At 39.6% G+C, this 144179-nt stretch overlaps 3 protein-coding genes across 11 annotated transcripts; 1 reads left to right on the top strand and 2 right to left on the bottom strand.

Annotated features, from left to right (window-relative positions):
• Positions 1–8723: 8723 nt before the first annotated feature.
• LOC111158895 (cysteine dioxygenase type 1) lies at positions 8724–21427 on the bottom strand. Of its 4 annotated transcripts, XM_022521197.1 has the most exons (6): positions 21399–21427; positions 20603–20810; positions 17349–17426; positions 15451–15605; positions 10475–10644; positions 8724–9500 (listed from the first exon to the last, which is right to left on the bottom strand). In XM_022521197.1, exons 2-6 carry the CDS (start codon positions 20770–20772, stop codon positions 9471–9473), a joined length of 603 nt encoding a protein of 200 aa, XP_022376905.1. In that variant the 5' UTR covers positions 20773–20810; positions 21399–21427; the 3' UTR covers positions 8724–9470. The 4 variants fall into 4 exon arrangements, with proteins under 4 accessions (XP_022376905.1, XP_022376904.1, XP_022376906.1 ...); XM_022521196.1 differs by lacking the exon at positions 21399–21427 and having other exon boundaries at positions 20603–21017; XM_022521198.1 differs by lacking the exon at positions 21399–21427 and having other exon boundaries at positions 8732–9496; positions 10471–10644; positions 20603–21017.
• Positions 21428–27970: 6543 nt separating this feature from the next.
• Positions 27971–40070, bottom strand: LOC111158912 (autophagy related 12). Its single transcript, XM_022521244.1, has 4 exons — positions 39842–40070; positions 36124–36260; positions 29714–29776; positions 27971–29087 (listed from the first exon to the last, which is right to left on the bottom strand). Exons 1-4 carry the CDS (start codon positions 40002–40004, stop codon positions 29028–29030), a joined length of 423 nt encoding a protein of 140 aa, XP_022376952.1. The 5' UTR covers positions 40005–40070; the 3' UTR covers positions 27971–29027.
• A 320-nt stretch (positions 40071–40390) lies between these two features.
• LOC111158910 (adaptor related protein complex 3 sigma 1 subunit) lies at positions 40391–115694 on the top strand. Of its 6 annotated transcripts, XM_022521239.1 has the most exons (7): positions 40393–40562; positions 64786–64877; positions 68377–68488; positions 91264–91335; positions 106019–106126; positions 109211–109251; positions 115070–115214. In XM_022521239.1, the coding sequence occupies exons 1-6, from the start codon at positions 40494–40496 to the stop codon at positions 109244–109246; spliced, it is 489 nt and encodes a 162-aa protein (XP_022376947.1). In that variant the 5' UTR covers positions 40393–40493; the 3' UTR covers positions 109247–109251; positions 115070–115214. The 6 variants fall into 6 exon arrangements, with proteins under 6 accessions (XP_022376944.1, XP_022376947.1, XP_022376946.1 ...); XM_022521236.1 differs by lacking the exon at positions 109211–109251 and having other exon boundaries at positions 40391–40562; positions 115070–115694; XM_022521238.1 differs by lacking the exon at positions 115070–115214 and having other exon boundaries at positions 109211–109535.
• The last annotated feature ends 28485 nt before the right edge of the window (positions 115695–144179 follow it).

Here is a 144179-nt window from a genome sequence, read left to right as displayed (position 1 = left end):
GATTTGGTGGAACTTGTTCCAACCTTGATTCCAGAGGCAAACACATGACTCAGGCCAGGGCAGAGATCATACCCTAGCAAGTGGGTCAGGGATGGTCATATGATGCAATCAGAGTCCATGTACCTGGGTCTCTTAATAGCTACAGAAAGACTATGAAGAAATAACACTTTATCCTTCCAAAATTGAAACTGAAGTCGTAAGCCTGGAGACATTAACACCACAAGAGAAGACTCGAGAGTTAAAAAAAATAAAGCAAGACAGAGTCCTAAAAATCAGTTTGGATCCCTTGATACACCCTTGCCTGAACTCCTGGACCTCACAGTTCCATGACCTTGTTTTGTTCAAGCCAGTGTGGGTTACATTTAGGCAGTTGCATTTGAAGAAGTCTGATTTATTTATATATTTATTCACTTATTATTATTTTTTCTATTTTTTGTGTTTGAACGAATCTTAATGGAAACAACCTAGAATCCCGATCTGGTGCCATAGGGTCTCACTATAAACACAGCCCTAAAAATTATAACCCTAAATAAGAATAAAGCACAGCCCGGTCCCAGCCTTTGCTGTGACATGATAACTCATTGCATCCACTTGGGAAAAAGAAGACCATTCCCTGGCCCATCCAGACTGAGGTCCTCAACAGTCTTTTTCTGTTTTGTTTTTTTTTTTTTTTTTTTTTTAAAACTACAACGTCCCAACAGGTTGACGGATTTCAGACAGGAAAGTCATAGGGTCACCATTGCGTGGGGCACCTTGTTGATTTTCTGTCCTTACTCAATAGTTTTTCTTTTTTGCCAGAGGGCCAAGGTGTCCTGAGCAGAACCATCTGTTTTGGTTTTTCCATTACCTACCAGTGTGTCCTTGGACAAAATATTTCATCTCCGTTTTGCCTAAATGTCATCAACTCTGAAATGGGATGGTGAGACATAATATTCCTGCCTTACCTTCAAAGATTTCTCTAAAGTGAAAATTATATGTCTATATCTGCAAACATGATTTAAAAATTGTAAAGCGCAATAAAAACAAAAAAGGTGAAAATTTATACTTACATCGTCCAGGCAAAACTTGTTTTTATTTTGAATTGGTTGAACGACCTTAGACACTTTGGTACGTCAGCAAATGTTTAACAGGGTCTCTCAGGGAAGAAAACTACCCTGATTTACAGCATTGACAGCTGCCCGCGGTGTAAACACTCCCACTTTGGTCGGTTTCCATCCCCCAATTAGCTTGCAAAATTCCAGAGTCTCAGCTCCCATGTGTGGACCTGTACAGGCACAGCATTGTTCGGGAATACTGGTCAACCTTAGCCTCATCTGCCTCGGTTTCATTTATACTAAGACCTGTTTGGATAAATGCTCACCGAAGTACATTTCATCTTCATGATGGCACGATCTCATTATTTTATATTTATCAGTTAGATGAATCTTGCAAAAACTTTAAATGGTATGGCTTTTCCTGAAAGGTGCATTGTAAGGGGCGCCTGGGTGGCTCAGTGGGTTGAGCCTCTGTCTTCGGCTCAGGTCATGATCTCAGGGTCCTGGGATTGAGCCCCACATCGGGCTCTCTGCTCAGCAGGGAGCCTGCTTCCCTTCCTCTCTCTCTGCCTGCCTCTCTGCCTACTTGTGATCTCTGTCAGATAAACAAATAAAATCTTCAAAAAAAAAAAAAGAAAGTTGCATTGTGGTGATCTACAATTATAATGACACTTTTTGTCTTAGCTACAGCATGCCTACGAGGGCCCTCACCTTGAAGTCTCATCAATCCTTAACTGCATAAATTTCTAATTCTACAATATTTTGACCACTCCTGTGCAAGGAATTTTTCTGGTTGCACTTTTGGGTAAACATTTTACATATCACTATAGTGTATGGATATATAAATATAAATATTTTATTTATTTACTTTAAAACATTGCTTTTTGAGATTTTATTTATTTGGCAGAGTAGAAGCAGGGGGAGCAGCAAGCAGAGGGAGAAGGAGAAGCAGGAAGAGGGAGAGGGAGAAGCAGACTCCCCTCTGAGCAGGGAGCCCGAGGTGGGGCTCGATGCCAGGACCCTGAGGTCATGACCTGAGCTGAAGGCAGAGGCTTAACTGACTGAGCCATCCAGGCACCCGAAATACAACTATTTTAAACAGACAATCACTTCCTGAGTTTGTATAAGGATGTCCCTCAGACCACTGATTTAGGATTAAATCAGTGTTCAGAACCACATTCAGTAGATCTGAGTCTCCCGCACTTCCTTTACGTCTTTTTGTGAATTCCTTGAAAAACAAACAAAATGCCCCCCATGAAACAACTGTGAGGCATGTTTTCGAAGCTACCACATCGTCTCCTGTCTTCACTACCCAAAAAACCTTGGTGACGAAAACAACATCAGGAAAGCATTGACTTTCCTGTGGAGCAGCAGAATTCTAAATTGACCATGATTAGATCATTCATTTTCTCAAGAACATGTGGGCTTTCCCCGGGCTCTCTCGCTTATGATAAGTAATCTCTGCGAGCTTCAAGCTTCTGGAAGTGCCAGAGGCTTCCCGTGAACGCATCTGACCAATGAACAGGGCAGAAACACTAAAATGAAATGCGATGACATCAGGGGACCCAGTCCCGCCCGGGAGGGGTACTTTTCAGCCTGAGCAGTTGGCCCTGACCTTGTGCTGTTACGTCATTTCCCAGAGTGGGGGTGCTGAGCTAGCTTGCTGGTTTTGTAAAAACAAAATGTGTCAACTGATATTTGTGAAATGACATTCTGCACACGGTTATTCATCGGAATTGTTTATAATTGTACAGGTCTGCAAATCATGTCAAAGTCCACCAACGATGAGCTAAACTATGGTACATTCAAACAGTGGAAAACCATGACCCCACCAGTAGAAAAGAAAGAAGGAAGTGTTGGCATTCTTTTTTTTTTTTAAATAAAGATTTTTATTTATTTATTTGACAGACAGAGATCACAAGTAGGCAGAGAGGCAGGCAGAGAGAGAGGAAGGAAAGCAGGCTCCCCGCTGAGCAGAGAGCCCGATGTGGGACTCGATCCCAGGACGCCGAGATCATGACCTGAGCCGAAGTCAGAGGGTTTAACCCACTGAGCCACCCAGGCACCCCAAGTGTTGGCATTCTGATATGGAAAGCTTTCCTCGTAAGTGCATAGCCCAGACTTCAGAATATTACCCTGCGTCTAAACAATAAAAATAAATAGGCAAACACAGAGAGTGGTAATAGAGGTTACTTCTAGAGAGGGAAAGAGAGAGCCTGGGTCCAAGAATGGGAAGGATGCTCTTTACCATATGCTTTTTATGTTGTTTGTGTTTTCTAAGACAGTCTGTGTCACCCATTACAACATACACACACTCACACACACACATTCCCATCCTCCCCACACATTTTTATTTTTTTTTAAGATATTGGAGCTTTCAGAGAAAGAAAAATACCCTATGATTTCACTCATATGTGGGATTTAAAAAACAAAAGAGATGGGACACCTGGGTGGCTCAATTGGTTAAGCCGCTGCCTTCGGCTCAGGTCATAATCCCGGGGTCCTGGAATCGAGTCCCACATTGGGTTTCTTGCTCGGTGGGGAGCCTGCTTCTCTCTCTGCCTCTGCCTGCCACTCTGCTTGCTTGTGCTCTCTCTCTCTCTATCTGACAAATAAATACGTAAAAATCTTAAAAAAAAAAAACAACAGATGAACACAGGGGAAGAAAAGGAAAGATAAGATAAAGCAGAAAGGGAGGCAAACAAAGCATAAGAGATTCTTAACTCTCGGGAACAAACTGAAGGGTGCTGGAGAGGAGGTGGGTGGGGGGATTCGGTAATTGGGTGATGGGCGTTAAGGAGGGCATGTGATGTAATGAGTGCTGGGTGTTATAGGCAACAGACGAATCACTATACTCCTGAAACTAATATTCCACTATATGTGAACTAGATTGAATTTAAATTAAATCTTGAACAAAAGAAAAAAAATGTATTGCACCTTTCCTTGGGGAACACCCATGAGTCTATCTGTAAACTTCTGTCTTTGGAGTGATTTTTTTTTTTTTTTTTTTAAATTCAAGAAGAGGGGCACCTGGCTGGCTTAGTCAGTAGAATATCTGACTCTTGACCTTGGGGTTGTGAGTTTTACCCCCAGTTTAAGTTAGTCTAGAGATTATTTAAAAATAAAATCTTTTTAAAAATTCAAGTATAAAAATAAATACTAATAAAAATAATTTAAAAATTTTAAAAAATCAGTATAATTAACATACAGTTCACTATATATAGCTCAAATATAACTAATAAACATGGTTTCTGGTGTACAATACAATGATTCAACAATTCTATACATTGCTCAGTGCTCATCATGGTGAGTGTAACTTTTTTTTTAAACCCACTCCTTGGGGTGTCTCGGTGGCTCAGTGGGTTAAGCCTCTGCCTTTGGCTCGGGTCATGGTCTCAGGGTCCTGGGATCGAGCCCCGCATTGGGCTCTCTGCTCAGCAGGGAGCCTGCTTCCCCCTCCCCCCAACCTGCCTCTCTGCCTGCTAGTGATCTCTGTCTGCCAAATAAATAAATACAATCTTTAAAAAAATAAAAAATGAAATAAAACCCATTTCTTCGTTGTCCTTTCCCCAGAAATAATCTCTCCACTGTCTGCCATATGTATACTCTTTTTCGCTTGTTTTAAATTTTTACTTAAATTCTAGTTAGTTGACATACTGGTTTCAGGAGAATTCATCACTTTCATACAAGACCCAGTGCTCATCTTGAGTGCCCTCCTTAATGTCCATTCCTCATCTAGCCCATCCCCTACCCACCTCCCTACATCAACCCTCAGTTTGTTCTCTACAGTCAAGAGTCTCTTTTGGTTTGCCTCCCTCTCTTTTTGTTTTTCTCCCTTCCCTAATGTTCATCTGTTCTGTTTCATGATAAGGATGTTCTTATTCCCCTTCCCCTCTTTCATGATGGGGGCATTTTGTAAGTTTCACCAGTAGAAATAATTGGAATTATGGAAAAACGTACATAATATCTATCATTTTAACCATCACAAATGCACAATTCAGTGACACCAGCTACACCCTTCACAATGTTGTATACCCATCACCACGATCTACACCCAAATCACTTTCAGGACCCCCGACTCTAGACCCACAAAACACTAACTTCCCCTCCAGTCTCCAGTCCACTTTCTGTCTCTATGAATTGGCCTAGTCTAGGTACCTTATGTAACAGTGGAATCATACAGTATTTGTTTTTTCTGTTTCTGGCTTCTCTCACTATCCCATATCCCCTTTTAATTTTTAAAAAAAATTTTATTTATGTATTATTTTCTCCTATACACTTTTTAAAGGACACATCTACGAACTGGATCCTTAAAATTGTGAAAGTCTGAAGTGTCCTTCGTATTGTTAGAAACACAGAGAACAGACCTTGTGAAATAGGTGGACATGCCTGGGACAAGGTAGCACGGGTTTCTGATGTTTCCTGGAAACCCCTTTGTAACTTTTAAAAGGTTAACGCCCTCCCCGCCTCCAAAATGAACTCAAATGGCCACTACTGCCCACGCTCTTAGGCTCACCTAAGACGAGGTTCTTTAACTGGGGCTTCCAGGGACCTTGGTCAGGTGGGGGTCCAGGAGCCTTTTCTGAAACTGTATGCCAATTTGTGGTGTGCTGGCCCTGAACTTGAGCATTCCCAAGTGCTCTGTGAGGTCAGTAAGAAAAAAAAAGGCTGAAGCCCCATTGCTAAATGGAATCACTAATGCCGTTCCCTCCCATGAAACACACCTAAAAGCTATTCCTCCATCAGCTGGTTTGTCTAAGGACATGATTGATGAAGCTACACCAAAAGATAGCCACTGAAGTGGGCCAAGTCAAAGAAGTCTCTGGCTTTTATAAAAACATGATCCTTGGGGCGCCTGTGTGGCTCAGTGGGTTAAAGCCTCTATCTTCAGCTCAGGTCATGATCCCAGGGTCCTGGGATCGAGCCCCACATTGGGCTCTCTGCTCAGCAGGGAGCCTGCTCCCCCCAACTCCCGTCTGCCTCTCTGCCTACTTGTGATCTCTGTCCAATAAATAAATAAAAATCTTAAAAAAAAAATAAAAACATGATCCTCAGAATTTCCATACTTAATATAAAATGACACCTGTGATTTGGTGACCCAGGGAAAAGCTCGTAGCATCAGGGTACATGAATGGCCCTACAGGGCTCCCATCTTACTGGTTAAGATTTAGCCAATTTTTTTAAGACCTAAAAATAAGGAAAAAAGAAAAGAGGAAGGACCCTTCTCGGGTATTTCTAAATGCTTCAGTGAAATTGGATAAAGAGTGGCTGGGTGTTTGCTTTTCTGTAAGGTGGTTGCAAAATTCCTTTCTAGGGAGATAACTCTTGAGCTGACTCCTGAAGACCAAGAAGAGGCCACCAGTGAAGAGAGTGGGGACGTGCATGCCAGGCAGAGGGGACAGGCCGTGCAGGAGCTCCAGCTCCAGATGCGATGGGAGGTCCTGAGCACTGAGGTCATCCATGGGCCCAACAACCAGCCCTGCCTTTGACGGACTGCTCACACCTGGCTCCTTCCTCCCCCTCTCCCACACTTCAGTCCTTACCTCTTTATATCCCATTCACCTTTCAGCAACCAGCACGATTCCAGCAGCCCTCAACGTTCCCTCTCTTCCCACAAAATCCATTTGGGCCTTTGATGGCTTCATTGCCTTGCCATCTATGCAAATACTCATCCAGCCAAGAGCTTGGAGCTCCTGGAGGAGAAGCATGTCTGCTCCTTCCTGAACAGTCGTGGGCGACAGACAACATGGCCAGTCTCAGAGAGAAGGGTGGGCAGGACGCCCAGGATGGCCAGACACGAGAGTGGCCTTTTCGACAGAAGCTCAGCTTCGTAAGGATCTTCAAATTGAGATTTGGCCATGATTTGCCACACACTATGTGTTAAAAGTACTATCTATTAATTTATACCATACATATAAAACTTTTATACCACACTAGGAAATAGAAATTGAATGTGGTCCAGATTGTTCTTACCCGGGAAGACCTAAGAATAAAGAGAATGTGTTCTAAAGGAAGTTGCTTGGGGTCAAATCCTAGGTTTGTATCTTGGTCAGATAAATTTGGCAAGTTTCTTTTTTTTTAAATTTTTTTAAAGATTTTATTTATTTATTTGACAGACAGAAATCACAAGTAGGCAGAGAGGCAGGCAGAGAGAGAAAGGGGGAAGCAGGCTCCCTGCTGAGCAGAGAGCCTGATGTGGGGCTCGATCCCAGAACCCTGAGATCATGACCTGAGCTGAAGGCAGAGGCTTTGACCCACTGAGCCACCCAGGTGCCCCAAATTTGGTAAGTTTCTAAACCATGCTTAACAGTTCTAAATATGGGGACCAACTGGTGTTCCAGATGGATTATAATAGAGCCTTACCCATACCTAAAGGATGAGATTTGGGCAAAATATTGAACTTTCAGTTGACCTGGGATGTGGTCAATCTACTTTGCACACAGAATAGACCTGGCTCTCTGGGAGCAAGAGGGTAGACTGGTAGAATGACCCCCACAGACATCCTCATCCTGGCCCCCAGAACCTACAGATGTATGATCTCATATGCCAAGAGACTTTACAGATGGAAGGGTATAGTATGAAGACAGAGATGATTTCTAGTTGCTTAAATCCTTCCAAGAAGCGAAGAAAAGCAAAGAACAACTTGGAGTGCAGACACACAGGACTCAGCCTACCATCGCTGGCTTGAAGATGGACAAGGGGGTCCTGAGCCAGGAATGCGGGCAGTCTCCAGAAGCTAGGGAAGAACGCCCAATAAAACAGGACAGAGAACTCACAGAAAGGAAACGCAGGCCTGCCGACATCTTGATTTTAATGCTGTTGAAACAGACTTCTGACCCATGGAGCTCTAGAAAAATAAATCTGTGTTGCTTTAAGCCACTAAGTCTGTGGGAAAATGGCATTAAAGCAGCAGTAGAAAACCAACACGTGGCCTAATTAATGAGGTCATTTTCCATAAGTTAGTACCTCCAAACAACTTAGAACAATGGAGTAAGCACTCAATAAATGGTTAACATCCTCCTCAAAGATGTAATAAAGATATGAACAATTCTACAAGATGGCATCAACAACAAAGCAATGACCTACATGGAACCATCTTCAAAGGACTTGACTTTCTGCGTAAGTTTCTGGAGATCATCAATTCCAAGACTATGACAGGTATTCCTAAAATGACTGCCTGAAGTAGGAGCAGCAAACTCAAATACATAAGCGGTCTTCGCAGGTAACATCAACAGGGCAAACCAGCAAGCTGGGCCAGATGGGAGGTGGCCCCACTGGAAGGGGCAGATCTGAGCCCAGCTCACTGACACCAATGAAAATGCAATGCGGTGACTTCAAATTTTCAAGCAGCTAGAAATCTACACGTTATTCTATGAAATCTCTTTTTAAATGTTGGGAACCAATTCCCATTGAAACACGGACAGACCCACGCCTAATTTTCAGGCCAAACTGCTCACGTTGTTCAATCACACGGGGGCCAGAGCCCCTTGGCTTCATACCCCTTGGGCATTTAGTGAACATATGTGAAGCATGAAAAGGTAAGCTGCATTGAATCCTTTTTTTTTTTTCGCTCTCTCACCACCTCACCTCATAAAAGTATCTTTTGCAGTATTGGTACCCCACCAAAGTCTAAAAAAAGTATGAATTAAATGAAATTCCCATCATGTTAAACAGAAAGACAACTTGGAATTGTATTCAAATCCAGTTTTATTAAAATTATTCGGCAATGTTAGTGGCAGTACAAAGTCTTTGACTAGGACCACTGGACACATTAGACGTGAATTTGTGTTTTTGGTTTGGCCTGGGTTTAGGGGCACAGGGACTTCCCTAAAATCTTCTGGCCTCCCTTTCATTACCTAACGGCAAAGTGCCTTGAGTTTCTCTGTCCACCATATCCTGCTACTTTATGGACAGGAATTTGTCAAGTAAGAATGAAAAAATAAAATCCATAGATTCAAAAAATTCTCTGCAAATATTAAGAACATACAAAGAATACAAAAGACGCCTACATTTAGTTCTCCAAGGAACAAGGCAAGCATCTGATGTCTGTGGTTTCTGGTTTTTATTTATTGCTAATTACAATTCAGAGACCAAAGGGTTTCCAAAAGCTGTAAAAACCTTCATTGAATTGATGATAGTCATCGACATCCCTCCCCCATATGGTTCCACTGAATTCAGAGGAATAAACCAGGAGAGCACGTGCATTGGCCTTTTAAAATTACGAGCCTGTTTTGTCTTTAATGGGGTTTTTCTTCTGCAATAGCTTGGGGCACTATCTGCTCCCTCAGTGCTTGACAATTAGCATCTGCCTTGCAGGAGATCTAAGTATTGGTTTCGTAAAGTGTATTACTGGACAGCAGCTGCTGAAGGCATCCCTGTCCAGGGTAAAACTTTTAGCAGACCTTAAGCTTAAAACCTTAGAGGACGTGGTACTCCTTAGTTGTTCTCCAGGGATCCCGAAGCTGTCTGCAAGAAGACAAAGAAAGTTGTGTCAGAATCTTCACATGAGAACTTTCAGCCCGTTCCTAAGGAGTCCTTGGCTTTTCTAGAGGTATATGAAAACCTGGCTTTGGCAGGGAAGCCCTGGTGTTTTGTTCCTGTGATAAGACTATCTCTTGGGGATCGGAATGCAGACAATGAGGCTGGGCAATCACCTGAGAAAATTCTGCTCTCGCTTCCCTTCGAGGCAGTACTTTAAGATTTGTTTAGGATCGTTACCAGTATCTGTTTTCAAGCATTGTCTATTTCTGGACAGTCTCTTATGAATTTGAAACTGTTCCCCTGAATGGTCAAAGTATTTCAGCAGCGGGAGAAGATTGGCCTTACTAGATCTTCTTGGGGGCCTGATTATTTTTAGGAGGAAACATGTGGGGAACAAATTACCAGAGTCTCCTCTCACTGATTTGTGGTCTACACAGTATCATTACTCCAAGAAAAAGCAACTTGGCAATCAAAACGGGTGTGTGTTTGTATCATCAGAATAGGGCCTTGACTTTGGGAAAGTTAACTATGGGAGTGATTTGTGTTGTCCTAGTTCACAGGCAGGCCTGTGATCATTAAGTCACAGCAGGAGCAGTTAACATCAGATAATAGTTTTTATTCTTATTTCTCTAAGAAATGAGGAAACATTTTCTTCAAGAATGAGCATACATTTTTAAGTTCCTCCATGCATAACTCTTTGCATCGAATTTATGTTGTTAAAGAATATATAAATGGAAAAAAATAAAGAATATATAAATGGAAAATATCCTCTCCCAAGTTAAAGAAAAAGAATATAGGATACGAGGGCCCCCTCCCCCACGTTAAGGTCATCCCACTCTTCAACAATACTTAACCACAAGACATTCGAATAGTATCTGGAACAAAAAAAAGCAATGTGTACAGTGTCATGTCATCAACCCACAAAGCACTTAATCCTAGGAGAGAGAACTTCTACTTACAAATGGAGTCCTGATTCCAAATTTGCTGTGGAATGTCATGGTGACTTTGTTTTTATGTCCTGTTCTTTGATCAAAGGCATGGCACGTATCGAATGGTGGACTGTACAAGTGAAGGCTCACAGCAGGTTCCGTGTGGCTAATGTTCTCGACTCGATGTAAGCCAATGGAATCTACACAAGACCCCAGAAGGAGAAGCAGATGAAGGAGCTTAGACGACTGACAGGTGCCGATAAAAGTTTTGTTAACCACCTGAGAGCATAAATCAATCTGCTACAGACAGCAGTTACTTCAAAGGGACTTTCCAGTTAAAGACCATTAGCACTGTGCCCTCTACTCTCTCCTGAAACCCCCCTACAATTGTATTAGAACAATTTTCAAAGGGCATCAGTCCACCAAGACCAAAACACCACCACCACCAATGGGGAAAGAGCCAACATCAATAAAAGTTTAAGAGCCTGAAAGTAGATGAGCCACTTGGCCAAGAACAGAAAGCTAATCCTGAGCTATCCGTGGGGAAGAGCCAAAAATTAACCTGACCGCTATCTTGACATCACATCTTTATCTGTGTACAACAGCTCAGGGATTGGCAACACAGGTGCTTCTGGAAACGGGGATGAAGATGGGGTGAAAAATCCAGGAACTGGTTCAAAGCTCAAATCCCTTTTACTATTTCTTTCCCCCATTTCCCTTGAGTATAAGTCCGAGATCTATACTCTAGAAAGAGCCTAACACATGAACTCAGGACCGGCAGAAGTGACTTTAACAGGTGATCATTTACCTACTGAATTGTAAGATCCCTGCTTTCTTCCCCACTTTGCTGCCAGAATGCTGCCAGACAGGATTCCTCCCTGCCCCCTACCAGACAGGAAATGGGAAGCACCTTCTCAGGGAATCTGATCGGCTCCAGAACAAAGCTTTTCAAGATGTCTCCATCGGTTGTTCCTCAAGGAGAAAGGTCTGCCAGATTACCCTAGAGGGAGTCTAGTTGACACACACCACCCATGTTAACTTTTTTTTTTGTCCTCAGTTTTCAAGTATTAGCATACAGCCAAGGCCACCAGACAACTGAGCACAGCCTCTAGTAGTAAAGACATGGGCTAGAGCACCACGCCCCCTCAAAATACAGACCCCTGAATCAGACACTGCTCAGGAGAAAACTTTTAAAAAGAGCAAGTTTATGATTAATATCCTCAGAGAAGAGATGAGGAAACAGGCTCCTTGTTAAAGGAGCTCTCAGAAAATAGAAAGGAATATCTGAGAAATAAAAACCTGAATCGAAAGGCTTAAAGAAAAACTGAGGAAGCTGGAAAAGACTCCGAGAACAAAGGGACAAAAACAGAAAACAGGAAAGAAAAAAAAAAAAAATCAGACAACTAGTTCAGGAGGTTTCATATCTGAGCAATGAGAGGTTCAGAAACAGAACCAAAACACCAAAACCCCACAAAACCCAAAGAAATAACTTGAGAATATTTTCTTGAATAGAAGGATGCAGATTTCCAGAATGAAAGGACCCACAGACTACCCAACACAATGAATGAAAGTCATGAATCAAGAGAGAGGACTGTAATACTGGGGATAGGAAAAGATACCAAAAGGTAACATTCCAAAGTTTCTAGAAAGAAAACAAAATTTCACAGAAAGAATCAAGAAACAGAATGGCACCAGGCTTTCAAAAAGAAGACTGGAACTGAAAAGTCAAGGGATTACCTTCATAGCTCTGAGAGAAGATCCTAGGTCCTAATTCCACGTCCAGCTAACTTATCAACCAAGTTATGAGGATGGAATGGACATTTTTAGATACACGAGGTCTCAAAAACATACTTTCCATGAACCCTTTCTCATAGAGCTAATGAAGATATCCTTCACCAAAATAAGAGCATGAACCAAGAATGAAGCAGACAAGAGATCAGGAAAAAAAGGGGATCAGCAATGGGAGGGAGCAAAGGGAAAGCCTGCACTGTGGGAGGGGAAGGAGGGAAGAAAGGGAAGGGAAGGGAAGGAGGGAAGACCAAATACTCAAAAATATGTTGAGAAAAAATTTCTAGTTAGGAGAGAGTTTGAGGAATAATCAAGGAAGGAATTGTGTTAATTTGTGTAGTCAAGGGAGGCACCAAATTCTGATTTATGCTTCATGATCTGGCTCCGTGAGCTCGCGTAAGACAACAGCAAAGCCTAGAAGGCAAAGACTGAAGTCCTATCCCAGCTATAGTTAGACCACCTTCCAACAACTCACAACTTCTGGGATCTTTAGACGTTTTCTTCATTTCCCCAAATGGGACGTAATTCTCAAAGGCAGACTCTTTGGTTCTATAGCTTACTGCTCATAACAGACTGGCTTAGGCACAATTCTGAACCTAGGTTCCACATTCTGAAGAGATGGCCACCCTTCTATAAACTGGTTGTTTCTCCAACTGCAAGCTGCACAATCCTGCTGGCATAGACCCCACATAGCCACCATCCTTTAGAGGAGCCCCTGAAACTCCTGCCTGATACCTACTGTTAATAACCCCAGCATCCATCCATCCATCCACCCATCCCTTCCGTCCATCCAGTCACACATCCATCCATCTTTGCCTCCTTTCCTTTATGCCTATGGTGTACCATCTCTCACAAAAACCTTGGACCTTTCTTGGAGATACTTATGGATGTCAATTTGGTCCAGGCATGTCTACCATTTGCCTTGACATTATTTAATTTGATCTCCTTGCCCCAATTTCCCTTTTCCTGCACCCTATGTTGTACCCCACTATGGAATCCATCAAGATACTCCCAATAAAATTCTACTGACTTAAGCCAGCTCTTAATTTCAACTGGTTTTGGAGGCCCAGGCCCTGATCTCCCTCTACTCTCTTACCACTTCTGTCCAGGCCCATTCTCCCTTCTTCTCCCTAGTGAGACCATTCCAGAACTTTTCATTCTTTGCAAAGATTGTGCCTTCCCTTCCCGCACGCTCTTCCCTGTACTTGAAACATCATTTCCAGCATCAGTACCCATCTGTACTCCTCCTGCATCTGTAAAAATCAAAGGCTGAACTTTGAGGCTTTTGATCTTATGGGCTATTAGTCTACAAAAATATTTAGTTTATCCCCCACCGCCCCCCCCCCCCCCATATTTTACCAATTGGCAAAATTTCCCATAGAAATCAGAATTTCCCACTTTGGTGGAAAAGAATTCGAACCACGTGGCTGGAACTGAGTGGCCGTCACTAACCCCCTTGGACAGTGTGGCCTGTACACACCAGTACCCTGCAGCCTTACTCCTGGCCTGTATTCCACCTGCTTGGCTCCTGGAGGTTTTGCACTGAAGACCCTTGAATAAAGCTTACCTCCTCTTTAAGACCTAATCTAGTCTCATAAAGACTCGAGGACTCTAGCTGAAAGCCTTTCTGGCCTTATTGGGCAACAAAGTTTTTCTAGGAAATTTGGTGTGCCTTATATATACAGCAACCCTCAAATAAAAGCTTCCTGCCACATAAGAAATGGACACCTTTGTGCTTTGTGAATGGGGGAGAAAACTTCCCATACTATCTGACCTTTGTAATTGCCTTACATTCTTTTCTTTTCTTAAGATTTATTAGTTTGGCAGAGAAAGAGAGAGTGTGCACGCACAAGCAGGGGAAGCAGGGAGGGAGATGGAAAAGGAGGCTCCACACTGAGCAGAGATCCTGACGTGGGGCTCAATCTCAGGACCCTGAGATTATGACCTGAGCTGAAGGCAGACACAAAACTGACTGAGCCATGCAGGCGCCCCAGTGGCTTACATTCTTAAACTAATGAATAAACTGAGGCCAAGTATCACAACTAATATGGGACTTTAAGATACAAGAGGAAAAGTTGCACAGCCAGGAAAAAAGTCTCTATGGTATTTTATTTTACATCAGTGGGATGGCATTCCAATTAAGAGTATGAGCTTGGGAATCAAATGGCTTGAGTTCAAATGCTGTCCGGCACATAAAAGCTGACTGATCTCAGATGAGTTATTTATTGTTCCTATATGTTGGCAATCTCATCCATAAACGGGAATCAAAAATGATCTCCCATCATTTTCAGCAGGCTTTGTGGAAAGTTAATATCTATCCCCTTCAGAAATACAGATGTTAATCACAGTCTCTTCTAAAAAGCATCTGGCTCTCCCAGATGGCATTTAGGAGAAAGAATGAATTCTTGGTAGGAGATCTATAAATCATTACTAAATAATGTGCTCTGTAAAGATTCCCTTGAGAACATGCTTTTAGGGTATGCTGTACGCATATTATAAAAACAGGGACGAGCCAGCATTCCTAATCATTTCCAAAACATTTCCTTACATTTTCTAACACAAAGACTAATATTTCCAACCTGGCTTCGCTCCCTAAGAATCAACTTTTTGGGTGCCTGGCTGGCTTAGTTGGTAGAGCATGAGACTCTTGACCTCGGGGTCGTGGGTTCAAGCCCCATAAAATCTTAAAAAAAAAAAAGAAGAAGAACAAGAAGAAGAAGAATCTACTTTTGTACATTCATACTCAATGCTAACTGTCCTCAGACTTGGCAGGAAATAACTTGTCAGTGGGTGCCAACCTACGGGCTCCAGCTTGTACTTTGAGTAAGTGATCCTAACTCAGATGCAAAGCTTTAAAAAACAAACAAACAAACAAAACTACTGCTGGGGCACCTGGGTGGCTCAGTGAGTTAAAGCCTCTGCCTTCAGCTCAGGTCATTATCATAAAACCAGGGTCCTGGGATGGAGCCCCTAATCGGGCTCTCTGCTCAGTGGGGAGCCTACTTCCCCCTCTCTCTCTGCCTGCCTCTCTGCCTGTTTGTGATCTCTGTCAGATAAATAAATAAAATCTTAAAAAAAAAAACCAAAACAACCTACTGCTTTTAGATCATTTTCTAAGTATCTGGAACCATGACTCCATGAACCCAATTCTGCAGTGTTTCAGAAGGGAGTTGAAGGCTTTTCCCCCTTGCCCTTTGAAAAAGGTAATCGATTGTTACCATTGATGTAGGCACACTGGTTTTCTCTCAAGATTCTTTCAGACTTCTTGATCATCTCGTTGGATTTTTTGTCAGGCCAGGCAAATAAGGTCTCCTTCAGGTTTCCCTGCAGCATCTTCAGAAAGCAGTGGGAGTCAGTGTGATCATGGATACTGCTACACATAGACAAGAAAACAATGGAACTCAGTGGACAGTCCAGCACCCCGGGCCACATAACACTCTGCCCGGAGCTTACCACTGCAGCATACTGTCAAGAGCACAGGTCACAAACCATTTCAGCTGGCTTTGCAAATATCATCAATTTGTAATTAACAGTGTTCAGGGCAACATGTAACATACTAGGTCTTCCATATCAGTACATATATGCAGGGCAATTTGGATGCATAACCGAAGTACAGAACAGTCTGTTTTTAAAAAGCGGGTTTGTAATACTACTACTTTGATAACAGAAACACAAAACCAGCCACCTTTTATCCTCTGCAAGACATAGCTTTCAAGAACTCAATTAAGCTGAGCCACAATTCAATTATAAAACGTCAGAGAAACTGGAGAAAGGATAAAGATAATCATCTCTCATAATTGCATCACACTGGTAAGATCACTTAACATAGAGTGTTTTTTGGCCCCACCCCCCAACCCCAGGCCTTTTCTATCATCTCCTCCCTTTGGGGAACACAAAAGGCATGTGTATGTGTATTAACACCCAGAGGTTTCGCAGCAATCATGCCAATATTTTGTAGATTCAGAACCACCTGTGATTAATTCCCAACAATGGAGGGAGAAAGAAAGTACCCTGAATCTGCAGAAATCTTTTATTCACGTAACCTTAGAGTAATAAAAGGTACGAATCTGTGTGTTATTAGCCTTTATCTTCTATGTTGAATGCATAAAACCATAAGAACTCATCTCCTAAATCCATAGAGGCTAGTTTTTTTGGTTTTTTTTTTTTTTGAAGATTTTATTTATTTATTTAAGAGAGTGAGAGAGAGCATCATGAGAGGGGAGAAGGTCAGAGGGAGAAGCAGACTCCCCATGGAGCTGGGAGCCCAATGCGGGACTCGATCTGGAGAGTCTGGAATCATGACCTGAGCAGAAGTTAGTCACTTAACCAACTGAGCCACCCAGGCACCCAAGCCTAGTCCTACTCTTGACATAATCTGCTTTCAAAAAATATGGAGAGAATGAATGCAAACGAGGCCATTCCCTATGAGTAAAGTCCTCTATAGACCTAACTCACCCCAAATCTCATCAATGCCATCTCTCCTCTCTCCCATCAAAAAGGGGTCTGCAAGTATTGTTTTTACCATTCTCAAAGGCCCAAGAAGGATCTGTTTACAGAATTAACAATACTCACAAGTGTATAAACTAAGGACAAATTAAAGAACCAAGTTTCAAAGAATTGGTGTTAGTTTAAGCTGCCTAGCCCTCTACATAAAAAAAAACTAAAAGAATGAAAAAGGGCAAAGACAGTAAACAATTAACTTGAAGTAGCAAGAGATTTTCTGAATTTGTGAATTGCTTTTCTAGATCCAAATGTGGACACTGCGTCTTTGGTCCTGCAATTGTTTACGGACTTCAAAGCACCACCAAGGTCAAGTTTTAGCAAAATTCCATATACATTTAACTCCACAGAAGACACAGAGAGAGATATTAAGTTAAACTGGTTACTTACCTCCTTTGATTTACTACTCATTTGGGGGGCTGGTTTTGACATATGTGGTATATGCCTAAACCCCTTCTGTTAATTCCCAGGAGAATTTTTGTTGGGACATTTTGAACAAACAACTGTAAGGTGAGATTTGTTAATGCCCCCAAACTTGTGGCCATTCTGGCACTGTCCTCTTCTTGGGCTGGAACAGATGATCTACTAAGGATTTGCAAATGAGTAGCTGTATTACCTGCCGTGTCCTTCACCCCAGCATAGAATCATTAGATTGAATTTTCCATTTCCTTCATCCACAAGATTTCGAGTATACCTGAAAGGAAGGTATTCAGAAGTTTGAATCTGGTCAATGAAATGTGCATTGCGAAAAAGAAGTACGTCACGAAGTATGGGTCACTGACAGGTTAACATTTCTACCTCTACACGACTTATAAATGTGGTTCTACCATTAGAAAAATACAGGACAAATGAAAACAAGTCATTTTTCCACAGTTCACTTTGGACATTTTTGTAGTTTGTATTACCATGTTTGTAACTGCTCTGTTTTAATTAATCGCACCATAAAGGTAAAAGGAAAAAAAAAAAAGCAAATTCCTTAATTTTCCTCCTGACAGCCTCAAACTGATAAAAACAGTAAGTTTCTTAAAGAAGTATTTACAAGGTGCATTTACTAGGCAAGAATGTTGCTATTGTCTTTTTTTCCCCCTCTCTGTAGCTAAACTATAACGTTAGAAACAAGGTTTCATTAAATAGCTGTTTCTGGAATTCTTAGTTTCTGTCCTAGCCTAGACACAAACCACATTCAAAAGCACTCATAATGAAAATTCCTCCACAAATAGGGTGGGGATTGACTTAAGTACACAACAAATGAAATTCCATAGGGAAGTAAGTAACACTCTAAAACCTTTTCCAGGAGAAACCAGTAATTGGCCACAAAAAAATCCCAGATGTAAACTACCACAAGCACACCATCAGAAAAATAAAACAAACAAACCACTTCTAAAGTTTCTCTTGGTTAAAGAGGTACTATCCACACCAACTAATTAGCAAAGTCTGATAATTATGACATTCAGATTTTTTTTAAGACAAGGAATCTTTATCCCATAGTTGGGGGAGTGTTTGATCACAGGATCATCTGTTCAGGTACGTCCTGAATGCCCATTCCTCCCCTTTCCTCCCCAAGCAGGAGGCCAGGTGCTGGCCAGGCAAGGTCAGCAAGGGAGAGAGGATTAGTAAAATGCTTTTTAGATGTCAGTCATCCTTATTGGGTAGCCCTTGATGACCTAGCAAGGAGCTGTGCACACAGCCTTTAATTCCCAATAAACTCCGCTTTGGTGTCAGGATACTCATTCTCCCTCTATCAGTCTTGGGGTCACCTCTGCCGTTACCTCTCTGGGGTATTTCCAGAGAATTTGCCATCTGCCTCACACTAGAACATATTCCATCTTGGTTTTTCTTTCTTTTCTTTTCTTTCTTCCAAGACTTTATTTATTTATTTACTTGTCAGAGAGAAAGATAGAGAGCGCGCCCGAGCGAGCTTGCACAAGCAGGCAGAATGGCAGGCAGAGGCAGAGACAGAAGCAGGCTCCCCACTGAGCAAGGAACCCGATGTAGGACTGGATCCCAGGACCCCGGCATCACAACTCGAGCCAAAGGCAGCAGCTTAACCAACTGAGACACCCAGGTGTCCCCCGTCTTGGTTTTTCTGCACTGGTTTTCCCAAGGTCAGAGATCAGAATCCTTTGCAGTACTGGGACATCTATTCTGTGCAAAAAAAAAAAATTCTACCAAAGTGATTTGTGCTCTCCTACATCTCTCCCTCCACGCTGCCCCAAGGGCCCACCCAGGACTGCATCATCTTCCTTAGTTGCACCTCTGGATACCTGTGCAGCAGATCAACACGAATGTCTGCATTTCAGCTGATCCTGAGCCTGTTAGTCAAGAGGAATTCAAAGCCCCTGGAAATGCCCTTCTTCTAAAGATTAGGAGCCCAAGCCTACTGACGTTGGTGAATTTCACTTAGTCAGTATCTGGACTTAGAGCAAACTACCATGACACCAGGGATCTGAGGAAAGGTTAGTGGTCCTTTAGAGTGAGGGCTCGGAATAATGATGCTAATTTGAATCTCGGAGCTACCTGATCGAAGTCTGACCCAGTGCAGGTGCTCCAACCTTTTTATTGCCTACCTTCCTCATCTGTAAAACAGGGATAAGAAAATAGTACCTATCTCACAGAGCTGTCATGATAAATGAGTTAATACACCAGGAAAGTGACTGGAAGGGGACCTGTGCCAGAGTTAAGACCTCATTTAGAGCTCATGGCAAAATTAGAAAGTGGACTCTTGTAGCCTTATTGGCAGCCACAGAAAGACAGGAACCAAAGGAATTTCCTGGAGCCACTTCCAAGTGCAAAATGGGATCTTAAGCAAGCTTCGCTTTATTTCAAAATTTAAAGTGCAGAAAAAACAGCCGCTGCCTACAAACATACCACCTATGTTTAGGTAAGGTAACTAAAAGGAACTGCTCCCAAGGAAAACAATCTCGGTTGATTCTTATCTTTCAGGTATTTTCCTCTGCCCAGCCTCAGCCCAACCAACCACAAAGGCTGAATCGCTAGCAGCCCTTGGGAAAGAAACCCTCACCATTCGGGGCGGGGGAGTGGGATCAGGTTTTATTTCTGGCGCTGAAGGATTGGTAGAGATTCATTTTTATTTATATCACCAAGCCAGAGCTGCAAAGGACCATCTCACTCTAGCACAAGTGGGAAGCAGGGGTCTTTACAATTTACCCTCCAGAGCCTCAGAACTAAGGACAGGAGAGCGCGTATTGCTTGGGGGCTCAAAAGGAAGCAGTCCTTGCATTCACAACCTTAATAGTGGGTTGAAAATAACCCCACAGTCCGGCAAGTTAAATGGGTTTGGGAGGGGCAGCAGGAGCTGAAAAACAGCAGCACACAACCCCACGACGCTCTTTTATAGTGGCAAGAACGCCTGCTGGCAGGTGCCCGGCTGCGGGCGGCCAACTGATGGAGAACTGGCTCGGGGGACTGTGTCCTCCACCCTCACCCCCTTTCTCGGGATGGCTGATGGAGTTCACTCCGGGGAGTACGCTCCATCTGCCCCCCAGGGACGGCGGGCCGCGTACAGCGCTGGGGGCCACCGGGGTTTCCCTGCACCGCTGCGCATGGGGCAGGCGCCCCAGCGGGAGGGACGAGCACAGCTCCTGAGTGCAGGTTCGGAAGCGTCCAGGTGGACCGGCGAGAAGAGAACAAAACAGTCTGCAGCCGTGCGGTGGCCTCCGCATCCGGGCAGCCCCGCGGCTGAAGGGCGAGAAGGCGCAGCACTGGGGTGCGGGCGAGGCGGGCTGGCGGCGGGCGCAGGGCGGCCCCCTCCTCCCCCACTGCTCGCTCCTGCTCCGACTCGCAGCCCGCGCCGCCGGGCTTCGGAGACCCGCGCCCCAGCTCCCGCGGCCAAGGTTAGGGCGCGCGCACCTGTACTGGTCGAACTTGGCGTACGCTGCCCACTCGGCGGGGTCGCTCTCGTAGGCTTCCATGACGGCCTGCACCTCCTCCACGTTGACCTCCTCGCCGGCGAAGAGCTGGTGCAGGAGGCGGATCAGATCCTCCAGGCTCCGCGGCTTGAGCACCTCGGTCTGCTCCATCCCTCGCGGAGCTGGCGGCGCGCGCGGCTCTCTGCGGGCTGCGGTGCGGGAGCTGATCGCAGGGGAGCTGGGGGCGAGGGAGCTTAGGGGCGGGCTGGACAGCTGCACGCACACACACACAACCCCCAAACGCGAGTGTCCGAGACTAGAGCTCCCCGACCCCCAGCAGGGCAGAGGATCCGGGCTCGCGAAAGCACGCGCTGAGCACCCGAACCAGGACCGAGTCTGCTGGGTTCGGCGGCCCGGGCCCTTTTTAAGCTCTCGGAGTCGGCGGGACTGTACCAACGGCCCTCGGAGGGTGGGGAGAGGCGGGGAGCGACCCGGGGACCGTGGCGGGGGCGGCGGGAGCGTGCGGACAAGGTCCACGCGCGCCGCCCCGAACCCCTCGCCCGCGGCACCGCGGCGCTCCCGGGGGCCCCTGGCTCCGCGTCCCCGCCTGCTCGGTGGGTTGCGCGTGGTCCTCCGCCCGCGTCCGCTCGGCGCGTTGTATCCGCCCATCCCGGCCCCTCCGCCCGCGCCCCCCGCCCCCTGCCGCCGCGCTTCGCTACGCCAGGACGTAGACCGAAGGGGGTCGGAAGAAGGCTGGGGGGCTGGGGGGACGCTGACGAGCGGGGAAGGAGACCCACCCTTCCAAACAGAGCTGAGGAATTGTGAATTGCTTGCGAAGGTTGACGACGGAGTCCACTCCCTGGCTGGAGAGCTACTGCGTCGTCGACTGAAAAGTCTCCATAACATGCTCCAGGCTGGGTGGAAAAGCAAAACAAAAAGAACTGGAAGTCTTTCTTGGGGGGAAAAACCCCCAAACCTAAATGTATTGTACTGAAAATGCATGTTCACAAAGGACACTTGGGTCTTGAGCAAGTCTAGGGAGACGACGGAAGGCCAGGGACCCCTCTTCGATTTTAAAATCAAACAATTCCTTTAAAACTCTTCGGTGCAAAGACCGGATGGATCATTGATGGCGCCTAAAGCAGTTAATTTAAAGGGTTCTAACTGGACTACTAAAATCAAATCGATGCGTGCACTTGAACGAGCCTACTGTTTAGGGAAACGTGTTTCTGTGCTGTGCAGGGCGCTCAGCACGCTTTCGGGACGACACGACTTGAGTGTGAATGAAAATAAGTGTGAGGGACAGATTCATTCCTTCTCATTATAAACGGACCCAGAGAATAATTCGGATTTAAGGCCTAAATTTCTGCAAGACTGGTCTTTCCCTGCCCCCCCACCCCCATTTTGCTTCACTGTATGTGTGTTTCTATACTTAAATTTACTTGTGCCATGTAGTAAGTGCCCTAAAGTTATATTTTAAACATCAGTGTTTAAACTGATTACACTGTAAATATTAATATGTTAGGAAGTAAAAATGACGGTTGGATCACCATTGTTCAGAAAGTGGAAAGCACCTCAGAAGCCAATTTTTTGTGATACAGGTTGCTGAGAGGTGGTTAATTGATGTACTCTGGGGCAGACTACTTTGTACATGCTTTTTATTGTTTACTCGAATTTTTTTGGGTGTGTTTTCTGTTAAGTCTCTTAATTACTTCGTTTTAGCTATCCTAATCTGCTTTCACTGGCTCTTCTTCTTGACCCTCAAAGAATTCAAGAATCTTACCTAATATAGTCGTATTCACGCATTCATATTCATTGCCTCTCTTCTCTACATCTTCCCACAAACACAATTTCATTGGTTGTTTCTATGTGGATGTCGCCCAGTTCTCCCTAATTTTATATACCGAGATCAGTTCTATTTAACATCATTTGGCACCTGAAACGCAACATATTTGAAACTCCTTTCAAGCCATGCTTTTTAACTCCTGGAGATTCTATTTCTTCTGCAGTGTGGCTACCTAGGCTCAAAACCCGCATCTATCATGGCCAGCCCCTTTCCTTGCTTCATTCTCAAACCCTTCTCCCAAATGCCACATTTTATACCTCCATTATCTTTTACGATTTCCTGCCTTTCTACTCCTATTGTTACTACACATGCTTCAGCGTCTATGTTGGCTAGATTGTTGCAGACCTCCTAAACAGCATTCCTTGGTTCCAGCAAACTCCTCTCCTCTCCCTCTGCCGTTGGGGTAAATTCTTTATTCACAGCCACTTAGATTCTTATCCTAAGGCAACAGCTCATGATGTCATTTCCCAGCCCGATATTTTCAGTAACTCTTATTTCTAATACACAAGTTTGTCAGTCTGGCATTCGAAGTTCTCCACCCTTTGCCATTATTTACTTTTTTTTAACAAATAGATCTTTCAGCAAAATGGAAGTAGCAACTATCTTGTGTTTACCCAATCCATTCTTTTGATTAAGCTTCTTCTCCTGACTAGATTCTAGAAGGTCTTAGCTCAAATGCTTTTCTCTCGAGTGAACTGTATATCCCGCTGAACTGGGGGACTGAACTTCTTAGGGCACTTACTACATCAGAGCATGTAATAGTTGCTTATGGGAATCATAATGTGACACACAGAACCTTTAGGACAGTCTCTGCTTACATTTTATTTTTGTATCCCCTTCAGTGCTGAGCACACAGTGCCCTGTGTATGCATGAAGGGCAAAGTTAGGAAAACAGAAGTAATTGTCTAGAATAGAATAATTCGATTGCTTGGTTTTCTTTAGGGATCCTGGGGTAGTGAATTCAAATCCAGCAGACTTCTCTCAGTTGTTTCTGGTTTCTGTGCAAAGGACACCTGAATTCTTCCCTGAACAGTTACACTGCTGAAAAGGAGGAGGAGGCGGCGCGGGAGGAAGAGGAAGAAATTAGAATAAGAGGAAAATGATTGGCATCATAGGCTCTATTAACAAAAAGTAGAATACCTAGACCCAAGGAAGTAGTACTTCCACTGTACTCGGCATTGCCCAGGGCAATGATTATCACATTTTCAGACACTGATGTAGGGTAGATATCCACAGAAGGGAACAGGAGTTACTAAAGGTCTGGAAATAATGGTCTATCCATGCATTCAACACATTTTTATTTTTTTATTTTTTAAAAAGATTTTATTTATTTGACAGAGAGAGAGATCACAAGTAGGCAGAGAGGCAGGCAGGGAGAGAGGGAAGCAGGCTCCCCGCTGAGCAGAGCCTGAAGTGGGGCTCGATCCCAGGACCCTGAGATCACGACCTGAGCAGAAGGCACAGGCTTAACCCACTGAGCCACCCAGGTGCCCCATTCAACACATTTTTAAAAAGCACGTGCTATATGCTAGGCACTCTTCACAAAATGAAGGCTCTGCCCTTACAGGGCTTACGCTCTGGAGTGGGGTAGAGGAAGATAGACACGCCAGCGAATATTACAGTATGTGTGGAGAAATGGACACATAATGTACACAAATGTGTAATAGAGACAAAAACAGCAGAAGTGGGATAGATAGGGTGGTGAGATCTGTCATTTTACAGGTGTTCAGGGAACACTTCCCTGATGAAGTGGTATTTCAGCAGGGACTGAAGGAAGTTAGTGAGATTTGTAGCCATCTGGGTGAAGTTTACAGGTAAACAGTTAAATGCAAAAGCCCAGGGAGGAAATATTAAGTGTTTGATGAACACAGATAGAGGCAGCAGCGAGTGGAAGTAGGGACTACAAATCAAATAGGCCCTCACAGAACAATGTAAATCACTGAGGGAGTTTGGGAGAGCAAGCAGATCAAGGGAAGCCAATTATTTGGCTATTAACAACCATCTGAGTCAGAGATAACACTGGCTTTGGCCAGAGTACTGGCAGAAGAGAGGACAAATGGCTGCTTTTGTAATGGGTTTTGAAGGTAAAGCTGTTAGGATTTGCAGATTTGGAAGTGGGTTGTTAGAGAGGGACCAAGAATGAGCCACAACGGGGTGCCTGGGGGAGTGGGGGAGCTCAGTAGGTTAAGTGTCTGCCTTTGGCTCAGGTCTTGATCCTGGAGTTCCAGGATGGAGCCCTGAGCCTAGCCACTATGTTGGGCTCACTGCTCATCAGGAAGTCTGCTTCTCCCTCTCCCTTGCCCCCGCCCCCAGCTCCGGTTCTCTCTCTTGCTCACTCTCTTCTCTCAAATAAATAAAATCCTTAAAAAAAAAAAGAGTCACAATGACTGTAACAGATTTGCCATTGACTAAGATGATTTAGGGTGACTGGGGTGGGAATGAGGAAAAAGATAAGCTTTAAAGGTCTAGGTAGTAGAACAAACTGCAAATAGTTGGAAGAGGCGGGAGGAAGAGAAGACAAGGAACAGAGCCGTCTCAAAACGGTAGGGCCTTCTTTATGGTGACCGCTCTGAGCAGTCAATATACAATGCCCGTGTATCCACTGTGAGGACACAGACGGAACTGCAGATTTGTAAGGACTCTTGTAACCTATTCAAACATATGTAAGAAAACAGGTACATCTAGTATTTGGTACCAAACCTTTTTCCTTTCCAATATTTCTAAAAATTCAAGTTAAAAACACCCAAGATTTCAGGGGCGCCTGGGTGGCTCAGTGGGCTAAGCCTCTGCCTTCGGCTCAGGTCATGATCTCAGGGTCCTGGGATGGAGCCCCTCATTGGGCTCTCTGCTCAGTGGGGAGCCTGCTTCCCTCTCTCTCTGTCTGCCTCTCTGCCTACTTGTGATCTCTGTCAAATAAATAAACAAATCTCAAAAAAAAAAAAAAAAACCAACCCACTCAAGATTTCAGTTTAAATCTAAAAACCTGCCTAATGAGAACCAAAGTGCTGAGAATAGGGATCTTGTCTTATATACCAAAGCTGAGGGCATATAGGCACTTAGTGAGTGAATAAATGGGAGGTACAAATAAGAGTTGTTTCAAGACTTTTGATAGATTTTGCTTAACTGCGCCTTGAAAATGTGGTGCCCATTCATATTTCATGCACCAACAATATGATGGGACTTCCCTCCCCACAACTTTGCCAGTACTGACAGTCACCATGCTTTCTACAACTGCTAGTGTGGTGACAATTAGCATCTCATAGTTATTTGGGTAAGTAAGGGGGTTCTGCACTTTTTGTGCTTTAGTAGGCATCTGCATTATAAATTTTTTAAAAATTTTAATTTCCATAGAGTTAACAGTGGTATGATAGTTTCTGGTGTATGATACAGTGATTGAACAATTCCATGAGTCACCTGGTGCTCATCACAAGGGCTTTCCTTAATCCCCATCACGACTTCACCCATCACCCCCACACTTTTTCTTCTATGAATTGCGTTTTAATATTTTTTGCTCATTTTTCTGGTTTTTTCTTCTCCAACTGGTATGAGTTCTTCATACACACTAGAAGAGCATATATATGTTGCAAATATTTTGCTTTATCTTAAGCCATATAAAAATATAAGATTTATTTTCTTTTATGTTGCTTTGCCATGTTAAATATTTTGCAGGTTGCATTTAAAAAGTTCATTTAATGTATAATGAATTACTATGAATGTATAAGAAAATGTACTAAATATTATGTGTGGGTAGCAAATAAAAAACCAAAAGGATCCTATTTTCAGGCACATTACAATCACGGAAGGTTGTTATATGCATGTTTATTTTATTTTGAAGGTTTTATTTGAGAGAGGGAATGAGAGAGAGAGAGAGAGCATGAGAAGGGGGAGGGTCAGAGGGAGAAGCAGACTCCCTGCTGAGAAAGGACCATGATGCGGGACTGTATTCCGGGACTCCAGGATTATGACCTGAGCTGAAGGCAGTCACTTAACCAATTGAGCCACCTAGGCTCATGAACGTTTATGATAAACTATGCAGTAGGGCCGTGATACACACATTTATAATACACTATGCAGTAGGGCTGTGATAGTGGAAGTTCACTGTGAGTGTTCTTATGAAGCAGAGAGTATCCTGAATGATTTAGACAGGCTTTAAGGAAAGTTAAAATCAGAATTAGGCAGAGAGGTAAGATGTGAAGCGGGGGGAGTTCTAGGTACACTTCCAGAAGTCAACTGCATGAGCAGGTGTCAGGAAAAGGCACATTCAAGGAACAGTGCATTATCTGGTGTGGGCTGGCTAATGTAGAGAAAGAGTTAAGACTACACCTGCTGAATTGTTTTGAATACTTTCCCTTCCATTATGTGGCCTGTAGCTGCCTTCACCAGTGCCAGAAGCTTACCCAGGATAAACCTTGGAAAATGAAGCAGAAGCTGCAGGAAGGGAGATTTTCATTTTCATACCCCTTGCACACCACGGACCAGCCCATTTTGGGTTATGCACAGATGAATCAGGTTGACTTACACCATATAATCTAAGGCATGGTCTGCACTTTCAGTTCTCTAATCTGAGTAGAATAGGTATTTAAGGCCCCCTGAGGGTAAAACGTCTAGGAAATCATAGATGCCACACAGTATCAAATCTTATTTGGATCACTAATAAATATTTTTAGCTTACCTTAGACCCTAAGTATGGGGAAATCCTGATGAGATCCCTGGCATGGATATAGTCAGAGGCAGAAGCACTGTACTCCATTATTATCTATGTTCCGTGGGCTCTGGGTCACTGTTGCACAGTAGGATAAAGAACGACATAGCAGACATCGATTTTCTCATAAACACGCAAAACTTAACATATAATTGGAAGGTTCAGTGCCCTCCAACCTCCAGGTTCAATTACAATTAACACAGGTTAAACCAGATAGCTGCAAAAATATTTGTGAAGTGTATTTTAATTTCTAGTCACTCAATAACTTGTGAGATCCAGGCTTAAAAGTAAATGTTGCAAAGTCAGCATGGAATGATAAAATCCTTTGGGTAAGGATTTAAGAGATAATAGTGTAAATAATGTTTGAAAAAAATGTAAAGTTCTATATATTCTTCAAGGTTATTAGAGACTTAAACAGGTAAAGTATGGTGGCTCCTGGCTCAGTTGGTTAAGCGTCTGCCTTCAGCTCAGGTCATGATCCCAGGGCCCTGGGGTTGAGCCCTGCATCAGGCTCCCTACTTAGTTCGGAGTCTGCTTCTCCCTCTGCCTCTGCTGCTTCCTCTGTTCATGCTCTCAATCTCTCTCAAATAAAATCTTTAGCACAAACAAAAAAGTATGTATATTTAGTTAACCTGAGATTTTCTTCACTGTAAACTGAATTGTTCCCTAGCATACCCTAAAGCTAATACAGGACAGATCATTAACCATAAAGTACATTGTGGGATTAAAGGGACAAAAGTGTAGTTCAAAGGTTTTTGACAAAATCATATATTCCTGTTACCTTTGAAAATAAAATTCAGAATTCTTGTATACATCTTAGATCCTGCTTGGACATTTCATTCAATTTATTGGAATGCTTTTTGAAATACCGCATTACCATTACAATACAGAATGATATAATACAGACTCGCACTTCAATTACCAGTCTAACAGCATCAGGGAAAATGGGACTTTTAGTCATAGCATGAAATATACATAGAATCTAAGGCTATCCAATTATTCGAGTGTTTTCAACTTAAAAAACATTGTAAAAAACTCAAAAGATGTTGCTAGGTTTACTGAGTGCTTCTGACAGTGTAAAAATAAGACATGAAATAACACCAGTTACAACCATTAGGACTCACAATCATTTAAACGAAAGGACTGAAGAGTTGTATGACTTAATTGTCCAGAATTTGTAAAATTCCTTGTTTCCCAATAAAATATTTCTAAACCACGCATATTCTCTAAAGCAGCTTTCCAGTGTATCAACACGCATGCTCTCTTGGCTAGTTGTTTGCTAGAAATTAGCAGGAATCGCTTTTTTCCTCCACTATCATCCAGCAAAGGTATAAAACCAAACTCCTTAACTCCTTCTGCCAGCTAGGCTGCCCCCTACTGGACTGTGTAAGACATAAACCCAGCAGGACGATGGGACTATTTCTTAACTGTACATGAGGAAAGGCATACCCATACCTCAAATTGAACTTCCCTGAATACGCACAGAAAGAATCCTTCAGAAAACTGACTTTCACAGTGGGGGAAAAAAGCAGCAGAGTGTTCTTTCTACAAGTAAACGATTTCAGTCACTGAGAATTGGTAGAAAAGAAGCTTTCTACAGTCTTAGTCTCCTTTTTCAACTCCTTGGTGGCCAACCTGGAACAGTTGTAGTTCATGGGTATATTGTAAAGCCAAACTTTTATGATTTGTGTATTAATACAAATCATATTTTTGTGAGTCCATCTACTCTATGGATTTCTTTATGCATAAACACGATTCATAGTAGATACATGCTGTGTAAAGCACCTACACAAGTCTCTTGTCACAAGTATCAACTTTTTCCAGAGCTGTTTGCTTTGCAAAGATTCATTTGGGTAGGAAGAGCTTTTTCTCTGTACTTCATCCCCAGGCCTGAGATTTGCAGTAATGCAGGACCAGTTTACCATCACTGCCAAAACACTACAAAAAGAAAAAAAAAAAAAAAGGCAATAAATTAAACTCCATTTAATTATTATTCCTAGATGAGACTAAGGAAAAGAATGTCACATATATCATTAAATATCCTCCACCATGTAAGTTATCTATAAGACTATTTCTTTAAACAGATCCAGATTACTCTCCGATTCGGATCGGTAATCATAAATGTGAAATAAAACCTAGCATTTTAGGCACGGGTGGGCTTGCATATTATTTTGTTCCTTTCCTACATCTCTGACGATAAGGTTTGTACTGTTTTCTAGTAGTGGTGCTAGTGTGTACACATGAATGATTACGGCCATTAAACTCTAAGAATGTTGAGTACAGTCATTCTTATTATGTAGCTTTCCTTTTCAAAGTCTTCGGAGGCAGATCTGGATTACTGTACTTCAAAATCATTGTCTGTTGGTATTACTTATTTCTTAATTCTTCCATCACTATAGTCTGAGATCCACCTATGTTCTAAGTGTTAGATGTAACAAAGTAATCTCTCCTTTCATGACAGCTAAGAATGGCATATCATCTCTTAAAATGTTGTCAGTTCAAGATCACATAATACACACAGATGTGCATACTTCATTAGGAATCAAAGCACTGATGTTTATTACCTCATAGAGGGTTCCAACTTCCTGGTCTGGGGAGGGGGCAAAGGACTGATTCACATAAATAAACTGCAAGAAAGAAAAAGAGGATTCATTTTTAATGGTATCCTGATTAATCTGCACTTTTCTGGGTTCAGTCAGCTATTTCAGAATTGTTTTCAGAATTGTAAAAAGCTTCCCTAGACTCCTTCTAATTCCAGTAACTTACTTAACTAATGAGATCTCTCAAAGATCAATCACATCTTTTCTCTGGAGGACTAAAAGTAACAGAATTTCTGTTCCTAGAATAGTGGTTCCCAACTTTTTATAACTAAGAAACTTTTAAATATTGTCTTTACAAATAGCATTTGAAGGTTCATTCAAGAAAGTAATTACTGGAAAAACTCATTTTCCCACTTATAATTAAAGACAGAATTTCTTCTGATGAAATTCTATACATAGCCCCAAATCAAGAAATCTAATATTTGAGCTCTATGTGTACTTTGCCTGGGGGGGGGGGGGTGATGACAAACATGGTTGGAGATATATACCTTGCTATCACCCGGGAAAACTCTCAAAGGTACTGCAATTCAGATGGAGTACCACTACTATTAAGTCACTTTCAGCCATGTGAGGTTTAAAAAAAGGAACATAATTGAAGTAAAAAAGTAATATAGCTTTGTTCTTTAAAGGATTCACTCTTCAATTATTCAGTTTGATCTATTTTCACTAAAACATTTCTAGTACTTAAAACATTTCTGGGAGCACCTGGGTGCCTCAGTCTGTTATGTGTCTGCCTTCAGCTCAGGTTTGGGATCCAGCCGTGCATCAGGCTCCCTGCTCAGCCAGAAGTCTGTTTCTCTCTCTCAAATAAATAAATAAAATCTTTTAAAAAAACCAGTAACAAAACAAAAAAAACATTTTTGAAGACCCTAAAATGAAAGGCCACAGTGTCAAAGTGGCTTTTGATAATTTTCTTTTTTAGAAAACAAAACACATTATTTGCAGGTAACATACTCAATTTTCCTTTGTAATCAAATTCTAAGGCTAAAACTTCCTGGGCTTAACATAGTCTTTTTTTTTTTTTTTCCAAAGATTTTTTAAAAAATTTTATTTATTCGACAGACAGAGATCACAAGTAGACAGAGAGGCAGCAAAGAGAGAAAGGGAAGCAGCCTCCCCACTGAGCGGAGAACCCGATGCGGCGCTCAATCCCAGGACCTTGAGATCATGACCTGAGCTGAACGCAGAGGCTTTAACCCACTGAGCCACCCAGGCGCCCCTTAACATAGTCTTTAAAGAAAAAACAAAACAAAACAGCACTAGAATAGTTGCTTGAGAGATACTACATGGGTTACCAGCCGTAACAGGAATAAATATAGCTTCCATGTCTCCCCAGGGCAATACAGTGTAATTGTGAAGAGAAACTCTCTAAGAGATAGATCTAGGTTTGAATTTTGGCTCCAAATACAAATAACCTTTCTCACCCTATTTCCTTATTTCTGGATGTGGAAAATAACAATACCTGTGCTTCACGGGGCTGCTAGGAAAGATAAAATGAGATAGGACACATCATGGATCAGTGCCTGGTGTATGTACTCAATAGACACTAGTTATAATGATTAAATTATTTCAAAATAGTCCACGCGTCATTATCAATTCATGGTTAAGACTGAGTAATGTTCTAACATTAAAAACTCAAGAACTTAACAGAAATCAGTGTGCATTTTAATGTGAATTTCCTATAATACATACATAATAATTTGTGTTTAGTTCCTGGCAGTTTTGACTGCACAGAAATTTTAGTCTTGGTACATTTTAGGGCTCTCGATGACTGTTTATTTTAGCAAATAGTCACTGAATGTCTCCTATGTGCTGGAAACTGCACAAAGTGTGGAACTATGAAGATTATTATGATCTCCTCCCTCAATGAGTTGTTGATCTAATGGAGAGGCAGATACACAAATATAAAAGAATACAGATGGGGAAAGTGCCAGTGACAAGGTATACAGTGCACAGAGATGTGGCATCAGTTCAGCCTAGCAGAAAGGTCAGGGAAGTTTCCTGAAGGAGATACTTGAGAAATAAACAGGATTTACTAGGTGAAGAGAATAAGGGCTTTGGAGGCAAATGGGCAAAAGTAAGGACTGTGAGTGTTGAGAGGACAGTAGAGTAAATGTAGTAGAGAAATACAGGAACTCAACGTGGTTTGTATAACAGGAGTTAGCAACTGAAAGCGATTAATAAAGAAAAGCAATACACCTAATTTAAAATTCCATGAAAGTAAAATGTTCATGATGTAATCTTTGGCTAAATGCTATAACGCGGGAAGATAAAATTATTTTCAAAAATGATTTTATTTTTGGGACACCTGGGTGGCTCAGTTGGTTGGACGACTGCCTTCGGCTCAGGTCATGATCCTGGAGTCCCGGGATCAAGTCCCACATCGGGCTCCCAGCTCCACGGGGAGTCTGCTTCTCTCTCTGACCTTCTCCTCGTTCATGCTCTCATTGTCTCTCTTTCAAATAAATAAATAAAATCTTTAAAAAAAAAAAAAACAAAAAAAAATGATTTTATTTTTAAATTGCTAGTCTTTGCTTTCATCAAGATGAAACTTTCTGTAGTAGCTTCCTCAGGAAGGGTTCATGGGAACAATTCCAAGTTTTTGCGCATTGCTAACAGTTTATGTCTACTGAAAGTCAGTTTTGGGGGTGCCTGTGTGGCTCTGTCAGTAAAGCATCCAACTCTTGGTTTTGGCTCAGGTCATGATCTCAGGATCTTGCTATCAGCTCTGAGTCAGGCTCTGTGCTCCAGCATGGAGTCGGCTTGAAATTCTCTTCTTCTCCATCCCCCTGGGCTTCTCCCCAGCTTGCGTGCACTCGGTCATGCGTGCCCCACCACCGACAAAAAAAACAAATAAATAAAGCCAGCTTTGTTGCATAGAAAATTCTTATCTCAATTTCTTTCTTTATAACTTTGCTATCAACATTTGATGATAATTAATTTTCTTTCAAAGTCATGTTCTCTTTTTTTCCCTATGTGTCTAAAGGTGTTGTTTTTTGTTTTTTTTTTTTTTTAAATTTCAACCCTAGTTAATCTCACCAGAATACTTCTTGGTGCTTGTTATTTTTTGTTGATATGGTCAGATAATTTTTCAATATGTAGTTCCAATTCTTATTAAGAAATTTCCCTTAATACTTTCAAATATTCATTTTGTTCTTTTGCCTTTTCAGGGACTCCTGTTATCCATATGTTCACTGTCCTTTATCCATACTCAATTACTTGCCTCCTTTTCTGAAATATTTTTTATCTTTCTTTTTCTTCCTTTTTATTTTTTTTTTTAAAGATTTTATATATTTATTTATTTGACAGACAGAGATCACAAGTAGGGGGAGAGGCAGGCAGAGAGAGAGAGAGTAGGAAGAAGCAGGCTCCCTGCTAAGCAGAGAGCCCAATGCGGGGCTTGATCCCAGGACCCTGGAATCACGACCCAAGCCGAAGGCAGAGGCTTTAATCCACTGAGCCAGTCAGGCACCCCTACCTTTCTTTCTGATTAAAAAAATTGGCCTTTATTGAACTCCTGGGTGGCTCGTCAATTAAGCATCTAACTCTTCATTTCGTCTCAGTGACATGAGATCAAGCCGAGTCAGGCTCTGCACTGGGCCTGGAGACTACTTAAGATTCTCTCTCCCTCTCCCTTTTGCCCCTCTCCTAGGAAAAAAAACAAAAACAAAAAAACAAACAAAAAACCCACACCATAAAACAGGTTTTTTTGCCTCCTATTTTTTCTAAGGCATTATTGGTTATTTGCTCTTAGGTTTCTCCTACTTAAATCTCCATTTCCAGAATAATTTTTTTTATTTATAATTCTTTTCCTGAGCTGTGTCACTTCAATTGAGTTTTCCTAATGCTGATTTCTGATGTTCTTTCACACCTTTTATCATTTTTCTTAATGTCTTTTAGCTTGTTCTGGAATATTAAGTTAGTTATTGACTTATATCACAGGCACATCTTTTTGGCATGCTTTCATTGTCTTCAGGAATGTTATTTTTCTTTCTTATAACATTGTATGGGATTTAACCTTGATACTTCTCCGTTGCCCCCCCCACTTTTTTTTTAAAGATTTACTTATTTACTCTCTTGAGAGAGAGAGCAAGAGTGGGAGGGTGTGAGGGATAGGAAGAAAGAATCTCAAGTAGACTCTGTGCCAAGGGCAGAGCCAGACATGTGGCTCTATCACAGGACTCTGAGACTGGGACCCAAGCAGAAACCAAGAGACAGCTGCTTAACCAACTGTGCCACCCTGGTGCCCCTCATTGCTTATTTTTATATGTAGTTTCTTCAACTTTAGCTTTCTACTCTTTCTCTCCACTTTGACCTGATATTTCTATTTCCTTCTTCTTTCATGTTACTAACGTGTTCAGTTTTGTTTCACTTCTAGAAGTTCCCCCTCAGTGTGGGGTCTTGTCCCGCGATGGAGCCCTACTGTGTCTGTTTGGAGAGCCTTCTGGGGCTAGACTGCCCCAGCCCCTTCAGCCCTCCTTGGGACAGAAGCATTGTAATCACCTGCTACCGCACAGGAACAAATCCTCTCAATTTCAGCTACCATACTTATGGCCTGCTCTACTTCCCAGTGAATACACGCTGGCTATTTTAGGCTCTCCTTCTCTCAGTGCTGCCAGGGACCGAACCTGTCGCTTCTTTCAGCACATTTGGTGATGCCATGCATTTTAGGGTTCATGAGGACACTCCCTCAACTAGGTTTGTTATAAATACTCACCAATATAAATACTCACAGCATTTTTTGTGGTAATGTGAAGATCCAATCATGCCTCTGATAGCACTATCTTCATTGAATCCCTAGCATTATATTTTCCTTAACATCCATTTTGCTTAAAATACTGTGGGGTACAGCTAAATGACAGTCAGATATGAGTTCTAGTTCAGTCAAGGGAAGCAACAAAATGATTCTACTTTTGTTTGTTTCCTATTGCTTCCATGGAAAGAACTAATCAGATTAACTACAAAGGTTTGAAGTTGAACCATATGAAACTGCTATTTTTATCTGTTATAATGGTTGACTGATGGCAGTTTTACATGGTTCAAGCTAATACATATCGGTATCAAGCAAGTGTTTTCAGATTACTGACTACAGGCAACACAAAGAGTCAAGACTCTAACATGGGACATGGCATCATTTCATCTTCTACTCAGAAATTTCTGATAGTAATGCCTTAATTATTTGGTACTCTTCCAGTTTTCTATTTCACCAACTCTTCGGGCTGTATCCTTCGTACAGACAGCTTCTGCTCATTTCTCCCAAGTCTGTGTCCTCAGTCCCCTAACGTTTCCATTTGGTCTTGGATGCTAGTAAAGTCCTCTGCTCCTGTGATTTTAGCTACCATAAGCATGTGGATGACATTATAATCTGCCACGCATCCTTGGCATTTCTTTAAATTCTATACAGCAATGCTTTTCTCACTCTAAATGATCACAAAGGCAAATTCCTCTGGAAGATTCTTTGGCTCTATGATATTCCTGCCTCAAACACCTTCTATTTATTGACCTACCCTGCACTTACTTTTGTACCTATAACCTTCATGAGAGTCACTTACAGCCAAACTCTTAGGTCAGTTTCTTCCCCGTCAATGACAGAAAGAAAGAAATTCCAACACATACCACTTTAATAAATTAATTCACTCATTTTATGTATTCTTAAGTTCGTAAACAACTATAACACTAACACTAATGCATACAAATCTTAATTCGTATTTTAAAAACACTTACTGATTCTTCATTTACCAACTACTTCTTATACTACCTGTGTTAGTATTGACCACGATTGTGATCTGCAGATAAAGGTGTCTGATATATTACTTATAACGTGACAAAAAAAAAAAAAAAACAAATACACGTAGCCATTTAAAATTCTGTAGTGAGATACCAAGTCAAAAACCAGTGGCATTTAAAATATTACTCCTTACAACTGCCACCACAAAGTGTTTACCATGTATTGTATTATGAAATAGGTTATCTTCCTTAGTTCTTCCATGACATCGCAAAAAATATACTGCTTACCTCAAGAAGATTGGGAAGGAACACTGATAGTAAAAAACAAATTTTAAAAAACCCAGAACTTCTCTGTACTAATGTTCTGAGAGATCTTTCTACATGAGCTTTCAGTGACTGAGGAAAAAAAAAACAAACCCAATACAGTAGGTTAAAAAGCAGTTTGCACTGTAAAAGCAAAATCGTTTCATTTCTGAGTTCCCCAGAGAATTCGATGAAGTACAGAAATTCCATCAACAAAAGAAATACAGACATTACTAAAGGAACATATGTGGTTCCATATTCATTTCTGTGTACAACAGTTATTCATAGTTGCCTAGGAACTACTGTGAATTTATGTAGGAAAATGACCACTTTTACTTTCATACCAACTGTTCAGAAGCCACAAGCTTAAGGAACTTTTTGATGAAGTCAATGAGTCCTTGAATGGTTCGGGTTCGCTCTACAGCCCACTTCTTTGTTTTCATTATAGGGGTGTCTCCCACAGCTTTCAACAGGACGTCAACTGTCAAAGAAAAAAAAAAAACACCGGCAATTACACTGAGCCATCCAAAGTAAATGTGATATAAAAGACTTCAGAAAACTTAAACCTTTAATTGACATACAGTTTATGTATTTATGATACTGGAGGCATGTCTAAGATGTACAAATGTTAGGTAATATTCTTTCTCATCATGCTTTTGTGGACTTTTTCCCCTTGACCCTACAGTCCGACAAAGACCTCCCCATGAAACTGACCTTTAAAGTGCACTTGCACATAACAGGCTATTCCAAAGAGAAGAAATGAAGACAGAAGAGGAAAAGATAGTACAAAAGAAAATAAGAAAAAAATATATAAGATAATGTTATGTCCTTTTTCAACGGCCAAACTAGTAAAATTATAATAACAACAATGTAGGCAGTATTACTGTTGGGAAAGCAAAATTGTACACCCTTTCTGGGGAATATTATGGTAATAGATATCCAAATACTTCATGATATACTTTGACTCAATAACACTTCTAGGAATCTAGTCTAAGAAAAATATGAGATGTGAAAAGAGTCACTTAAAAGGATTTCACCTTTGTTGAAGATTTTATTTTTACAGAAAAAAACAAAAAACAAAAAAACCACCTTGGTAAACCTAAATACCCAGCAAGAATATTTAGAAGATTGGTTAAATAAAAGATATTACGCTCCATGATAGAATTAAGTAACATAGTAAAGCACAAAATTCTAAATTCCCTGGGATCAAAATCCTGCTTCTGTCACTTACTAGGTTATATATCAGGACAAGCTTTTAATCACCCTGTACCAGTTTCTCCATTTGTAAAATGAGGATATCATCTACCTCACAAGGTTGTGAGGATTAAATTAGTTAATACACATAAAGTACTTAGAACAGTATCAGCTCATAACTCATACTTACTGAACCCTAAGATTATTAAGCTGCCACTAGAGAAACATTATAAAAACATACTTAAAATGTGACAAAGTTATCAAAACGTACTAAATACAAAACAGCATGTACGATAGGTATCAATTTCATTAAAACCACCACAAACACATATTCACAGAAATGTGGACTATGGACCAAAATGCTACTTCTCAGTAGTGACATTAGAGACAATCACTTGATTTTATTTGTGCTTTTTGTAACCACCAAGTGTTCTACAATAAACTTAATAAACTAATAAAAAGTATTAAAAAGAAAATACAACTAGGAGCCAAAAGACTTCAGAATCAAATCAAATCAAGTTTCAATATCTAGACAGGGATGCCTGGGTGGCTCAGGTGGTTATGGGGTCTGTCTTTGGCTCAGGTCATGATTCCAGAGTCCTGGAATCAAGTCCCCCATTGGGCTCCCCGCTGAGCGGGAAGCCTGCTTCTCCCTCTGCCTGCTGCTTCCCCTCTGCCTGCTGCTCCCCTGCTTGTGTGCATGCTCTCTCTGACAAATAAATAAATCTTAAAAAAAAAAAAAAAAAAAAAATCCAGGTATCTACAATCAAGAGTTAACACTGAAAGCAAAATAGTGTACTGCTGCCCCCTAAAGTCAGCTCTATCCTACTACATCTTCCTTGTCTCATTCCTTGGTCTTAAACATTTGAGATTCCCACCAGGTCTCTGGAGTTTATTCAAGGTTTGCCTCTAGAATGAAGGAACCCAGAACACAGGACACAAACAATTTATCTTCCAGCTAAAGTTTATCTTCCTTTCTCCATTTAATAATTATAGCTTCAGTTATTTAAATAATAAATGAATTGGGAGATAACAGAAGATTTTGGTTGACTCAGCTTCCATACCTCCCTTAACCCTTGGGACCTATCGATAACTCAACTATAACTGGGTATTTCAGTAAAGTGAGGCAGAAAATATTGTGAGTTATATATACTACTGAAAGAAGAAGAGCAGGAAGGCAAGAAGCTAGGAAAGTTACTTAGTTATAGCTGTAGCTTTTTTTTTTTAATTCTAAAGTTGTTTTGCTTAGAGTTCTCAACCATAGCTATACATTAGAATCAAGATTTACAAGAATACAGGAATCCACAACAATTAATTTGGAATCTTCTGGAAGTAGTGCGCTGGTAAGTTCAAAAGCTCTCCCAAGTAATCCTAACTAGTTCCTAAGGACCAACAACCTTGGTCAGCTTCAGGAATCTGTATTCTTCTATAGCTTAAACTAAAGCTGGAACATATGAAATACTGAAGCTTCTTCCATCAGAAGAGATCCTCAAAAAAGGACAACTTCAGGGTAGATATTCAACAGCTAGAAACTAAGTTTTTCATCACAGAGGTGAACTCAAATGCTCCCAAGAGCCAGAAAATGAAATACCATTTCTCAATGGTGGTTTAAAGAAAAAGAAAACTATGCAGACCGAAGAAAACACGCCATATAACCTGAGGCCGTATCTGGGTTATGGGCCACTAATTTTTTTCCCTCTGTTTTCCTCAGGTATCTTCAGGGTCAAGTAGTAAGCTTTTGACTGAGGCTGTCAAAGCCAACTCCAGGTCCCCACCCCCCCCAAACAAACAAACAAAAAACCCTCAACAATAAAAAAAACCTCTGAAGTCTGTTTCTGCTTATAGTAAAATGAGAAAAAAAAAGAATCATGGAATTCTTCTGAAAGACTCTAGTGCTTCTTTACAGAAATCATCACAGGTTTCTGTTACTCTACTAGGGCATCGTGTGGAAATAACAGAGTATGTTTCCCCCCAAATGTAGAGCCGGTCTGACTTCAAACGGAGCGGGTACCAGGAGACCATTCTCCAAAAGCAGCAGAAACTGATGTTCTATCCAAAGGCTGTGAGACCACGGACTAGAAAACATGCCATACCTAGATTTTAAAACTCTGGACTGATAAAAACAGAGGCCTAGGGTCAACCAATCCGAATTGTAATCGCTGATGCGAGGATTTTTTTCAGAGGCAACGCTATAGAGGATGCTCAAGGCCAAGTGACTTCCTCAGGATTTTCCATCAACCGCGAACTAATTCCCAAGCAATGAAGGGTTTGAGGACTTGTTCAAGCAATGAAATGACTCGCTTATAAAGGTTCCAAACCTTTGGGGTTGGTTTGGGTGGGGCGGAGGAGGAGGAGATCCTATGCCTTTGGTTTTCTGTTGACACTCTTCAAAATTGATAAAATTTGTTTTTGGCACAAGGAGTGAATTCACAGGCACTTGATATAAGGCGTTTCTTCTAATCCAGATTCGCCACCGACCATCCCTAACTTAACCTTAAGCCATTCATCAAGTAATTACGTCCCCTGTTAAGCACCTGGAGCTACCTGAGATCCCACTCAGCCCCCACCTCCAACGGGCCCACAGTCTGGCCAATTCAAAGAAGGAGTGGAACGCAGCGTAGGAAGTACTGTGGCGGTCAAGGACCCCACACCACACCGCGAGGGTGCGTCCGGAGACCGCTCTCCCCAGAGCTACTCAACGCAAAGGTCCCGAAAGCCGAAAACCACACTTCCTCTCTCCTCACTGGTCAAAAGCCACGACTGGGCCCATCCTCCTCGAAAGTTTGCCTTTACTGACCGCCAGGGACCCAGTCGGACGCAATCTAAACCTCCCGCCTCTGCCTGGAAAGAAACTGCTCTCAAAATTACTTTTTTTCTTGGTGTCGCCGGCAGGTTCCTCTGTCCCCGGGGAGACCGCAGCGGAAGAAGGGGGCTCCGGAGTGCCTGTCTCTGGGGAGACCTCCGTAGGTCCTTCGCCTTCAGCAGCGGTTGAGGGAGGAAGCTGCAGCGCCGACTCTGACTCCTCAGCCATCTTGCTCAGTCGAAGGCGAGGGCGGAAGTGGTGGCTCAGCGTGTCCAAGGGGCGGGGTTTACGACAGGGGGCGTCGCCGAAGAGGCGCCCGTGTGGTGGCCGGGGGAACTCAACCCAACGGTGAAAGTTGGAGTTGTCAGTTGGTCCTCTACGTGGAACATGCCACGGAGCCCTGACTACTAATCCCGCAACTACGCTTTTGCACGGCAACAATCCTCGGGAAGGAGTCTGCGAACCATGTACCTGCACGCCGCGTAGTGCGCAGGCGCCTCTCTGACTAGCGGGCTCGGGGCTAGAGATGTTTCCGCTTCCCTTCACGTCGGCCCCGCCCAGGCCCCGCCTAGGCCCCGTCCCGTGGCTCGGGAGCGCGCGCGCGCGCGTGCGGGAGGGGGCGGGTGGGGAAGGATCGCCGGTGAGATCCTGAGGCGAGCCTCACGCGCCCGCCCCCGCCCTGGCCCCCAGCGCCCACCCGGTCGGCCCGGCTCAGCCATGATCAAGGCGATCCTCATCTTCAACAACCACGGGAAGCCGCGGCTCTCCAAGTTCTACCAGCCCTACGTGAGTATCCCGCCGCCGCAGATCCGCGCGAGGGGGAGTCGTTGGCGGCTGGCAGCGCCCTCAGGGCGACCCCCTGAGGCGCGCCGCGGCCCTTCGCGCGCCCTCGGCCGCCTCGCGCTCCCAGGCTGTCAGCCTCCCGCCCGGGGCGAGCGAGGTGCCCACCTCCCGCCGCGCTCCTGTCCTCCGACGTCGCTCTACCCGGGCGGCTCCTCCGCCGGTCTGTGGGCTGGGCGGCTTCCCTGAGGCGCGGGCGAGGCCCTGGGGACTTCCCGGGGCCGGGGGCCCTCGGCGGTCGGGCGGCCGCAGCCCACCTGCACTCGCGAACCCACCCGGCGCTCCGGCCTGCCCGCCGCCCGAGCTCGGGGCGCGCCGAGGGGCTGGGGCTCGCGGCCCCACCTCCCTGACTCGCAGCCTCTCCCGGCCGACTTCTCTCTCTCCTCCCGTGGACAGATGGGCTCCTGTTTTTCCCGGTAATCCCCTCGTCGCGCAGGAACTTGGGGCTTCCTGCGTTCGCCTGAGCGCTCGCTCTGGACCGTCTCCCCTGGGTGCTCGGTCCAGCCTTCGGCCGCCCGGTGTGACTTTCAGGTGCCTCCTTATTGGAAAAAAAAAGTGAGGACCGAACATTTTTTTTTTTTTTTTTTTTTTTTTTTTTTTTTAATGGAGCTTTCCCCCTAGTGGCCGTGAAGGAGGTCCTGCAGTAGCCGGCGACGTTTGACCCGTGACAGCTGTGACCATCCCTAACCTGAAAGTTCCCATTGCAGCTGCTGGTTTGGCATTTCGCTCCCTAAGGGGATGGGGTCTCGTCTGTAGCTTTTCTTCTACTTAGGAAGAATGGTCACATTCGTAAAACTCTCCGTGCAGTGTAAATGGTGTTGCAGAAAATGCAGGAGGTTTTAAGGGGGGGTGGGTAAATGAGGGTTACAGACGTAGGTGCCTGTCTGAGGGCAAAATTCACCGCTAGGTAAAACGTAAAATGGAGCTGTCCGTGTGAGGATTCCTGTAGAGATATTAACTATTGGGTCGTGTGGGGGCATTCTGCTTAGAGTCAGAAATGAACTTTCAATTAAATACTGAAATCGTGCCAAGGCTAGCACTTCTGTGCAGATAAACCCCAGATGGAAATGATGCCTGCCGTTGAAAATGAAATGTGAAAATGTCACTGGGCTTAAAATGATAATGCAGTCTGTGGAGGTGTTAGCCGAAGTGAGAAATCTTGAGCTTATTCCTCATTTCCTTAAGTAGTTTTGCTTCTGTGGGTGATAAGGAGTATTTTCCTCTGTTCCCATTTGGTTTTAGTATGGTGTAATTCAAATACTAACGCTGTTGTTTCTGAGTTCGGTATGATTTTTTTTAAAAGATTTTATTTATTTATTTGACAGAGAGAGACACAGTGAGAGAGGGAACACAAGCAGGAGGAGTGGGAGAGGGAGAAGCAGGCCCCCGCTGATCAGGGAGCTCGATGCAGGGCTAGATCCCAGGATGCTGGGATCATGACCTGAGTCGAAGGCAGATGCTTAACGACTGAGCCACCTCGATATGATTTTTTTTATCATAATGAGGCGCCCCTCGATATGATTTTTTTTAAACCCAGAATAAAATCATAGTTGATCCTTCTGAGTGGGGGAAAAATGCCCTTAACTGTACGTTGTTACCCATTTTCCTAAAATGCAGTATTGGTCTTTACTGAAGGAATCTTTTTCTTAACTGTATTCCCTGGGTCATCCATTTGCAGGGTAGGAAAGGTGTTTTGTGTTACTGAAACAAATCAAAGATGTGTTTTTTCATAGCTACACTTAATATCAGTACTCAAAATAGTAAGTTTCCTGGCTGCTTCGTGGTATCAGTGTAACCCACTCATGTAGTTCAGAATTTAAGCATCAACAGAAAGATGTATTTAATTTGGGAATCCAGGAATACATCTTTCTCCTGTCCGAAAAAATGGGAGAAGTGCCTTTTACCTTTACTTAGAGGTAGCAGTGAAGGTTACTGTGGGAGGAGGCAGTCCTGGCATCATGGCAATTCTGGTGTCATTTTTGGCCATTGCATTAGTGACAGTGTTACTGGGGACAGGGAGTTAAGAGGTGTAAAAAGAAGAACCTAGTGTTCACTGGACATGTAGAAGTGGGAATGCCAGGAACTGTTTCTATTAATTATTAGTTTTTCCTAAATTGGGTTTAGCCAACTATATATTTGTTTTTCTTGGTCAAGAATAATGTAATATAACTGATTTGAGGGGAGAAATCTTTTCCACTCCTTTATACCATCCAGCCAGTTTGTCAGCATATGTTCGTTTCATGCCTACCATGTCCAGGCAGGGTTTTAAAATCTGGAAATGAACAAACATAACTAATGCTCTTTTGGCGGGGGCTGGGGGATGGACAAAGCTAATAAGAAGTAGAATATGTATACCATGTCAGATAGTAGTAAGTGCTGTGAAAAAAATAAAGTGGAGTAGGGTGAAAAGGGAGTATGAGGATGACAGTTTAAAATAGGATAGTCAAGTAAGTCTTCACCGAGAAGGTGACATTCGAACAAAGTCTTGAAGTAGGTAAGAAAGCCAGACGTGCAGGTATCTGAGGGTAGGTCATTCCAGGCAGAGGGAGCAATTGATGCAAAGGCCCTGAGGATGGAATGGCTATTTGAAGATTCTGTCCTTTTTGAACAACACCAAGAAATAGCATGGCCAGAGCAGACTATGTAAGGAAAGAGTATTTGGAAAAGAGGTCTGTTTGTATAGGGCTTCAGAGTTATTCTCCTCTCACTGCCTGGAATGTCCTTCCCTTGTATTGCCAAATGTCCAGATTTGATCTCTTGTTCCACATTTAACTCAAACATCACTTAAGCACTTCCTGAAGCTTTTTATCTTGCTGGATGACTCCTCTTGGTTCTTAGGATTTTATTTTTATCGTTATTTATGGTACAGTATTCGGTTGCACAGCCTATAATTCCTTGGGGGCATCCTATAGATTCCTTGAGAGAAGGTATCAGGTTTTAGATGTATTTGTGTCACCGTTAGCAACCAACATTGAATTTTGAATATAGAAAGCTCTCAAAAGTCTTTGCTTAATGTATTCATTAGATTCTCCTAGCCTAATATGGAGTTTGGGTTAGAAGTGACTTCTAAGGCTCCTTCCACCTTTTAAAATTTTGTCCTTCATTAACTGGATGTTTTAAGAATTCATGCCTTCAGGATAAAAGCAATGGTGGAATAGTTGTTACTTCAGCTGTTTCTGTTTTAAGTTGAAGTTTCTAAGAAGTATGTATTCTCAAGACTGACAGTTTTGAGTGTAATTTATTAAGCAGCCCCCAGGGGTGTGGTCCTGATAAGATGCCACAAATTTGATTCCAACAATAATGGTTTAGCAGTGAGCAGTTTGAAAACTGTTGAACCATTTGCCAGCCGTTTCCCTTATTGCATTGGATTTCCATTCCTCATTTATCCTTCCCCTTTTTAAAAAAAGGTTTATTTATTTTTTAGTAAACTCTATACCCAACACACGACTCATGACCCGGAGATCAAAAATCACATGGTCTTCCAACTGAGCCAGCCAGATGCCCCTACTCTTCCTTTTGATACAACAATATATATGTTCATCTTTACCCTTTGGTAGTGCAGATTTCCATTTCCTGCTGTAATAGATTTTTAGATTTTTTAGGTTTGATTGTGCCTGCCAGCTGTTGTGAGGTTTGATATATCCGAAGTCACACATCTCTTTTGCTAAACTGAAATTTTTGGTTCATTCTGCTAGAGTCAGATACTAAGAATTCAAGGGTGGACTCGGAATATTGTCACCTCTTGTTCTTGCCCTCTGTTTCCTTGAGCTATGACTACAGAAGTTTGAATGTTTTCCTTGGTTTAATTGTTTCTTTAATTGATGGTTAGCCCCAGCAACTTGGCAACAATTAACTTGAGTCTTTTAGTATTTGCTTGGCAATATTTGTGTATTGCCATAAAGAACTAATGAGACATGTAGTTAATAAGCCAGATTTATTTTTACATAGCCATCAAACAAAACCCTTGGGTTTTGATTCCTTTGTTATTAATAAAGCATGACGTATCACTATAAATAAAGTGAACATGTTTTTCTTTTATATGAATTATAGTAGTTGTTTCCACAGATACAAAAGATTGTGCACATATAAAATGCACTGTTTATACGTGAATTACAAACTGTTACATATATGAGTTGCCTCAGTTTTCTTATAAACTAAATCTGATTATTATTGTCAGTTAAATGCATGCCCTAGAACGGACCTAAGATTGTTCTTTCCTTTTTTGAATTTGTTGACATAAAAAGCAAAAATTTATAAATATGTATAAGTTTTTTTTCTTTTTAAATTTCTAAGAAAGATACATCCATGTTTACCAATATCTTTTTTTTTTTTAATTTTATTTATTTCTTTGACAGAGACAGATCACAAGTAGGCAGAGAGGCAGGCAGAGAGAGGAGGAAGCAGGCTCCCCGCTGAGCAGAGAGCCGGATGCGGGCCTCGATCCCAGGGCCCTGAGATCATGACCTGAGCCGAAGGCAGAGGTTTTAAACCACTGAGCCACCCAGGCACCCACCAATATCTTTTCTTAGTGACTCTTAAGACAGACAGTGTGGCAGATGGGATAGTTAGATTTCTTTTTATGACCAAAATATCATTATCAACAGTTCTAAGGATTAAGGTGCTAACACATGGTAACATATACTATTTGAGCTGTCTCATTAAGAAGAGAATTCCAAATGATTTGATTTCTTTCCATATTAATTAGGATGCTGTTGACTACATAAATAGGGTTTTATTTAGCCTGACTTAAATTTGCTTGAAAAGAACCGTATTAGGATACATAATAGGAAGTGCAGAATAGTAGATTCCAAAATTATTTCATTCAGCAAATTAATGACTTCATCACAGCTTCACTTTCTTTCTCTTTTTCTTCCTTGCTTTTCATGAAGTTGATATTCAGAGGTTGGCTTCCTCATTGAAATCAGTGGTAACCAATTCAGTGTATAAGCAGAGTGTGATCTGTTCCTACGAGATATGTCTTCCCCTTCAGTCTGGTTAGCTCTGCCCAAGATAAATAACAGCTTACAGTAATCAGTATCCACCCTTGGAGCTGAGGGTGGACACATGAATGAATTTACTATTCTGTTGGAAACGTGTAAGAGAGGAGTGGATGTTGGGTAGGCAAACAGGTGTCACTATTCCCTCTTGAGTCATGCACATTTCTTTTGAATAGATACTGTTATGTCTTCTCTCATAATTTTACATTGATTCTGAGGTGGTTAATACCAAGAAAAACATATTGATAATACGTGGTTCTGAACATGTATCACAAATATTAAAAAACTGAAGTTTATTGTTGCCATGTTACGGGTCTAATCATCAATTAAAGGTACTCCTTAAAGCATCATTGAAAAATTCAAATTCTAATATCATTATTTTCCTTGTAAGGAAAATTATGTATCCTTGAAGTCTTGCTTTTAAAAAATTGATATTAAAGTTGTTGACAATTGTAAAGAAGGAAATAAAATGTTCAGAATTATAGTGATTTTTTACTTTCATGGAAAGGTTGTAAATAAGACAATATTAGAGGTCATTCCTCTGCCTTTCAAAGAAGTAGAAGGCCTTGTATAGGGTGGCTGTATTATGTTTCTTTAGTAAAGTTGTTGACTGTTAAATTACTTAATTTTTAAATACATTTCCTTTTTTGTGATTATGTGGAAAATATTAAAGTGTTAAGATCACTAAGGTCATCTTGATTTCAGCATTCATAGTTAACTATTAACATTTACTTTAATTCCTTCCATAATGTCCCAGTGAAGAATATACACCTTTTAGACGTTAATAACATAAAATGAATGCATTGAAAATGTTGGTGGATTTATAGAATATTTGTGGCTTTCGGATAACAAAATATGTTAATGTCTGGCAATTCTGTTGTTAAAATGTTTTAAAATACATTAATGTAAATAGCGTTTAGTCATTTGCATTCATTGTTTTCTCTGTGTCTGTCTGTCTCTTTACGAAATTGAATTTACGTGTGTGACCTGAGTGTATGAGGGCCCTTCCATTTTCTCATCCCAAAGGGAAATCTTTGCTAATTTTCTTTGGAAGGTCAAAGAATTCTTTCTTGTCTTTAGCACTTGGACTTGTCTTTGTACTTGTGAATTGTGGATTTCTTTTTTTTTTTTTTTAATTTTATTTTATTTTTTCAGTGTTCCAAGATTCATTGGGAATTGTGGATTTCTTCACTGTTCATGCTAAACCAAGGTGATTCTGAGTTGTTGTCCCCCTAGAGGAGCCAGTCTTCTTCCAGCTTCTTGTCACATAAAACTCTCATACTGGGACAAATTACACTTGTTCTTTCCTTGCCCATTCTGCCTTATCAGCCTTCCCCTTCCCAAATCCTTTGAAGTATAGATAAACAAATTTTTTTACAGAGAGACCATGCAATGCTCAGAAGGATATTGCAGTATAGGAGCAGTAAAGGCCAGCATTCTAGCTAATGGATGGTAAGTTCTTCAGACTTCAAGGGGAGGCACTTCTAGACAGGGCTTTGAGAGGAGGAGTGTCCATTGTCCTCTCCTTTCCCTTGTGCCCTGCCCGTATTTCTTCCACAAATATTTGTTGTTCGTGTGTCCCTGTTCAAAGCACAGGTAATTTGATGACCAAGACAGGTATCACCCCTGCACTGTGAGTTTTACATTCTGGTGATAGGTTATAGACAGTAAACAAAGTATGTAAAATTGTGATTAGCTTGAAGAAAAATGAAATGGTGGAAGGGGATAAAGAGTGGTGGGGGAGGGACTATTCAATGAGATCCTCAAGGAGAGCCTCTTTCAGGACATTTAAGAAAAGAACCGAATGAGGTAAGGGAGTGTTTGAGAACAGCTGAGGAAAGAATATTTCAGGCAGAAAATGGTGCAGGATCCCTCAAAACGGACCGAAGTAGGTGTTGAGGAATATCAAGAAGCCAAGCTGAGTGATCACAGGGAAGTGTGGCAAGAGATGAGGCTGGAGAGAAGGACAGGGACAGCCCCGTTTTCATCTCTCTCAGTCTGATGACATCATCTACACCATGCTCTTCACAAGAAAGGTATTTCGCCCTGAATCCTACTTGTAGTTTGCGCAATTGGACAGTGCCTCTGGCCTCTACAGGCTAGGCAGTGATGCTTTCTTCTGCTCATTTTCTGCTCTACCCCAGTCATCCTTAGGCTCCAGAGAGGTGGGAGTGCTAGCCCAACAAATGAAGGTCAAAGTGACTGCCCCAGTTCTGTGCAGCCTGGTACTAATGAGACCTGTGATCAAGCTGGTTCCATTTCCTAAATCACCTGTGAAGTCATGGAGAAAAGCATTTATTTTTCTCAGACATCTCACAACCTTAATTATAGGTGAGCACTGTTTATGTGAAGCCCCGTAGACCACCTCTATTACTGTGCGGAGAAGCGTTTACATCTTTCCTGCCTTGTTTTTGAAGCCTGGTGTAATTCAAGAATCACCGGCTGTCAGTCATTGTTCTCTTTGTCACCCAGGAGGAAGGGCTCTTTTTCAATGTACCAGACCCTTTGAATTGTTTTGATTTCTTTGTGCTATATAATTAAATGCGTAAGATTGCCAGTTCATCCCACCACAGATGTATTCTGCTATTTCCTGTCATGAATATATCTTAGCGTGACAGTTCTGAGTTTTTTAAGGTGGAGAAATACACATAAAATTGACTGTTTTAAGCATACAGTTCTGTGGCATTATGTATGTTCCCATTGTTGTACAGCTGACACCACTATCCATATCTGGAAGTTCTTCATCTTTACGAATTGAAACTTTGTACACATTAAATACTGACTCTCATTCTGGCCTTCTACCAGACACTGGCAACCACCATTCTATTTTTTGTCTCAATGTGACTACTCTAGGAACCTCATAGCAGAGGAATCATATGGTATTTGTCCTGTTGTGACTGGCTTATTTCACTTAGTAGAATATCTTCAAGATTCACTGATGATGTAGCATGTACCAAAATTTCCTTTTTGAGACTGGATGATCCATTATATGTTACGCATATGCTACATGGTTTACTTGGATTGCTTCAACTTTTTGGCTGTTGTGAATAATCCTGCTATGAACATGGGTCATCAGGTATACATGGGAACGTGTGTACAAATACCTGTTTGAGTCCCTACTTTCACTTCTTTTTCTACCCAGAAGTGGAATTGCTGGATCATGTGGTAATTCTATGTTTAATTTTTTTGAGAATTTGCTGTACCATTTTCCATGGTAGCTGTGCCATTTTCCATTCCCACCAGCAATGCACCAGGGTTCTAATTTTCCTACATCCTTGCTGATACTTGTTATTTTCAGTTTTTTCATTATTGCTATCAAAACGGCTATGAAGTAGTAGCTCATTGTGATTTTGTTTTACATTTGTGTAATGACATCTCGTGTTAGCATCTTGTCATGTGCTTACTGATTATATGTCTTTGAGGAAGTATATATTAAGTCCTTTGTTCATTTTTTAACCTGGTTGTTTTATTGTTGTTGTTGAGTTGTGGAAGTTCTCAATGTAGTCTAGATATCATTCCCTTATCAGATACATGATCTGCAAATATTTTCTCCCAGTCCATGGGCTGCCTAAGCAATGGCAACTTTTTTCAAAAGATAATGTCCTTTGATGCATAAAAGCTTTTAATTTTGGTAAGGCCCAGCTTATCTTTTTTTTGGTCTCCTGTGCTTTTGGTGTCATATCTGGAAAATAATTTATAGTGATTGCATAATAGTATCATAATTTATCTAGCTAGCCTACCACTGTGGAGTTTTATTTTGAATAAGGGTTTTTTTTTTTATGAAGGCTAAATAAGAAAATACTTACAGATTATACAGACTAATAACAAAATTAATAATAACAATTACCTTTATTATTACCACTACTTGCCACTTCCTACTGTTGGTTGGAAGATTATGTAGCTAAGGAACTGTAGAATATTCCAGAGATAGTTCTCAGATATTTTTTGCATTTCTGCAGTATAAATTATCTCTTTGTAGGCTTTGTTTTGGAATGAACTTCTTTCTTTCTTTTTTTTTTTCTTTAAGATTTTTATTTATTTATTTGACAGAGAGAGATCACAAGTAGGCAGAGAGGCAGGCAGAGAGAGAGGAAGGGAAGCAGACTCCCTGCCAAGCAGAGAGCCCTATACGGGGCTCGATCCCAGGACCCCGAGATCATGACCTGAGCCGAAGGCAGAGGCTTTAACCCACTGAGCCACCCAGGTGCCCCAAGGAATGAACTTCTTTCTTAATACAGAATACTAAGTCATCCAAAATTCTTCCAGAGGAGCAGTTTTCATAAGGAGACTTTTTAGGAGAAAGTTAGTTATAAAACTTGCCCTGGCTTTTTTTTTTTAAAAGAATGACCTAGTCTTTAAAAGTTACAATTAATATGTTATAAAATTCACCCATTGAAAGTATATACAGTTTAGTACAGTTAATTATATTCACAGTTGTGCATATGACCATCACCATAATCTAAATTTAAAACATTTTCATCAAAACAGTTGAAACCTAGTACCTATTAACAGTCGCTCCCCAGATCCCACTGCCCCTTTTCCTTGGCAACCACTAATCCATTTTCTGTGTCTAGAGGTTTTTCTCTTCTAGATGCCTCATATAAATGAAATCATAAAATATGTAGTCTTTTGTGACTTGCTTTTTTCACTTACAGTGGTGCTTTTAAGATTCACTGTGTTATATATCGGTATATATGTGTTATGTATTGGTACAGCATTCCTTTTAATGGCCAAATAATATCCCTTTGTATAGATAGACCACTTTTTTTTTTCTTTTCAGCGTAACAGAATTCATTGTTTTTGCACCACACCCAGTGCTCCATGCAATATGTGCCCTCCTTAATACTCACCACCTGGCCCCCCCAACCTCCCACCCCCCCGCCCCTTCAAAACCCTCAGATTGTTTTTCAGAGTCCATAGTCTCTCATGGTTCACCTCCCCTTCCAATTTCCCTCAACTCCCTTCTCCTCTCCATCTCCCTATGTCTTCCATGTTATTTGTTATGCTCCACAAATAAGGGAAACCATATGATAATTGACTCTCTCTGCTTGACTTATTTCACTCAGCATAATCTCTTCCAGTCCCGTCCATGTTGCTACAAAAGTTGGGTATTCATCCTTACTGATGGAGGCATAATACTCCATAGTGTATATGGACCACATCTTCCTTATCCATGCATCTCTTGAAGGGCATCTTGGTTCTTTCCACAGTTTGGCGACCGTGGCCATTGCTGCTATATACATTGGGGTACAGATGGCCCTTCTTCTCACTACATTTGTATCTTTGGGGTAAATACCCAGTAGTGCAATTGCAGGGTCATAGGGAAGCTCTATTTTTAATTTCTTGAGGAATCTCCACACTGTTCTTCAAAGAGGCTGCACCAACTTGCATTCCCACCAACAGTATAAGAGGGTTCCCCTTTGTCCACATCCTCTCCCACACACGTTGTTTCCTGTTTTGCTAATTTTGGCCATTCTAACTGGTGTAAGGTGATACCTCAATGTGGTTTTAATTTGAATCTCCCTGATGGCTAGTGATAATGAACATTTTTTCATGTGTCTGATAGCCATTTGTATGTCTTCATTGGAGAAGTGTCTGTTCATGTCTTCTGCCCATTTTTTGACATGATTATCTGTTTTGTGTGTGTTGAGTTTGAGAAGTTCTTTATAGATCCTGGATATCAACCTTTTGTCTGTACTGTCATTTGCAAATATCTTCTCCCATTCCATGGGTTGCCTCTTTGTTTTGTTGACTGTTTCCTTTGCTGTGAAGAAGCTTTTGATCTTGATGAAGTCCCAAAAGTTCATTTTCGCTTTTGTTTCCTTTGCCTTTGGAGACACATCTTGAAAGAAGTTGCTGTGGCTGACATCGAAGAGGACCACCTTTTATTTCTTTGTTATGTGATGGATGTTGGAGTTGTTTCCATCTTTGACTACTATGGATAATGCTGTGAACATTACATTCATATACAAATATTTGTGTGGACGTTTGTTTTCATTTCTCTTGGGCATATATCTAGGTGTGGAATTGTTACGATAACTCTATCTTTAGTTGTTTGAAGAACTGCCGGAGTGTTTTCCAAATTGTACCATTTCACATTCTCATCAGAAGCATATGACAGTCCCAGTTTCCCTATATCCTCATTAACTAACTCTTACTCTTGTTATTGTTCTTTTTTGATTCTGACCATCCTGGTGGATGTCAAGTGGCATCTATCTGTTGTGATTTTTTGATTTGTATTTTCCTAATGACAAATGATGTTGAGCATCTTTTCATGTTATTATTGACTATTTGCATATCTTCCTTGAAAAAAGTCTTTTCAAATCCTTTGCCCATTTATAAGTTGGGTTGTATTTTTTTTTTTTTAAAGATTTTATTTGTTTATTTGGCAGAGAGAGATCACAAGTAGACAGAGAGGCAGGCAGAGAGAGAGAGAGGGAAGCAGGCTCCCTGCTGAGCAGAGTGCCCGATGCGGGACTCGATCCCATGACCCTGAGATCATGACCTGAGCTGAAGGCAGCGGCTTAACCCACTGAGCCACCCAGGCGCCCCAGTTGGGTTGTATTTTTATTACTAAGTTGTAAGAGTCCTTTATGCATTCTGGATGCAAGTGCCTTATCAGGTGTATGATTTGCTTATATTTCTTTCTATTCTGATTGTTGGTTGTTGCCATTTTCCTGCTGATATCATTTGTAGCACTTATTAACTTATTAATCTTATTATAATTAAAAAGATTTTTAATTTTGGTGTCCACTTTATCTATTTTTCTTGTTTGTGCTTTTGTTCTTATATCTAAGAAGGGTTTGTCTACTCCAAGGTCATGAAGATTAAGGAAACCTGTGTTTCCTTCCAGGAGTTTTGTAATTTTAGTTCTTACATTCAGGTCTATGATCCACTTTGAGTTTGTTTTGTATATGACCTGAGGTAGGGATCTAACTTTGTCCTTTTGCATGTGGCTTTCTAGTTTTCCCAGCACCATTTGTTGAAAAGACAACTGTTTTTTTTTTTTGTTGTTGTTTGTTTGTTTGTTTGTTTTGTTTTGTCTTAAAGATTTTACCTATTTCTTAGAGAGAAAGAGAGAGAGAGAACATGAGTAAGGGGAAGGGAGAGGGACAAGCCGACTCCCTGCTGAGCAGGAAGCCCGATGTGGGACATGATGACCCGAGCCAAAGGCAGACATCTAAACCACTGAGCCACCCAGGTTCCTCAAAAGACGGCTGTTCTTTATTTATTAAATTATCTTGGTCTCTTCCTCTAACTACCCCCTCCCACCCCGCCCTTCCAATTTTACCTTGTTCTTGAATTCTCAAACCTTTCAGCTGCCGCTGTGGTTAAATTCTCTCTTTAAATATTTCAAACTCAGTCTGTCACCTCAGCTATGTGTTCAAAAAAAAAAAAAAAAGGGTCTTTGCTACTGAAACTGGGAGATAGTATAGTGAATGGTAGTTGTAGAGTGTTAATAATAGCTATCATTTATTGAGCACTTTCTTTATTGTGCTAAGCAGCCTTAATACATTTTTATACATTATAAGGGAAGATACCTGAGGGTTTTTCTCTAAAGAAATTTAATGAAGGATCTGGGCAAGTACTAATACTCTTCCCTCCATGTTTGGGATTTAAGGTAGCCCCATTTTCATTGCTTGTCCATTATGCACTCGGGCTTAAGTGAGGCCTGCTTACATAGCACCGAGGCTCTGTGCAGACTAGACTTACTGCTGGCAAAAAACCCACACTCACTGAATTTTCTTTCCTGGGACCTTTTCTTTTTCATTATTTCGAAATGTTAGGTTGTTCTGAGGCTTAACCTTCATACCTCTCTTGCTTTTAATGAAAAGTGAACTTTGTTTCTCATATATACACCTTGCTCTCCCGATCCCATGGTTTTGCCTGTTTTGTTTTTCAGCTTTGAATGCCATGCAATTTAATATTCTCTATTCATTGAATTTCTAAATTCTACTTATTCTATAAGTCTCTTTCTAGACATCTGTCTCTTCTTCGAAGATGATGATCTTGCTGCTGAAAATCATTGTTCCTCTTTACCTCTTGTAGTATGCTATTTGTATATGCTTAAATCAGGAATTGCTTTGTAACTTTTATTACAACGACATCTATTTCTCTTTAGGAATATTAAAAAAGGCAAGACACAGAACACCGAATAAAAGTTTGAAATGGTTATATTCATTTTATTTTTTGTTTTAAACTCTCAGAGAAAAAAATCTCTTTCTCTTTCATCTTGGTAATCCTTGATATTCTAGCAGCTAGCAGAGTCTGAATGCATTTTAAGAAAAAAATTCTCTGAGTGTGTATGGGAAGGAGGGATGAGGATTATGACATATTTACTGTTTGACTAGAGGGATGTTTTGGTTTTAAAGTTGCCTTTATGACATACATATAAGAACAGGAAATGAGCATAGGAAGAGAGAAAAGTTTTGTTAGTGGGTTACTGAGTCTATAAAATGAATTTTCACTAATGCATTAAGAGAAGTGTTTAATTCTTTTTAAGAGAAGTAAATAAAACAACAAATGTTGTTGCCTTTATATAATTCTAGTTGTCTTTAGACTGATGTTATCTAGGAGTTGTGACCAGCTGAAATGTATCTGTTGACTTCTGTGATGAAGCTATAGTATTAGGAAATCTGATCTGCCTGAAGCAAGCTCTAGGCTTCTTTATGAAAGCTATTAAATTAAATTGATTAATAAAGAAAGGGAAATTGTCTTATGTCAGCAGAGACTTGATTTGTTTAATCTTAAATTTTGGATGTTTGATTAAAATCTTAAGGCATTCTTTCTGATACTGATTTTCTTAGATGAGTATTGCTGACATTTTAAGAAAGGTGCTTATGAGAGGCAGTCTTAGAAGTTTATATGAGAAATTATTTTCACTGATAAAATAATAAAACATAGTTATGGTTTAGCTTATATAATCTGTAATTTGTTTATAAACAATAACAGTGCAAAAAGGATAACTTTTCTTAAAAGAAAACTCCTTACAAGATTTTACACCTATCATTAGAATTCTAGAGCTTCTTTTATAGACAATCCCAGAGACAGATGTTTTAAGTAAGTCATTGTTAATCCATGCTTATTATGTGCCAGGTATTGTTTTTAAGAGCTTTATGTTTTTGTGTTTTTTTTAGATTTTATTTATTTATTTGACCGAGAGAGATATCACAAGTAGGCAGAGAGGCAGGCAGAGAGAGAGAGAGGGAAGCAGGCTCCCCACTGAGCAGAGAGCCCGTTGTGGGGCTCTATCCCAGGACCCTGGGATCATGACCTGAGCTGAAGGCAGAGGCTTAACCCACTGCACCACCCATGCGCCCCAGAGATTTATGTATTTTAACTTAATTCTTGCAACAACTGTGCGAGGTAGATATTGTTATATTATTCATGCTATAAATGTTATGATATTCAGTCACAGAGAGGTTAAGTAACTTGTTCACAGTCACACAGTTAATAAAGAGCATGTCCAGGAATAGACCCATATAGTCTGGTTGCAGGTTTTATACTCTCCTCCCTTCCTTCTTTATTTTTACTTTGTTTAACAAAGTTATACAGACACATAGGTTAAAGGATCTAATAGTTCTTCTGTAAGGCTTATTATGAAAAATAACATTCTTTCATTTCTCCCTTCCCACAGGTAGATACTTTTAGCTGATTATTCAGTATTTACATGTTTCTAAATGTGTTTGTTTTGCTGCCATATTTTTTCAGTTGCAGGCATGATCTGTTTACTTCTGCTATTGACAATGCTTCTTTAGCTCTCCACTCTGTCCCACCCAACGTCTGCATCCTTCCCAGTCTTCTCACTGTTATTTCATAATACTGGTTAGAGCAGTATCTGGTGTTTTCATCAATTTCCTGTGTAAATGCTTTTCTCACCTGAACTGTGTTGTAAATTGTGCTTAGTTTTTTTTCTCTCCTGACAGTTCATTTTCCTTGGAAATAAACAATCGCCTTTTTCTTTGATCTAGTTTTTTATTTTCTTACCACTAACTGACATATTTGTCATTCATCACAATCATATGCTTCTTCCTCAGTGTCATGTTCCTGAAGAAATCTCTTCTGGAATCCTTTGACTAGGCCCAGTCTAGACCTGTTGGATGGCAAATATCTCTGTTATCTTTGTTATCTTTAGCCTGTTTTTATGTTGGACCTCCTATTGCTTGATAGTGTGGTTTGTTACCTTACCATGGAGAACACTTCTCCAGTAACGTCTTAAGAAAGGCCATAAGGAGATAAATTATTTGAGACCTTGCTTGTTTGTGAAGAGTCTTATTGTAACTTCACATTGTCTGTCTATAGAATTCTAGGTTGGAAATAATTTACCCTCAGAATTTTGATGGCATTGCTCTATTGCCTTTTAGTTTCCAGTATTGCTATCAAAAAGCTTGAGGCAATTTTGATTATTTTTTCTTGGTGTATGGTCTGTTTTTACTGTCCAGAAAGTATGTAGACTCTTGTTTTTCTGAGATTTCTAAAGGTTCATAGACCCTTTGCTCTGAGGCTGTTTTATCAGGTCTGAGTACTTGATGAGCTCTTTTTTTTCTCGACATTCTTTTTCTCTCTGCTTGAAAAATTCCTCCATTTCCTCTGTTCTCCTTTTGAATCTCTTTTTATTCAGCATTCCTCTTGACTGTTCTATTTTTCTTATTCCTCCTCTTCTGTTTTCTGTCATTTTGCCCTTTGACTCTATTTTGTGGTTGACTTCTCAACTTTATTTTCCAGTGTTTCCCCGAGTTAAAAAAAATTTCTGTTTAAATTTTTAATTTCCATGAGCTCCCTTTAAAATATCTGGATATTGTTATCTTATAGTATGCTGTTCTTATTTTATAGTTGCAATTTCTTTATTACTTCTCTGATACTAATGATAAATATTAAAAAAATTTTCTCTTCCATACTTGGTTTGTTTTTTCTAAGTTATTTTCACTCCATATTTTGTCTTTATGTGAGAGCTGTCTTCAGATGTCCAGTAATCCTTGATTGACTGCTCCTGGTTAGGATTCTTTTTTTTTTTTTCCTGGTTAGGATTCTTAAAGCTAATTAGAAGCTCTGAATCCATGATCGGTGATTGCCTGTGTGAGCTGTACTTGAGATTATCAGACTAGGCAGTTTAGCTGTTGTGAAAATGGCAATTGCTGTTAACAATTCACCAAATCTTAGTGGCTTGACACAATAAAAGTTTATTTTTCACATGAAGTCCAATATTGGTGATCCTGATGAGCTAGAAACTTCTTTGTGGGCATTTGTTTTTTCTTGAGGGAGGGGTCAAAGGCACTTCTGCATCTAGTTAACATGGGAGATCAGGCAGCATTTTTATATTTTTCACAACCAGCTCATCTAGGAGGAAAAAGCTATAATTTGTAGCCTTTGCTACGTGGTGTCAGTACTCCCATGATGGCCAGTTGTCACGCTCTCAACATGATGTCACAGAATGCAGAATTGGGAAGAGGTAAGCACAGTTGTTTTCCAGTTGTGCCAGCTGAAGCATTCCGTTGCAACTACCAACCACATTCCATTGGCCAGAGCCTGTTTGTGTTGGTCTACATTAATTCAAGGAAAAAATGAAAAATATTGTTGAATTGTGTGTCTGGGAAGTAAAGGAACTGCATTCTGGTGAACAGATAACAGATTCTCCATTGTGGGAACTCCCAACGTCATTATCTTTAGATCTAAGTAGAGTTCCTGGAGAAGTTTGTGCCAGGTTCCTGCCTAGAGGGTGAAGAAAACCTGGTTTAGGCATTCTGGGAACTGATTGAAAAAAGGACTAGCAACGGGTATGGGTACATTTTCTTAAATTTTCTGTTTTTAGTACACTGTATTTGCTTTTTATTGCTGCTCTGACAAATGACCAAAAATGCAGTGGCTTAAAACAGTACAAACTTGTTATCATACAGCTCTGTGAGTTACAAGTCTGATATGGGATTTACTGGGCTCAAATACACATATCATTAAAGCTGCATCCCTTTCTGAAGGCTCTAGGAGAGAATCCATTTCCGTGCCTTTTCCAGCTCCCAGAGGCTGCCTGCATTCTTTGGCTCTTGGCCCTCTTCCTCCATCATCTAACCAACTGCATGGCATCTCTTTTGATTATTCTCTGGTCACATCTTCCTCTGACCACAGCCCAGGAAAGACTGCCTGATTTTAAGGAGCCACATGATTAGTTAGGTCCTATGAGATAATCTGGGATAATCTTTCGAACTCGAGGTCATTACTTTAATCACCCCTGTAAAGTCCTCTTTGTCGTGTAAGGGGATCTATTCATAGGTTCCAGGGATTAGGATGTCATTTTTGGTGAGTCATTATTCTACTTACCGTAGTACCCCTTGCCCTCCAAAGACCCAAAATTTTATCTTCTCCTTGAAATAAGTTTACAGACTTTTCTTGGGGATGGCAGAGGGAATTTAGTGGTCCTTCTACCTCAGAAACAGTCCTCCTTATTTTACATTCCTCTTTTCCAGAAGTACCTACAAGTACCAATTCTTGAGCCTTTGGCCATTTTGTGATACAGATTGGGTTAGTTCTTGGGTTTCCCTGTCGCCGATTTGGGATTAGGTTTTCTGAGATTTACTTAATACTTGACCACTCATTCAAGCCACTTACTAAATTTTGTTACCCTGTCTTCTTTCTCATTTTCTTCATCCTCATGGTTTATGCCCTTAAAAAAGGGGGGGGTGGATTTTGATACTGTTTTAGCTGGGTTTGAGAAGGCCACAAAAATAGATGTTTTTGTACATTTAACCTACTGTCTTAATTAGAACAGAGCTCATACCTTTAACTACTACACAATACTGCCTTTACTTTACTGCCTCCCTTTTTTGGAGTGTGTCATGTAATCCTGATGTTTGAAAATATGAATGAATGTGGATCCCTTCTTCTACATTTGATGTTCATTTATTCAGTGTACTTCTATTGGTGACTCTATGCCAGCCACTGTGTTCAGCATTTCACATTTAAAGATTTGGAGGGGATTGGAGTCTGATAGAATTCAGATATTTACAAAGGAAATTTGAGCACACTGTTAAAAGTATATGTTAGGAATAAAAACAGTATCACGGAAGCACTGAGGAAGAAGGAAATAATTTTTTCCTGGGAAAGTACAAAAACACTTGACAAACCATCATGTTTGATCTGAGGCATAAAAAGCTGTTGCTAGAGAATGGGGTGAGGGAGTAGGAAAATAGGAATGAAGCGCATGGTGAGAAGTTCAGTGCAGTTGAAGTAGATTATGTAGGAGAGAAGAGATAGATGATGAAAACTCATAGGTAGGTCAGGAATCGGCTTTGGAAGGTTTTGTTTATGGCCTGGAGGGAGTTTGGATGTTAGGTCAGATGGAATCCAGGGAACTAAGAAAGGAAGTAACAAATACTGTTACTTAGGAAGGAATTCTGGTCCCATGGGTGAGATGGTTTGGAGTGGAGAGACAGGTGGCAGAGTTAATGTTTAGGTGGTTCTTACAGTATTCTGGGTAAGAATAAGAATCTGAATTGAGACAGTATCTGAATCCAGGTTTACTGTTGTTTCTGCAGTTGAATTAACAGGACTTGGTGACCCAATAGACATGGAAAGTGAAAGGAAAGAAATCATCAAGATTTTTGGCTTAAGAGATAGGGTGAATGGTAATGCTGTTAAATGAGATTAGAAATACAGTAATAAAAATGGGTTTTGTTAAGAGGTACAAACTTCTAGTTAGAGTAAATATGTCACGGAGATGAAAGTACAGTCTACAAAATGTGGTCAGTGACATTGTAATGATGTTGAATGGTGACAGATGGTGACTATAATTACTGTGTTGAGTGTTGAGCAACGTATAGAATTGTCACATCACTTTTTGTACACCTGAAACTAATATAACATTGTATGTCAATTGTACTTGAATTTAAAAAAGAAAGAAAAACAGGTTTTACTTTTTAAATTTTTTTTATTTTTTTATTTTTTTTTTAGAAAAACAGGTTTTAGAAGAAATGTGATGTTTTTAGTCTTTCACATGTAAGTTTTTATATGACTTTATGGATTATAACTGGAGATGTCTGTAAGCTGAAAATATCTGTCACCAGTTCAGAAAAGAAGATAGACTTCTGTTAAGCACTAGGGATATAGGAGAATGAAAGATGAGGGAGATAGCATGGTCGAAACCGCAAGAGGAAGTAAGGTCATCCAAGGGATATTGTTTATTTCTAAATGAAGACTGGAAGGAGGTGGCTGAGATAGATGATCAAGCAAACCTAAGAAAGGAAGAGGGCAGCCTTCTTATACAGTGCTTTTTCTTTCTTCCTCCCTCACTCTTTTGCATATTTTTATGAAATATTGAATAGATGAAAAATAAATGTATATATTGAATATCTGCAAGATATAGGAACTAATACTTTAATTGCTAAATGTTCACTATCCCCTTTCAAACAAAAATTAACAGTACCCTTGAAGTCTTTCTGCACCTCTCATCTTGTATCCTTTCCTCTGTGTATTTAAGAGATAACCACCACGTTGAATTTTTAAAAACCATTTTCATTTTTGTTTTACTACGTTTTTGTCTTCAAGCAGTTCACTGTTTAATTTTACAGTATTCTGGGTAAGAATTCTGGGTAAGAAACTTATTTTTGAACTTTTAAAAAGTAAAGTCATAGTATTGATATTCTTCTGTGACTTGATTTAAGAAAAATTCAACATTTCTTAGATTGTTACTGGTGTTTTATATAGTTATAGTCATTCATTTTCATTGCTGTGTGATATTCCATGCAAGAATATAACACAGTTTATTTATACATTTTACATTGATGGACATTTTACATTGTAATTTTTTTTTTAAATTACGAACTTTAGTGCTGCTATAAGCATTCTTGTAAACATCTTTTTGAATTTCTTTAGTGTGTAACTAGGAGTTGAATGAATGCCTTTGTCCTTCGGTATATTCATGTTACTGGGTGATGCTGGTCTGTTTCCAGAAGTGGTTGTACCAGTTTCAGTTCTTATAGTATGGGTGCTTTGTTGCTCTGTATTCTTGCCAATACTTGATATTATTAGACATATTTATATATCTTCATTGATAGTATGGGTACTTAATGTTGTTATTATAGTTGTTACCTAGTAGGGTTTTTTTCCTTTTTTGATTTTTCTTTTTCTCCTGTATGAAGTTGAAGTCTTTCATAGTTTATTTACCATTACAATTTCCTTTTCTTGATGATTTCTTAAGGTCTCTTTTGCCAAGTCATTTTTATTTTGAGATTTTATCTTTTTCTTACTGATGTCTTCTGAGCGTTTTTTATATATGCTGGGTATTATTCCTTTGCCAGTTTTTATGTACTGCAACTATATTCTTGGTGATTGTGGCTCCCCTTTCTTTTTCTGGAGTCTTTTGAGCATTAGGAATGCTTGCTTTTGATATGATCAAATTTGTCTGTCATTTTCTTTATGGTTAGCTTTATTTTGTGTCTTATTTAAGAGTCTAGCACTATTACAAGGTCATAAAGATTTTTCTTATTATACTTTTAAAGCTTTATAATTTGACCATTGACATTCATTTTTAACTAATCTGGGAGTGATTTTTTAGTATAATATCAGAGGTCTAAGTTCATTGTAATAAAATGAAAACAACAATTTTTATTCCGGCACCATTCATGGAAGTGTCCTTTCTTTCTCTACTGTTCTATAATGCCTATTCAGTGTTTTAAATTTAATTAACTTATATTTGTGTGAGTGTGTTTATGGTTCAGTTCCATTAGTCAGTTTCCCTATTTCTGCATCAGTATCATGTTATCTTAATTACTGTGGCTTTATCATATTTCTTACTTGCTCAAACAGGCTTATAGTCTACTCGAGAGTGTCTTGTCATTCTTTTCTTCTGATTTAATAGATATGTTTTGGAATCAGATTCAGGTTATTAAGTTTTTCTCTCTCTGTTGGGATTTTGGTTAGAATTACCTTGATCCTTTGGAGCATTTTGGGAAGATTGAGAATCTTCATACTGTTGAGTCGTTCAGGCTATAATCACTACATTTTTCCATTTACTGAGCTCTTCTATAATTTTTTTCAGTAGAATTTTGTATTTTCTCCACAGAAGTCTTGCATGTTTTTGTTTGACTTATTCCTAGGCACTGCATGTTTTTTGATGGTATTGTATGCGGTATCTTTTTAAAATTATATCTTCCATCTGACAGTTGGAGAAGTTTGGAATTGCAACAGTTTTGTGTGCTGACTCTGTCTTGTTATAGCTTTTAATTTTAACACTTTTGTGTAAATTATATTAGATTTTCTATGTGAAAAATCTTGTGGTCTGTGAATGACAGTTTTATTTCTTTCAAATTCTTTTATCTTTTATTTCTTTTTCTTGTTTTTCTTATACTGATGACGGCTGATATGGCACTGAATAGGAAAACCATTATCAGTTAGCCTGTCTTGTTTCTGATCTTAAAGGAAGAGAGTGCTTAAACACTTTGTTTGTGCATATGTTTGCAAAAGGTATTTTTTGGATAGTCTTAATTAGAGGAAGTTCTCTTTTTTTAAATTTGCCAAGAGCTTTTTTTTAAATTCAAGAATTGATGTTCAATTTTATCAGATGCCTTTTCCGCATCTGTTGAAGTGACCTATGTTTTCTCCCTCAATCTGTTAATGTAGAGAATTACATCAATCTGTTTACTAATAATAAATCAACCAGACATTACTAGAATAAACCCATTTGGGTCATGATGTATTAATTTTTTTAAATATTAATTTTTGTATGTATGCTTTTTGGTGAGATTGGTCTGCAGTGTTCATTTCTCATACATTCCTTGTTTGATTTTGTGTCAATGTTAGCTTCATAAAATGAATTGAGGATGTTAATTCTTTATCTGTGCTTTGGAAGAGTTGTGTAAGATTAGAATGATCTGTTTCTTGAATCATTGGTCATGCTTGGTGTTAAAGCCATCAGGGCTTGATTTATTTTTGGTAGAGAGATTTAAAATTATTGTTTATCCTCTTTATGATAATAGGATTATTAAAGTTTTTCTTTTTCTCCTTGGGACCATTTTATTAATTTTTTTAAGGAATTTGCCACTTCATCTTGGATTTTTTTTTTTTTAAAGACTTTATTTATTTATTTGACAGACAGAGATCACAAGTAGGCAGAGAGGCAGGCAAAGAGAGAGAGAGAGGAGGAAGCGGGCTCCCTGCTACACAGAGAGCCCGATGTGGGGCTTGATCCTGGGACCCTGGGATCATGACCTGAGCCGAAGGCAGAAGCTTTAACCCTCTGAGCCACCCAGGCACCCCACTTCATCTTGGGATTTTAAACTTACTTATTACATATTATGCTTATTATGTTCATCATATTAACTTATTATCTATTAAATCTCTGCAACATCTGTGACTAGATCTCCCTTTGGATTGTTCATTGGTAGTGTATAGAAATACAGCAGATTTTTGAGTGTTGATTTTGTATCTTGAACTTTGGTAGATTTGTTTATTAGCTTTAACAGTTTTTTTCTGGATTCTTTAGACTTTTTTGGGTATATGATCAATCTGTCATAGATGCCATCTGTGAATACAGATAGTTTTACTTCTTTTTTTTAAAGTTTTTTTTGTTTTTGTTTTTGTTTTTTAAAGATTTTATTTATTTGACAGACAGAGATCACAAGCAGGCAGAGGCAGGCAGAGAGAGAGGAAGGGAAGCAGGCTCCCTGCTGAGCAGAGAGTCCGATGCGGGGCTCGATCCCAGCACCCTGGGACCATGACCTGAGCCGAAGGCAGAGGCTTTAACCCACTGAGCCACTCAGGTGTCCCCAGATAGTTTTACTTCTTAACAATTTGAATGCCTGTTTGAAATTTTTAAAAAACCTGTCCTTTTAATTATTTATTCTTTTATCTAATTGCAGTGTGCTTAGAGAATATAGTCTATGAAATCAGTACTTTGAAATTTGCTAATCATTCCCTTGATATTCTTCACAGTTTTATTTTCTTTACATATATGTGTATCAAATACTACTTACTTTTACATATTTTTTAAAAGATTTTATTACTTTTACATATTTTTGAAATTTATATTGTTGAATGATTACATGTCATTTTGTTGACTTGCTTTTTTCCCCCTGCTATAGACTGAGGTGTCTTCCTATCCCCCCCAATTCATATGTTGAAATCCTAATCCCCAGTTTGATGGTATTTGGTATTGGGACTTTGGAAGATATTTAGGTGTTTTCTCAAGTGTTGATACCATTTGCGCTCCCACTTGGTGGGATGAGTTTGGCTCCACATCTTTGTCTACATGTGGTATTGTAAGACTTTTACGCTTTGCTAATGTGATACATGTGGAGTTATTTCATTGTGACTTTAATTTGTATTTCACTACATTGCCAGTGAGGGATAACATTTTTTTTTTTTTAAGTGGGGGAGGGACAGCAGGAGAAGTGAGAGAATCTTAAGCAGGCTCCAGGCTCAGCATGGACCTTGAAGTGGGGCTCCATCTCATGACCCTGAGATCATAACCTGAGCCAAAACCGAGTCAGAGGCTTAACTAACTGAGCCACCCCAGGCCTTCCATGTCTTTCATTTGTTTATGGACCATCATATTTCCTTTCCTGTGAAATTCCTATTTGTGATTTTGCCCAGTTTTCTATTGAGGTGTTTGAGAAGCTGACTCTTTTTTATTAGCATGTGAATTGCTTGGGGAATTTAATACTTACTGAGCAAACTTTAGGTTTTACGCTATGCTTATATGACTAATATGGATGGACTTATCTCAGTTTGCATTTAAACTTAATTGGAAGCTCTAAACTTCTATATTTTCCTTCTAATAAAATATAGATTAGCTACATGAATTATTTATAACTTTACCTCTCTGTTTCAGGTTACTCATTTGTAAAACAGTTGCCTTTGAGTTGTTACTATCTAGTGTCCCTTTTACTAGTAGTCTTTAATTCATCTGTCTAATATTTTTCTTCCTGGATTTTGAAATTGAGAAGTGTTAGTTTTATTGTAGTAACAAACTGTAAAATATTGGTTTTGTTTTGTTTTTGCTTTTTGTTTTTACATTGAAAAGTGATGGGTTTTGTTTCTGTGAGATGTGGTAGGTTAGCTCTCCAAAGACCTCCCTCATAGATTAATTTCCCTGACAGATAATACTGCCTTTTACTTTTAAAATTCTTAAAATGCTGTTAAACCTAGAAATTTAATCCTAACATATATAAATTATTCTTTCTCAGAGTGAAGATACACAACAGCAAATCATCAGGGAGACATTCCATTTGGTATCTAAGAGAGATGAAAATGTTTGTAATTTCCTAGAAGGAGGATTGTAAGTAAAGCATTTCATGGACATTTCTAATCTTTGACTATATGATTAAAAAATATACTGTTTAATTATTGGTTATGGTAAAAATTTCCTAATTTTGATTAATTGGATGAGGAGATTAATTATCACCTATGTTAGCTATAAATCTAACTTAAAGAATTTTTAAAGATATGTAGTCTTTTTTTTTTCCTTAAAAAATGTTACAGAAGCATTTTATGTAAATGTACTATATTCATGTGGCAAAAATTCAAACGTTACAGAGACGTGTAAAATTAGTTATAAACCAAGTCTCCCTTTCCTAACTTTAATCTTTCTCACTTTCTTGTGTATCCTTCTAGAAAATTAATTTTTCACTGACTAACATATAAAGATACAACTTTAAAAAAATTTTATTTACAGGATCACACTGGGTATGCTGGTTTGCATGTTGCTCATTTTCACTTAATATTTTTAGAAGTTTTGCATATAAACACATTTAGAGCTATGTCATTCTTTTTAATGACTAGAGGGTATTCCTTGGGATGAATAGACCTGTTCATAACAACTTATGAATTCTTTTATTATAAGCAGACTGAAATCTGCTTTTCAAATAAATATCTGTGTGCATGTATATGTATCTATATATAGGAATATCTGCATATAGGTAGAATTCAGCTAAAGAGTTTACTATTTTTAAAAAGAATAAATAAAAATTAGTTATAATTAGCTTGCCAACTATTATAAATAAATACTTTTAAATTAGTGGGTTCCATGAAAGCAGTTTTATAAATGTTCCTGCTCATGTTAACATAATCAATTTCTTAATGAGATATTTCTTCATTGACAAGTCAAGAACTAAACCTCAGCCGAGCCCCATTATGAAAAATTATATATTAGGCAGAGAGACCTATACTTTTCTGTATTTTAATGTGTATGACATATATTTTGAAAAATAGGTTGAGGGGCGCCTGGGTGTCTCTGGGTTAAAGCCTCTGCCTTTGGCTCAGGTCATGATCTCAGGGTCCTGGGATCGAGCCCCGCATCGCACTCTCTGCTCAGTGGGGAGCCTGCTTCCTCCTCTCTCTCTCTGCCTGCCTCTCTGCCTACTTGTGATCTCTGTCTGTCAGGTAAATGAATGAAATCTTTAAAAAAAAAAAAAGAAAAGAAAAGAAAAGTAGGTTGGATAATAGAAAATCCATTCTTACTTGACCATACATCACTGTTATCACATAGAAAGTTTACTTGCATTTCTTAAAGGGTTAGATCATGCTGCGGTTCAATCTATACATACACACTTAAAATTTATAAATTTTGCTATTGCCTCCAGACCTCCCAGTTTAATAGTTGAGACAGGTGTACCTGCTTTGTGTTTTTCGTATTTTAATTGTGCTTTATGTCTGCCACACTTCTGCAGGAGTTGAGTGGTCTCTGCCATTACCACTTTTCTTCATCTCAGCATTTTATTCTCTCGCAGGGACTTGTCACCCAGCACAGGGCACCGAAGGTGATGGTCATGCAAGAACCTGGCTCTTCCCAGGCAGGGCACTGTGTGATCTAGAAATCAGGGCTCAAGTCTGTGATCATTCTTTTCCAGGCTTACAAAAAGCAGAAGGCAAACATTGCATCAGAGATGAGGCTACACAGCTGATTCAGGCCTAGTTTTGTGACCAACAAAGCTGGTTTTCTTGGTCAGGTCACTTCTTGTACCTCGGTTTCCCCCCCCCCCCCCCGTAATATGAGATATTTAAAGTAAGGGGGGTTTTAAAATTCTGTGGTTTTATGTGGTATGTTGCCTTCCATACAAGAATTTGAATCAGTATTTATCAGTGTTGAACTCTAGTTTGAAGATAAAATTACATTTTAAAAGGCAAAGTATGTACTTGTCATGCTATGTATTAAGTCTTTGCTTTCTTTTAATGACATGGATTGCCATTTTGAAACTTATAGTTCTCAATAGTTTGCTCTTCTTTTACGGTAGAGCTGAACAAAAGTTTAAGATAATCACTAAATTGCTGACTCAGGATGAACTGAATCCTGCTGTGAGCATTCTTTTTTGTGTCTTCTCAGGAACCGTTGCCATCATAGCCTATAAAAATCATCTCAGAGATTCTTTAAATTGCACATACATATTTTTAATCGAATATCTTTTCTAGAAATATGTCTAGCATAGTAGTCATTCTTAATTCTTTTCAAAAATCATTTCCACTTTTGCTATAAGAAGCTATGAAAGAAGTGGGTACTTACAGAAGTTGTTTCTCTGGCCTTGTGAATTCAGTGTTAGTTTTTTGTTTTTTTTTAAAAGATTTTATTTATTTATTTGACAGAGAGAGATCATAAGTAGGCAGAGAGGCAGGCAGAGAGAGAGGAGGAAGCAGGCTCCCTGCTAAGGAGAGAGCCCGATGTGGGTCTTGATCCCAAGACCCTGGGATCATGACCTGAGTGGAAGGCAGAGGCTTTAACCCTCTGAGCCACCCAGGCGCCCCTTCAGTGTTAGTTTTACAGAGTTAAGAAATAGATGCTATTTTCCTGTGTCTTGTTTGAGTCTTCCCTTAGCTTTGATTACATTTGGCCTTGATTTTATTTTATATTAGGTTTAAAGGTCTTTTGAGAAGTAAATTAATTACTGTAAATGTAACTATGAAATAGCTAAACTAGAAAAACATAAGGTGTTTGGAATGAGTCCTAAATTACTATTTTTAAAATGCTGACATTCCAGTCAGTGTAAATAAAAATGTTTGATGAAAGAATTGAGTATTTCTTACCTAAGTTTTTTGCATTTATATTTCAAAATAAAATGTATTTTTGGAGGAGATTTTGAAGGTAAATTTCTCTAAAACTTAAGTAATATTATTATTTTTTTTCCTCCCCAGTTAATAGTCAGCTGTAAGCTGTATAACTTACTGTGACTTACGGAGTTAAATCTAATAAGCATTTAAAAATGCCCTGTGACCTGGTTCCTGCCTACTTCTGTTTGTTAACTAATCTTTTCTTGTCCATGCACCCTCTTTCTCTTCCTTGAACATACATATTTTGTTCTTGATGACTTTTTATTAGCTATCACCTTTGCCTGAAATGCTCTTCTAAATTTTTTCATGGCTAACTCCTTATCATTAGCTCTCAGCCTAAATGTCATTCCTAAGATTTCATCTTGGGCAGCAGATCCATCAGTACAGAATCATCCTGTTTGGAATCGCCATGTAGTACCTTCTATTCTGACCATGTTTTCTTATTTATTTGTTTACTGTTGCTTTATCCACTATCAGTAGCTGGCAAATGGTAGGTACTCAGTGGATAGTTTAATGAACGTATGAACTAATACTAAGCACCAGCTTCTTTTGTTATCTCTGAAGAAAACAGCCATGTTCTTTCACTAAGTCTCTAAGTTCACTTGAATGCTACAGCTTTACATGCTATGCCCAAGCATCTTATAAAAGGTTTTAAACAAATTGCCAGTTTGTTTGAGCTAATGAAAATGTGTTTCACTTTATTCCTATAACGTTCCAATTTTTGTTTTGTCGTTTAGGTTAATTGGAGGATCTGATAATAAACTGATTTATAGACATTATGCAACATTATATTTTGTCTTCTGTGTGGATTCTTCAGAAAGTGAACTTGGCATTTTAGATCTAATTCAAGTAAGTTAACACTCTCTTAATAACAGTTGTGGCGTTTATATATTTTAAAACTTGTATGTTCTTAATTTTCTAAAACGATGTTCTGTTTGGTAAGAAAGAATTTGTTCCATAGTAGAGATTGGATGAGTAAAACAAGGTCTAGGGATGCTGAAACACATTGGCAATTTTAATCTGATTAAGACTAATCACAGCAAATTTCATCATGCCCTTTCTTCCTGTTCATGTAAGTCATGCAAGAAGTCTCAGATTCATGGATCTCTTACTGTGTGTGTCCAGATCTGATCCCCAAACCCACCCCTCCCTGCCTGCTGAAAATCTACCATTATGTCCCTGGAACTCAGGGTCAGTCATAATCAAATTCCTCTTTATCTTCAGCCTCTTTATTAATATTGCCTTCACTTTTTTGCTTTAAATTGAATTGGGCTTCCCTATTGACACTACCTGTAACTGTCTCAAGTAGTAGCGGTTATCCTGCTTTCTTTGTAGTGCTGAGCCATGAGGTGTTTTCTTTGCTTCTCGTTGCTTTTTCCAGACCATTCTCTCTTCAAAAATGCCTCCAAACTTTATTTCTTGTGTTTAAACTTATACACCTTCTACCCACCCTGTTTCAGTAATCTTTCATCCCCACCTCATATTCATTGGGGATTTTATCAAAAATTTTCAAAGGTCTGAGATTTACCTTCCTTGCAAGTTACTTGTACATTAACTACCACAGTGTCATGGATGCTGGCAGAAGACAGAAGACTTCTGGGTCGGAATCAAAGGACTTATTCTGAATATCACAAGCAGCAGACATGGTAACAGCATTTGCTTACTACACTGGTACCCCAGGTCCCAATTTCCACAGTCACCAAAGGGTGTGACTTGAAGAGGGCCAGGTGATACCTGTACCCACAGTGAATTCAGTTATAGGAGAGGAACTAGAATCTTTTATATTGGACACAAATCATGTCTGCTCATGTCCTGGAGGAAGAGTGTATCTTCCATGGGTGTAGATAAACCTGCCATTTGCTTTGAAGAGAGATACTCTCTATTTTTCAGGGCTGTTTGCTTATTTATATAAGCTTGCTTGCAGAGAAAGTCTGCAATGATGGCAGTCATTTTATCTGTGCTCACTTATGTGCAGAAATGTCAGAGTGATGAGGAATTGTCTCCTATCAGATTGTGGTCTTAGTTCACTGGCATTCACTCCAGTACTACTTGGGTTCTAATTCGTGGTGATTTCACTATTCCATTTTCCTGGGGATAATTCTTCCAGTACTTTGGTGTCTTCAGACCCGGAATTCCTCTTCATTGAATTTTTGCCCTCTGCCCCACCTTGCTACTCATTTCCAGACCTTGTTTTTATCCAAAGTGCCATCCCTCCATAGTCTCAGTTGCAGTTTTCTTTCTGTCTACTACCTCTTATCTTTTCGTATCACAATTTCTGTTACTCCGCTAATTTCCTGGGCCTGTTGGGACCGTCAGTCTTCTAAATAAAGCATTTTTTCACTCTCCCTTGTCCTCCTGATGTCTTACTTTCCTTACCCCGTCTAAATCCCACCGTTAGTCATGGTAATCATAGTCTTGTATATATTCAGCACTTTCCTTGTACCCATACTTCTAAATGTAGTTAAAGAAAAAAAAAGTAACCATACTATAGGTCTCACCTTGTATTTATGATCTCTAAACTCAGTGAGTCCTTAGTGCTACCCAGTAATCCTATTTTCCTGGTCCATCTCCATCCCAGACTCCTAGACAACAGCTGAGATATGTTTCCTTTCTCAAACCTCTGGTGCTTCTAGCATCTTGCTTCCTTCTTCAATGAGAGATTAGAAGCTGGCAGAAGAGAACATCACCCATTTACATGCTAGTCTTTTCCTCGTGGCTCTGACACTTCTCCCTCTTTCTTCTGTATCCTTTTCCCCCTCCTTTTCTGGTCATTCCTCTAGCTGTTCTATGTTCTCCCATTAAAAGGAGAAGTCCTGTCCTTACTTCCCTCTCCAGCCTCTGGCTCATTTTTTTCCCATCCTTTATGTTAAAATGCCTTTAAAAAGTTGTCTGTGCACACTTGTCTCAAATATTTCTTCTCCCCTTTGCTCTTAAACACACTCGATTCAGGTTTTCTGCTCTGTTGTTGCTGAATCCAAAGATTCTCATCAGTCCTTTTTTTAAGACTTTTTATTCATCTCTTCATGAAAATACTTTTTTCCTCTGGCTTCTAGGATGCTGTACTTGCTGGGTTTTCGTGGACCTCTTTAGTTGCTTAATTTCAGTGTCGTGGTCTCTCTTATCTCTTCTTCAGCAGCCTAGAGGAGACACAGGATCTGACCTCATACTACTCCCTGCATGGCCGTAACCATGTTAGTCCAAGCCACCACCAGCTTTCCCCTGGACTGTTATTACAGCAGTTTCCTGACGGTTCTCCCTCCTTCCACTACCTTTTTCCCCCTCTCATCTCTGCCTTGTAAAACAGCCAGTGATACTGTTGAAATAGGTCATAGCTCACATTCTGAATTCATCAGTGGCTTCCCCTCTCACTCAAAGGAAAAGCCAACTTCCTTACACATGACCCATGAGGCCCCACAAGCTCTGAGTCCCCTGCTGTTTCTCAAATACACCAGGCATTCTTCTCCCTCAGAGCCTTCGTATTTGTTGGTCTTTGTATCTAGATCATTCTTCGATTTGGTATTCCCATCGTTCTCTAGCTCCATCGTTCTTTCAGGTTTTGACCCAGATGTCACCTTTCAATATGGTTTTCTTTGGTCCTTTCTAAAAATTTTCCCTCTCTCACATTTTCTAACTCCTCTCTTGCTTTTTAGTACTTTAGTACTTTTCCTTAGTACATATCACCATCTAACATACTATATATTTGATTTAATTTGTCTTGTTCATTGTCATTTTCCCTTAATAAGAATGTAAGCTCAGTGAGGGCCAGTTTTTTTTTATTTTGTTCACTGGTTTATCCCCAGGGCATAGAATGGAAACTGGCACGTAGTAGGTCCTCAACATACAGTTGTTGAATCAATGTATTTAGTGCCTAATATTTAGCAGTCTGTGTAAACAACTGACAACAAAACCCAAAGACTGCGTAGAAACAGGAGAGTCAGTTAGAAAAACAAAATACAGTTGCTACATGCTAGTAATATTTTGTTTTGTGTTTTTATCTGAGCACTAGGTACATTTTATCTGAGCACTAGGTACATAGAAAATCTGGAAGCTCTGTATACAGTTGAGATTTCTTGCTTTCTGTTTGTGGTATTTCCATAAGAAATGAACACATTTAATTCTGACACAATATGCAAATGTAACTGCTACAAGTGATTATATTGGGTTAAGATTATCATGAGGGAATGCTGTGTGCTTGTTTTTTTTTTCCGCTTTCTTGACCCCAGACAGGGCAAAAACAGGCACATGGTGTAGGCATATTGTAGCAGATTGGAGAAAGCTGCACATAAAAAGGAAATTTTTTGTACCAAACAAGTTTCATGGTTTTGAAATCAGCAAGAAGGGGGCATGCTTTGAGATGTAGTTAGTGTGATGGAGTAAATGAGTAATTAACCAAAGCACAAAACTTTGGGAGTAATTCTGAGTACCAAAGCATAGAAATAGTAAAAGTGGCTAGAAATGAAAAAAAAAAAAGACAATGAAAAAAATGAAATGAAAAAAGATGACAAGTGATAAATGGAGCTATTAATATGCCAGAATATTCTCAATCTATAATTCTTAACCTAGGTTTTGAGAAAGAGGTAGGTACCTGAGCTACGTGAAACCACAAAGTATAACTAGATAAAGAAGATGTGGTACACACACACACACACACACACACACACGAATTTTACTCAGCCATCAAAAATGAAATCTGGCCATTTGCAACGATGTGGATGGAACTAGAGGGTATTAGGCTAAGTGGGATAAGTCAGAGAAGGACAATTATCATATGATTTCACTGACATGTGGAAATTAAGAAAAAAACAGAGTATCATAGGGAAAAGAAGGGAAAAATGAAACAAGACAAAACCAGAGAGGGAGACAAACCATAAGAGACTCTTAATCATAGGAAACAAACTGAGAATTGCTGGAGGGGAGGAAGGTGCGGAGATAGGGTCACTGGGTGATACCCATTAAGGAGGGCACATGATATAATGAGCAATGGGTGTTACATAAGACTGATGAATCACTGACCTCTACTTCTGAAACCAATAATACAGTCTATGTTAATTGATGAATTTAAATTTAAAAAACAAATGAAAAAAATTAAAAAAAATAAAAAAGGGAGAAATTCTTTACAAAAAGCTGGATCTTTATTCAGGTACTTCTGAGTCCTTAATTATTAAAACTTTCCTAAAACAGAGTCACAGGACTAGATATCTACATACACGAACCCCATGAATAAATTTTTAAAAATTAAAAAAAAAAAAAAAGAAACCACAAAGTAATCATAGCAGACATTCTTGCTGTTTTCCATTGTTTAATTGGTGGTGAGAAAATAATACCATTAAGATAAATATATATGTATGTATGTGTGTGTGTGTGTGTGTGTGTGTGTGTGTGTGTGTAAAAAGGTGAATGTGTGTATTATGTGGTAGAAGAGAAATTTTTATACTGTTTAAACCTGTAAGGGCAGACATCAAAGAAATTTTGAGTTTGAGATGAATATGCCTCACGATCCCATGGATAGATACTCTCTTCCTGGGGCCTCCTTGAGAACCACTGCTAAGTTGTGTTTTGTTTTCCCAAAGGCTTTTCTAATGAAGAAAGAAAAGCAAACCTTTAAGTATGGATTAGTGACAGGGTTTATCAGAACCCTATATTGTATCCATTTATCTTTGTTCATTAACACACTTATTGATTTATCCCAGAAAGTAGTAGTTAATTCATTGCACTATTATTTCATAAAAACTATGTGTTTTTTAGAAAATGATTTTTAATATGAAACTGCTTTCAGTTTCTCTCTCGGTTATCCACAGCTGAAGGGAGTGGTGGGCATTCACACTACATTCCAAAACACTGTATTTTTCTGAGCTAGCTGCTAATGTTACAGGAGGAAAAAAAGAAAAACAATCTGTTTAAAATGCCCTCTGTATTGAAGAGAAAGATTTCATTGAAGAAAGACTAAAACAAATGTGTATTTTCCTAGAGACGAATTGGCCGTATTTTATGTTTGTATCCTGGGATTTAAGCCATCATCTTTGATTATTTTTTGATGTTGTGGGTCATCTTAATTGTTACGATAGCATAATTGTTATATCTCAGAAGAGAATTACGTGGGTAGTTGTCAGAGAACAAATATCCTACGTTGTATCTGAAGTAAATTTTATCATGTGTTTGTGGAAAGTGGAAAATAGATCTTGTGTTTTGTAAAATATTTTAGCCATTGCTGTTCAAATGTTGATCATTAGTCTTGATATTAGGTAAGACACAGAAAAGAGGGTTTCAGGAGAATTGTGTCATCTTCCATTACTGATGCAGGCTAGAACTATTTTTATAACAGGCTGCAATTGAGTTATCCTATGTTGATAGATGATGTCTTTAAAAAATGTTCTGTAATTTACCTTACAGGGACTAATTCTACCACTACCACAAACATGTTGGAAGTTCTGTAGTTGCTCTCTTTCCCCTGTGATCACCATGGATCATTAAATCATTACAAGGGAGTGCTGAGCATGCGTGAGTCAGTCACTCTAAAAATACTGATCAAATGAACAAAGATGGAAGGGACTAGCTCACTGTTTCTGCTTTGGTTTCATGAAATAGCTAATCAGAGCTAATTTAGAATTGATTTTCTTGCTTTGTCCATCTTTTTAGCTTTGAGGAAGACAAGTATAATGTAAAAAGTAGAAATGGAAAATTATAAAGCAAGAGAGTTTAGATCAAAACCTCTTGGTCTTGCATTTCTTCCAAGAATGGATCAAGAAAACTTAAACATCAATATATAAATAATAAACATATGTGAAGTTTTGCTTTTTTTAAATGTTGAAATGGTACCATTCAGATGATCATTGGAAACATGTTTTTATGTGTTTATGTGTTTATATGCAAAGGTTTTGTGTTTCTAAGGTATGCATATGTTGTCCCAGATTTGACTTTATCTCTTGTGTGAAATCTGAGAGAAGGTATCATTAATAAATTCCATGTGGAATTTGTACCCCTCTGTCACTGAAGTGAGTAATCAGCTTCTGTTTTCTTTTCTTTTTTTATTTCTTTGTAAGTAAGTTGGAAAAAAGGTGATCTTTTTTGTTTCTGATATTTATTTTACTATTTTAGTGTGGTATCAGCAACCATGTAAGTGCATTTCAGAGCTGGAGGCTGGCTTTTTTTAGTCTTTCTGTTGTAGCATGTCTTCATTGGAAGTGTTAAAATATTTACAGAGTGAGAATGAGAAGTTCTTTAAATATTAACATTGGTTGTTTGAGTTATTTATAAGCAGTCATATTGTCCTCAATTAATTTATTATGCCAATCTAATAATAAAGAGAGGCTTAGAAGTTCACTAGATAATTCCAAATTCTGTTACAGTTTTCTGTACCACATGTAACAGTTATATCAGCATGAGTCTTGTTCAGTTGTGGTCAGGAAAAAAATGGAGAACTAACAACTGAACTTTTCTTTAGGTTTAAAAAGATGTTTGACCATGGCCTTACCATATGGAGTTAAACTAGAGCTCCATGTATAGCATCTGTTGTTACCACAGTCCTGAGCCTTACACTGGTTTTTATGAAATTATTTTACTTAATGGTGGTGAATGCCAATTTAGTATGATATTGAGCATCTCATTTAATCTCAATAGACCTTTTTTTTCCCACCTGACTAAAGTATGCCTATTTTAATATGCTGCCTATAAAACCTCATGGGGTTGTTAGAAAGATCAGTGAATCAAGCAAGCTAGTCGTGGTTAAAGCCATTCAGCCTCTGCTTCGTACTGGCTGTGTAACTTTGGGCAAGTTATTTTACGTCTTTGTCTCTCATTTTCCTCACTTGCAAAATGGGAGTGACGGTAATAATACCAGTTCATAGAGTAGGAGCAAGCATTAAAAACAATACTGTACATAGAGCTCATGGCTAAATGACTGACATGTAGTTAGTTGTCAGTCAGTGGTTTTTAGCTAACATTATCACTAAAGCATATATTTATAAGGAAGGCATATAAAGTATTATTTCATTAGTATGCAAATTGAATAGGATAAAGAAGTCCTTTTATCTTTCTTTTTCATTTTTATGAGAATTTGTTAATCTTTTTATCCTCTATGTTGTGTAATAGCTTGGGATGAATTTTATATGGTGATAGAGTTATCTGCTAAGAAACTGACCTAATTGGAGGACCTTGTAAGCCAAGAATTCTTAACTGACAAAAGATCCTGTGATTCCATTTATTGCATAGGAAATGATGCTGGGTGGGTGCTACTGGACAGAGAATGGTGTGTTGGTGAAGGTCTCACTGCCTTCCACCATATGTCATTGTTCTCTTTTGTTATAAGGGTAGGCTTGAAAGTGCCTTGTTAAGTAGTACACTGCTTAAACTTTGGGCTATATAGGTTTTATTTATTTATTTATTTATAATTTTATTTTATTTTTTTAGTGTTCCAAGATTCATTGTGCACCACACCCAGTGCTCTATGCAATACGTGCCCTCCTTAGTACCCACCACCAGGCTCACCCAACCCCCACCCCCTCCCTTCCAAAACCCTCAGTTTGTTTCTCAGAGTCCACAGTCTCTCATGGTTTGTCTCCCCCTCCAATTTCCCCCAACTCACTTTTCCTTCCCATCTCCCAGTGTCCTCCGTGTTATTCCTTATGCTCCACAAGTAAGTGAAACCATATGATAATTGACTTCCTCTGCTTGGCTTATTTCACTCAGCATAATCTCCTTCATTCCTGTTCATGTAGATACAAAAGTTGGGTAGTCATCCTTTTTGATGGAGGCATAATATTCCATTGTATATATGGACCACATCTTTTTTTTTTTTTTTTTAAGATTTTATTTATTTGACAGACAGAGATCACAAGTAGGCAGAGAGGCAGGCAGAGAGAGAGAGAAGGGGAAGCAGGCTCCCCGCTGCCCAGAGAGCCCGATGTGGGGCTCGATCCCAGGACCCTGGGATCATGACCTGAGCTGAAGGCAGAGGCTTTAACCCACTGAGCCACCCAGGCGCCCCTATGGACCACATCTTTATCCATTCATCCATTGAAGGGCACCTTGGCTCCTTCCACAGTTTGGCAACTGTGGCCATTGCTGCTATGAACATTGGGGTACATATGGCCCTTCTTTTGACTACATCTGTATCTTTGGGGTAAATACCCAGTAGTGCAATTGCAGGGTCATAGTGTAGCTCTATTTTTAATTTCTTAAGGAATCTCCGCTGTTTTCCAAAGTGGCTGTACCAACTTGCATTCCCACCAACAATGTAAGAGGGTTCCCTTTTCTCCACATCCTCTCCAACACTTGTTCTTTCTTTTCTTGTTAATTTTGGCCATTCTAACTGGTGTATGTGGTTTTGATTTGAATTTCCCTAATGGTTGATGATGATGAACATTTTTTCTTGTGCCTGTTAGCCATTTTTATGTCTTCTTTGAAGAAGTGTCTGTTCATGTCTTCTGCCCATTTTTTTGTTGTGATTATCTGGTTTTTTTGGGTGTTGAGTTTGAGGAGTTCTTTATAGGTCTTGGATATCAGCTCTTTGTCTGTAGTGTCATTTGCGAATATCTTCTCCCATTCCCTCCCAAAAAACAAAGGGTTGCCTCTGTTTTGTTGACTGTTTCCTATGCTGTGCAGAAGCTTTTTATCTTAAGTCCCAAAAGTTCATTTTCGCTTTTGTTTCCTTTGCCTTCGGAGACACGTATTGAAGTTGCTGTGGCCGATGTTGAAGAGGTTACTGCCTATGTTCTCCTCTAGGATTTTGATGGATTCCTGCCATACATTGAGGTCTTTTATCCATTTCGAGTTTATCTTTGTGTATGGTGTAAGAGAATGGTCGAGTTTCACTCTTCTCCACATAGCTGTCCAGTTTTTCCAGGACCATTTATTGAAGAGACTGTCTTTTTTCCACTGGATATTTTTTCCTACTTTGTCGAAGATTATTTGACCATAGAGTTACAGGTCCGTATCTGGGCTCTCTACTCTGTTCCACCGGTCTATGTGTCTTTTTTGTGCCAGGACCATGCTGTCTTGGTGATCACAGCTTTGTAGTAAAGCTTGAAATCAGGCAACGTGATGCCCCCAGCTTTGTTTTTCTTTTTCAACATTTCCTCAGCAATTTGGAGTCTTTTCTGGTTCCATACAAATTTTAGGATTGTTTGTTCCAGCTCTTTGAGAAATGTCAGGGGAATTTTTATCAGGATAGCATTGAAAGTATAGATTGCTCTGGGCAGTATAGACATTTTAACAATGTTTATTTTTCCGATCCATGAGCATGGAATGCTTTTCCATCTTTTCGTGTCTTTTTCAATTTCTTTCATGAATGTTCTGTAGTTCCTTGAGTACAGATCCTTTATCTCTTTCGTTAGGTTTATTCCAAGGTATCTTATGGTTCTTGGTGCTATAGTAAATGGAATTGATTCTCTAATTTCCCTTTCTATATTTTCATTGTTAGTGTATAAGAAAGCAACTGATTTTGGTGCATTGACTTTGTATCCTGCCACATTACTGAATTGCTGTATGAGTTCTAGTAGTATGGGGGTGGAGTCTTTTGGGTTTTCCATATAAAGTATCATGTCCTCTGCAAAGGGAGAGAGTTTGACTTCTTCTTTGCCAGTTTGAATATCTTTTATTTCTTTTTGTTGTCTGAGTGTTGTTGCTTGGACTTCTAGTACTATGTTGAACAACAGTGGTGAGAGTGGACATCCTTGTTGTGTTCCCGATCTCAAAGGGAAGGCTGTCAGTTTTCCCCATTGAGAATGATATTTGCTCTGGGTTTTTCATAGATTTTATGAAGTTGAGGAATGTTCCCTCTATCCCTATACTTTGAAGAGTTTTAATCAGGAATGAATGCTATATTTTGTCAAATGCTTTTTTTGCATCAATTGAGAGGATTGTATGGTTCTTCTCTCTTCTCTTATTGATTTGTTCTGTCAAGTTGATTGATTTGTGTATGTTGAACCACCCTTGCATCCCAAGGATAAATCTCACGTGGTCATGGTGGTTAATACTTTTTTTTTTTTTTTAAGATTTTATTTATTTATTTGACAGACAGTGATCACAAGTAGGCAGAGAGGCAGTCCTAGAGAGAGGAAAGGAAGCAGCCTCCCTGCTGAGCAGAGAGCCTGATGCGGGACTTGATCCCAGGTCCCTGGGATCATGACCTGAGCCAGAGGCAGAGGATTTAACCCACTGAGCCACCCAGGTGCTCTGGATAATACTTTTAATGTACTGTTGGATCTTGTTGAGAATCTTGGCATCCATATTCATCAGGGATACTGGTCTGAAATTCTTTTTAATGTGGTCTTTGCCTGTTTTGGGGATCAGGGTTAGTGCTGGATTCATAGAGTCTGGAAGTTTTCCTTCTGTTTCTATTTTTTGAAACAGCTTCAGGAGAATAGGTATTATTTCTTTTTTGAATGTTTGGTAGAATTCCCCAGGGAATCCATCAGGGTTCTTGTTTTTTTTGGGGGGGGGGGCTTTTGATCACTGCTTCAATCTCGTTACTAGATATTGGTCTATTCAGGTTGTCAATTTCTTCCTGTTTCAGTCTTGGAAGTATATAGGTTTCCAGGAATGTATCCATTTCATCTAGGTTGCTTAACTTATTGGTATATATCTGTTGATCATAATTTCTGATGATTGTTTCTATTTCCGTGTTGGTCGTGATCTCTCCCCTTTCACTCATAATTTTATTAATTTGGGTCCTCTCTCTTTTCTTTTGGATTAGTTTGGCCAGTGGTTTATCGATCTTATTAATTCTTTCAAAGAACCAGCTTCTGGTTTCATTGTTTTTTTTTTTTAAGATTTTATTTATTTGACAGAGAGAGATCAGAAGTAGGCAGAGAGGCAGGCAGAGAGAGAGAGAGAGGAGGAAGCAGGTTACCCTCCAAGCAGAGATCCCAATGCGTGACTTGATCCCAGGAGGCTTAATCCACTGAACCACCCAGGCACCCTTATTGATTTTTTTTTTAAAGATTTTGTTTATTTATTTGTCGGAGAGATTGAGCACAGGCAGACAGAGTAGCAGGCAGAGGCAGAGAGAGAAGCAGGCTCCCTGCTGAGCAAGGAGTCAGATGTGGGACTTGATCCCAGGAGGCTGGGATTATGACCTGAGCCGAAGGCAGCCGCTTAACCAACTGAGCCACCCAGGCATCCCTCATTGATATTATTTTTAAGAATTATCTGGGAAGACCAGCAGACTGGCACTTGGGAACCATGGGGAATAAACCCCTAGTCTCAGGGGAGGGTGAGTTCTGGTGCAGTTCCTCTTGCTGGAGAAAGAAGGTGCCCTGGCCCAGTTGGCTTATTTTCCAGGCACTCCAGAGTGAATGCTCAGGATCAATTTAGGCAGATTTCACCTGCTATACCATACTGTTACCAGAGTATTAAAACTTTCTTTTTTTAGTAAGATTCACTTTTTTAAAAAAAGATTCACTTCTTATATATATGTGGGAAACCAAAAAATATTTCTACAAACAATTTGAGTCAGACACTTAAGAGTGATTCATCATTCCTGAAAATCTTTTCCTGTTTTATTTTCATTGAGAAGTCTTTTTTCCAGTAACTGCAAATGTAGTATTCACTTTTCTCTTGATTACATTGCTACTTCTTGATAAATCCTGGTATTGAATTTGATGATACTATTCTAATTTACATGTTTGTTCACATCTCAGCTGCCCTCTTGGGAGGCATCACAGAGCCAAGTTGGTGTTTGAAGTCAGATGGCATGGGTTTGAATACTGGCTCTGTCATCTAATAGTTACTTTGAGCACATTACTTACTCATATCCATTCCCAGTTCTCTTGTCTGTAGGTGCCGATACACATAGCTACCCTATCAACATTGTCTTAAGAATTAGAGCTAATGTATATAGTTAGCATAGGGCCTAGAATATAGTAGACATAGTATTTAATTCAGAGAGGTGAAATGAAGGAAGTATTTTGGAACTCAGGTACTTAAAGTCAGAATTTTGGAGGGGGAAGTAACTTAAAATTTATTTTTCTCCCCCTTTTTTTTTAAAGATTTTATTTATTTATTTTTAGAGCATGAAGTGCACGTGCTTGTGAGAGTTGGAGGGAATGGGCGGAGGGAGAGAGAAAAATCTTAAGCAGACTCCATGCTGAGTGTGGAGCCCAATGTGGATCCCCATCTCACAACCCTGAGATCATGACCTGAGCTGAAACCAAGAAACAGATGCACCTGAGCCACCCAGGTGCCCCTATTGTTTTCTCCTTCTAAAGCAGGTTTGAGAGGAAAAACTCAACTTATGTTGGTGTTTTTCTTTGATTTAAGGTGAATTCCTTATTTCCCATAATGGAATGATAAGTTTTTAGGGAGGAATTGGGCATAGAGGAGGAGAGGGGCCCTTTGAGCTTGGTTTTTCAGATTTTCTTTTTCCTTAAAATTGTTTAAAACTTGGGGCGCCTGGGTGGCTCAGTGGGTTAAGCCGCTGCCTTCGGCTCAGGTCATGATCTCAGGGTCCTGGGATCGAGTCCCGCATCGGGCTCTCTGCTCAGCGGGGAGCCTGCTTCCCTCTCTCTCTCTCTCTGCCTGCCTCTCCGTCTACTTGTGATCTCTCTCTGTCAAATAAATAAATAAAAAATCTAAAAAAAAAAAAAAAATTGTTTAAAACTTATATGGAAATTATTTCAGACTTAAAAAAGAGCAGCAAATACAATACAAAGGATTCTTGCATTTCATACCTTCTCCCACATTCCCTAAATTTAACTTCTGTAACCATAGTACACAGTACACGTGATTAAAATCAGGAAATCAACATTGATAGAATATTATTATCTAATCTGCAGATCTTATTCAAAATTTGCCAGTGGTCCATTGATGTCATTTTTCTTGTTTAGGGTTTAATTCTGATTACATATTGCATTTAGTTTTCATGTCTCCTGAGTCTTCCTTTACTCTGTAATAGTTCATCTTTGTCTTTCATGCTTTCCATGTCCTTCAAACCGTGATCCTTTGAAGAGTACTAGCAGGTTATTTTGTAGAACTTTCCTCTGTTTCGGTGTACCACAGAAGTGCTTTTATGTCCTTCACAGGGCATCATATCAGGGATCTCATTTTGTCTTGTTACTTGTGATATTTTTTCTGATCCCTTGTGTAAGACGGTGCCTGCCAGGTTTCTGTACTCTAAACTTCCATGGTCTCTTTTTACTTTAAAGTATCTCATGGGGAATAATTTTGAGACCATGTAAGTGTGTTTTTTTCTAAACATAGCTTTGGTCATTAATTTTAGCATCTCTCGATGATTCTTGCCTGAAGGAATTACTATTGTGGTGTTTGCCAAATGGTGATTTTTCCATTACGCCCTCTGTATTGATTGGCTGAAATTATGTAAGGAAAATCTTTGTACGTTTTGCACTTATTTTCTTTTGTTTTAAGTCAGTGCTCAAAATATTAATTGTACCATATACATTGAAGAAGATATTTGAAATATAATTTTAAATAATTTGTGTCAATACAAGTTTTTAAAAATCTCACATGTAGCTTTTGTGCACAAAAATAATTTGGAGGCTACTTTCATTTTCAAAATTAATATTTGATGTAGCAGCCTTGTACATTCAAAATCCTGGTTCTTCCTTAGACGTCTAAATCCAACATATAAAAAATACTAAGTCCATTTTAGTGGATTGTCTCCAAAGTAATTAAATTTCCTATAGTACAAGTAGTTTCTGCTTTGCACAATTACGGTTTTCATGTGGGTGGTGGAAGTATGGAAAGTTAAAATTTTTGCTTTATATTATTCTGTATTTTCCCAAGTTTCTAAATACCCACTTCTTACTACATTAAAAATCAAGTACTATTTTCTTTTGTTGGAGGCAGTATGCCTAGTGAATAAGAATTTGGGTTCTGCAGAGTGACTTTCTCCTACCTCACTGTTTTAGTAGTTAGTTGACTTTTTGCCTTTCATCAGCCTTCTGCAAGTGGTTGATAATAAAAGTACCTGTCTTATGAGATTATCATGAAGGATTAAATAAGATAATATATTTAATGGGGTGCCTGGGTGGCTCAGTGGGTTAAAGCCTCTGCCTTCGGCTCGGGTCATGATCCCAGGATCCTGGGATTGAGCCCCACATCGCATCGGGCTTTCTGCTCGGCAGGGAGCCTGCTTCCTCCTCACTCTCTGTCTGCTTCTCTGCTCCTTGTGATCTCTGTCAAATAAATAAATAAAAATATTTTAAAAAATAAATAAATAAAATAATATAATATATTTAAAGCTCTTGGAACAATAGCAATGCTGTAATAATATATACTCAATAGATTCTGGTATTATCATCATTATTTATTTATTTATTTATTTATTTTAAGATTTTATTTATTTATTTGACAGAGATTACAAGTAGGCAGAGAGGCAGGCAGAGGGCGGGGGGAAGCAGGCTCTCTGATGAGCAGAGAGCCCGATGCAGGGCTCGATCCCAGGACCCTGAGATCATGACCTGAGCTGAAGGCAGAAGCTTTAACCCACTGAGCCACCCAGGCGCCCCGGGCCATCATTAACCTTTAAAAAAAAAAGTAGAAATAAATCACATAAAAATAATTATTGATGTGAACTCTTTCTGAATCATTTTGACATGTAATAGAAGACAGATTGTCCTCTCATCAACTCTTAGTTTCTTCATGCTGAAGTTGAAAGTTTAATGTGTGTAATGTACCTGTTACTTGGTAAATCCATGGTAAATGTCTTTGTTTTTCCCAAGACTGTTATCATTGAGTTATTAGTTTCCAGGTCAGGTTTTGTGGAACCCAGTCATACTCTGATCTTCAAAGGTAGCTGATCTGATTTTAAGTTTAGTCTGCCTTCCCTAGCTCTTCTAGTACATTTTTAGTAGTATTTTTTGAGTCTTGGCATGAGCTAAACCAGCATCTCTCTAGGACATCTTGCTGCTGACTAAAAACAATTTTTTTTTTAAGATCTCTTGGTGTATTATAGCACTTTTAAATTTATGCCTTCTATTTTTGGGCTTATAATTTTTTCTGTCTTAAAATATGTCAATTGAAGGGATGCCTAGGTGGCTCAGTTAAGCATCTGCCTTTGGCTCAGGTCATGATCCCAGAGTCCTGGGATCAAGTCCCATATCAGGCTCCTTGCTTGGTGGGGAGCCTGCTTTTCTTTCTGCCTACAGCTCCCTCTGCTTGTGCTCTCTTTCTCTCTAACAAGTAAATAAATAAATAAAATCTTTTAAAAAATCAATTTAACTTATATGTATTTCATTTAATGTTACAGATTTCCTTTTAAAATTTAATAGAAATCCCCAAACCCAGAAAAAAATTATATTTTTACCTAGAAACTCTAAAGGGGGGTGGGTCTGCCATATAAATGATACTGTTTAAGGATATTTTGTGGCATCTCTTTTACCTAGTGCATATTTTTATTTCTCCATAGGTATATATTATAATGCAAGCCAACATATTAAGGGGAGACATTGTTTTAAGCCCTTTATGTGTATTAATTTAATCAGTAAACAACTCTATGCCAAAGATACCATTATTATTATGCCCGAATGAAGAAACTGAGGCTTAGAGTGAAACAGCATGCCCTAGATTTCATAGAGGCTAAGCTGGAATTTTAATAGAGACATGCTTAATAAAGCCTGTGCCCTTAAGTATTAAGCACTGTTAAATACTAAGCTTCCTCGTGACAGATTCCTGTTACCTTTGTGGCCCAGATGCACAGATCTGTAATTAAAGATAAAGGCAACAGAAGAAAGTTTTGTTGTTAGAAAGGCACTGGGAAGGGAGATTGTTTATATGCAGATGTGACCTTTTTTTGGGGGGGAAGATAGCTCTTTTTTATTTCTTTTTGGAAAACTAGTTAATTATTGAAATAAAGGAAAACTTAAAATATGATTTTCTTAGTAAATTTATTTTTCCCATTAACCCTTGAATTTCTGGAGGCCAGAGGTTAATCAGTTGCTCCTTAGTAGATAACTGTTATATTGAAATTGACTCTAAATTTTCAAAGATTTATTTATTTTAGAGAGAGTGTGTATGTGCTCATGAGTAGGGAGGAGGGGCAGAGGGAGAGAATCTCAAGCAGATTCCCCGCTGAGCTCGGAGCCCAACGTGGTGTTGGATCTCAGGACCCTGAGATCATTCCTTGAGTGAAATCAAGAGTCAGACACCTAACAACTGAGCTACCCAGGTGCCCCTGAACTTTGTATAATTTTTAAACTGAAACATAAGAGAGTGCTATTTACCATGTCACTCACCTTTAGTGCTTTGCTCTTTTTATCTTTCTTTTTGTGAAATATAATGTAACAGCAACTTTATTATTACCTTTTGTTCTTGCTAGAACCCCATAGGTCCTTTCATTTGGTTTTCTTAATTTCTTTACTTTATTTTGTAGATTACTAGTTTTGTCTTGGCCTTGTCCATATGCATATCAGTATGTTTATCTATCTACAAGGCTCTGGATTTCTAATTACATTAAGAATTTTTGCTAAATCGAAAGAAAACTAGTAGGAACTTTTTTTAAAGATTTATTTTCTATTTTTTAAGGAAACTCTACACCAAACATGGGGCTTGAACTAACAACCCTGAGATCAGGAGTTGCTCTGTCACTGAGCCAGCCAGGCCCCCAGGGGGGACTTTTTTTGCAGAGGGTTTTTGATTTTTTTAGACCAAACTTAGCATTTGAATGTTTTAAATCTTAAGAATTCCTTTAAAAAAAAAAATCTTAAGAATTCTTTTCCTTAATTAAGAACATGTAGTTATGACATTTTGCTGCAGGACCCCCCCCCCACTCTTTTTTTAAGTATTTACGTTTTCCAAAGGTGATATTGTTCTGGTTTAAATATAGGCAACATTTGAATTCATATATATATATATATATATATATATATATATACACACATATATATATATATATATGTAGATTTATTATTTTTTTAAGATTTTATTTATTTATTTGACAGAGATCACAAGTAGGCAGAGAGGGAAGCAGAGAGAAAGGGGGAAGCAGGCTCCCCGCTGAGCAGAGAGCCCGATGCGGGGCTCGATCTCAGGACCCTGAGATCATGACCTGAGCCAAAGGCAGAGGCTTTAACCCGCTGAGCCACCCAGGTGCCCCTATATGTAGATTTAGATTGATATATTCATTTTAGAATTTAATTTCTATTTGAAGATTTCTTTATTTTATTTTATTTTTTTTTATTTTTTTTTTTTTTAAAGATTTTATTTATTTATCTGACAGAGAGAGATCACAAGTAGGCAGAGAGGCAGGCAGAGAGAGAGGAGGAAGCAGGCTCCCTGCCGAGCAGAGAGCCCGATGCGGGGCTCGATCCCAGGACCCTGAGATCATGACCTGAGCCGAAGGCAGCGGCTTAACCCACTGAGCCACCCAGGCGCCCCAGATTTCTTTATTTTAGAGAGAGAGTATGCACATGTGTGCTAGTAGATGAGGGGCAGAGGGAGAGAATCTTTGAATCAAACTACCCACTGAGCATGAAGCCCTACACGGCTTCATCCCAAGACCCATGAGATCATGCCCTGAGCTGAAACCAGGAGTTGGACACTTAACCAACTGAGCCACCCAGGTGCCCCCCTTTCTGTATTACTGAGCACATCATGAGGGCCCAGCAGCTTCGGCAGGTAGTTACCTTGCTTTTCTATCAGTGTTTATCAGAAGAATTAGAATTTTCTATTTTAATTTTGTAATCCTTGCATTAAAAAAAAAGATTTTATTTATTTATTTGACAGAGGGAGACACAGAGAGAGGGAACACAAGCAGGGGGAGTGGGAGAGGGAGAAGCAGGCTTCCCACTGAGCAGGGAGCCCAACACAGGGCTTAATCCCAGGACCCTGGGATCATGACCTGAACCAAAGGCAGATGCTTAACCAACTGAGCCACTCAGGTGCCCAATACTTGCATGTTTTTGAACAGCCAGATGAACAGTACTGGTTCCCTTTTATTAGATGTGTTTTGGGCACTTTAACTAAATTTTTTTTTTTTTTTTTTTTTTTTTTTTTGAGAGAGAGAGAAGCATGCAGGTGCACACACAAACGAGCTGGGGGTGGGGAGACGCAGAGAGACAAGCAGACTCCCTGCTGAACAGGGAGCCCAACTCAACTTGGGGTTCAATCCCAGGACTTTATCCCTGGACCCTATCCCAGGACCCTGAGATCATGACCTGAGCTGAAGGCAGATGCTTAACTGATGCCACTCAGGCGCCCCTAAATTATTTAACTAAATCTGTAAGATGATCCAAAATGGTAGGTATTTTTATCACTATTTTATAGTTCTGAGATCTGGAGGAGTTAATGATGCTCAAGCTCATGTAGCTAGGTAGCAGCAGAGTAGGAATTCGAAGCTAGGTCTTTCTGGTTTCCTCACTACTAGACCATACTTTCTCTTTGGCAGCCCATATTTTTTTTTTGTCACTCCATGGTTCACCAGTGGTATGCTTAAAGCTACGGAGGGAATTTCTTTTCACTTCGCCCAGCATCATGTGCACTTTGATTCACTGGATTCCACTGATCTTTTATAACTATTCATAAGTGACAGGAAATTATTTAGACAGCATTTTCACCAAGATAGTCATCTTCTGACGGTTAAAAAGAATGTGTAACTATCATACATGGATAATCAAACCAGTGGGTTTGGAAGAAGTAACCGTGGAAAAGTAAAGGCATACTAGAAACTTTATTCAGATGAGTAAGTCTAATGATGACTTTATTTATTTATTTATTTATTTATTTATTTATTTATTTTAAGTAGGCTCCATGCCCACGTGGGGCCTGAACTCATGACCCTGAGATTAAGAGTCACATGCTATACCAACTGAGCCAGCCAAGCACCCCTAATCATGATTTTAAATTAAAGAAGACCAACTCACACCGTATTTCCACTAGATTCAGTTCAAACATGAGAAATAAAAGCTTTTGTCTTTTTCTGGGAGAATATCTTCCTAGCATTGCTGTAGGCAAAGATTTCTTAAACTGGACATTTAAAAAAAGATTAACTTTGAAGAAAACTAGTGTTAATTGGAAAATACTGAAAATTAAAACTTCCAAGAATATTGCTAGGAGAATAAAAAGGTAAGCCACGAAACAGGTGGAGATATGTGTAATACATGTAGATGACAGGGTTGTGTCTAGAGTATGTGAAAAAGTTCTAAATATAAGAAGGAAGGGACAGACTGGTCCAAAATGAGCAGAAGTCTTGAATGGACATCCTGAAGAAAGCTATCCAAATGGCTGATACACTTGAAACAGTGCTCAGTCTTATTAGCCATCAGGGACAATCAAATTGATATTATAATGACATACTACCACACACACATAAGAATGGTTAAAATGAAAAGATTGACAGCATAAAGTGCTAACAAAGATGCATAATTTTTGGAATTCTCATATACTGCTGTTTGGAGTGTGAAGTCTTTTTTTTTTTTTTTAATATTTATTTATTTGTCAGAGAGGGAGAGAATGCGCGAGCGAGTGCGTGTGCACAAGCTGGCAGAGTGGCAGGCAGAGGCTAAGAGAGAAGCAGGCTCCCTGTTGAGCAAGGAGCCCGATGTAGGACTCGATCCCAGGACCCTGGGATCTCGACCTGAGCCGAAGGCAGCGGCTTAACCGACTGAGCCACCCAGGCATCCCTGGAGTATGAAGTTTTTTAATTACTTTGAAAATCTGTTGGTAGGGGCACCTGGGTGGCTCAGTTGGGTGGGTGTCTGACTCATGGTTTCGGCTCAGCTCATGATCTCAGGGTCGTAGGATCCTGGGATCGAGCCCTGTGTCCTCCAGCTCCCTGCTCAGTGGGGAGTCTGCTTGAGGACTCTCTTCCTCTGCCCCTCTCCCAACTCACTTGCCCTCTCTCTAAGGTAAATAAATAAATCTTTAAAAAAAAAGAAAAGAATATCTGTTTGGTGCTCTCTGCTCAAGCTGAATATTTGCTCCTCTGTGACCCCACAGTTCTCCTCTGCATGCATTGGGTAGGTATGTGTGCATACATTCAGTAATAGACATGGATACAAGTCTGCTTAGCAGTGCTAATGACCTTGTGCTGGAAACAACCCAAACTCGACAGGTAAATACATTGTGGTTTATTCATAAGAATTGCATACTGTAAATGAGAATGAATCAGCTTTCATATTATGTAATAAATGAATCTCACAAAAATAATGATGACTAAAAGATGCAACTAACAAAAGGTTATATTCTGTGTGATTTCATTTAATATAGTTCAGAAATAGGTAGAACATACCTATAGTGTTAGAGAGCAGGGTAGCGGTTACCTGTGATGGTGATGGTGGCTAATGCAGTATGAGGGGCTTCTCCTGTGCTGGTGCTATTCTGACACTTGATTTTGGTGTTGGTTACACAGATGTATTTACTTTGTGAATTCATCAGATTATACTTTGTTGTAATTTGTGTACTTCTCTGTATGTAGGTTATACTTCAGTAAAAATTTTCTGAAGGGGGGGCAGAACTTAAATGGCTTTACTTCCCATATGTTAATTAACTGTGATGTTACAAATTGGAAATCAGACCATGTCCAACTTAAACAAGTATTTTGTTCGTTTTCAGTGTGAAAGGTTTTTTCTTCTTCTCACATTCTTACTTTCCCTCAGAAGTTAATATTTGTTAAGCTTGTTCAACTCTGTGCTCAAACAGCATTATCCCATTCAGTGCTTATAATAAGAGTCTGTTTTAACAAGAAGGAAATGATCTGAATTAGTTTCAAGTAGACTGAGTGGAATCATTCCAGTGTGCACGTCATCAAGGCCTTGAGGAGAAATAGATAAAGTTGGGAGTTTGAGTGGCTGTTATTTACTTTCCACCTACCTCAGAATTGAACTAAACTAGAAACTCCCTTGAGGCTGACTTGTATGTGCTCCACGTTGGTCATCTGAAGAACTGCCTTCTCATGAATGAAATCACTGAGTAAAACTGTATATTTTTGGTTACTTACAGACCTTTTATTTCTCCTAGTGACTTTGCTCTAAGCCAGGGAGCAGCAGATGACAGCAGGTCAAATCCAGCCTGCTACACCTTTTTGTTAAGTTTTATTGGAGCAGAGCTATGCGCCTTGTTTATTATCTACAGCTGCTTTTTGTTGTCCGCAAAGCTAACATATTTACTGTCTGACCCTTTGCAGAGGAAACTTGCCAACCCCTGGTCTAAGACAATACTGATTATGGCTATATAGTGTTGATGTTGTTTCACCTGTCTTACACTTCTGCACTGGTGGAAGGAACCTTGGTCTGGGGGGTCTGTATAAATTGGCCTAGGTAGGACCAGTTTAGCAAGAAGCCTGCTGTTTCCATTTTACTCTTGGTCCTGTAGGGTTACCTGTGAATAGAGTAAGTGTACACTTCAGTTTGCTAGGAAAAGCCCTGCTTTGCATCTTTTGTTCCAGGCTGTTACGAAATTATGATACCATTGCATACTATTATAATAATTACACAATCTTAGCTGCTCCCTTTTACTCTTCATGCCCCAGTTTGTCTGATAAATTGTGTGGTCATTCTGTCTGTGACAGTTAACTTTGAGAAGGACGGTGGGCATAGAAGAGATAGTGACAACCTATGCAAGGTAGAATTTAAGAGATTAAGTTTTGAAAGCTTATGTCAGGGGTCTTCAAGACGGTCTCACTGAGCCACTAGGATTCACAGGGCTCAGAAGTTGCTGTGTTCATAGTTTGGGTTTATTACAGTGATAATAAATGGTAAGATAACCAAAAGCCCATGAGGGGTTGTCTGGAGAAAACCGAAGGCAGGCTTCAAGGTGTCCCTGCCCAGTGGAGTCACACAAGATGTGTTTAATTCCCCCAGAAATGACATGTGGTGAGGTGTACAGTGTGCTCACAATCAGGGACACTCCCCCAGCCTGTGTCCCCAGGATTTTTGTTGGTGGTCGCTCATATAGGCATGTATATGTCACCATTGTGACTGACCTTGCTTGCTTACTTCAACTCTAGAACCTCAGAGAAAAGGAGATGTTCATCCTAAATTACACTGTTAGCATAAACTCTCTGCTCAGACTGGTATTTGGTGCCGCCCAAGGACTCAGGCATGCCAAACACTCTTACCAGACAGAACTTTGCAAGGGTTCAGAGCTCAGTTCCCAGGAGTTTGGTTCTCGGGAGGGTGTAGGTTTTGAGCATCCTGTGCCTGCTGAGTTAACCCTTTCCCACATAAGGCCCTGCATGGTATTGAAGCCAGAGTTTGAACCCAGGTAAGGCTGATTCCAAAGTCTTTGCTCTTTCCATAAATAATTTTGAGTGATCTTTTATGCTGAGTTGCTAATTAAAAGCATTAGATATGGTAGATACTTGGACTGCATGCATCTATACTGATAAATATTTCCAATAACTTTTTTTTCCTCCTCACATGAAGATAAGGAGCCTGTTTGAGTATTTTTCAGTGTTTTTTAAAGTAATGGTGCTAAGAATTTCTAGTTCTTCGTTACTTTCAGCAAAGTTTATTTTGTTTTGTATGTTAATGTACCGAAATGTAATTATCATGAAGAATAATTACTCCTGTTATACTTAATACAATATCTGATTAAAACAGAAATACGATAATAGATTAGAAAAGTGTTAGTTCACAATTAAGAATTGTTTCCTTTCTAGATGATAGGTTTGAATGAATTTATATGGTTCTCAAGAGCATTTAACCTTTTTTTTTTCTTTTCTTTTTCTTTAGGTATTTGTGGAAACATTAGACAAGTGTTTTGAAAATGTCTGTGAACTGGATTTAATTTTCCATGTAGACAAGGTACTTTCTATATTGTCAAATCTTCTAAACTTTTTATCTGAGAAAAAAAATGGTAGTTTGTATTTCTCAAGGTAAAAATGGATTTAGCAAATAATGCTATTTTTATTCCTTCATTTATTTAGTATAAGTCATAAATTATTTTTTGCTATGAGCCAGGCACTGTGCCTGGTGAAGATTCAGACCCTGCCCAGAAGATCCACATCTAGAGGATGAAACAGTGGCATTAATAAGGAGCAGTGTGTTCAGTGTTCATGGGAACAGAGCTGACCTACCTGCCTTTGCTCGGGAGAGTGTGAATGGAGGAAATTACATTGAAGTTGGATTTTGTAAGGATTGTAGGTATTTCACTGTCATAAATGGAGGATGGCTCTAGAGGCAGTGAAAGAAAATACAGGCTTTGGAGGGGGAATTGGTATTGATCAGGTAGCCTAGTTTTAAAGTGCCTTTAGTGGGACAGGTTTTGTTTTGTTTTGTTTAGATTTTATTTATTTATTTTAGAGGGGGAAAGAGAACACATGTGTGAGCGAGCAGTGAGCACATGCACACTGTCTTGGGGAGGGAGAGGGACAGGCAGACTCCACACTGAGTGTGGAGCCTGACGCAGGGCTCGATCTCAAGACCCCGAGATCATGACCTTAACTGAAAACAAGAGTCGGACCCTCAACCGACCAAGTCACCCAGGCACCCAGCGCCATGAATTTTAGACTTTGTTCTGAAGCACTTTAATATTTTAAATCAAGTGTTTATTGGCATTTATTGTTGCTTTGTTGAACATCAGTGGGGTGTTTTTTTGTTTGTTTTTGTTTTTTGCCAGATCGTTTTTTTTCCTACATTATGAAGATTGGATTGGTAGGTAGGAGATTAAAGACAAGGATATCAATTAGGAGTCTTTTGCAGTAGTCCAGAAAGAAGTGAACTAAAGCATTATAGTAGTGATGAAAAAAGTGACTTGACAGGATGTAGTGGTCTGCTGAAAGCTGGAGGTGAGAGGAGGGAAGGGTGACTGAATTTTCTAGCCAGTATTACTGGGTACTGGTGATAAGGAATTTTGGAAGAAAAGCATCCACATATACAGATTTTTTTCTGTATTAAGTTTATGTAATGTAATGGATTGTTTTGGAGTGATTAAGCCATTGAATAAAATAGTCAAATAATATGCTGAAAATTTTAGCAGAAAATGTGATTTTTAAAAATCAGAGGGATTTTTAATTTACACACGTTAATTATATACGTAAATATATGTAAGTATAATTTACACACGTTAGAATTCAGCAGTTTTGAGCATACGGCTATAACTAAGTCTTGGCAGATGCATAGAGTCGATGTAACTGCTGGCACAGTCAAGATGCAGTGCAAGGAAGGAATGCATTTTATTATTTGTGAACCATCAAAACACTGTCTTTATTATTAGCCAATCTTCTGGATCATAGTTCTCATTTACTAAATGATTTGATTTTGTGTCTTAACTCCTTTTGGACAGAGAACTTAAATTTGATATTTTTAAGAATCTATTTTGAGTTTTCTACTGCTTTGCTCACATTATCGTGTCTTACGCTTTTTCACACTTTTAAAGACTTCTGTTATTTTTAGGCATTAGGGTTTGCAGTATTCAAAATTATGTTTTGGTACAGGATTAAAATACTTTAAAAAGGTCTTTTTAGAACAGCTTTTCAGGGGCATCTGGGTGGCTCAGTCAGTTAAGCATCTGTCTTCGGCCCAGGTCATGATCTCTAGGTCCTGGGATGGAGCCCCATGTCCAGCTCCCTGCTCAGTGGGGGGGAGCCTGCTTCTCCCTTCCTGTTCTCCCTCTGCCTCTTCCCCTGCTTGTGATTGCTCGCACTCTCTCTCACTCTCTCTCAAATAAATAAAATCTTAAAGATAAAATAAATAAAAAAATAAAACGACTGTTCAGGGTACCTGGTGGCTCAGTCAGTTAAGCATCTGCCTTTGGGTCAGGTCATGATCCCGGGGTCCTGGGATCAAGTCCTTGCAGGGAGCCTGCCTCTCCCTATGCCCCTCTGCCTCCCCAGCTTGTACTTGCTTTCTCTCAAATAAATAAAATCTTTAAGAAAAATGAAATGATTGTGAGAGATCATTAGCTTATGCAATCAAGCAATTTCTTAAGAAGATTGAGGAATCACTGGTAAATGTTGTAGTAAAAGCGAAGTTTTCACATTTTTCCTAGAGAATAAAAGATTTCCTCAGTAGAGAAATTAAGCTCTACTCATCTACAGCTTTCATACATGACACGGTGTTTTTAAAACTTCATTTTAGAAAACTTCATTTTAGAAAAATTAAAAAATGCACGTAAGTGGAAAATAAATGAAAGTAATCTCAATTGTAGAGATTGCCTAATGTTAGTGGAAAAACTGAGGCATATTAAAAATTTCTAAGTTTACTTGAACAAAAATTGATTCATATCGGGCAGCGCAAAACCATGGACAGTTAGGAATACGTCCCAATTGGGGAGCTGGGAGAGGTTTTTATAGAAAAGTGGCAGAAGCACAGAAAGGGATTATCTGATTGGTTATAACTCAAGCAGTTGTATTATTTGGGAGAGCTGAATTGACTATGATTGGTTGTCTTTAGGTTTTGATTTCTTACCCTTGAGTCCTTTACAGGCATATGTTTTGGTTTGCTTAGGGTGCTGGGGTGTTAGAACCACCGCAGTCTAATTGTTTAAGTAACACTAGTGTTAACATTTTAGAGTATGTGTACTTCTAGATTTTTTTGTACAAGTAAGTGCAGAAACAAGTCTTCAAGAGAAATGGGACCATATAGTATGTAATACATATAGTCTGTTCCTTTCGCACAATAGTGTCTTACTGTTTTAAAACCTCTGAAAACTAACCATATCTCTTCTTTGTGGGCTAAGTACTTGTTTTGATTTTTTTCAATGCAATGAGACAAAAAGCTTCAGGATAGCAGGAGTCAGAGACCAGTCAAATAGACCTTTCCTATGCCTACATGCTCTGTCCAGAACAACTCTAGTCTTATTTTAAGCCCTTCTAGGAAAGTAGGATTATTTTCAACTCTTTTTTTTTTTTTAAAGATTTTATTTATTTATTTGTCATAGAGAGAGAAGCGAGAGCGAGCACAGGCAGGCAGAGAGGCAGGCAAAGGCAGCGAGAGAAGCAGGCTCCCTGCCGAGCAAGGAGCCCAATGTGGGACTCGATCCCAGGACCCTGGGATCATGACCCGAGCCGAAGGCAGCAGCTTAACCAACTGAGCCACCCAGGCGTCCCTTATTTTCAACTCTTAAGCAGCCCTGGATCTTACAACAGTCAGGAATCATTATTGGCTCAGCTCATTTTTCCTTAGGGTCTGCTACAGAATTTTCCCACAACCCTCAGCCTGCTTTAGGACTTGATTAATCCAAAAGTCACCCTGAAGTAGTAGGACAGTCTTCCTGTGTAAAATGGGTTTGGATGTGGAGACTGAAGATGGTGTACATACACTGAGAAAATCTGACCTGAAGGGTTTCTCACTCACATAACAAGGTTTCGTAAGTAGTAGTAAAGTCATATTTATTTGATTAAGAGAGCAAGGAAAGAGATCATAATCATTAATAACATTATAAACAGTAAAATCTCTGACTTAAAAGATGGTGGATATATAAATAAAATTCGATCAACCTCATGGTAAAGTAAAAGTACCTATTTCAGTTACATCTGTTATTATTCAGGACCCTAAGTATGAATTGAATGAAGCGATCTATTTTAAGACAGAAATGATGGATTTAAAAGGTACAGTTTACATAGGAAAGACAGGATCAATTCTAGATTATTTCCCTTTACTGTCAGTTTTCCTAACAGATCAGTTCCCTAATACCCACCAAAAATGATTATTGTTCTTTTTGATTTTGTTTTGTTTGAGTTCCCTTTGACATAGGAATTTTAACATACTTGATTTATTTTAGTCCACTGAAGATATTACTCTTTTGGATGCTCACATTGTCCTGTGTTTATTCAAGGGAGAGCCCCTTCACGTTGTCTTCTGAGTCCTTCTGCCATTCCCTCACCTCCATGGACTTGATAGCTGTTCCTGTTCTGGTACAACTAGATGTTGCAGAACCCCTGTCTTCATTTCCTACTCTAGGCATGTTATCAGCTGTTCCTTCTAGGAGCCCTGATTCCTTTTAGTTGGAAATGGTATATGGAAACCATAGTATGGAGGTGCTCAGAGTTATGAGGCTGGTCATTTTTTCCTAGGCGTTTTCTATGGACAGAGCATCTTACATGTTTTCTGTCCAGCCCTGAGTCAGCTATTTCTTTTCTATTCTTTTTTTTTTTTTTTTTTTTTAATTTGACAGAGATCACAAGTAGGCAGAGAAGCAGGCAGAGAGAGAGGAAGAAGCAAGCTCCCTGCTGAGCAGAGAGCCCGATGCGGGGCTCAATCCCAGAACCCTGGGATCATGACCTGAGCCGAAGGCAGGGACTTTAACCCACTGAGCCACCCAGGTGCCCGGAGTCAGCTATTTCTTTAAGGAACCCTGGTTCTTTCTCATGGACAATGATGTTTAGAAATGACAATCTCATTACCATATTTGCTCATTGCTACCAGAGTAATAGTATTCCTGATTTTCTGAGCCAAGCTGAGAAATAGATGTAGGGGTGTGTGTGTGTGTGTGTGTGTGTGTATGTGTGTGTGCATGTGCGCGCACACGCACCCCCAATCTCTTTCTGTATCTTGTATATATTTCAAAAATCATTGAGTTCTTCATAGTACCTTGGAGTGTAGTGCAACACTACAGAATGTATTCTAGCCTTCTCCTTTTCCATATTTGCAACTTGCTACTCTGACAGTAAATGATTATTCTGATTATTCTCACTCTTTTTGTTCTCATTATTCCTGATGCATTTATTTATTTGCTCAGTTCTTCCTTTCTTTAACCAAACTCCTAGCTGGGCCATTGGAAAGCTTTATTCCAGACATGCTAGTGTCTCAGACATGTCAGCACCAGCCATAAGCTTGGCCCCAGACACACCAGCCCCTGTCCCCCTTGACTGAGCAAGTTGTTAGAAAGTCAATTCTGATAAAAATTTGCAATGAATAAAGTATTAAACAAAAATATTACAGATGATTTGAAAAACAACTCAGTAGGATTTCTCAAAGACAAAAAAAGTCAAAATGGAAAATTCCAGTTTATGAATATATATATAAATATAGGTTACACATATCTGAATAGAAGGAAATATAGAACCTGTTGTCCATAACGGAGCATAAAAAGACAAGCAAGGGGCACCTGGGTGGCTCAGTGGGTTAAGCCTCTGCCTTTGGCTCAGGTCTTGATCTCAGGGTCCTGGATTTGAGACCCGCATCAGGCTCTCTGCTCATCGGAGAGCCTGATTCCCCACCACCCCCTCTGCCTGCCTCTCTGCCTACTTGTGATCTCTCTGTTTGTCAAATAAATAAATAAAATCTTTTTAAAAAATTTAAAAAAAAAGACAAGCAAGATTGAAAATATGGAAGATGGTTTACAGGTCAGGAAAGATATAGCAAGAAAGGCCTAATAAACATTTATTCTTAGTTTCAGAAGAAGAGAGAAAGAACAAGGCATATTCATAATATCTGGGTATCTAATGGCTGGGAATTTGCCAGAATTAAAGAAAGATACTAATATACAGATAAAAGAATCATAAGCAGAATAAATAAAAATAAATCTACATTTAGACTCATGATAGTACATTTGAAGAGCAGAGAAAGAGCTCTTAAAATACCATTTTTGATATGCCAGTTTTATTTCTGGAAGCAGAAATAAAAGAAACATTACCTTTGCAAGAGCAGTGATAAAATTGGGAAATGATTTCTCAACAGCAACCACAGAAATTAGAAGACCTAGTTTTGAAAGAAAATAACTGTCCAACTGTAATTCTCAAGTCAAAAAAAGTACCTTACAACAATTGTCAGAGAAAAATAATGGGAGAATTTGCTACCAGCAAGCCTTTACTAAAGGAAATTCTAAAAAAAGGTACATTACACAGAAGGAAATGTGAGATATAAGAAGTGATGAGTTAAAGAAGGGAAGACAAAAAGATGTAAATTAGTGGGTAAGGATGAAAGAACATTGACTGTTAAAGCACTTGTGGGATTAATATGAAAAGAATTTGTAGCATTAAAATACAAGTTACCAGTAACACATAAATCAGGAATGGAAAAATCAGATCTTTTAATGAGCAACTCTTTTATAATAAGCAGCTTTAAAAAAGGATTTCTTGATACTCAGCCCAGATTATAGAATAGAAAGTAGAACAGCTTTCTAGTTTTTTAAATTTTTTTAAGACTTTTTAAAATTTATTTGATAGAGATCACACATAGAGAGGCACGCAGAGAGAGGAAGGGAAGCAGGCTCCCCGCCGAGCAGAGAGCCCAATGCGGGGCTCGATCCCAGAACCCTGGGATCATGACCTGAGCCAAAGGCAGAGGCCTTAACCCACTGAGCCACCCAGGCGCCCCCAGCTTTCTAGTTTTTTAATCAGACTTGACTATTTTGAATTTCCAGGTTTTGAGACACTCATATTCAGTGCTCTTATAAAATGCATTGTGTGCCAGAATAGATCTACTCTTACTTATTGCTTTGAGTTACTTTATCCCTGTTGCTTTTCATTGGTCAGCAATTAACAAATGTCTTCATTATTATTAATATGTTATATACTTTCCCTTTCTATTTTTGTCTTAAAAATTGTATCAAAATTTTGATAAACTAACAAAATATACTCCCGATTCCTTTCAGAATTATTTTCAAAATTGTCATACTTTAGGATTTTCTTTCATGATATATATATTGTATTGATATATAGGTATATTATAATGACATGATTTTGATAACGTACTAGGAAAGAAATCAGTAATTTGGAGGGGATAGTGCTCTTTAGTAGCAGAACCTGCTCAACTGACTCAGTCTTAAGATAATATTAACCAGAAGACTCTAAAACTGATTATTTTCTTAGCAAACACTTTAAGATGAATAACATCATCAACTCAAAGTTTTGATTTGTGTGACACTTTGATATGTCAGATATCCTTTTGGAGAATAATTATAGCAAAATTTAAAAACATTTTTAGATTTAATGAAATTGTATCTTTTGAGAGGATCTATTTCTGAAGCTAAGCTTTTTTTAATGTTATTAGCACTGACACCAGTAAACCCCCCCAAACAGTCATTTTTTTACTTAAGTTTCTTCATTATAGCTTTTATTTTATTTAGCAACCTGTGTGGGGCTTAAAATGATGAGAAAATACCGTATTTCACAGACTCTTAAGATTATAGCTTTCTCTCACATTATAACACTTTTGAGATTGGGATTCATGTTACATTCTATAGCTTGTCATAATTTGATTGGCAACATTTTTCCTTTTTAGTAGTATGTAAAATAATAGTTTCTTTTTTTTTAATTTAAAGATTTTATTTATTTATTTGACAGAGAGAGAAAGAGACAGACACATTACAAGTAGGCAGAGAGAGAGGGGTAAGCAGGCTCCCTGCTGAGCAGAGAGACTGATGCGGGGCTTGATCCTAGGACCCTGAGATCATGACCTGAGCTGAAGGCAGAGGCTTATGAGCCACCCAGGTGCCCCAAAATAATAGTTTCTTAAATAATCAGTTGTAGCTTAGACTTGAAGAGTATAATACCAAAATGTGAAGAGAGATCTTTTTACAGCAATTAGAATTATAAATACAGGTATTAATAGATTACTTTAGGTAAATTGTTAAAATTTTTATTAGCAAATATATATATTAAAATTTTATTACCAAATTAGTAACAACAACATGACCAACAGAAGTATATAAATTGAACTTATCTAACATAATTTAAAGTGGTTGATCATTGGGGGAACTGGATGGCTCAGTCACTTAAGTGTCCAACTCTTGATTTCAGCTGAGGTTGTGATCTCAGGGTCATGAGATGGAGCCCCACTTGGGGAGCCATGCTCAGCAGGGAATCTGCTTGAGATTCTCTCCATCTCCCTCTATCTCTCCTCTCACTCTAGCTCACTCGCTTTCTCTCTCAAATAAATCTAAAAAACACGCACACAGAAAAACAGCCAGCAAGAACCTGTGTTGAAAAATTAAATAATTGATCACTTCATCATAAGTGGCTATTGTTAATAATTAAAAAATGGTATCTTGGGCGCCTGGGTGGTACAGTCAAGTGAGCGTCTCACGCTTGGTTTCACCTGGGATAGTGATCTCAGGGTCGTGGGATCAAGCCCTGCATGGGGCTCTGCAGTCAGCATGGAGTCTGCTTGGGATTTCTCTTCCTCCCCCTCTCCTGTTCCTGCCTGCACTCGCACACACACACTCACTCTCTCCCTAAGATAAATAAATAAATCTTTTTATTTTTTATTATTTTTTTTTAAAGATTTTATTTATTTATTTGACAGAGATCATAAGTAGGCAGAGAGGCAGGCAGAGAGAGAGGGGGAAGCACACTCCCTGCTGAGCAGAGAGCCCGATGCGGGGCTCGATCCTAGGACCCTTGGATCATGACCTGAGCCGAAGGCAGCGGCTTTAACCCACTGAGCCACCCAGGCGCCCCAAATAAATCTTTTTAAAAAATCATGTCTTATGGTATCTTTCTGCAAGCAGAGGTAAAGGAGGTGTTCCTTCCAAAACACATTTTACAAAATACTTAGTGCTTAACACTCTGCAGGGTTATATGAAGAATATGCCCTTATCCCAATTCTCAAGTAGTTTGTAGTTATTTTAGGAGGATATGTGATATCTGACTGTCTGTTTATGACTCTGACAGACATACAACCATTAAAGAACATTATACTGTTATCCATAGTAAAATATTTTATTATTTTTAAATTACAATAATAATACTTATATTTAGAAACAAAGAAGTCAAACAATACTAAAGACTATATGATTAAACATTGAAGTTCTTCTTACCTTGCCCCCCTCCTCATTATACACACTCAGCCCCATCCTACACTGTTTCCCTAAAGTAATTTCTTTTAATAATTTGGCTAGGTAGGCTTCTAGACTATTTTCCTATATATTTTCAAAGATATACATAGTTCTCTTGGTTTAATGAGTGATAGGGTTTTGTTTGTTTTTAAAGATTTTTTAAAATTTATTTGAGAGAGAGAGTGAGAGAGGGAACACAAGCAGGTGGAGTGGGACAGGGAGAAGCAGGCTCCCAATGTGGGGCTCGAACCCAGGACACTGGAATCATGACCTAAGCAGAAGGCAGATGCTTAACGACTGAGCCACCAGGTGCCCATCGAGTATGTTTTTATTTTGTACAGAGGCCCAGGAATCATGACCTGAGCCAAAGGCAGAGGCTTTAACCCACCAAGCTACCCAGGTGCCCGTAGATGTCTCGTTTTTAAGTGTGTGGTAATTAATAGTGTACATCCTAAGAAACACACTTTTTCTTTTTTTAAAGATTTATTTATTTGGGGTGGGGGCAGAGGGAGAGAGAGAGGGAGAGAAGCAGACTCCCCGCTGAATGCTGAGCGAGGTGCCCTAGAGTCTTGACTATGAAGAACAAGCTGATGGTCCTCAAAGCGGGGGTGGGTGGGAGGGAGAGGTGAAACAGGTGATAGGGATTGAGGAGTATACTTGTGATGAGCACCAGCTGTTTTAAGTAAATGTTGAATCACCATACTGTATACCTGAAACTAATATTATACCATATACTAACTGGAATTTGAGTAAAAACGTAAAACAAATAGTGTGGATTCACCATTTTACAGTTCTGTGGTTTTGTTTATTTACTCTTACCAACAAAGTTTCATTGATCATTCTTTTTTTTTTTTTTCAAAGATTTTATTTGTTTATTTGACAGAGAGAGATCACAAGTAGACAGAGAGGCAGGCAGAGAGAGAGAGAGGGAAGCAGGCTCCCTGCCGAGCAGAGAGCCCGATGCGGGACTCGATCCCGGGACCCTGAGATCATGACCTGAGCTGAAGTCAGCGGCCCAACCCACTGAGCCACCCAGGCGCCCTCATTGATCATTCTTGTACATAGACCAGGCACCAGTATCCTTTATTATTTTCTTAATTCACACCGTTGTTTTCTGCTGCCTCTTTCAGTCCATTCTTTATTCTCTTGCAGAACTGTGACTTTATGTGTATGTTACATGATCTCATTTGTGTAAATTAGACATACCTTTACACACACATAACAAGTATATGCCTAAGAAGTTTTCATGAAGGATATGCAGGTTTCCCTTGTTGTCTGAGACGTAGAGTGTTCCTTTGAAACATTTTGTAAGCCAAAGTGGCTTAAAGCAAAGAAGCAAAATTACCCTTTCACAGAAGGGAAAATTCTCTTTGGATTTCTTTCCGTTAGCAAAAGCAGGCATGAATGTAGGTCTTTTTAAAAAGTGAAGGGTGTACGTGGAACTTTGGGAAAGTGGGGGAAACCTGTTTAAGAGAGAATGAACTGTGATTATCTTTGAATAGAGAGACCTAGAAGAAGTATGGAGTTGGGTAGATTGGACATTTATAGTTAAAAACAAACAAAAAAGCAAAAATACATTACTAATGTGGTATTTGCTAGTTTTTTAAAAAAATTAAATACCTATGAAAATTCAAGAAAAAGCCCATTGAACCTTTATGTTAGGTGAACATCAAAGCAGTTTAGTAGATGAATTATATTTCAAGCATAATGTCACCCTTTTATTTCCATTAAAATCTATTTTAAGTAAGGGATGCTTGAGTGGCTCCGTTGGTTAAGCGTCCAATTTCTGATTTCAGCTCAGGTCCTGATCTCAGGGTTGTGAGATCCAGCCCCATGTTGGGCTCCTTGCTGGGTGTGGAGCCTGCTTGAGATTCTCTCTCTCCCTTTCCCTCTGCCGATCCCTCTCTTGTGCACTCTTTCTCTCTCTCTCTTTTTTAAAGATTTTAGTTATTTATCTGAAAGAGATCACAAGTAGGCAGAGAGGCAGGCAGAGAGAGAGGAAGGGAAGCATGCTCCCCACTGAGCAGAACGCCTGACTCAGGGCTCCGTCCCAGGACGTTGGGATCATGACCTGAGCCGAAGACAGAGGCCTTAACCCACTGAGCCACCCAGGTGCCCCTGCACTCTCTCTCTTTAAAAAAGAAAAAAAAAAAATCTGTTTTAGGTAAAATTTATAAAACAAAATGCTAGAATATGTCAGCCATATGTGTTAGGGCTAAGCTAAAAGCAAAGCTTTTATCATCTTCTTTCTCTTACTAAGTCTGCCAAAAATTCCTCCCAGTTATTAGAATATGAAGTTTTCTGTCACTAGATAGCTTCTAAATGATCCCTCCGTACCTTATTTGAATACCGTGACCCTAATAATGTTGGATTCATCTCCCAATTGATAATTCTCATTCCCATACTGTTAATCTCTGGAATTTCTACCTCCTCACCTAGAATATATCCTTTTGGCATTTATTATATTTATATATTCTATTTCTAATAAATATATATATTATATTTCTAATAAATGAGATTATGCTTAAGGATTTAGCTCACAGGCTAAATACAAATGAGATTTGTATTTTTTATCTTCTTGAGATTTCTGAATTTGCTTTCATAGGAGTTATTTTTACTTTGAGGACAAAATTACATCTTAGTCCTTATTAAGTTGACATATGTTCTTAGTATTTCTTGAGTATGACCCACATTTGCAGGCTACTCATATTTTAATACCTCTAACCTTTGTAAACATTTCTATAATACTGAAATCTATGGCTTCCACTAATCTACATGTGTTTCTGAGATATTTCTGCAAAGGCAGTAGTAGATGTATAAGCCTGAGCAAGGTGGGGTTGGTGGAGTTGCTGTACTTTTTGTTTGTTTTAATTTTTATTGTGTTATGTTAGTCACCATAAAATACATCATTAGTTTTTGATGCAGTGCTCCAAGATTCACTGGAGTTGCTGTACTTTTATCAGCATTACAAATTGTGCTTTCTCATGAGAATTTGTTTTAAAAAGAAGAGGGGAGGGGCGCCTGGGTGGCTCAGTGGGTTAAGCCTCTGCCTTTGGCTCAGGTCAAGATCTCAGGGTCCTGGGATGAAGCCCCACAACGGGCTCTCTGCTTAGTGGGGAGCCTGCTTCCCCCCCTCTCTCTGCCTGCCTCTCTGCCTACTTGTGATCTATGTCATATAAATAAATAAAATCTTAAAAAAAAAAAAAAGAGGGAAAGTTCTGATAAAACGGAAGTTTTAATGTTGCTGGCTGTGGGCTTTCTTTCTGAACACTTTTCCTCCATATGATTGATACCTGTTAGCTGTTGTAGGGTAATTATATTTTATCATCCAATCACCTTCTTGACCTTTAATTGAATCTTCATAGATTATGACTAAAAACTAATCTGCTATAGCGATTTCATGTATTAGTGTTAACAGAAGAAAGCAAAGAATGGGACTTGGGTCACTCAGACTTAGGTTTTAATTGTTCGTTTGCTACATATTTGTTTGTGTCTTGAGTAAAAGCTAGTTTATTTTCTTAACTGTAACAAAGGTTAATGTGAGAATTAAGTACCCTAAGTGCAGCACCAAAACGTCATTTCAATAAGTGGTATTTAGTCACAAAAGGGATAGCAGTTAGGAGTGATGATATTCAGCACTAGTTTTTATTTTTTTAGCACTAGTTTTTTTTTAAGATTTTTTTAATTTAATTTTTAAAATTTTTAATAAACATATAATGTATTTTTATCCCTAGGGGTACAGGTCTGTGAATCGCCAGGTTTACACATTTCATAGCACTCATCATAGCACATACCCTCCCCATTGTCCATATCCCCACCACCCTCTCCCATCCCCCCTCCCCCCAGCAACCCTCAGTCTGCTTTTTGAGATTGAGTCTTTTATGGTTTGTCTCCCTCCCGATCCCATCTTCTTTCATTTTTTCTTTTCCTACCCCCCAAACCCCCCACATTGCCTCTCCACTTCCTCATATCAGGGAGATCATATGATAGTTGTCTTTCTCCAATTGACTTATTTCGCTAAGTATAATACCCTCTAGTTCCATCCACGTCATCACAAATGGCAAGATTTCATTTCTTTTGATGGCTGCATAGTATTCCATTGTGTATATATACCACATCTTCTTTATCCATTCATCTGTTGATGGACATCTAGGTTCTTTCCATAGTTTGGCTATTGTGGACTAGCACTAGGTTTTAAAACAATTATGGTTTCTGGTTTTGTTTGCTAGGAAAAGTAATTTCTATAATTCTTTCTTCAAGAGTTGTATGTGAGGTGTCCATCTTTCCAAAATGAAAAATTAGTAAATGATGACAGGATTTAAAAATCATGTATACATTTGCATGCAGTCTTATAAAGGAATGAAAATCGAATTTGGTAATTATCTATTTAACCAAAACCAGTTTTTGCTTAAAATAAAATTACTGGGAGCGTCTGGGTGGCTCAGTAGGTTAAGCAGCCCACTCTTGATTTTGACTCAGGTCATGATTTCAGGGTCCTGGGATGGAGCCCTGTGTCTGGCCCTGCCCTCAGCAGGGAGTCTCCTTGGAATTCTTTCTCTCATCTGCTCCTAACCCCATGTTCGTGCGCACCCTCTCTCTCTAAAACAAATAAATCTTAAAATAAAATTACTTCATAGTATCTTTTAGGTACAATGCTACATACTTTGCATCAATTTTTTTAATCCTTATGATGACTGGAAGAGGTGTCTATACTACTTTTATCTTTATTTCACAGATAAGGTAACAGTTGTATGGGTGCTGAAGGGCATACAACTAATGCGTGGTAGAGTCAGTATTCATACCTAATTTCAGAGTCTCCATTCTTTATACCACCACGTTGTTTTTAAAAAATTATAGCAGGGGCGTCTGGGTGGCTCAGTGGGTTAAGCCTCTGCCTTCAGCTCAGGTCATGATCTCAGAGTCCTGGGATCAAGCCCCACATCAGGCTCTCTGTTCGGCAGGGAGCCTGCTTCCCCCACTCTCTCTCTGCCTGCCTCTCTGCCTACTTGTGGTCTTTCTCTCTCTGTCTCTGTCAAACAAATAAATAAAATCTTAAAAAAAAAAAAATTATAGCAAAGTATGCTATTCTGTGATACCCTAGTTCACCTTTGAGTTGGTGATTTTTGATTCAGTAACTACCTGTGAAAAAACACCTGGATTATATTTCTTCTCCCCAGTGGAAGATGCTATTTTTAGTCACTGTAAGATTGTATATTTGATGATTAAAAAAATCTAAGTATTACATATATGGAGGTATTTGGGACAAAAACATTATTAAAATACCTGCAATAATAAGAAATTTTGCTTTATTTCAATCAGGAGCTTGTTACAGTGCCACATAGCTTCATTAAATGCCTTGAGTATAAAACAACTTGATAATTATTGGCCAAGAATCTGGCATAAAAGGCCATTGTAGATACTTTTTTAACATTAAACTGGTTACAGCAATAGGTGATGTTTATTGCTCATTTACTTTGTTTTCAGCACTTCCAGGGATAACCTCATTTAATCCTTTCAACAGTCTAGGAAGGAGACACTATTAATATCTGTTTTAGGACCCATTAAACTATGACTTAAAGAGGTTCTGTAACTGTCTCAGGCTGCATAGTAGTAGCAAACATGGATTGTGAGCCCTCCAAATTATTTTTATTTTACACTTCATACTTATGAAGTAGTTACAGCAGTGTTTGAAACAAAAGCTGCTGGAATGATGAAACATTTTTGTACTGAATTTTCTTTATAATCGTACGTTATTTTTCGCTTTAGGTTCACAATATTCTTGCAGAAATGGTGATGGGGGGAATGGTACTGGAGACCAACATGAATGAGATTGTTACTCAAATTGATGCACAAAATAAGCTGGAGAAATCTGAGGTAAGAATGGAAAGCTCTCTAGTTGATGGAGGTAGTAAGCATGATCATAAATTATGCATGATGTGTAGCTTTCACTGTTTGTCCTTCAGTATCACCCTTAAATACAGCTGATAGGCTTATTCAGTTTTTTTTAAAATGGAATATACGTATCTTAGTATGTTAAATGTTCTGTGACTACTAACTACCTGATAGTTTCATGTTTTCTTTTTTTAACCACGGTTGTAACTGCCTTGGGTAATAAACACAATTCCAGATTCTTAACAGCTTAAAAAAGAAACTATGTGTTTGAATAATGAAATCAGTATTTGCTCTACAAAACCTTAGTAATCATCAAGGAAATCTTAGACCTGATATTTTAAAGATATATAATTTTGGTGTCACAGAACTATTTCTGGAAAAGGAAAGGAGAGGAAATGGAATTCTCGTGAGGAAATAGTGTTCTACCTGGTGCTTTGCAAGCCTGAGTGAACACTGAAAAAAGAAATTCATTGCCGTAATCTTTTAATTCTGGATCCTTCCAGAGGTCACTGACAAGCTGGCTACGTATCACATATTTTATACAATGATACATGTGTTCATGGCTTTTTCTGTATTCTATAGGAGGAAGATTTGGTTAGTTACACATGCTTAGCTTTGTGCTGTTAGATGAGGTGCGTGAGGATCAACCAGCACTTGAGCATTGTGTAAAATCCTACTTTAGAATTTTCATGACTCTTTCCTCAATATTAGGCTGAATATCAATAACAAGTATTGTAATTGAGCCACTGTAGTTCTTGTTACTCTAGCAGAAGTTTAGAAAGATGAATGGTTTTGACATGTCATTCAGTACTATACTCGTTACCTTTCATAGTTATAGTCATAACTAAGACTAGAAAAATAAATTTTATTTATAATTATTAATACCAGCTCAGGTGTTTGGTTGATTTACAGTGATTATTACTATAAAAGCAGCAAGGTATTAAAAATATGCTAGTGTTAATTTACAGCAGGTGAGTTCTAAAGAATTTTTGTCTTGTTGGCATTTTAAAGAATCAGTTTAACATAATGCTATGTTCATTGGAATTTAATGAAACACAGGAAGATGGCTAAATCCAAAATCTGAGGGTTAGAAACAGTTGAAGCTTTGTAGAAAAACATTTTCCAGTGTTCTCTTTTAAAGTGAAATAGTCCTGCATTTCTCTATAACTCAATTTACCATCCCTATGAGTTGCCTAAAGGAGAGACTTATAATGATGACTCTTAAATAACTACTAATATTTGGTGTGTCCTACAGCCAATTTTTAAAATACTGGGTTTTGAAAAGGGAAAACAAACGAGATTAATACAGAAAGTTTTGTTTTAGGACAAGGAAAAGAACTCACAATATTATTTAGTATAGTTGGTTTGTCTCATCTTATTTAGTATAATAAAAGATTTACTATAACCTCTGAGCTGTTAAAGTCTTAAGTGATAACTCAAAGTTTTATGTAATTTGTGCAAACTTGCTTTACAAAAACTTATGGATATAGATTCTAAATGCCAAGAGACAGTGACACAATCTAATAATCAGTCAGAAATGAATGGATATGTGGGAATTTGTGACTTCTGTTTAATCATCTGTAAAAAATATATTGACCTTTTGTCTGGAATGTTCATATTCCAGGTTTTAAACTTCTTTTATTGGTGGTGTCCTCTTTTTTATTTTTTTCTTTTTTGTCCTTGGTTTGCTATTAACATACTGACAAAAGTCATGAAGGACCTATAATAATTGCATAATGGATATTTGCTTTCTGATTGTACTGTAACACTTGGCTAATGAGGCAATTTTTCCGTATCTGTAAAGAAAGAGCAGTAAAATACAAAATTTTACATTTTCAATGGAAATAGTTTTAAGAATACTGTAACTTAAAAAAATCTCACAGAAACAATTCTGTTTAAAATGGTTTTAATATTGGTGGAAAAGGTACTGATACTTTTCATCCACTGATCATCTTTTAACTTGTATAGTTAGCTGTTACCTACTACAAATTAATTTTTCTCCTCTACTAGGAAATATATTTTAAATCTGGGAATAGACCACAACATTATGTTTTTTAACAGGTGCTTTTCTATATGTGATGTCTGCTACTATTTTAGTTATAAAATAGGATTTTGAGTCAAAGTGAGGCCATTTAGTCGTGATCACTATTTTAAAAAATTATGCCAAAAATAATGTTGGCTTTGTGCTATTCTTCAGTAATTTTTGTAATATGTTTGGAAGACTACCACCTTTATTCCAGATACATTGGAATGTTAGAGTTTTCAGTATGGATCCCATTTCCATTTTACTTAAACTGGATATATATATACCAAATATATGACTGCAGAATAATCCAAAATTATTTGAGAACACACTATAAACTTTAATTAATCTGAGTCTTCCTTAAATTTTAGTTAAAATTTATTATGCAAGCAAAAACTTGTCAAGAAATAATTAAAATTCAGAATATCATGGTTGATGAAAAGACCTGGTTATCATTCTTTTAAGATTAATTTAAATGGTATTGAGAATAGCATTTATCTTTTAAAAATCAGCCTGAGTATAATTAAGGTACAACTTTAAAGACACAACATGGATATACCTAGGTGACTTTACTTTGTCAGAAATTAAAGATTTTATTATTTTGGTTTAAAGGTAGTATATTTCTGGTGACAGTGGAAAGTGAACCAGTTTAATTCCTAATAACCTAGACAGGTAGAAGCAAAGATCTCCCAGATCTTTAAAGAGAGGAGAAACTAAGATATGCTCTGAATGTATTTTCATCTATCCTGATTTGACAGAAAAATGGTTTACTATGACATTGGGGTCTGGGGAAAGGAGGGTTTGAGCTGGGAGGTCGGTGGGATTTGGGGGAAGTTTTAGAGGCACTCAGGAATCTTCCTAGGAATAAAAGGACTCCCTGGGGGTGGAGGTAGAGGGGTGGGGTTGGGGAGACTTGTTAGGTTTTATGTATTTCATGTTATGAATAAATGGGTCTGAATATAGTCACTACTTTTTTAAAGTCAGTCTTCTTTTTTTCCGAACATCCTGATCTTTCTAGCTCTTTCCATTCTTCTCTCTTACAGACCTTTATCTTTCAATCTCCCAGACAGGACAGGTAGACAAGGTATTGCTGACTTTGAGAAAACTGTACTTTAACAAAGGGAAAGCAAAATGATGTCAAAGGCAATTAATTATTTAGGCCAGACTCAAAAATTCTTTGTGTTAATGAACCCATGTAGTCCCTGTAGCCTATTTTTCATTCTAGTTTCTCCTTGTAGTTTCTTCATCTTTTATTGGACTTACTGTATTTTACTAGTGTTTCATTGATGTCATGTTTGTTCTGTTTTGTCTGCCTGCATTGTAAAAGGAAAGTTTTTTTGTTCTTTTTTTTAAAACATTGTCATTTAACTGACATTACATTTGTAGAAATGATAGTTTACTTTGTATATAAAGATGTAGAGTTTATTTCAAAAATAATATGGTGGAATTAATTTAACTCTCACAGAGAGGTTCCCCTCCCCCCCCCAATCTTTCTAAATTAGGATTCTAACATAAAATTGCCTGCTGGGGTTTGGAAGCTGTGAATTTGAAAACCAAAAGCTGAACCTTTAGAGTTTTGCATACAAAGTGAAAAGCAGTGAAGGTTTAGAATAGTGACTTTTAAATAGTACTTTTCCCCATATAATGGTTTTCAGTTCCAAAGTCTTAACATAATGGTTTTCAGTTCCATATTAAAAGTGGCCAAGAAAAAGTATAAGATAACAAATTTTCCAAAATTGAATTAAAGGTTCTAAAAATTAAATGTTCTAAAAATTGGAATTAAATATTTTGACCAGGGAAGCAACCTTCTGACATCTAAACACTGTAATAACACTGTAATAAGTAAGACTCAGTAAAATATTGTCAACCTTGGACATTTTTACAAAGCATATTGCCTCATATTGAAAATGTTTTTAATAGACTCATAGCTTTATAAAACTAAATTTTCTCTGGCATTTCCTATGCATTTTTTTTCAAACCCTAAGTTAACTGTGTAAATTGTTTTTTTTTTAAATTTCAATCTAAATGCTAATGAACAGCTTTTTGTTGTTGTTGTTCAAAGCCATACAAAGATGAAAAATGAAAAAGCTCGTAGGCCTCCATTTAAAAATTTCAAAATGAAAATACTTTATTGAGTCCCAAAGAGGAAAAAAAATCTGTAAATTCAACAAGTTAGATTATCCACTTTAGTAATTAGAAAAATGCCACTGAGAATTTGGCATTGCTTTTTTAGCCACTTAAGTATTACTTTCTGGATGTGTTTGAGAAGTGACAACATAAAAGTGGCTTTTTAATTTCTTATCCCAAGATGGTAGGTGCTGTCATGAAGCTGGGATTACCACTTTTGGTCCTTAGATCTCTATTACTTTATCCCTAGAATAGAAAATACATAATTGTGTCCTTTCTTCCACTGATCCAAATCACTGCCAATTTCTGTGTTCTGGTCTTTAGTTTATGTTAAATTGTCATTTTCTAGCAAAGAACCACTTGGGTCTTTAACGTCCATCACTAGAACTAGTAATTAGCTTTCTTCTTCTTTTTTTTAAATCAAATATCTATTTTCAAAGAGCTTAGCGAATAAGAAAAGTGGCCCTAATACAGTGATGCTGGCCAGTCAGCTTGTGAATTGGTTCAGCTTTTTACCTTGACATTCAGTTCACTCTGTTCTTCTCCAGAATTATGGTGAGGACCCCTGAGTTCACCTGTAATGATTGGAATTAGTTACGTTAAATACATGAATTGGGCATTTTTAGTCTGCTATATTTATTTTGCACAGGCAAATGTTGTACTGGAAATTAAAACTATAACTGAAGATTATATTAACTGGATTGTATAATTTGGAAGGTTTTTAAATTTTTAAATATTCTAATTTTGATAAAAATTTTTATAAAATGTTACAGTTCTTCCTAGAGGGTTGTCATTAGCATTTCTAACCCGTTTGTTTATAATTGGAGTATTAAAGCACTGCCCTTAAAGCAAAGAGTAAGCCTATTACAGATTCCAAGATTAAAAGTTACTCTGCCTTGCATTCAGAAATTAAAATATTGAATTTTCTATTTTGCTCAAAACATGCATTCAGAAACTGCCATTATTTTGTTAATGATTTTGAGTCTGAAACCATTTAATACTGTGTTTATTAATGTTGATGTTCTTTCACTTTGCTGTTAGGTCAAGATTATGAATGTGCATATAGCAACTTCCAGCAGGAGGGGTGGGTAGAGGTTTTAGTATGTACAGACCATTCCCACTACCATCTTACTCTGTATTTCAAGCTTGAAAAAATATTTTAAGATGGTAGGATGGTATTTTATGTCTTAGATGAAATAAATATCTAGATTCTTTCCTTTTTCCTTCGAGAAAGTTAATTGCTTATTGCATGAGGAAAAGGGAGCCTTCCGATTCTTCGTAATATATTTTAGTAGTGCTGCTTTTTCACTTTTGCTTGCACATATTTTGTTTATTTTTGGGTCTGGCAATTTAAAAACAAAATCAAAACCAAATCATATCCATCCATTACTATCTTTGTGATTCAAGTGCTTGAAATTTCCCAGAGTATGTCTGTATAAGTCTTCTATCTGTTTGGCCTCATTTTGGTATACTTGCAGACTTCATTTTGTTTTCTTTCTCTTAATTCTGTTAATTTATTTAATTTCATGGGAGAGAAAACATGACCATTCTTTTATATACTGTACTTCATTCTTTCATCCAATTCATACTCTTAACTGCTTTGGATTCATATATTTATTTTTGTTAGAGGAGTTGCTGCAGTTTGGTGGTGCTCGAGTATAGTAACATAGATGGAAACAAGTTATTTCTCCAGTAGGGTTTCATTCTTTTTATTTCTGGTTTGTGTCAACTGTGTAATCTTAAATCTTTGAGAGCTTTGTTGTACTGTCAGAAATATCTTAATTTTACATTTTAAATGTACATACAACTAACAAGTCAGGTAAACTTAATTTCTGTAAATTTTAGTGTTCAAAAAAAATGAATTAGTAAAAGTTATCTTGTTGCTTTGAATATATCTTACTGAAAAAAATCATAACTAAGACAAAAATTATTTTATACCTCTCTAGGCACACTGACCTTCTAATGGCAAATTACCTCTTTTATATTTTATTCTTTCATAAAAATGTTTCAGACTTCACTTTCATGGAAGTCTAAAAATGAAATTTGTTTTATAGCAGTTCTGGTGTTGACTACTTGAGACATCTTTTATTTTTAAGCCATAAGTTTTTATATATAGATAGCTCAGTTTAGCATCTACTTACTGATCAACAGTTCTTTTTATATTTTTTATATTTTATAGTCTGCAAAATCTGATTTCTTAAAATGTTAGTTTAATTAAAAATTGAAGTTGCAATTTTTTTTATAATTTTTTTATTCCCTACCATTTAAATTCATGACATATTACACAAAAGTATTGAACATGCTTGAGAAATAATTTGATTCTCTTAATTCATTTGCGTGTTCTGAATAGTTGCCATCCTTTGCATGTGTATGGCTTGCTGCTTATGTTTAGAGGAATTGTAGTTTGTTGTACTTAGAAACTTCTTTTTGTTTTACATTATAAGAACTTGGCACATATATGCTATTTAAATCAATTGCTATATTGACTTTATGTATTCTCATTAGCAGCCAACAGTCGACACCATCTTTGGTCACAAAGAAACGACTTAATCTAAAGAAATTTTACAGGATGCATTTTTGTTTTCATTTTCTTTGCTCAAATTAAGTTAGCTGTTCATGGTACAGGGTCTTATGGAAAAGAAGGCTTCTTGTCAATGACATTTAATACTTAAAAAATTATTTTTACTGTTTACAAAAGTAAAATCATAGCATCCAATAAAACATACACACCTATCTACCTTCTCTCTCTCTGTCTCTATCTCAATAATAAAAATCCTCTAATCATTCATGCCTTTTAAAATATTTGTACTCAAATATCTTATCAGTAGTTTTTTTTAATAGTCTACTCATCATTTGTGCCCTGTAGAGACACACCCAAGTAAAATAGTGGCAAATTGGTTTTTTAATTAGAAAAATTACAAAATCCTTCTACCTGGAAAACTGATACTAGCTCCAGGATATCTATAAGTTTGTAAAATAATTTATTCTTTGGCCAACAGCATACTTTTGGGTAAAAGGAAGAGAACCTTGACAAGATAGTAAACCTCTTTGAACTGGATCCTTCTTTGATCCTAAACCATTCCAAATTTTGGTAGCTAGACTACGTTGAACTTGAAATAATCAGATTAAAGACCCTTTTCATTATGAGTCATGTTAACCTAAACAATATTTATTCGTATCTCCAACATCTTTGGGGGGTATAAAAACAACTGCGTTGCTTCAGGTAGGTATAAATGTAGGGGTCAGTCAAAAACAACTTACTTCCATTAAATCATAAAAATTGAATGCTCCAGCCCTATTCATTCTTTAATTGGATATGGAGTGTTTCATTTATATCATTGCCTGTGTGGACCATAGCTATTATTAATACTATTTTACTGATTTTTTCTGTTATTTCCAATTCTGAGTTGATAATCCGTGGCTTTTATTTCATTGCTTAACAATGTTTGTATCCTTTATTCAGCAAATAGTTTACACTGGCCTATTTTGTATCAGTCAAGATTTTTCTCAGGTAACAGCTTTATTATTATTATTATTTTGATTAACAAAAGAGGTAGGATTATGTAAGAGAAAAAAACCCTAAAATTTCAAAAAGGGACATTAAAACTAGTAATTCTAATTACACAGACATTGTTTCATATATGGAAGATTTGTTTTTGTTACCTAATTGTCTGCTTTTGTCAAGATAATGTATGCCACTGAATTCAGATGTATGTTGCCTTGATTGTGTCACGGCAATAAAAATTGATGAAATCTAAATCTAACTTAAACCATAAAAGTATCAAGACTGTTGAAGCTATTTGAAAAAGATGATATATATGCATTTTTCTTTCAAGCGTATTTTCTTTCAAAATTATTTCACAAATTATAAATTTCCCTAAGACAAAAGTGAAATACTGTACACTAATGCTAACTAGAAGTTTTAAAATTCATTTATTTACATAAATAATACCTTTTGCATTTATGCTGTTCTTTCTCCAAATTTGTATATTGTAAACTGAACCTATGTTGTTGGCTCTACTTTATGTGACAAAGTATTTTTAATCATTATATTTTTTTCTAACTCATCAAAGGTTGGAAAGGTCCCCCTGTTGCAGTTTCATTTTTAGGCAGAACTGTTCTCCTTGGACTGAGGCTTTACTTGAAAAGCCTGATTTTTTTTTTTCTTCAGTGTTATAGAACTTCCATAGAAAAATTTAGAAGAGCCTCCGCAATTAAAATAATTTGTTTAAAAAATTTGTTGTTTTGAAATGCTTTAAGGGTTTGGCCCTAAGTAAAGAAACTAGACAAGTATGATCTGTTACTTTCAGTTTTTATTTTACATCACATTTTGATAATACTGTTTTAAAAGCAAAACAAAGCAAAACAAAACAAACCCCAAATCTATCATGATTGTTATAAGAGATGTTTAAAAGGAAACTGATGTAAAATATGCTTCATGCTTATATCATAAGTCAGTAAGCCAGGGTTCAGGGGAAGGCCTGGTTTTTGTCATTTGAATAGTGGATGTGATGTCTAAGTAGTGCAGGCTAATTTGTATCTAAATTTTTTCGTTCTTATCATTGCATGTATTCACTGTATTTTTTAATGTGTCAACTGTTTTCTCTTTATAGATTAGAGTTTCAAAGTAACCATCCCATACAAATTCAAACTACCATCTGGTCTCTAAGCTTGTTATATGAATCTTTTATCATTGTCCTCCATTTTTAGTGTTTTTTGATGAGCTACACCTGAGTTGTACATTTTCTTTTTCTTTTATTTGCTTCTATATACAGGCTGGCTTAGCGGGAGCTCCAGCCCGTGCTGTATCAGCTGTAAAGAATATGAATCTTCCTGAGATCCCAAGAAATATTAACATTGGTGACATCAGTATAAAAGTGCCAAACCTGCCCTCTTTTAAATAAAAAATTAAAAAGGCCACTCCCAGGTAAAATCCAGGGGGAAAAGTCATCTAAGTTTACCATGCAGTTGTTTACCAAAAATAGAGGAGGAGAGTCTTAACTTTTGCTCTTGGATTTAAGTCAAGGTACTGTATAAAAGTTGTATAAAATCGGTATGGAAGTTCAATGTTGCTTTTCTTGCTCAGTGATTTTGAAGAAATTGAGTAGTTCCAGTGTGATGTTTCTCTTTCTTTTATAAACTGCATTCCTGTGCCCACCTACGGCATGCCTCTGTGTATTGGCTACTACAGTATTTCAAAAAGTGTTTGAGACATTTCTTTAAATTATGTACAATCCAAAATGTTGGTGTTTTGTATGGATCACAAGTGCAGCATTCCATAATTCTTTCTGTTATTTGTCACAATGGTTATTTAAAGAACCAAGTATGTATTGCATGAAAACATTATGACCTTTTCCTCTTAGTTTAAATAAACTCCAAGGTAACTGGACTTCTAAAGCACCTTTCTGTTTGCCTGATATCTACTTTAGCAATAATTTTTTTACGATCCTCTAACTCAACAAAGTAAATAAAAGTATATTTTATCACTGTTAAACAGCTGTTGGTGTTGATTTATTTAATTCATATTTTTTTAATATTCAAAAACTCACTAATTATTCTAAAAATCAGTTATTTCACAAGTCAAGAGGTGTGTATGGTGTAATACGTTGTGTACGGATGTGAGGTGGGAGATGACAAATCTTTTTCTAAAATCCATATAGAGAAATCACAAAACCTACTTTATACAGATAGGTGTAAGTTTTTCATCTGGTCCCTTCTTGCTGAGTTGATGAAAAATAATTTTGGCAAATACCTAGTTGCTTCTGAACACAAAACCCTATGGAGCTCCACCTGACTATTCTATCCCAAAATCGAAGTTAAAGCATTTTCTTAAGTTTTAACACTCTCCTATTCTGATTTCCCATTATTGTCCCACATTATCTTATTTGGTCTTATCTTCTGAACCATGAATGGAGTTCCTCTTCCAGTTAGACCAAGGTGGTATTTTGTTGTTGTTGTTTTACAGCTTTAGTCCTCCCCACATGTTCTCTTTGGCACATTTCCTTAGATTTGTGACATACATGAATTTTACTCCATGAGCTCTGGGATGTAAGAAAAGTCACTTTATTTTTTCTAAATAATATTTATCTAACACAGTTTCTGTTGAGGCCATCAATATTTAGTCTGCGATTGTTTAGGATTTCTATCAGTTCAGAGATGTGTGAAAGTTCTGCAAAGCAGAACATTCAGGTGGTCCCTGGTCTTCGATCATTTGACATATGTGTTTTAAATGCCTACTGTGCCAGCTCTCAGGGAGCTATAAACAGTACCCCACATAGTTAGTGCCTGGCAGGATCTCCCTCCGCCCTTTTTCTTTTCCCTCTGTTTTGGGGGAAAAATTGTGAGAAGATTAAGTTCGGGCTTGATTAGGATGTGCCAAAATTAGGTAAACTTCTGGGCCAGTTACTAGTTTTACCTCAGGAAATAATCAAAAGGATTTCATCTCCCATTGTATTCTAGTAAGAAAAACAGAACATTGTACAAATGGTTAAAAGAGGCAAGTCGTCTTACTTATATCTTACTAACCAAGGATTAGGTAGAGATGCTTAATTTCATGAGTAGTCAGAGAATGCAAGTTAAAAGGACAATTAGATTTTATTTTCACTCATCATATGAGAAAAATTAGGACAGGTGACAGCATCCAATGCGGAAGAGGTTGTGAGGAATGAGAACTGTCATTGCTGGTGGGAATGTAATATATCGTTAACATTTTTTTTGTAAGCATATGCCAAGCTTTGTGAAAAAAAATTTTTTTAAGATTTATTTATTCTTGAGGGAGAGAGAGCACACGAGCGCAGGGAGGAATAGGGGAGGGGGGAGAGGAAGAGGGAAAGAGTCCCAAGCAGATTCTGCACTGAGCACGGACCCCAATGGGGCTTCGATCTCACAACCTATGAGATCATGACCTGAGTCAGAAAGCAAGAGTCGGACACTCAACCAATTGAGGCACTGAGGCACCCCGACTTTGTGAAAATTTTTAAAAATAAAAATACACATTTTACACATACCCATGACCCACTCTCAGGACTCTAGTCTTCTAGCATCCTTGGTTTCTGTATACACGAAGGTATTTATTGCATCAGTTTTTTATAAAGCAAAAAATTATAAACTGGAGATACCTTCAATACCTACCAGTAAGGAACTGGTAAAACTGTGGTAACTATCACACTAATCATAGCAAAAGACTGGAATGGCCCAGATGTCCTTTGGAAGGAGATTGGTTGGAAAGCTAGGTTACATCTACACTCTGGAATCTTATGGAATTATCCAAATGAGAAACAGCTGTGTACATTGCTACAGATTGATTCCCTAGAATACACTCCTAAGTGAATACAGCAAGATGGAAAAACATACATATGGTATTAATATCAGTAGTCGAGGTTTTCTCTAGAGAAATAGTCAACAGGATGACTGTATATTCATAGATCTTCCTCAATAAGCCAGTCAGAAGCTGACAATATCCTAAGTCAGAAATACATTTGTTAAACCTAACCTACTGAACATCAAAGCTTAGCCTATCCTACCTTAAACGTGCTCAACATCATGTTGGTTATGTTAGTTTACAGTTGGGCAAAATTAGCTCACACAAAGCTAATTTTATAATAAACTGTTGAATGTCTCATGTAGTTTCTTGAATACTGAGTGTGAAAGACAGAATGGTAGTATAGATAGAACAGTCCTAAATGTATTGGTTGTTTTACTTTGGTGATTGTATAGCTGACTGGGAGCTTGGGCTCACTGCTGCCTACCCAGATACACAAGAGAGTATTGTACTGCATATCACTAGCTAGGGGAAAGATAAACATTCAAAACTGGAAGTACGGTTGCTACTGAATGCATACTGCTTTCGCACCATCATAAAGTCGAAAATTTGTAAGTTGTACCATTGTACTTTGGAGACTTACTGTATAGTAAGATTAACAGCATTTAAATCAATAGGCTGAGTAAAGGGGATTGTTCTTCCTAATGCAGGTGGGCCTTGTCCAGTCCGTTGAAGGCCTGAATAGAATAAAAGGGCGGATTCACATCCAAATAAGAGAGATTTCCTTCTACCTGTCTTCAAATTTGAATATCAGCTTTTTCCTGCCTTCAGAAAAACTGTCACATCAGTTTATCCCAGGTCTTAGGCCTGCCAACCTTTAGACTAGAATTACACCATTTGGCTCTCCTGGCTCTCAGGCCCTCAGACTTGGACTAGAACTTCATCTTCGGCTCTCTTAAATCTCAGATTGCTGACTCACTCTGTGGATCTTGGGGCTTGTCAGCCTTCGTAATCATGCGGGCCAATTGCTTTTAATAAATCTCCTTAAATAAAATCATGGTGTTGGTGATATTTTTAAAATAACACGAGAGATTTCTTATAAAAGTCAGTTCGATTCTGAAGGGAGGAAAAAGCCAGTGTCCCAGTTTGAAGACATGCAGGAGGAATTCTCTCTTACTTGGGTGAGGGTCAGCCTTTTTATTTGATTCGTGTCTTTGACTGATTGGGTGAGGCCCACCCACACTGGGGAGAGCTCTCTGCTTCACTCAGTATACTGACTTAAATGTTCATTTCAACTAAAAACCCTCACAGAAACATCCACAATGTTTAAGCAAATGTCTGGGCACCCCTGTGGCCCAATCAAGTTAACACAAAAAATTAACCATCACAGCAGGCTGCCAATTACCCCCCCCCCAAAAAAAGTGTGTGTGTGTGTGTATATAGTGCATACATGTATTGTTAATATTTTTAAGTGGAAGGATACACTATATATTTTTAAAAATATTATCAATAGTGAGAGGGAGGAAACAGGGCAGAAATTTGGGAATAGAAACTAGACTTCTCAGAAGGTTCTTGGGTGCATCCTTTAGGACTAAAGCACTCATTCCCTCAGCTGCAGGCAGAGTTGGTGGCTGAGCACACTCAGCAGAGTTGATATTTGAATATCCATCAGCTGAAGACTGTTCATTCACCTAAGTCCCGACTCTTCTCCAAACACATCCTACATCCAGGTTATAAAAGCCCAGTCCCCTCGCCTAAGGCGGGACAACTCTGAAAGGCCATCTCAGCTCCAGTGCTACCCATGAGGTCAGCTGAGGCCTTTGTTTGTGACTGCACTGCTACTTTTTTTGTCTGCCTCATCGTACTTCCAACAGACACAGGTTTTGAGTCCGATGGCATACCACGGTGGATGTCTTGCATGCCAATCTCTGTCTCAGTCTGTCTTTCCAGGGAAGCCCATCTAAGGCAGCAATAGCCAAGAATGGTCTCAGGAAGCAGATTCTGCCATGAGACTTCGGAGCCAGATCATGCACCGGTAGGTTGCCAGTGGAGGATCCCATTACCGGTGGAACACGGAGCATGGACCACCACTGTGGCAACGTAATTATTGAAACTTTCACCGATGCTTAACTGGAATGGGATACTGGGAATGCTCTGGTAGGGTCAATATCTGAGGCCTCGGAAAAGTTCAAGAGAAGTAGAAATTACAAAGAGTATGGAATTGGTTGTTGGTTGTTGGGGACAGTCAGTGCGTTCGAGAAATGCTGAAGGTGATTAATCGCCAATTAAAGGCTGTGTATGAAAAGCCAGAGGGCCTCCTTGACAGCCTATAACGCTCTCATCTCATGCAGCTGGAAGATGGAAGGTGCTGAGGACCATGGCAGATTGGCATTTAAGATTGGCAGAGCTCAAGAGAAGATTGGATTCCAGCACCATCATACCTGCTAAGCCAAGGTCAGGGACACGGTTGGAAAGAAGTAGGACCTGAAACTTGGGATGAGGACATCTGGGTTCATGCACCCGAAAATCTTGGATATGGACCTGCAGAAGTAGCCCCCTTCTTCCTGTTAAGCTTCCGCTCACTGCCTTCGTTTCCCTTGTTGAAGAGGATGCGTTAACTTCTGCATCCCAGGATAACATGTACCCACTCAGAATTGCCTCACCTGCTCTGACACTAAGCCAATAACTGGAGTGAAGAAGACCCAACACACGGCTCAGTCAGGTGCTGGGCCTGCCAGAGTTGCCGTAGAACCTCACCCAAATAAACCCAGAGGAGCCACGAGAGAGTACATATGAGCCTGGATCCTGAGGATTCTGGGTCAAGGGGGAAAGAACATAAAGTTGGATGAGAGAGAGTTTATTTATATGTAAGCACTTTCCAATGATAAAAGATTGAGCTCTGGCAGAGACCAGGGAGACGGTGCTGATGCACAGCTAGGGTAGTTCTTAGAAGCCTTAGCCACTTAGCTTGGCCCAGCTAAGTATCACAGAACTTCCAAAGCAGACAAGGGGAAGGAGGGATCCAAGAAGCTCAAGGGCATGTGTACATTAGACTCAATAATACTGTGTAATAATAGACAACACAGAGATTCCTTCATATACCCAAGCAACAAGGAATGTTCTGTTTAAAGGAATGGCATCATTTAGAAGCTCAGTACAGTCTGTCTTCTGAAAACCAGGGCTGATGGTAGGAAATAGCTGTTACAGAGTTGAGCCCTGATAACAATGAGGATGATGAGATCCTGCATTAATAGATCTATATTATGGCACTTAACTGTCAGGAGCAATGTGGGTAAATTATCTTAATGAACTACAAGGCCAGGGTAGCTGACAGCCAAAGGTCCTGATTTGCAGAGAGCAGTTCTATCTCTCTGCAGAGATGGTTAATGGAACACAGCTTCAGTAGGTACAAGATAGATGGTTGGCTCATAAGGGCATTGGCCAATCTATATAGTCAAAAGAAATTTTAAAAAATGGATGATCAGGAGGCCAAGAGCACCCACCACAATAAAAAGCCATGAACTGGGGCACCTGGGTGGCTCAGTGGGTTGAGCCTTTGCCTTTGGTTCAGGTCATGATCTCAGGGTCCTGGGATCGAGCCCCACATCGGGCTCTCTGCTCAGTAAGGAGCCTGCTTCTCCCCCTCTCTCTCTATCTGCCTCTCTGCCTACTTGTGATCTCTCTGTCAAAAAAAAAAAAAAAAAAAAAAGCCATGAACTCTTACCCAGATTTTGACCCGGAGCCAGTTCTCAGACCCAGATCTCACTCACTGACAGAAATACCAAATCTCCAGGAGGGAGGGACCCTGCTTACCATGGCATGTGCCTATGGTATGCTTCCCCAAAGAGACTTAGTGGTAACTCTACACTGGGAAATGGAAAAATACCCAATATTCTGAGTAGTATCAGGCACCGTTTCCAAAGTGACAATGACAACTAGGAATCAGACACCATGTGCCCTTGCCCGTATTACAGCAGGGTCGTATAGGGGCTAGGTAATAAATTCAGTCCTGGCCCAGGTCTAGCTCCTAGTCCACGGGGTTCAAAAATCCACCTGGCGGTCATTTTCCCCGTCCCTGAATATATCTAACTGGCATCAACACAGTGTTTGGGGAGAAAATACTTTGAGTGGTTCCTTAGTCTGTGGAGTAAGAGCTATTATAGAAAGAAAGCCTCCAGGGAAGCCTTGAAATTGCCTCTACACTCTCAGCCAAGATAGGAAGTAAATCGCAATATTACATCTTGGGTAGATGAGAAAGTTTAGGTGCCGCACTTGAAGACCCTAAATGGTGCAAGAACGGTGGTCTCCACTGCGCATCCCCTGAATCGTCTAGTCTGTTCCCTACAAATGGATCTTGGAGGATGATCTACAACTTGACCAAGTTGTAGCTCTCACTGTAGCTGCTGTGCCTGATGTGGTATCCTTGTTTGGGGAGGTTAACAAGGACTCACGTAGATGGAATGTAAATGCCTTCTTTTCCACCCCTGTTAGGAGGGACAGAAAGTTGATGTTATGGGGGCACAACAGTGTACCATGAATGTTGTTAACTCAGCTGCCCTCAATAATAATACAGTCACAAAGGGTCTGGATCATCAGCTGACCTAATACCACATTGGTTCATATACCGATAACATGGTGTTACTTGAGCTGGATGAACAGGGAGTTGCAAGCACATCAAAGGCCTTGAAGATACATGCCCTGGATGGTGATAGACGTGGCCTATGAAGAATCAGGGGCCCACCATAATCAGGAACATTTTTAGGGATCCAGTGAGCTAGGATATTTCAGGATATCCCTTTCAAAGTCAATAAGTTTTTCACAACTCCCCCATTCTACCAACCAGAGAGATTGGTAGGCCTTTCAGCCTCTGGAGGCAGCATACTGGGAATACTGTTCTGTCCAGTTACACAAAGAGCTTCTAGCTTTGAGTGAGGCCCAGAACAGAAGAGGGATCTGCCATAGCTCCAGGTTGCAATACAAGTGAATTTTCCTCTTGGACCACATTGCCTGACAGACCCAATGATATAGGAGGTGACAGTTACAGAAAAAGATGGCTTGTGGGTCTGTGACATGACCCAGCTAGAGAATTACAACATAAACTTCCTGATAACAATGAGGATGATAAGATCCTGCAATAAAATCCCATACCTTGTCCTGCAATGATACCTTGTCCCCTGCAGTGCGAAATTACACATCCATTGAAACACAGTTCTTGAGTGCTACTGGGCCCTGGTTGAGATAAGCATCTGATCTAGGAAATGATCATACATCCAGATTGGAGGTAGGATCTGCCAGACCCACAGATTCATTAAATTAGGTGGGTCCGGCAACAACGTGTAGGAAGATGCAAGTGGTCCATGGGAAAGGATGGGGCCAGACGGCACAGATGCGCTGCACAAGTCCTCGCCCCAATTTCATTTTCTGCTACTGACCAGTGCTTCTTTAGCTCCCCGGAAAGATAATGGTGAAGAGAAATCCTTCCCGTGCACAGAGCTTTGGGTTGTATACATGGACATCCACTGTGTGAAAAGTGGCCCAAGGATTCATAGGCAGTAGCTGATGGTTTGACTGATTAGACAAAGGCCTGAAAAGATAAAGCTTGGAAGATGAAGGATGAGGACATTTGGGGAAAAGCCATGTGACTAGATCCATAGGAATGAGAGTGAAAACATGAAGACTGTAAATGGTGCATTATCTATCAGAGATCATCCATCACAGAAGAGACACTCTACTACCAAACAGAATGACTCAGTGTGTCTCGGATCCTGGCCACTACAGTGTTGGTACCATGGAAGCTTGAACAGAGTAGTGGGAAGGCGGAGGTTCTCACCAAGGCTGATTTAGCTACCTTTTGTGTCAGGTGTTCTGTCTGCCAGTAACAGACCAACCCTGAGCCCCTGATAACAGCACCTTCTTTTGTGGAAACCAGGTAGCCACTTGGTGGCAAGTGACTTGTGACCCCTTCCATCTTGGAAAACAGAGTGAATTAATCATCACTAGAATTATCACACATTCTGGGTATGAGTTTACCTTTCCCAGCCCCATGGCCTCAACCAACAACACTATCTAAAGACTCACAAGGGGTTTGGTTGGTCCATTACTTTGGATTCCACATATACAAGAATCCACCATACAGCAAAGGAGGCAATGAGATGGACTGATCCTGTCATTTGCTGCCAAACTCAGAAGCTACTGGACTGATAGAATGGTGGAATAGCTTTTTTTTTTTTTCCTAAAGGCACACCTGAGGCAACAAGGTTGGACATGATAACCCCGCAAAGACAGGACAATGTCCTTCAGGATGTTAACGTATACTCTAAATCAACAATCATTATATGGTACTCTGCTCTCAATAGGTATACTGCATGGTCCAGGTACCAAGGGGTAGAAGTAAGCATAGCATCCCCAGTGACCCACCAGGGGGAATTCTGCTTCCTCTTCTCACAACTCTAGGCTCTATGGACATAGAGGTCTTGCTGGTTCCCCAAAATGAAACCCTTCTGCCGGGGGCACAATGAGAGTCTTTTAAGCTTTAATCTATAGCTGCCTCCCATTCATTCTTCATATCCTCATATTAAACAACCAGTGGGCAAAGAAAGAGTCCCATGTCCACCGCTCCTCCACAGCTCATTGACATCTGGCCAAAAAAGTCTTTCGGAGCACCAGAAGTAAGAGCTGTCATGCCTCATCTAGTGAAAACCACGGCTGTTTTAGGAGATTGTCCACTTTCATTAGGACCCTGCTGCTGGCTTTCCAGCTGCTGACAGTACGGCTCACTCAATGCAACTCCAAAACTAGATGTGAAAATATATTGTGGGGAGGGATGTGGAGACAGAGGGGGAGATATCAAATGGAAGAGAGAGAAATTGATTATTGCAGGTGAAGAAGAGGTGAGGGTAGCTATTCGGCCCCCGCCCATGCAGTATCATAGAATTCAGATATTATTTCTGTGTCAGCATTACCTTTAATAGGTTGCTCCCTAAAAATTGATGGGGGGAGATGTCAGCATCCTGGATGCATAGGATGTTCCTCCTCGTTCTCCTGCTCCCCCCTCCACCCCCCCCCACCAACACTTTTTTTAAACAACAAATTAGAAATTTAAGCACGAACAAAAGTGCCTCACTGGGTGCTACTGGACCCAGCACCCTACACCAAGGGATGACTTGTACCCACCTATGCTTCCACAAATGGACCAATACCTGGAAAATGCTGTGGATCCAAGGTGATCCTGTGGACCCCTGTTTACCCCAGTAAGGGGGAAAAAAAAGAAACAAAACCTGGAGTGTGCTAGCCTATTCAGATGCACAGGGGCCAGAGACAATTTGTAGAACTCCAGCCTGCTTGTGGGGAGGTTCCAGCACACCTTTGGAACGGGAAGGATGAGTTTGTACACACTGGAGAGGGAGAAGCTCCACCAGAGCCCTCGCCACCCAGGGTGACAGCGCGTGGGGCTAAGCTGTCACGTGTTGGCAGCCTCTCCTGCGGAGAAGACAGAAAGCTGTGAGTGAGTGCCCCACTGCCCCAGTTTTGCAAGTCATGGCTCAAGAAACCCATTTCCCTCCAGTAGCACCCAGAGACAGGACATCCACGTGTGGGGGAGGAAGGAGAGACGGAAGGAACCAGGTAAGAGTATCAAAGGGCACTGAAGGAATGTGGTTCCTACTGACTGCTTCCAGACTTCACCAGGAAGTTGGCTCACAACCTTTTGGAGCATCCTGCTTAACCCCCCGCCCCCACCCAGTGCTAAATCCACACCTGCCCCCCACTCTGTGGCTGGATCCTTGTTAGGGCTCCCAAGTCAGGGGGCGTGAAAACAGGTCCAGTATTCACAGTGCTCTCAGGAAAAAATGGATCTGTGGGCAAGGGAGACACCACAAACTGGAACTGTAAAGTCATCTTCTGGAAAACAAAAGAGAGGTTTCCTACAGCGGGCTTGGTGAGTGACAAGCATCAGAAAAGATGGAAAAGCTTAAGAATTCTGCCACAAGAGGGAGCAGGGATAGTGGAGCCAGATCAACCCATTCAAAAGCTGAGGAAAACCCAGTTCTAGCCAGGCCAATGATCGCTACCCCATCTGAAGTACGCGATAAAGATTTAGGGAGGTGTGTGCTTCAAAGGGGAAAACAGCAATGTAAGGAACATGAAAAATCAAGAAAATATGTCACCCCAAGGAGATATAATTTCCCAACAACTTAGTGTATAGCTACAGCATACTGTGATTTGACTGGTAAAGAAAGAATTCAGGGTGGTTGTTTGGAAGAAATCCAGTGAACTACAAGAAAACTCCGTTCAATGATAATGGGGGGGGGGAACCCCAGCTAAACAACTGAACAACTAAAACGAACTCTCACCGAAGAGAGAAATTATAGGAAAGAACCTAACAAAGTCTGGAGCTGGAAAATTCAATGAGTGAGATGACGAATATGGTACCATCTGCAGCAGAGTCATGCAAAGGGAAGATAGAATGAGTGAGTTAGAGGACAGGAATTTAGAAATAACTCAGCAGTGAACAAAGGAAAAGGAATAAAAGGAATAAAATAAAATTAATTAATTAATTAATTAATTAATTAAATAAAAGGAATAAAAAAGAACAAAGCCTGAGTGATCTATGGGACTCAATCAAAAAGACAAATATGAGAATAACTGGGATGCCAGAAGAAGAGAGGAAGAAGGAGAAAAAGTGTTTATTTAAAGAGATAATAAGGACACCTGGGTGGCTCAGTTGGTTAAGTGTCTGCCTTCAGCACAGGTCATGATCCCAGAGTCCTGCGATCAAGTCCTGTATTGGGCTCCCTGCTCAGTGGGGAGCCTGTTTCTCCCCCTCCCTCTGCCTGCCACTCCCCTGGTTGTGCTCTCCCTCTTCCTCTCTCTGACAAATAAATAAAATCCTTTAAATTTTTTTTTAATTAAAGAAATGATAGCTGAAAACTTTCTAAACCTGGGAAAAGACTCGAATTCATGAACCTAATAGATCACCAATTTATGTAACGTAACTAATTAGACATCTATCCAGGAACAAAAGGTAGGCATAAAGAGAGGGAAAAATAAACAATAGATATACAAAACAACCAAAAAGCAATAGATAAGATGGCAATAGTAAGACCTTACAAATCAATAATTATTCTAAATGGATTGAATTTATGAGTTTATGAAAAAGATATTCCATGCAAGTAGAAACCAAAATAGACTTTAAACCAAACATAGAAACAAGGAACAAAGAAGGTCATTACATAATGATGAAAGTATCAATACACCAACAAGATCTAACAATCTTAAATATGTCCTCACCCAACATTGGTGCACCTAAATATATTAAGCAAATACTAATAGATCTGAAGGGAGAAATAGACAATATAAGAAGAGTAGGGGACTTCAATACTCTACTTTCAGCAATGGGTAGATCACTCAGATAGAAAATCAAGAAAACATTGGAATTGAATCATACTTTAGACCAAATGGACCTAACAGTCCTATGTAGAATATTCTCTCCAATACTGGCAGCAGAAAACACATTCTTCTCAAATGCACATGTAACATTCTTCACAACAGATCATATGATAAGGCAAAAGACAAGTCTTAGCAAATTTAAGAAGACTGTAATCATACTAGCTATCTTTTCCAACCACCATGGTATAAAACTAGATACTAGTAAATAACAAGAGGAGAGCTGGAAAATCTACAAATACATGTAAACTGAACATGCTTCTTTTTTTTTTTTTTTAAAGATTTTATTTATTCATTTGACAGAGAGAGACATAATGAGAGAGGGAACAAAGCAGGGTAAGTGGGAGAGGGAGAAGCGGGCTACCGGCTGAGAAGTGAGTCTGATGCAGGGCTTGATCCCAGGACCCTGCGATCATGACCTGAGCTGAAGGCAGACACTTAAGGACTGAGCCACCCAGGCACCCTTACTAAACATGCTTCTGAACAACCAGTGGGTCAAAGAAGAAATTGAAAGGGAAATTTAAGGGTGCCCGGGTGGCTCAGTGGGTTAAAGCCTCTGCCTTCGGCTCAGGTCATGATCTCAGAGTCCTGGGATCGAGCCCCACATCGGGCTCTCTGCTCAGCAGGGAGCCTGCTTCCCCCTCTCTCTCTGCCTGCCTCTCTGCCTACTTGTGATCTCCATCTGTCAAAAAAAAAAAAAAAAGGGGGGGGGATTTAAAAATGTCTTAAAACAAATGGAAATGGAAATACAACATACCAAAATCTATGGGATGCTGCAAAAGCAGTTCTAAGAAGGAAGTTCACAGTGTTAAATGCATCCATTGAAAAATTAGAAAGGTTTCAAACAACCTAATTTACATCACAATGAACTAGAAAAAGAAGAATTAAGCCCAAAATTGGTAGAAAGAAGGAAATAATGAAGACCAGAGAAGGAGGGGCCTGGGTGGCTCAGCTGGTTAAGTGTCTGCCTTCAGCTCAGGTCATGATTCCAGGGTTGTGGGATGGAGCCCAGAGTCAGGCTCCCTGCTCAGTGGGGAGTCTGCTTCTCCCTCTCGCTCTGCCTCTTACCCCCTGTCCCCATGCTCTCTCTCTCACAAATAAATAAATAAAATATTTTTTAAAAAGAGATTTTAAAATCTTTAAAATGGGAAGAAATAAGTGAAGTAGAGGAAAGAAAAAACAATAGGGAAGACCTACAAAACTGAGTTGGCTTTTTGAAGAGATAAAATGTCCAAACTTTTAGTTAGAGTAACCAAGGAAAAACAGAACACTCAAATCAGAAACAAAAGAGGGCACATTACAACTGATACTGCAAAAACATCCAGAATCATAAGAGACTCCTATCAACAATCATATGCCAAGAAATAGGACAACCTAGATAAATTCCTAGAAACACACAACACTGAATCAGGAAGAAATAGAAAGTATGAACTGACCAATAAGTAAAAGAGATGGGAAAAGTAATCAAAAACTTCCCAGTGCAAAGGACTACACGGCTTTCCTGGAGAATAGCAGCAAATAGTTGAAGAAGGATGAATGCCTGTCCTTCTTGAAATCTTTCTAAAAACTGAAGAGGAGGGGACATTTATAAACCTATCAGGCAAGGCCGGCATTACCCTGATTATCAAACTCAGATAAGGACATCACCAGAAAAGAGAACTGTAGGAACCACAGATCAGTATCCCTGATGAACACAGATGCAAAAATTCTCAACAAAATATTAGCAAACTGAATCCAGGAACATTAAACATCGTGATCGAGGGGATTTGTCCATAGGATGTGAGGAGGGTTCAACATACACAAATCCGTAAGTGTTTTACACCACATTAATAGAATGAAAGATGAAAATCCCATGATCATCTCAATAGATGCAGAAAAAGCATTTGACAAAATACAATATTCTTTTTAAAAAATTTTTTTTAAATTTACATTCATTGTTTTTGCACCACACCCAGTGCTCCATGCAATCCGTGCCCTCCCTAATATCCACCACCTGGCTCCCCCAACCTCCCACCCCACACCCCTTCAAACCCCTCAGATTGTTTTTCAGAGTCTATAGTCTCTCATGGTTCACCTCCCCTTCCAATTTCCCTCAACTCCCTTCTCCTCTCTAACTCTCTTGTCCTCCATGCTATTTGTTATGCTCCACAAATAAGTGAAACCGTATGATAATTGACTCTCTCTCCTTGACTTATTTCACGCAGCATAATCTCTTCCAGTCCTGACCATGTTGCTACAAAAGTTGGGTATTCATCCTTTCTGATGGAGGCATAATATTCCATAGTGTATATAGACCACATCTTCCTTATCCATTCATCCGTTGAAGGGCATCTTGGTTCTTTCCACAGTTTGGCGACCGTGGCCATTGCTGCTACAAACATTGGGGTACAGATGGCCCTTCTTCTCACTACATCTGTATCTTTGGGGTAAATACCCAGTAGTGCAATTGCAGGGTCATAGGGAAGCTCTATTTTTAATTTCTTGAGGAATCTCCACACTGTTCTCCCAAGTGGCTGCACCAACTTGCATTCCCACCAACAGTGGAAGAGGGTTCCCCTTTCTCCACATCCCCTCTAACACATGTTGTTTCCTGTCTTGCTAATTTTGGCCATTCTAACTGGTGTAAGGTAGTATCTCAATGTGGTTTTAATTTGAATCTCCCTGATGGCTAGTGATGATGAACATTTTTTCATGTGTCTGATAGCCATTTGTATGTCTTCATTGGAGAAGTGTCTGTTCATATCTTCTGCCCATTTTTTGATATGATTGTTTGTTTTGTGTGTGTTGAGTTTGAGAAGTTCTTTATAGATCCTGGATATCAACCTTTTGTCTGTACTGTCATTTGCAAATATCTTCTCCCATTCCGTGGTTTGCCTCTTTGTTTTGTTGACTGTTTCCTTTGCTGTGCAGAAGCTTTTGATTTTGATGAAGTCCCAAAAGTTCATTTTCGCTTTTGTTTCCTTTGCCTTTGGAGACATATCTTGAAAGAAGTTGCCGTGGCTGATATCGAAGAGAAAATACAATATTCCTTCACGATAAAAACCCTCAATAGATTGGGTATAGAAATAACATACATAAAGGCCATGTATGATGAAGAAACCCCTTACACTCAATGGAGAAAAATCGAAAGCTTGTTCCCCTAAGATCTAGAACTAGCCAAGGATGCCCACTCTCACCATTCTTATTCAGCATGGTACCGGAAGTCCTAGCCAGAGTAACTAGGCAAGACCAAATAAATAATTTAATAAATAAAAGCCATCCAAACTGAAAAGGAAGAGGTAAAATTGATGTCATTTGCAGACAACTTGATTTTACCTTGAGAAAATCCCAAAGACTCAACCAAAAAAACTTTAATTTCTCCTTCATGTCTGAAGGATAACTTTGCCATAAAAGTGTTCTTGGCTGGAAATTTTTGTTTTTTGGCATTCTGTTCTCTCCTGGCTTATAGCATTTCTTGTGAGAAATTTGCTGACGGTCTAGTGGAGGGGTTTCTTTGTAGGTTCCTTTTTTTTTTTAAACCTCCAGCTACCTTTATGATTCTTTATCATTGATTTTTCAATCAGCGACAATCATGCCTTGGATAAACTCTATTGACTATGATACTGCCATTGTCATGTGTCTTGGAGAAGGTCTTTTTGCACTGAGATAAGCTGTTCTATTAGGTTATTAGACTTGTACATCCAATTCCTTCCCCAGGGTTGGGAAGTTCTCTTGCTATTATTTCTCTAAATATACTTTCTGCTCCCTTTCCCCTCTCTTCTCTATCTGGTAGACCATTATTGTTATATTTGTATTTCTTATTATATCTGATAGTTCTCAGAGGGTATCTTCACTTTTTTAAACTCTTAGTTCTCTCTCTTATTGTAATTGAATTGTTTCTAAATTCTTATCCTCCAGATCACTAATTCTTTCTTCAATCTGCTCTGCCCTGTTTCTTAAGCTCCAACGCATTCTTCACTGGACTTGTTGAATTCTTCAGCTCCAGAATTTCTGTCTGGTTCTTTTCCAGTTTTTAATTTCTATGGTGCAGAACTCCTCTAAAAAACTCACTGACTTTATTCCTGAATTATTTCATTGCCTTTCTGACTTTTCTTGTGAGTTGTTGGATCGCTTCATAACTGCTACTTGAATCTTTTAACAGATCACAGTATTCTGTCTTTGGGTTTGGAAGCTGGGGAATTATCATTTTCTTTTTGTGATACCATACTACCATGATTTTTTGTAGTGTTTGATGACTTGTACCTCTGCTGTCTCTCCTGAAATAGCACACAACCTGTTTTGGTTCACCTTGACATTACGATTGAACAGAAGAGCAGTTAGAAACTATTGTCTTCCACAAGGTGGCAGTATAACTCAAGTTTTTGGTATCTTTACCTGAACTGGCTGTGGGGCTGCACTGAGAAGGGCACATTTTAAAAAGCTGGTATTAAAAAAAAAAAAAAAAAAAAAGCTGGTATAGAGAAAAGTGGTTGGGGGGGGTGGAAGGGTGTGGACTTAGCATCTGGAGCTTTGTGGGTGCCCAATCCTGAAGGGGGGATCCTCCAGTGGGGGGTACTCCCAGAGTTTTATGGGCAGACCTTCTGCAGAAATCTTGAAGCAGACAGTGGGTATCTCCCTCCTTCGAAGTCTTGGTTAATCTTGTCTGTGTCTTTCCCTTCTCTCTCCTCTCCTTCCCCGCAGTAATGGAGGTCCATCCTCAGAAATCCATACTGCTGGAAAGAAAGCGGTTTCTCCATCTGTGACCTGCTGAGCCCCGTGGTCAATCAGCCACACCTGTTTTCTACCTCCTCTTGTGTGGGAGGTCACTGTTGCTGCTGCTGGAAAAAAACCCAGGGCCCTGCAGTGTCACTCTGGGGAATGGGACCGACTCCGTGAGATCCCCCTTCTCCTCTGTCTCCGAACTCATCTCTGTCCTACTCCAACGGCTTGCCTGCTTCTCTGTCAGGCTGGCTAGACCTCCACAAATGTTCTATGTCCCTTGCATGTCTGCGCTGTTTGGTACTCTCCATTTGTTGCTTCCCACCTTGCCTCCCCCTTATTGTGTCAAGCGAGGCTGCGGCAGACTCACTGACTCCCTTAAATCCACAGTACCCTTTAGGTTTCAATGCTCCTACTTTCTAAATCACAGTTGGTAGAAATCTGGGTGCTCTGGTGCCACGTGCAGAGATACTTCTCTTTCATTATGAAATGAATGACCAGTTAGTTGCAAAGAAAAGGGGAAAGGAAAAAGGAATAACTCATGTTGCCATGATGCTGACATCATCCCACCCAAAGCCATCTAGAGATTCAACACAATCCCTGGCAAAACTCCAATGGCATTCTTCGCAGAAAGAGAAAAAAAATCCTAAAATTTGTATAGAACCACAAAAGACCCCAAGTATCCGAAGCGATCATGAGAAAAAAAACAAAGCCCGAGGTATCACACTTTCAGGTTTCAAATTATACTACGAAGCTATAGTAATTAAAACAGTATGGCACTGGCATAAAAATAGACGCATGGACCAATGGAACAGCATAGAGAGCTCAGAATTAAACCCTTGCATATATAGTGAGCTAATATTTTACTAGGAGCCAAGAACACATAATGGGGATAGGATTGTCTTTTCAACAAATGGTGCTGGGAAAACTGAATAAACACATGCGGAAAAATGAATTTGGCCCTGGAGCTTACACCACTCACATAAATCAACTTGAAGTGACTCTGGAAACAGTATGGAACTTCCTCAAAAATTTAAAATAGAACTTTCTTATGACGCAGCCACTGCAGTACAAGGTATTTATCCAAAGGATACAAAAAGACTAATTCAAAGGGATACATGCATCCCATTGTTTATAGAAGCATTGTCTACAATAGCCAAATTATGGAAACAGCCCGAGTGTCCATCAACTGATGAATGGATAGAGAAGATGTGGTCTATGTATACAATGGAATATTTCTCAGCCATCAAAGAGAATGAAATCCTGCCATTTGCAGAGTATATTATGCTAGAGTGCATTATGCTAAGTGAAATAAGTCAGTCAGAGAAAGACAATACCATATGATTACACTCATATGTGGAATTTAAGAATCAAAACAAATGAGCAAAGGGTGGGGTGGGGGGGAAAGAGCAGCAAATCGAGAAACAGACTCTTAACTACAGTGAACAGACTGATGGCTACCAGGGGAGAGGTGGGTGGGGGGATGGCTGAAACAGGTGATGGGGATTGTGGAGGGCACTTGCGATGAGCACCCGGTATTGTATGGAAGTGCCGAATCACTATATTGTACACCTAAAACTAATACTACACTGCATGTTAATTAACTAGAATTACACTAAAACTTTAAAAATCAAGTGGATCGGGTGGGATTATGGACATTGGGGAGGGTATGTGCTATGGTGAGTGCTGTGAAGTGTGTAAACCTGGCGATTCACAGACCTGTACCTCTGGGGATAAAAATATATGTTTATAAAAAATAAAATGTAAAAATAAAATAAAATTAAAAAAAAATCAAGTGGATCATAGACTTAAACATGTGACCTGATACCATAAAATTCCTACAGGAAAACAGAGGGATGAACTCCTTGACATTTATTGGCAATTATTTTTGGGATATGATGCTGAAAGCGCAAATAACAAAGGCAAAAATCAACAAGTAGGACTATGTGAAACTTAAAAGTGTCTCCATAGCAAAAGAAGCAATCAACAAAGTGAAAAAGTCAACCTACAGAGTAAGAGAAAATATTTGCAAACCATATGTCAGACAAGGGGTTAATATTCAAAACATGTAAAGAACTCACAACACAATAGAAAAAAAAAAAAAAAGATTTCAAAAGGGGCATTGGAACTAAATAGACATTTTTCTAAGGAAGACATACAAAAGGCCAACATGAAACTATGCTCAATGTTACTAATCATCAGGGAAATGCAAATCAAAACCACAATGCAGTATCACCTTACACTTGTTAAAATGACAATCAGCAATGTTGGGTCCATGGTCAAAGGAGAGAGACTGATAAAAAGCGAAGGTCAAGCAAAGCTTTATTTCGCGCCAAGCATTGAGAATCAAACTGACCGGCTAGGGCCGTCTCTTGCAAAGAGGTGACCTCTCTCTGCCTTACAGACTAGCTTTTAAGAGCAAAGGCCATGTGGTTGGGCTGGCCATGCACAGGTGGCCAATGAGATTGTAACACACAGAGAAAGCTGCACAGTCCTGCTAGGTCACACATAAGTGATCAACTGAATCAATTGAATTACAATTTACCCTATAGTAGATATTTGAACTAGCCTATCACCTTGGTCAGAAGTGGCTCCCAAAAGGCGGGGCCCATACTCCTTGGTAGCCAGGGAGACAGTATGCGCCCCCACTGATCGGATGCCTCCACCTGGCCTGACCCGCCCTTGTATTTGGGCTTTGTTACCTGGGACTGGTTTCCTGGACTTGTTTTTAAGTAAGTCCCCTTGCGGGGGAGGGGGGGACAGGGACAGTTTAGGTTTTACTGTATAAACAACAAAGTCATTCAAGGTCGTAGTTTAGCCAGATGGAATCGCTCTGGCTAAATAGGGCCTTACATTCCTCCCTTTTCTTAGGAGATTAGTCAAATCCTTGACTTTTAGACAGTTCTATGCCCCCCTTTTAACGGCTGCCAGACTGTTTTAATGACTCCAGTGTGATTTACCCAGAAACAGCATTCCTCTCCTAGGGCTACACAGAGCCCCCTCTTTTTAGCAATAGTATGTCAAGCCCTAATTGTCTATATTTCCCACCTATATTTTAACAATAGAAGCAATAATGAACTCAAGGAACTCATTGTTTCTGAGTCTTAGCTTTAGTCCACGACGGCGGGGTCCATCGGCAGCGGCATCCACATCTGGGGGGCGTCTTCGTCTTGGGCTCGTTTGATGTGACCTGCGCGAATCCAGGCCCCAACGCCCTCAACTTCCACCGCCGTGATTGCTCTGGCTACTAAATAGGCCCTTACAATCAAGACGACGGAAGATAACAAGTACTGCTGAGGAGGTAGAGGAAAAGGAACCTTGTGCATTGTTGGTGGGACTATACAATTGTCCTGTCACTACAGAAAACAATATGGAGGTTCCTCAAAATATTAAAAACAGAGGCGCTTGTGTGGCTCAGTGGGTTAAGCTTCTGCCTTCGGCTCCGGTCATGATCTTGGGGTCCTGGGATCGAGCCCCGCATCGGGTTCTCTGCTCCATGGAGGGCCTACTTCCTCCTCTCTCTCTGCCTGCCTCTCTGCCTACTTGTGATCTCTCTCTCTGTCAAGTAAATAAATAAAATCTTTACAAAAATATTAAAAACAAACCTATCATATGATCTAGCAATTCCACTTCTGGATATATATGTAAAGGAGACGAAAACAGGGTATTTAAGAAACATATGCACTACCATGTTTTTTGCAGTATTATGCACCACAGCCAATATATGGAAACAATCTAAGTGCCCATAAAAGGAAGAATAGATAAAAGACATATACATAATGAAATATGTTCAGCCATGAGAAAGAGGAAATCCTGCCATTTGCGACAATATGGGTGGACCTTGAAGACGTTATGTGAAGTGTGATAAGTCAGAGGAAGAATTCTGTATGGCATTGCTTATATGTGGAATCTAAAAAGCTGAACTCATGAAAACAAAGGGTAGAGTGGTGGTTATAAGGGGCTGAATTGTGAGGAAATAAGAGAGATGTTTGATGTTGCAAACTTGAAACTAGTAGAAAAATAAGTCCCGTATAAAATTAACACCCAGGAATCAGTGGCATTTCCACACACTAATAATGAAGTAGCAGAAAGAGAAATTCCATTTACGGTTGCACCAAAATAATAAAATACCTAGAATAAGCCAAGGACGTGAAAGACCTATACTCTGAAAACTATAAAACATTGATGAAAGAGGGGCGCCTGGGTGGCTCAGTGGGTTAAAGCCTCTGCCTTCGGCTCGGGTCATGATCCCGGGGTCCTCGGATGGAGCTCTGCATTGGGCTTTCTGTTCAGCGGGGATCCTGCTTCCTCCTCTCTCTCTGCCTGCCTCTCCGCCCACTTGTGATCTCTCTCTGTCGAATAAATAAATAAAATATTTTTAAAAATGATGAAAGAAATTGAAGACAACACAAATAGATGGAAAGATAGTCCATGCTCATGGATTGGAAGAATTTATGTCATTAGGATGTCCATACTGCTGAAAACAATCTATAAATACAGTAGTATCCCTATCAAAGTACCGACAGCATCTTTCACAGAACTAGAACAAATAATACTAAAATTTGTATGGAACCCAAATAGCCAAAGCAATCTAGAGGACGAAAAACAAAATTGGAGGTATCACAATTTGAGATTTCAGGATATGCTACAAAGCTATAGTAACCAAAATAGTATGATATTGACACACACACACAAAAAGACACAGAGCTCAATGAAACAGAATAGAGCCCAGAAATAGGCCCATGGTCAATTAATCTATGACAAAAGAGTCAAGAATATACAATAGGGGAAAAGACAGTCTCTTCAATAAATGGGGCTGGAAAAACCTGGACAGCTACCTGCACAAGAATGAAACTGGGCCATTTTCTAACACCACACACAAAAATAAACTCAAAATGGATTGAAGACCCCAAATGTGAGACCTGAAACCATAAAAATCCTAGAAGAGAGTACAGGTAGTAATTTCTTTGGCATTGGCTATAGCAACATTTTTCTAGACATTTCTTCTCAGGCAAGGCAGCAAAATAAAAAAAATAAACCATTGGGACTACATCAAAATTAAAAGTGCTTTTGCACAGTGAAAGAAATCATCAACAAAACTAAAAAGGAACCTACCAAATGGCAGAAGATGTTTGCAAACAATCTATCCAATAAGGGATTAATACCCAAAATATATAGAGAACTTCTACAACTCAACACCATGAAAACACAACAATCCAATTAAAAAATGTGCAGTGGATGCAAATAGACATTTTTCCAAAGAAGACATATACAGATGGTCAACAGACACATGAAAAGTTGCTCAGCGTCACCCATCATCAGGGAAATGCCAATCCAAACTACAGTGAAATATCACCTCATGCTTGTCGGAATGGCTAAAATAAAAAAGACAAGAAATAACAATTTTTGCAAGGATGTGGGGAAAAAGGAACCCTCAGGTACTGTTGGAATGTAAATTGGGTGCAGCTACCAAGGAAAACACTACAGAGTTCCTCAAAAAATTAAAAATAGTAACACCATACAATCCAGTAATTCCACTACTGTGTATTTACCCAAAGGAATGAAACACTAATTTGTAAAGATATATGCATCCCTGTTTATTGCAGCATTATTTATAGTAGCTGAGATATGGGAACAACCCAATTTTGTGTGCGTGTGTGTGTGTGTGTGTGTGTGTGTGTGTATTACACAGCTGTAAATAGGATGGAATTTTTGCCATATGTCACTGCATGGATGGATATACAGGGTATTATGCTAAGTAAAAAGTCAGACGGAAAAAGAAAGATACCATATGACTTCACTCATATGTGGAATTCAAAAAGCCAAACAAATGAATAAACACAAAACAGAATCAGACCTATGAATGCAGAGATCAAGCTCATGGGGAGAGGAGTGGGGGAATGGACAAAGTGGGTGAAGGGGAGTGGGAGACAGAGGCTTCCAGAATGGAATGAATAAGTCATGGAAATAAAAGGCACAGCATAGGGAACAGAGTCAATGATCATGTAATGGCGGTGCATGGTGACAGATGGCAGCTACACTTGGGGTAAGTACAGCTTAATGTTTAGAGAAGTTGAATCACGGTTGTGCACCTAAAACTAATGTAATATTGTGTCCACTTTACTTAAAGTCAAAAATTAAATAAACTAGTAAGAAGGAGGACCCTTGGGTGGTGGAGAGAAAAAGAAAACAGGAAAAGAAGTCCTAGAGATCTAATGTACAGTATAATGATTACAGTGAACAACGTTGTATTATAAAAATTAAACTTGCTGGGGTGCCTGGGTGGCTCAGTCATTTAAGCATCTCTGCCTTCGGCTCAGGTCATGATCCCAGAGTCCTGGGATCAAGCCCCGCATCGGGCTCTCTGCTTATCAGGGAGCTTCCTCCTCTCTCTCTCTCTGCCTGCGTCTCTGCCTACTTGTGACCTCTCTCTGTCAAATAAATAAATATAATCTTTAAAAAAAAATCGAACTTGCTAAGAGACAAGATTTTAGTGATTCCCACCACAGAAAACAAATGCTATGCGATGAGACAGAGGTGGCAACAGCCAGGGCAATCATATTGCGTTATGTAAATGCATGAAGTCAACAAGTACACCTTAACTTTGCACAATAACATCGGTCAAATATATTTTGATTTTTTTTTAAAGATTTTATTTATTTATTTGACAGACAGAGATCACAAGTAGGCAGAGAGGCAGGCAGAGAGAGAGGAGGAAGCAGGCTCTCCCCGCTGAGCAGAGAGCCCGATGCGGGGCTCGATCCCAGGACCCTGGGAGCATGACCTGAGCCGAAGGCAGAGGCTTTAACCCACTGAACCACCCAGGCGCCCCTGATTTTTTTTTTTTTTAATGGATAGGGCCAGAAAAAGGAAAAAGAAACTCACAGACCCCTCCCATGTCCACCACCCATTATTGTAACCGGCCATTGCCTTCCCTTGGAGCCCGTTATATACACTTTGGGCAGGGCTCGAAAGAATCACGTGCGCTGCATGTTCCAGAATGATTAACTGCATGGCCTCTAGAGTCAAATCGTCTGATTTCTAATCTCCGAGTGGCCCCTTGTTAATCCAAATGCTCCCTCCCTCTAAGCCCTAGTTTTCCCGTATGTAAGTGGGAATACCAATGGGACTTACCTCACTGAATTACTGTTACTATATGAACTAATCTATGAGACGTGCCTAACACCGTGCCAAACCCAAGGTCAGCATTTAATGAAATCATCACCTTTTTTTTTTTTTTTTTTACTTTATGTGCCTTTGCTCCAGAGGGAACTACATACAAATACGGAAGGACCCTGACTGGTTAGTAAGGAATGTTTTTCACTTGCAAGGGTTTGCTCTGCTTGGAACATTGCCCTTCTGGAACCCTCCTCTCACACAACCCTCCTTCACTCTTCAGGCTCCTGAGTTTTGTTTGGCTAAGACCTCGTCTCACCACTACCCCAACCTACCCCACCCCCGACCACCCCGGGCTGGGGGAGGGACTACGCTCGGCAACAGAGAAATGAAGATCAGAGCCCTTTCCACTGTAAAGCTGCCCTCCCTTCAGAAGGCAGGAATTCTAATTATTACGTTGAAAACCTACAAAGATACTTTGTAATGTACTTCCACTTCCTGGAGTTTATTTATAGGTGCTTTCATGTTCTTGTGAACCTAGAAGAGATAATAATACCCAAACCACAAAACCATTCCTTCTGCAATTAACAATACATGTGACTTTTCTTTTCCAAAGACACCCTCCCCCCACCAAATATGGAGGCTAAAATAGGTTATTTTCACACTCTACCCTTGGATACTAAGGAAACCACCACCCACCCATACCCCTGTCTGCTGGGCCTGTGAATGTGGCCCGGGCCTCCCTCAGAAAGTTGTCCTGTGTTGGCTCTAATTAGATGTCATTTCCTAAATACATGGTATATTTTATACCAGTTATTTGTAGAAACAGCAGAAGCTGGTTATGGACTATTCCTTAAGCGGCTTTCTACTGCCCTATGAGGGAACATATAGGATCAGGGACACTGGTGAAAAAAGTGTGTGTGAAGAAAGCTCCGAAGCAGCTTTATTTTATTTTATTTTATTTTATTTTTAAAGATTTTATTTATTTATTTAACACAGAGAGAGAGATCACAAGGAGGCAGAGCAGCAGGCAGAAAAGGGGGGAAGAAGGCTCCCTGTTGAGCAGAGAGCCTGATGTGGGGCTCGATCCCAGAACCCTGGGATCATGACCGGAGCTGAAGGCAGAGGCTTTAACCCACTGAGCCACCCAGGCGCCCCTCCAAAGCAGCTTTAATAATGTGGAAACCAACATCAATACAGTTTTTAAAACAGTAGTAAAAACCTGATCATCCAAAGCGGTAGATTTTAGACGACTAGAGGAGGTTGTGGAAATTTGAAACAATCTGCCGGTCTCGTGAGTTAGTTCCCTGAAACAGCAGCCTGAGAGAAAGCCATGGCGTGTGGAGGGGATCTCTCCCGGGCTTCCACCAGTCACCGCTCTCAGATTCATTAATACACCTTGAAAAAACACAGCGGTCACTTATCAGGAGCTGCCACCGTCTGAACGTTTGCGTCCTCCCCAAAGTCACATGTTGAAACCTAACCCCCCCCCATGGTGAGGTCGTGAGAGGCCCCGAGGGTCCAGCCCTCATGAATGCGATTCGTGCTTTTATACAAGAGCTTTATATAAGTGCTTTTATCTTGCTAGCCTCGGCCTCCCAAGGGAGGCCTCGAGAAGTCTGGAGCCCAGAAGAGGGCCCCCACATGCCTGCATCGGCCAGCACCGGCCAGCACCCCAACCTTGGACTTCCAGGCACCAGAACTGGGAGAAAGGAACTTCAGCTGTTCCAGTAGCCTGAACGGACTCCAACACAAACCTAACCCGCATAAGCCTGTGACTGTGACTGCGCTAGGTAGGAAAAGCCTGATTCTGGACCCCAGGACATAGTAAGGGAGGACAACCCCGGGGAAGCTGGAGACACCGACCCATCAGTCTGGATACAGCTGACGAAGAGAAGCAGCAGCTAGAGCTTGGCTGGTCCACCCTGGCCCTGGTGACATTTGCGGCTAGATAATCCTTCGCGTCCTAGGATGTCCCTCTTGCCTGTACACGGTCATCCCGACAGCAGCCCGTGTCCCAGCTGTAACGGCAAAAAGGTTTCCAGACACTGCTTAACCTCCCCTGGGCTGCAAAGTCACCCTCAGGTGAGAACCAGCGAAGCAGAGAATCCAGTTTTGGAGAAAAACTTCACACTGTCTGTTATGTGTTTAGGCTCCTGGTGGCAGTGCCACAACTGTGAGCCACTAAGAAGCATTTGTCCCCTACGGTCAAGAGTTTGACGTTTAGGGGCACTGGGTGGTGCAGTTGGTTCAGTGTCTGACTCTTGGATTTGGCTTGGGTTGTGAGATTGAGCCCTGCATAGGGTTCGGCACTGAGCGTGGAGTCTGCTTGGGTTTCTCTCTGCACCCTCCCCTCCCAACCCCCTCCTGCACGCTCGCTCTCTTTGTCTGTCTCTCAAATAAAGAAATAAGTCTTTAGGGATCCCTGGTGGCTCAGTCAGTTAAGCGGCTGCCCTCGACTTGGGTCATGATCCCACAGTTCTGGGCTCCAGCCCTGTCTCAGGCTCCCGGCCCAGCAGGGAGACTACTTTTCCTTCTGTCCGTCCCCCGGTTCATGCTCCCTTTCCCTCTTTCTCTCTCAAATAAACAAATAAATAAATAAACAAATATAACCTTAAAAAAAGAGTTTGACATTTAAATCCCATCTCAATTGGGTCCCCATTGGTCCACCTTTGGGCCTAGACTCTTTCCTGAGCTCTACTGTTCTTTAAGATACTCATTAGGAGACTATATGAAATCAATTCAGTGGGTCCTAACCAGCATTTAAAAAAAAAAAAAAAGATTTTATTTATTTATTTGTCAGAGAGAGAAAGAGTGAGAACACAGCACAAGGAAAGGCAAGCAGAGGTGGAACAAGACTCCCTGCTGAGCAGAGAGCCCGGTGCGGGGCTCGATCCCAGGACCCTGGGATCATGACCAAAGGCAGATGCTTAACCAACTGAGCCACCCAGGCATCCTGGCATTTTTTTTTTTTTAAAGAAAGAATGGGATAGAATAAAACATTACAAAAAATAACCACAGTATACTTTGTAAACTAAACTGACTTGCAAAACTTTCAATTATGTATTCCTGTATGTACAACTATGTGCATTTGTTCATATTGGATATTGAGGTAAAATGTTTTTCTTGCCAAGAGTTGACAAGCAAAAGAGTTTGAGAATCCCTGTTCTATTTTAACATAGCCTATGAACGTTTACGTCAATGTATTCATTTCTTATCGCTGCTATCACAAATGACCACGAACTTCGTGACTTAAAACACACCACTTTATTGTCTTACAGTTCCGGAGGTCAGAAATCCAAAATCCATTTCACTGCCCTGGAGTCAGTGTGGACAGGGGCAGGCCTTCTATCCTATAGCTAACTGCAAGGACCTGAGTTCTGCCAACAACATGAACTTACAAGAAGATCGTAAGCCTCAGAGGAGACAACAGATGAGATGTTGATTACGACCTTGGGAGACTCTGAATGGGAGACTTGGTCAAGACGTGCCTGGACTCCAGACCCTTAGAAACTGTGCGTTCATACATCGGTATTGTCTTCAGTGCCTAAGATTGTGGTAACTTGTTATCGTAGCCACGGGAAACCAAGCCAGGCACTCAAGGGAATCACGAGCGCAAAAATCCCAAACTGTGCCGATGTCGTACCTGGATGGTAATAGTGAAAGTGATTTTGTGCAATGACACGGAGGCATCTCAGAGGTATTTTTGCTAAGTGACATAAGCCAGACCCAAAAGGATGCATACTGTGTGAGTCCACTTGTATGACATTTTGGAGAAGACAGAACTATAGGGATGAAGACTAGGTCGGTGGTTGACCAAGGTTGGGGGGGCAGTTGACAGCCCAGGGCAATGGGACAACATCTGGGGGGCCAGCAAATGGTTCCGTATGATGACCGTGGTGGTAGACGCAGATCTCTATACATTTCTCAAAGGCTGGAACTGTACATCACAGACTGTGACTTCTCCTCTGTACAAATTTAAAGGTCGGGTTTAAAATTAAGCAACTTGGAAAGAATTACAGACTCCTGACTTGGAGCTCCTTGCCCTAATGGTTCCCCGCAGCTGGGCAGGAAGGGAGGCTGAAGTCGAGAATTCGCTGGCCCAGTACTGCAGCCATCACCATCAGGCTTAGCCTCTGTAGAGAAGGTGGCTCCCTAGGCTTGTCCTTTGAACACATCTGTCCCTCAGGCACCTCTCTAAAGTTGAAAAATATTTAAAAATCCAAAAGCATGTAGTATGATTTTCTTTCCATCCCCCCATACGTCCATTTGTCCTTCCTGCAATTCTTGTCTCGGGATACATATGTATAGAGATGCTTGTAATGCTGTCCACCACATGCAGACTACCGTACTTGATGGGTGGAATTTACGGTGACTGTCTAAGCTGCTTGAATTATTTGTAATAATCATGTTATTTCAGTATTTCCAAGCGTTGAGGTCACTAGGTTTTTCAGTGAGGGAGTTGGGGAGACAAGTGCCAGTCATCAGGAACTTCCTATCTTGATACTATTCTAGGTATGATAGGGACCAACACACTGTTTCATTTCTCAAGGATTTGCAGGATGGGGCACCTGGGTGGCTCAGTCAGTTAAGCATCTGCCTTCAGCTCAGGTCACAATCTCGGGGTCCCGGGATCGAGTCCCGCATTGGGCTCCGTGCTCAGCAGGGAGCCTGCTTCTCACGCTCCCTTTGTTTCCACTCGTGCTCTCTCTCTCTCTCTAATAAATGAATAAAATCTAAAAAAAAAAAAAAAAAAGCACATTTTTATTTTTTTTCCCTGGATTTTTTTTGTTTGTTCATTTTTTTTGGTGAGAACTCTCTCCCCGCACCCAAGATCTTGACTGACTGTGTGATTTTGCTGATAAGATACATAACCATCTTTTACAGCTGCTGCGGAGGGTAAAAATATTACGTGGTTCCCACCACGATCCAGCAGCAGAACTTGGTTCTTTGCAGCTAAGAAAGCAGGTGAAAAAGCAAAAGCCTTGAATCTAATGCAGAGTAGAGCTCTGCCTCGCGGGAGAAATGGGCTTGGCTTTCTGACATTTCAGGTGGATGGAACTGCAGTGTGGGCTTGCTTATGAATGAATGGAAAGGGGACAGGACTTAAGAAGCATCCCTCCACTTTTTTCTCCCTATCTCTCAAGGCAGAAAAGGTGGCCAGGTCTCTCAATTCATAAAATGCTAGGTTACCTGGAAGTGCATTCTAAAACTGTAAAATTTTAGCATGGGAAGGAATTTCCAAAATCCCCAAGTCCTACTCCATCAGGCTGGAAACAAAGTTTCCGCATGCTCAGTTGTAAGGAATGCACATAAACCCAGTTCTGCTTAGAAAACAACTAAATCAGCAAGTGGGTATTAATTTG

This window comes from Enhydra lutris, unplaced genomic scaffold (assembly GCF_002288905.1).
Source record: "Enhydra lutris kenyoni isolate GAN:26980312 unplaced genomic scaffold, ASM228890v2 scaffoldscaffold64, whole genome shotgun sequence".
Taxonomy (NCBI): Eukaryota; Metazoa; Chordata; class Mammalia; order Carnivora; family Mustelidae; genus Enhydra; species Enhydra lutris.
The sequence above is the reverse complement of the archived record's forward strand: the minus strand, read 5'-3'. Positions and strand labels throughout refer to the sequence as shown.

Bases quoted from the DNA above. Each gene is read 5' to 3' on its own strand.
- LOC111158895 (XM_022521197.1), bottom strand. From the start codon at position 20,772: ATGGAGCAGACCGAGGTGCTCAAGCCGCGGAGCCTGGAGGATCTGATC. The intron at 17,427-20,602 runs GTGCGCGCGCCC...CCTTCCTTTCAG, and splicing joins GCCAAGTTCGACCAGTACAG to GTATACTCGAAATCTTGTGG. The intron at 10,645-15,450 runs GTAACAATCGAT...GGTCTTGTGTAG, and splicing joins CCAGTGTGCCTACATCAATG to ATTCCATTGGCTTACATCGA.
- LOC111158912 (XM_022521244.1), bottom strand. From the start codon at position 40,004: ATGGCTGAGGAGTCAGAGTCGGCGCTGCAGCTTCCTCCCTCAACCGCT. The intron at 36,261-39,841 runs GTAATTTTGAGA...TTTCTTTGACAG, and splicing joins CGGCGACACCAAGAAAAAAA to TTGACGTCCTGTTGAAAGCT. The intron at 29,777-36,123 runs GTATGAAAGTAA...TCTTTCTTGCAG, and splicing joins TTGTGGCTTCTGAACAGTTG to TTTATTTATGTGAATCAGTC.
- LOC111158910 (XM_022521236.1), top strand. From the start codon at position 40,494: ATGATCAAGGCGATCCTCATCTTCAACAACCACGGGAAGCCGCGGCTC. The intron at 68,489-91,263 runs GTAAGTTAACAC...CTTTTTCTTTAG, and splicing joins GCATTTTAGATCTAATTCAA to GTATTTGTGGAAACATTAGA. The intron at 91,336-106,018 runs GTACTTTCTATA...TTTTCGCTTTAG, and splicing joins TAATTTTCCATGTAGACAAG to GTTCACAATATTCTTGCAGA.